This window comes from Rana temporaria, chromosome 10 (assembly GCF_905171775.1).
Source record: "Rana temporaria chromosome 10, aRanTem1.1, whole genome shotgun sequence".
NCBI lineage: Eukaryota > Metazoa > Chordata > Amphibia > Anura > Ranidae > Rana > Rana temporaria.
Window position 1 is genome coordinate 21,692,193 of NC_053498.1, and position 128,136 is coordinate 21,820,328.

The 128,136-nt window shown below is 43.6% G+C and overlaps 4 protein-coding genes across 5 annotated transcripts; all 4 read right to left on the reverse strand.

The window, feature by feature from the left end:
- Positions 1-7,165: 7,165 nt before the first annotated feature.
- Positions 7,166-16,697, reverse strand: LOC120915808 (phospholipase A2 inhibitor and Ly6/PLAUR domain-containing protein-like). Its single transcript, XM_040326608.1, has 4 exons — positions 16,547-16,697; positions 13,926-14,078; positions 10,286-10,426; positions 7,166-7,453 (listed from the first exon to the last, which is right to left on the reverse strand). Exons 1-4 carry the CDS (start codon positions 16,695-16,697, stop codon positions 7,251-7,253), a joined length of 648 nt encoding a protein of 215 aa, XP_040182542.1. The 3' UTR covers positions 7,166-7,250.
- Positions 16,698-20,193: 3,496 nt separating this feature from the next.
- LOC120915809 lies at positions 20,194-51,088 on the reverse strand. Its single transcript, XM_040326609.1, has 7 exons — positions 50,968-51,088; positions 45,560-45,703; positions 32,695-32,823; positions 28,455-28,607; positions 23,613-23,756; positions 20,266-20,397; positions 20,194-20,225 (listed from the first exon to the last, which is right to left on the reverse strand). Exons 1-7 carry the CDS (start codon positions 51,086-51,088, stop codon positions 20,194-20,196), a joined length of 855 nt encoding a protein of 284 aa, XP_040182543.1.
- A 718-nt stretch (positions 51,089-51,806) lies between these two features.
- On the reverse strand, positions 51,807-64,657 carry LOC120916412 (phospholipase A2 inhibitor and Ly6/PLAUR domain-containing protein-like). The gene is made up of 5 exons (XM_040327372.1): positions 64,407-64,657; positions 58,492-58,608; positions 55,733-55,882; positions 54,914-55,057; positions 51,807-52,331 (listed from the first exon to the last, which is right to left on the reverse strand). The coding sequence occupies exons 1-5, from the start codon at positions 64,456-64,458 to the stop codon at positions 52,132-52,134; spliced, it is 663 nt and encodes a 220-aa protein (XP_040183306.1). The 5' UTR covers positions 64,459-64,657; the 3' UTR covers positions 51,807-52,131.
- Positions 64,658-75,410: 10,753 nt separating this feature from the next.
- On the reverse strand, positions 75,411-114,738 carry LOC120916411 (phospholipase A2 inhibitor subunit gamma B-like). 2 transcript variants are annotated; one of them, XM_040327371.1, is made up of 6 exons: positions 114,542-114,707; positions 101,578-101,694; positions 88,225-88,386; positions 86,394-86,534; positions 82,993-83,120; positions 75,411-75,579 (listed from the first exon to the last, which is right to left on the reverse strand). In XM_040327371.1, exons 1-6 carry the CDS (start codon positions 114,591-114,593, stop codon positions 75,559-75,561), a joined length of 621 nt encoding a protein of 206 aa, XP_040183305.1. In that variant the 5' UTR covers positions 114,594-114,707; the 3' UTR covers positions 75,411-75,558. The 2 variants fall into 2 exon arrangements, with proteins under 2 accessions (XP_040183305.1, XP_040183304.1); XM_040327370.1 differs by lacking the exon at positions 75,411-75,579 and having other exon boundaries at positions 82,445-83,120; positions 114,542-114,738.
- Positions 114,739-128,136: the final 13,398 nt, after the last annotated feature.

Below are 128,136 nucleotides of genomic sequence, written 5' to 3' on the forward strand. Positions count from 1 at the left end.
CTATGTACAAGGGACACAGATCGGTCTCCTCTCTTCCCTGACAGGACGTGGAGCTCTGTGTTTACACACAGAGCTCCATGTCTTGTCCCTGTAGCCGCCGATTCCGAGTGTCTGGCGGACATCGCGACCGCCAGGCACGCGCATTGGCATCTCGGGGATGCGCCGGGCGCGTGCGCGCCGCCGCCGGCGCGCTCGCGCGCCCCCCAGTGGCCGCAAGAATACAGGACATCAATTGATGTCCTGTTGAATATTCAGAGTAAACGTGGAGCCGTCATTTGACGATGGCCCGGTACTCTAGTGGTTAAACACGCTTACCGGAACTGTTGGCCTGCCAGCGACAACGGATCAATCAGGCATGGATACTCCCAACCGGCAAGAAGACCAAACAATCCAAGGGATCCAGGAAAGCTCAGGTTGCTTCTTGATGGAATCTAGATGGAAGTGGCCACAAACAGGGCCGTCTTAATAGCATCATGGGCCCCTGGGCAAAGTAATGCCCTAGGGCCCCTACAATGATGACAGTGCAGGTAAACAGACATCAAGTAGGTAGGAGGCAGACTGCCTCCCCTGTGTATCTATCACTCTCGGTGCCATCATGGGGCCCCCAATTTCGGGGCAGTGCGGGCTCAAGGACAAGCTGCTTTGGGGAAAGTGCAGGGGCCCCCATGCAGCTGCAGCTGCCCTCTCATTAAGACAGCCCTGGCCACAAATGGAATCGACGAACACAGCTGTACACGACTGGGAGTCAATCAGACATGCATAACCCGATCCTGTAGACGGACCAAACGACCCACGAAATTCAGAGGAAGTCCAAAGGTAACCTTAGAAACTGACACTTTGCTACAATGTAAAGTAGTAAGTGCAGGGCTCAAGTCCTGCGGGAACGCGTGGGAACGGAGTTCCTGCACTTTTTTCCCAGCGGGAACTCAGTTCCCTTTGCATGCCTAGAGCAGCCTCAAGCAGCTGAGCCGCCCAAGCCAATTCTTCACTAAGCGGTGATGCCCAGCTCGAGTCACTGTCAGGGGCAGGCGAACCTTAGTAATCCTTTATGTTACTCGCCGCTTCCTGTATATGGATTCATCGGGTAGTGTGCGGGTATTCTGTCACTTCCTCGATGCCGCAATGTCTCCTGGGAGCTTTTGTCATTGTTCCCAGGAGACATTGCGAAGGTCTGCCGCAAGTTATCTCGGGATTTAGAAAGAACTTGCGGTTTAGTAATTATGCATATGAGCGTATCATTTTTGTTTTTTTTGGTGGGGGAGTGGATCTTGGGTGGGAGTTCCCACACTTTTTTCCCCAGGACTTGACCCCTGAGTAAGTGTACAGCTTGTATAACAAGCCTCATACACACGGCCGGTTTTCCCGATGGGAAAACTGCGAGGAGAGCGTTTGGCCGGGAATCCCGGCCGTGTGTATGCTCCTCGCAGTTTTTCCGACGGGAAAACTGCCCAAAAAGCGTCGGACAAAAAAATAGAACCAGCTCTCTTTTTTCCCGCCAGAAAAACCGGCTGACTTTTGCCCGGCGTTTTTTGACAGTTTTCCTATGGGAAAAACTGCGATGGAGCATACACACGGCCGTGATTCCCGACTGCAGTTTTCCTGTTGGAAAAACATCTCATGTGTAAGGGGAAAGACTGACCAAGCAGGTTCTAGGCTTTCCCCTCTGGATTTCCGACGGGAACTTTTCCCATCGGAAATTCCAAACTGTGTACGGGGCAACAGTGTACATTTGCTGTCCCCTTAAAATTACTCAACACACAGCCATCAATATCAAAAGCGCTGGCAACAAAAGTGAGTACACCCCTAAGTGAAAATTTCCAAATTGGACCCAAACTGTCAATATTTTGTGTGGCCACCATTTTTTTCCAGCACTGCCCTCTTGGGCATGGAGTTTACCAGAGCTTCACAGATTGCCACTGGAGTTTTCTTCCACTCCTTCATGACGACATCACGGAGCTGGTGGATGTTAGAGACATACATGTTATCAGGTAACACACTAGACCTTTGCGCCATCTTGTTTTATGTTTTGTTGTATGTATTAGATTCCTCCACCTGAAGAGGGCAGCATTAATGAAGCATACGTATTCTTGCTAGGAATTGTTTCAAGGATGTTCTCCTATTGATGCAACTCTGGCCTTTAACAACATCTTAGTGCTATGGTGTCATGTCTGTGGATTTGCGCGTTCAATTAGGTTGTCTGGTTTAGGTTTAGTTTTGAAACCTGATTGTCTGTTGAGCTGAAAACTCCATGTGATGTGATGTGAAGATGAAAACCGTTTAATGAGAAAAAAAGTTTTCTATTTCTATTTCAATGTTTTTAAAGGACACAATACAACAGGATGTAGCATGAAATAGAAACAATAGTCCTGCCACATAAGCAGGTAAAAGGTACCAAAGAAAAGAATACAAAACTCAGAGAAAAGGCAAATGTCCATCAGTTGCATCCTAGTATATCTTAATGGGACAGGATATAAAAGTATGCTGGCCCAATGGTATCAACAGTGCAATACAGAAACCATTGTTATAAGGTTCCTCAGGCTCAGGCCATTGCCTACCCCTTAAGGCCGGGACTGGAATCGCAAGCTGATACATCCAATAGGTCATCAATTTGTACAAAACTGGTATACAAAAATGAAAATAAGGAAAGGAAAAGAACCATGCGAAAATTACAGTCTGCCCAACACCACCCACTTCCGCCGCCTGAAGAGGAAAAGGGTAATACGGCCACCCAGGTGTACTTCAGGTAATGCAGGAAAACTTTCAGAGACCCCTGGATCATGAGAGACCAAATGAGACACGGGGAAACAGATTTGTGTGTGTTCATAAGATCTCTGACTTTTAGACCCCTTTCACACTGACCCGTTTTTCAGGCAGTTCAGTGCTAAAAATAGTGCTGCTATACCACCTGAAAAAATCGTGCCCTGCAGGCTTCAATGTAAAAGCCCAAAGGCTTTCACACTGAAGCGGTGCGCCAGCAGGACCGCTCCAAAAGTCCTGCTAGCCGCTTCTTTGGAGCGGTATAGGAGCTGGGTGTTTACTGCTCCTATATCGCTCCTTCCCATTGAAATCAATGGGAAACCGCGGTAATACCACCCGCAATGCGCCTCTACAGAGGCGCATTGCGGGCGGTATTAACCCTTTTCCGGCCGTTAGCGGTGAGGTTTTAACCACCGCTAGCGGCCGAATATCACGGTAAATACGACGATATAGCGGCGCTAAAAATTGCGCCGATATACCGTCACCGCACCTCCACTGCCCCGTGTGAAAGGGGCCCTATTGAGGAAACAGTGGCTTATATGCAGAAGAAAGAAAGGAGGGGCAGTGTTTTAATGCATATGTTTCTAAAAGTTATACAAACTCAGTACTTTCTTATCATGATTTAAACTGCTGACTTTAGTTAACAAGAACTAGCTGATAACTTTGCTGACACAACAGGCTGCTCCGGGAATCAGCTTAACCACAGTGACTCACAGGGTGTGTTTCTATGCAAACTATCAGTTATGTCAAAACACATACATTCAAAAGTTCATTTTGGAGTCAGTTATTTATAAATTCTATTACACCGCCTAGCAATTATCAAGATGGAGTTTGGATATATGATATCCAGGGAATCAGGACTCTCTCAAACCAAAAAAGAGGTATCCTTCAGGACGTTAAATGTTTTTTCATTGGTTATTATCCATGTTAATCGTGGCGAGCCAGATCAACCTCAGGCTTCTCTAAGTGTTGGCGATTGTAATTTTGGCCAGTAAAAACATTTGGGGGCCCCAAGCACTCCCCCCCGCAAAGCCTGCTTTAGCGCTACACAATTTTTTTACACCAATGTTCTTACTCCCCCTCCCTAGTCCCTATGTTTTTCTATTCTCACCTCCCCTTCTTCCCTGTAGGCTGCCGCTGTAGCGTGGCCGAGCTCCTCTTCCTCCTGTCAGTCCAGTGTTCTATCATTTTGGTTTCCTATCAGATAGTGCCTATCCTATCAGATAGTGCCTGGGCCGGACCGGGTACCGTGCGGTACAGGAGATTCAGTTTCCTGTGTTCCCGGCCGGACTGACAGGAAGTGCGCACTCAGTGTGCACTTCTTGTCAGTCCGGCCGGGGACAGGAAATTGAATCTCCTGTACCATGCGTGGTACCCAGCCGGACGGACAGGACTCCAGGAGGAAGGAAGAGGAGCCCGGCCACGCTACAGCCTGGAAAGGGGAAATTGGGGGCCCCAGGCCAGCTCGGGGCCCCAAGCAATTGTTTAGTTTGCCTGTCCTATAGCAACGGGCCTAGCCATGGTGGATCTTGTAACCACTGAAGCTGCACAGTTTGACCTTTATGGATCAGCTATAATGGGCCAAGAGGGTGATTGTATATTGACTGTGGATACATGTTTACAACCCTATTCACAGGGATGCTAGAGTCCATATGGGACTAATGTATGCTCCTAAACTCATCTTTAAAATTCCATATGAAACCTAATACTTTTTGCCTACCTATTTGGATTCGGACCTAGTAATGCTACCGAGATAGAAATGAATTTGACTTTGGTGGACCTTGGTGAGTTTGAACCTGTGTGTGGTTATTCTAAGGCATTCTCACAGTGTTATGCCTCATACACATGGCCAATGGTTTTGCAAACAGAATTCCTTTCAAGCCTGCCTTGTATACCTACTGTCACACAAAAGTCTGGTGAACTTTTCACTGCCAAGAACTCGGTGATGTAAAAGACTACGACGAGCCAACAAAATTAAGTTCTATCCTTCTGAGCATGCATCAAATTGTTTCTGAGCATGCAGACGAACGGTTTTCCTGCTAGGATTTTTTCCTGATGGGAAAAAATATATCCTGCTCTTTTTTTTTCCGGCAGTTTTCCCGTCTGAAAAACTGCGATGGAGCATACGCACGGCCGGGATTTCCCGTCAAAAAGCTCTCATCGCAGTTTTTCCGATGGAAAATCTGTTTGTGTGTACGTGGCATTAGAGCGGTTTAAACCCATGATTTGGATGACTTTGTGACTTTATACAGCAGGACCATATGCAGTACATCCTTATCTGCTGAAATAAGTCTACAATTTTGTCTGCTTAATACATCAAAATGTTAATACTACTGCTGTATATAGCATACCTATCAGCATTTACAATTTGTGAAGGCAAGTCAGCAAAAAGCCTATTGGCACTACATATTGCAATACAATATGAAAATAAGTTTTGACTATATTGTTAGTATCTTTGTCATGACAAGCCAAGTGAGACTAATGCCTTGTACACACGATCGGAACTTCCGATGAAAAAAGTCAGACGGAATTTTTTCATTGGATATTCCGACTGTGTGTATGCCCCATCAGAGTTTTTCCTTCAGAAATTCAGACGGACTTAGAAAGAGAACATGTTCTCTTTTTTTCCGACAGCCCCCCACCCCAAAGCACCTTGTCCCCATGTTGATTGGGACAAGGGCCTCTTCCCGTCAACCCTATATAAATCGCCACGCACCGCACACCAGGCATTACAGCGGGAGGGAGCGTCGAGTCAACATCGAAGAGGAGAAGAAGGTGATGCAGAAGACCGGGCCCCCGCTGGTGAAAGAGCTGAAAGAAGACAGCGGTGGTGACCGGCAGAAGAGAAAAAGAACCGGAGAGCGGGAGACGAGAGCGGAGAAGTCGGAAGACCCCCCGAAGTTGGAAGAAGACACTCCAAAGTCGGAAGAAGGGAGAAGACCGGGCCCCAGCTGGTAAAAGAGCTGAAAAAAGACAGCGGTGGTGCCCGGCAGAAGGGAGAAGGAGGAAGACCCCCGAAGTCGGAAGAAGACCCCCAGGGCTGCCTAATAAACTACTTTAAAAACCTATGTAGTGTTTTTTATTGAAAATTTTCTTCCACCAGGGGAATGGGTAGGGGTACGATGTACCCCATACTCATTCACATAGGGTGGGGGCCCCCTTATTAAAGGTGGCTCCAAGATTCCGATAAGCCCCCTGCCCGCAGACCCTGACAACCAACGGCCAGGGTTGTCGGGAAGAGGCCCTTGTCCCCATCAATATGGGGACAAGGTGCTTTGGGGTGGGGGGGGCCACAAGGGTCCGGTATGGATTTGGGGGGACCCCCCACACCGTTTTTTCAGCGTAGGAGGTTCCCCTTGAATTCCATACCAGACCTAAGGGCCTGGAATGCCCCTGGAGGGGAACCCATGCCGTTTTTTTATTTAAAATTTGGCGTGGAGTTCCCCTGTGGGAGGGAGGGGCTTGCCTTAGAACAGGTTCACACTGGGGCGACTTCCTGTAAAGTTGCCTCACTGTGAACGGGGATCCGACTTGGAGGCGACTTCCATTTGGGTACATTTTAATGGGTACAGGTCGCCTAGAAGTCGGATTGTAGTAGTACAGGAACCATTTCTGAAGTCTGAGCGACTTCAGTAGTGTACATTAAGACGGCTCCATTCACTTCCATTCATTTTCTCGACCGCGCGACTTGGGGCGACTTGAAGTCGGATCCCAGGTCGCCCCAGTGTAAATCGGCTCTAAAAGTTATGTAATGAAAAACTACGAGTTTAATTTAAACATTAAAAATGTTGATGAAGAGGTTGGGGGAGAAACCAGGGAAGGCAATGAATAGTCAGAATAAACTTCAGCTTTAATTAGGGACATTTGTATTTATATAATTTATTTAAAATATTGTATGTGTATGAAGTGTTTCCTTGCATTTCTTCAATGCCTCTTCATAATCCATAGCTAGTTTTGGAATTGGTTGCTAGAAGGAAACCTACCATCGCCTTTGCTTTTATTTTTTATTAGCTAGAACCCTTAAAGGGTTTGTAAAGGAATTTTTTTTTTTTTTATCTTAATAGCTTCCTTTACCTTAATGCAGTGCTGTTTTCATGTCCTCATTGTTCGTTTTTGCTCTCAAGTTGCTGTAATTCTTCTCTGTTCTCCACACTTCCTGGTTGTCTGTTTCCTGATGACCACAGTACTGGGAGCTTTCTCTCTGTGGTCACTAATCAAGGAGGTGTGATTACTGTGTGTCTAAAACCCCACAGCACCAATCAGTTTCGTTTTCCAAACCATCACTGCCCTGTATTGGCTCTGTACATCACAGAAGCAGGAAACAACATGCAAAAACGAAACTAGAAACTGCAGGTACATTATATGATTGATTGTTATCTATTTTTAATCATTTTTAAAGGGAATCAGTTAACTATTATGTCTCTATACCCTGTAAACAGTCATTTCAGCAAAACAATTTTTTTCCTTTACAACTCCTTTAAGTAGAATGATGATCAGTCTCTTAGCACGGCCAGAGCAGAAATGTAAAATATTATCAGGTGGTGAAGATAAACCATAATTGTCATGCCATTACTACAAACAATATCATTCTTTACTAACATCTGATTACTGGCAGATCGATATTCTTTGATGAGTTTTTTTTCACAAATGCTCTCCATGGCACATCCATGCAACAATTCGTCTCTAGAAAAGGATCCTGTTCAAAGAAAATGGTGGAATAAGTGTTAAAAAAAATAAAATTTAAACATTTATGTTAAAAAAAAAAGAAATATATACAGTAACTCACAAAAGTGAGTACGCCCCTCACATTTTTGTAAATATTTTATTCTATCTTTTCATGTGACAACACAAAATAAATGACACTTTGCTACAATGTAAAGTAGTGAGCGTGCAGCTTGTATAACAGTGTAAATTTCCTGTTCCCTCAAAATAACTCAACACACAGCCATTAATGTCTAAACCACTGGCAACAAAAGTGAGTACACCTCGAAGTGAAAATGTCCTAATTGGGCCCAATTAGCCATTTTCCCTTCCCGGTGTCATGTGACTCAATAGTGTTACAAGATCTCAGGTGTGATTGGGGAGCAGGTGTGTTACATTTGATGTTATCGCTCTCACTCTCTCATACTGGTCACTAGAAGTTCAACATGGCTCCTCATGGCAAAGAACTCTCTGAGGATCTGAAAAAAATAATTGTTGCTCTACATAAAGATGGCCGAGGCTATGAGATTATTTCCAAGACCCTAAAACTGAGCTGCAGCACAGTGGTCAAGACCATACAGCGGTTTAACAGGACAGGTTCCACTCAGAACAGGCCTTGCCATGGTCGACCAAAGAAGTTGAGTGCACGTGCTCAGCGTCATATCCAGAGGTTGTCTTTGGGAAATAGACGTATGAGTGCTGCCAGCATTGCTGCGGAGGTTGAAGGGGTGGGGGGTCAGCCAGTCAGTGCTCAGACCATACCTATGACTAAGCACTGTTTAGAGTGTGAAACGCATCAACTTTTTTATCCTGTACCTTGCTGTGGTTTGTGCTTTTGTTATTTTGCATAATAAAGGTGTTTTTATTGGAGTGCACCTGTCCAGACCTTCCCTCTTCTAATTGCTCAGACCATACGCCGCAAACTGCATCAAATTGGTCTGCATGTCTGTTGTCCCAGAAGGAAGTCTCTTCTAAAGATGATGCACAAGAAAGCCCACAAACAGTTTTCTGAAGACAAGCAGACTAAGGACATAACAAGACCACAGTAACCATGTCCTGTGGTCTGATGAGACCAAGATAAACTTATTTGGTTCAGATGGTGTGACGTGTGTGGTGACAACCAGGTGAGGAGTACAAAGACAAGTGTGTCTTGCCTACAGTCAAGCATGGTGGTGGGAGTGTCATGGTCTGGGGCTGCACGAGTTCTGCCCGCACTGGGGGGCTACAGTTTATTGAGGGAACCATGAATGCCAACATGTACTGTGACATGCTGAAGCAGAGCATGATCCCCTCCCTTTAGAGACTGGGCCGCAGGGCAGAATTCCAACATGATAACGACCCCAAACACACCTCCAAGATGACCACTGCCCTGCTAAAGAAACTGAGAGTAAAGGTGATGGACTGGCCAAGCATGTCTCCAGTAGTGATGGGCGAACTGTTTGGCCCGAGTATAAGTTCGGGCTGAACTTTGGCTGTTTGGCGAACAACGAACATTTTGCGGTGTTCACGGCAAATTCAAAAGCCGCGGAAACCTGTTAAATTCTATGGGAAACTAACATGAAAAACCATAAGTGCTCATTTTAAAGGCTTATATGCACGGTATTGTCATAAAAAGTGTTTGGGGACCCGGTCCTGCCCCAGGGGACATGTATCAATGCAATATTTTTTTTAAAACGGCAGTTTTTTAATGAGCAGTGATTTTAATAATGCTTAAAGTAAAACAATAAAAGTGAAATATTCCTTTAAATATCGTGCCTGGGGGGTATCTATAGTATGCCTGTAAAGTGGCGCATTTTCCCTGTGTTTAGAACAGTCCCACAGCAAAATTAAATTTCTAAAGGAAAAAAAGTAATTTAAAAATGATCGCAGCTGTAATGAATTATCATTGGAAAAAAACGCCCCCCCCCCCCCATTACCAGGCCCTTTGGGTCTGGTATGAATAGTAAGGGGAACCCCGAACCAAAAAAAAAAAAAAATGCACGGGAGTCCTCCCAAAATCCATACCAGGCCCTTAATTTCTGGTATGTATATTAAGGGGAGCCCTGCACCAAAAAAAAAAAAAAATAGCATAGGGGCCACCCCCCCAAAATCCATACCAGGCCCTTATCCGAGCACGCAGGCTGCAGTAAAAGAGGGGGTACAAGAGAGCGCCCCCTCCTGAACAGTACCAGGCCACATGCCCTCAACATGGAGAGAATGCTTTGGGCTCCCCAAAGCACCTTGTCCCCATGTTGATGAGGACAAAGGCCTCATCCCCACAACCCTTGCCCGGAGGTTGTGGGGGTCTGCAGCCAAGGGGACCTCCAGATCTCGCCCCCCCCCTATGTGAATTGGTAACGAATAGATTGTACCCCTACCATTTCACAAAAAAATTACAAAAATAGTAAAAAAGACAGGAGACACTTTGGGACAAGTCCTTTATAATAAAATAAAAAATTAAAATGTATTAAAATACATCTAACAAACAATCACATGTGCAAAGTGTGCAAAACAAGAGATCCATGAAAAAAAGCTACAATCACACATGTTGTGCCACCAAAAGATGCATTAAGGTGAAAAAAAAAACAAAAAAACATTACAACCTCTTTAAGCAAAAGACAACTGGGCAGGGCTGACACCACAAAAGACCTGTGTGTTGAAATCCTAGATCAGGAAATAGGAGGGCATTTTCCGGTGCATACAGGGTCTTTAAAGTGATAAAACATTGAGGAATATATTAAATTTTTTTATTTTATTTTGCTTTGATATACTCTTTAAGCCCTTTTCCAAATGTGATGGCTTCCCTATGTCCTCTGTCCAAAGATTTATTAAAATCAGACTCACCTACCTTCAGTTATTAAGGATGTAAAGTTAACGCAATGAGTTTCATCACCGGTGCACTGGACAACATCCAACTCTGGATAGTCCTTTTGTAAGGAGGAGTAAATAGGACACATTTTCCCATTAGGTTTTTTCCTCTTCAAAGACCCTGGTGGACAATAGAATTATTACACCATATGACTCTTTATCTATTCACTTAAAGGGACACTAAAGGTAAAGTACATGTTGTTTCCCCTTAATGCATCCTATCCATTAAGGTAAAGAAACATACGACAATACCGGCCCCCCCCCAGCCCCCCCCCGTTTTACTTACCTGAGCCTGTTCACCTGCGGTGATCGCCCCCGACGTCCTCTTCGCCGCTCAGCCTGGTCGTTGATTGGTTAGAGTGAATGGATTGAAAGCAGCACAGCCATTGGCTCGCGCTGCTGTCAATCACATCCAATGACGCGACATGTACGCGCCCAAGTGATACAGTGAGCCGCTATAGCCGTCCGGCTGTATCACGGGAGCGCGCCCACAAGAACTTACCACCATGCAAGCTCGCTCGAATGAAAGTGGAAAGTTCTTGTGGGCAGGACCAGAGACAGCCACCGAGGGACCGCAGAAGACGTGGATCGGGGGCCACTCTGTGCAAAATGAGCTGCACAGTGGAGGTAAGTACAACATGTTTGTTATTTAAAAAAAAAAAAAAATTCTCCTTACAAGTCCTTTAAGGAAATTGGAAAAATAATGCTGGACACTTAGGTTATCCCAGTGGTATTGCTATCTTAACCCCCTACTGACTATATATGTCGGCAGAATGGCACAGCTGGGCACAGGCATTACCAGGTACGTCGCCTTTAAGAGCCCAGCCGTGGGTCGCGGGCGCGCACACGTGACCCGGTCCGAAGCTCCATGACCGCGCCCGCAGGACCCGATCGCCACCGGTGTCCCGTGATCGGTCACAGGAGCTGAAGAACGGGGAGAGGTGAGTGTAAACACACCTTCCCCGTTCTTTACTGTGGCAATGTCAGTGATCGTCTGTTCCCTGATATAGGGAAAGACGATCCCTGACGTCACACGTCCAGCGGATCTCCATAGTCTCCTTGGCTTGTAGTGTAACAAAAATTGAAATTGAAGCACCACACCACTTGTACGCAGGTGCAGTCTACGTTCTCTACTGCAGGTGGCACTCGACCGCAGCAGCATTGCAGGGGAGAGGAAGTTGAGAGGAACATGTTTCCTCTTTGGTTTTTGGGGTCACTGGGGAATTTATCTGATTACATGCTGCCACCCCATGTGACTTGACTCTAGTAGCCAACTTGGGTCAGGCAGAGCCTATTCGGGGGCATGGCCTGATAGAAGTCCAGGCCGAGGTTGCCACTCTGTCTACCTCTACAGGATTTTGTGGATGTGCGGCATTAGGGATCACCCGTTTTCTTTCTTGAGCCATTGTAGGAGCCAGGACGGGCTCCATCCCCAGCCAACACTGCCAGCAGTAGATGCGGAGGAACTCACACCCCACATTAACCGAGCCTGAGTGGTACATGCAGAGATCATGGCTCACAGAGCCTATTTTAAAGCCCTGGCTTCCAGGCTTGGTGCTCATTTCACATGTGGGTAGTGTAGGGATAGGTCACCTGTTTGACAGCGACAGTGATTAGCGGCAGGGAGAGGTTTCTGATGAGTAGGAAAAGGATAGGGACATGCCTTGCTACCTGAAGCCCTCCCGATTTTTGTACCAGCCAGGCTGCATTCCGCCCCTCAAGACGCCCCTCAAGACAGATGCTGATAGCACATCTGAGACATGCTCTGCTACACATTACTGTTATACGCCATAAGTGTTCCTGGTCAGTTACCAGGTCTGTTGTAAATGACTGAATTCTGCATTAATACAACCAGGGTCTGTGTAATCACTGCTGCTGCACCACGCTGCACCTCCCCACACACTGCTAAGAGGTCCAGATACAACATTATTCCAATAAAAGTCTGGAGGATAACTCAAAAAGTATCCAACGTGATTTGGTGGTCTAAGGACTCCACCTTCATCCAGGTTACTTCCAAACAAACTGCAGACAAGGCCTGTCCTTACAATCACCCTGGAAAACAATAGCGTTAAAGGTCCAGTTCACTTCTAGTCCATTCTGTTTGTTGTCAATTATGTCCTGATGAAGGGGGCAGTTGTGAACCCCCAAAATGCTTTTGCCAATTTTTGGATTGTCTGCCTGAATTTTATTGGAATAAAGTTGTATCTGGACCTCTTAGTAATTGTGTAGCACTTCAATTTCCATATTAACAGATCCAATCAGTACATCAGGACAGAGGGTATGTCTGATTATGGGTGCACTGGGCAATGAGGACGTCAGGCTATCACGTGACCAGGTACCTCCGCCGATGTACGTTTTGTTGGTTTACCTCAGGGGGCCCCTGAAGACGTAAAACAACAAAATGTACGTTGGTGGCGGTACCTGGTCACGTGATAGCCTGACGTCCTCTCCGACACTGTAGGAGCTGGCAGTACCCAGCGGAACGCACGCCAAACCACAAAGGTGGGAGTAAAGTGAAACCGCCAGTATCGGTGATATATCTGCAGCCCCAGTGCCGGGAGGCACTTTTTAATGTAAGAGGCCACTTGGCAGCTTTTTCTTATACTTTTAAATAAAAAACAGTATTATGCTATGGGCTTTTTATATATCCTGGGATGCTGAGAGTGAGGTATTTGAGAGCATTCCTGTCAATCCAGCATGTGTGCAGGCACAATCCTGCTAAAGCCATATCTGACTCTCTTTTTCAATAAAGAAGTCAGATATTTCTGGTAAGCGCATTCATATGTTTGAGCACTTTTGGGTGACAGAAGATATTAATGTTTGGTGGCGGAAAGATATCACCTTAAGCAAGAATACAGTTGATAAGAAGATTTTGATATCAGATTCACTGTAACGCACAAATTGGGACTATTTACAAGAGACAATATTAAGCACTGCACTTGTGTTGATGCACTATTGTTATATATATTTTTATTATTTTTGATCGTTGATGATTTCAATTACCTACATTTATATATATATTTTTTTACAATTGCAATTACATTCCTAATAGCTAACATGGTTCAGCAGTGCAGGGTAAAGGGGTCAGCAGGGCATAGGACAGTGCTCATCTGGGTGGAGGATGGAGTCAGCAGGGCAGAGAAATGGAGTAAGTAGGGTAGTGTGCAGGGGCTGGAAGGCAGACAACTGGGGTCAGCCGGGCAGAGTACATGGGTCAGTGGGGCAGTGTATAGGGGTCAATGGGTCAGTGTACAAGGGTCAGCCAGGCAAAAGTCTAAAGTCAGCAGGGCAGTGTACAGGGGTCAGCGAGGCAAAGGTCTGAAGCCAGCAGGGCAGTGTAAAGGGGTCAGTGGGGTAGTAATAGACCGGATTTACAATATCTTGCTGGAATAATCACTTATTATTTATAGTCAGAAATAGATTTCTTTACCTTTTTGATTAGACTTTAAACATTAAGAGAAGATTGTATTTGTTAAAACATTAAAAGAGGGCCATCTGGGGAAGAAAGAGGGGCAGAGGGAGTAAGCCCCAGAAGAGGGACAATGTAATGAGGACATTTTGGAACTAAGCTACTGTTTTAATCATAGACGATAAAATGATGTAAAGAAATTATCTCTTACATGAAGCTTCTGGGGGGTTACACATGTCTGTTTCGCAGCAAGATGTTTTTATGGTTAATGTTTTGCCTCGACCAGTTAGGGTGCCATCTATATTACATTCATCGGAATTTCCACATCTTCTGATCGTTTGCATTGTTAGTTTCCGGCTTGGATCTGAAGAATGAAAAACAAGACCATGGAATTCCCAGTTTTAAGACTAACCTTTGATAAGCAATCGAGTGACAGGATGACCTCCATCCTCACGCATGGGTCCTGCATTGGATCAGGTGGGTTGGTGCATAACTCTCATCATGGAGAGCAATACCCTGCCCAAGGGTCAACCTCACACTAACTAACCCTCCCTGTAACCCTAACAATTACCCTTCTTGTAACCCTCAATGCAATACAAACAAATGGCCACAACCAAACAACCAAATTATCATTTCTGACAGTATGGGCTAAAAATAGGGGTTTAGTTTGCACATTTGAAAATACATGCATAAGCTGCAAAGCCCCTTTAAGGCACCCCAGTATTCTGTAGTCCTAACTCTAAATTTTAAGAGCCTCCACAGTGGAAGCACATGCATTATAATGGATAGGCAGAGAGCAGATGAGCCTGGTGGGAGCCCACCCTTCCTTAAAGTGGATGTTCACCCTAAAACAATTATATAACATTACATCCAGCATACTACCGACATGTACAGTATGCTGGTATTTTCTTTTTTTTCGCCGTACATACCGTTACATTGTTATTTTCCCCCTGGCTTCCGGGTTCTGATTCCCGTGGGACTGGGTGTTCCTATTCAGAGGTTAGATGATTGACGTCTCGTGAAAAACTTCCCATAAGGCACGTCACCAGTTTTCCGTAAATAGCCGACCTGCGAGTCGGCTCTATACGGCGCTATAAGGCGCCTGCGCCCGCTGTGTAGAGCTGACTGCGCAGGCGCCATATAGAGCCGACTCGCAGGTCGGCTATTTACGGAAAACTGGTGACGCGCTTATGGGAGGCTAAGCCGGGTATCGGTTTAGGCAGATCGCAAAGTCTGGACCGTCTCTTTAACCTCAGCAGATAGCGGACTTCAGCTAGCTGTCTGCTAAAAATGGGTCACAGTAGGAGTACAGAATGAACTGCACTCCTGTGATCCACAGGAGAAGTACAGCTTTGGCTGTACCTCTCCTTTAATTCCTCCAGAGATAAGGGTATTATTTCTACCCTATATAGTTTTATTAAAGGAATATTAAAGGGATACATTCCATAGATAAATCCTCCTTGGTGGTTCATTGAGATGCTATTGATGCACAAAAGCACTCAATCAATAGATATTAAAGAAATGGTGGTGAAATGACATACAAGATGGTACCTTATCCCTGGGGTGGGTGACACATGCTTTAGGGGCTGCACAGATCAAGGTACTTTTCTCAAAACATTTTAGAGCTTTAAGGCCCTTTGGCCCATCTGCCAAAAGCAGCCATCAAGGTGTCCCAAATTAGAGGCTTAAAACGCCCCTTGAGTCCCCATGTGTCTCTTTTTTACTACAATCCCATAGGTGTCAAACCCTGATCTGAGACTTACGCATACTCTTTTTATTGACAATCATTGGGCAGGTCTTTAACCCTCAATTGGTGCTCTTCCTCGGCTTCCTGGTCCCAAGTTAAGCCTCGTACACACGACCGAGTTTCTCGGCAAATACCAGCAAGAAACTTGCTGGGATTTTTTTTTTGCCAAGGAAACCGGTCGTGTGTACATTTTTCGACGAGGAAACTGTCGAGGATCCCGTCGAGCCAAAAAGAGAGCAAGTTCTCTATTTCCTCGACGGGAATGGAGAAACTTGCCTTGTCGAGTTCCTCGACAGCCTAACAAGGAACTCGACGAGGAAAACGATGTGTTTCGCCCGTCGAGTTCCTCGGTCGTGTGTACGAGGCTTAACACAAAGATGGAAGCCATTAAGCTGATAAAGAGAATTCATCACACTATATTTGATACCATGCATATATTTGAGCGTAAATGGGAAAACTGGAATTCTAATGCCGCGTACACACGGTCGGAAATTCCGACAAGAAAAGTCTGATGTGAAATTCCAACCGTGTGTAGGCTTCATCGGAATTTTTCTGTCGGAATTTCCGCTAAGAAAAATTTGAGAGCTAGTTCTCAAATTTTCCAACAAGAAAAGTTCTTGGAGGAAAATCCGATTGTCTGTATGCAATTCCGACGCACCAAAAACCATGCATGCTCGGAATCAAGCTGACGCATGCTCGGAAGCATTAAACTTAATTTTGCTCGGCTCGTCGTAGTGTTGTACTTCACCACGTTCTTGACAGTCGGAATTTGGTGTGACCCAAGATTCCGTCGGAAAAAAAATCCACGGTTTTCTTGTCGGATTTTCAGATCGGGTGTATTCCATAATTCCAAAACTTGCTTCACACAAATTTTAGTTCATATATTGTTTGGCTTACTTGGCAAATTTTCAAGGTGTATTTACATAGTTAGGTTGAAAAACGACAGAAGTCCATCTAATTCAACCTAGCAATATGTTATATCCTTCATCAGAATGTAAACCATTTGAGATCAGGTATTCTGCTCTCAAAATTTTCAAAAATGTAGAATGTCCATTCATCTCCAGAAACAATCTTGAGTAGCTTACCTTCTGTCATCCTTCTCAGTTCTGAAAGGCACACATCATTATCTGGTTGACACAAAACCTGATACTTGGCACAAAAAGAAGATTGAGCATCTTGGCACTCATGGCACCACAAGAAGCTTCCTGCAATGTCAAAAATAAAATATTTTCCCATGCAAAATCTTATTAAAAAATACTTGGTGCAGAATGATTTCTCTTTCTATAACTTTGTTTAAAGAACAATTCAAATGACTCCCACTGTGCTGGCGATGCACTAAAGAAACTGGCTCACTCCTTCACATATGTCCAGATACAGTTTACGACCTTTCTGGATAGAGGTATATCTCCTCTTTTTTAACATCACAACCTACTCACCAGAAGACCCATGCCCAATACCCAGTGAAGGTAAAAGGTCATGTAGAGCCCAGGGCGAACATGCCAAAATCGTGCCCCCCAAGATGTATGACTATGTGTCAACAAAAATCCCCCCCCCCTAAAAAAAATCAAGCACTAACCTGCATGTTCCCCCTAAACATAAAGCTCCCCTTCCTCCCAGTACAAATCCACCCCCTTCTGAATTCCCCCCTCCTTGCACACATCTTTGCCCCCCCATCCCTTCCAGCTCAAATCCCCCTTCACCCATCCCCCCCAAATCACTGCTCCTATCACACCTCCACAAATTTCCTCTTCTGGAACAATTCTTACCCCCTGACCCCCCTCCCCAATCTCCTCATGGTGCCCCCCCAACTCATATAATAACACACTGCCCAGGGCAGCCACCCCTCCTGCCCACCCCTTATCCCAGCCCTGGCAATACCTCCTACATAACACGTCTCTACCTCAAGCGCAATACTGGAGGTGTCTACTTCTCCATCTAATCAACGTGGTAAAAATGTGCATTCCTATATACTGGAAGGAAACCCCCCCTAACCATTGCTGAATGGATTTATTGTGTTAAGAAAATAGCAGAGATGGAGGACCCTCGTTCATTAGGCCAGAGAGACCCCATCTAAATTTGACAAAATTTGGGCTTGTTGGATAAAATTTGTGGACTCTGTGGAATCCTCCCAGCTACTCATTTATAACAACCCCAACAATTAAAAGGCTTCCTTGCTGTTTCCTAGGTCTTAATACTGCCAGTCAACGCTGTATCCTGGCCTAGGCCAACAAGTCCTAGGGCAGCACTTTGCATGTGGGCAGCACAGAAAGAATCCCAGACGGCTTGTGCTACACTGTTAGTGTAGCGCCAGTCTTTTGGGGTGGACTGGGCTGAGAGGCAAATTAGTCTAGCGCCCCCCATAAAGCGTCCGCACTGCTTCCGGTATGCAGGCCACCGCATTCCGCAACTGGGGGGGGGGGGGGCGCCACTTCTAATTTTGACTTTTATATCATCCCCGACCACAAACCTTCCTAACTGTGCTACTCTATATGTTTCTGCTGCATCATTGGCATGGTTCTATCTTTTTAGTCCTCGACATAAAATTATCAGAAATTTGTGCTTAACACAAAAAGACTGATGGGAAGGGTATTTGTGTTGAGAAGGGTAATTTGGGGGGGAAGTACAGGATAAGAATTGTTCTAGGAGAAAAAATTTGGGGAGGTGTACTAGGAGTGGGGATTTGGGGGGATTTGTGTTGAATAGGGGGATGGGAGAAGAGGATTTGTGGGGGGTATTCGTGATAGTAGGGATGATTGGTGGGGAATTGTGCTAAGAGGGGTAATCTGTGTGTGTGTGGGGAGGGGGGGGGTGTTGTGCTAGGATGGGGGATCGGTGGAGGGGAATTTGTGCTGGAAGGGGGATTTAGAGGGGTGGGATTTATGCTTGGAGGTGGAAGATTTTATTGGGGAGGGGGGGATTTGAGCTCTGGAATATGTGAAGAGAGGATTTGAGCCAGGTGCTTAGGGGGTTAACATGCAGATTAGGGGCAAGGGGGTTTTCGCTTACACATAATTCTCATACATATTGGGGGTCGGAATTTGTCATGTTTGTCCTGGGCTCTAGATGACCTTGTCTCGACACTGCACAGGGGCAAAGTGATGGTAGAACAGAAAAGGGACCTTCCAAAACTGTTGCTACAAGGTTAGAAGAGCACAATTATCTAAAATGTATTCGTGTGCTGGAGCATTTCCAGTACCTTAGACTGGAAACACCTGAACTCAATAATTTGGAGGTGTATCCAGATCGTTTTGGCCATATAGGTAAGTGAAATGCCCAAGTGCCCACAAAACATCAGCTATGGCCCTATTTTGTCTTTTGTTGGCTAACTCAATATAATTTGGAGTGAAAAGTCAACGAAAATGTAAATGTATCACCTTTTGGATTTTTCTTTTCTTTTTTTTCAAAACTTTTAAGTTTACTCAGTTTATATATACTATATGTACACTATATGTATATTTACTCATGGGTAGGGATGAGCTTCGTATGTTCGATCGTTCGTCGAAAAACAAACAAAACGGGTCGTTCGCGCCAAATTTGAGTTACGTTTCACAGACCATAATTCACTGCGGCATCGCTGGCTGATGATTGGCCAAGCATGCACTATGACCCGCATGCTTGGCAAATCACAGCTTGCAAAAAACGGAGAGCCATAATTGGCCAAAGCCAGGGTGGCTTTGGCCAATTATGGCTCAGGGGGTTTAGTACACGCCCCACACTATAAAAGGCCGCCTGCAGGTCGGCTTTGTGTAGTGTGTTGCGGTGGTTGAGAGGACAGAGAGAGTGTGATTTTTAGCAGGTAGATAGAGCAGGCAGGCTAGTCAGTTAATGGTACAGTGTGTAGAGGATATATATACATCCCAGGTGTTGTACATATATTTATACACTGTATAGTTTAGCTAGATCAGTTCTTCCTAATTTACTGGCAGGCAGGTGATTGTGCTAGCTGCAGTATTCTTACATGGTTTATTGCCTGTGTCCTCTGTAGTTTGCACCTAAAGCTACTTGGTGTGTACTGGCCGTGTGCTCTGTAGTTTTCACCTAAAGATTCAGGAGCAGTGATTTTAATGATGCTTAAATTTAAAAAAAAAATAAAAAAAATATGGAAAAAACTTTAAATATTGTACCTGCTGGGTGTCTATAGTATGCCTGTGAAAACATCTTTGAAAACCTGGGTCTTGCCCGAGGGAACATGTATCAATGAAAAAAATGTTTTAAAAACGGTCGTTTTTCATGCCTCCTGAAAAAAACAACCGTTTTTAAAACTTTTTTTCCATTGATACATGTTCCCTGGGGCAAGACCCGGGTTCTCAAAGACGTTTTCACAGGCATACTATAGACACCCAGCAGGTACAATATTTAAAGGAATTTTTCATTATTTTTTTTTATTTTTTATTTAAGCATCATTAAAATCACTGCTCCTGAAAAAAACTGTTTTTTAAAACTTTTCTTCCATTGATACATGTTCCCTGGGGCAAGACCCGGGTTCTCAAAGACGTTTTACAACAATAAATTGCATATTAGGCTTTAAAATGAGCACTTTTGAATTCGAACGTTCGAGTCCCATAGACGTCAATGGGGTTCTAAATGTTCGCGCGAAAGTTCGGTCCATTCGAAGGTTCTGGTGCAAACCGAATGGGGGGGTGTGCGGCTCATCCCTACTCATGGGGTGAAAGTCAACAAAAAATGCCTAAAACTTTTGCACAGTACTGTATATGCAATATAAATATATGTATCATTTGTCATAGCCAGCATCTGCAGCTTTACCTATTATGTAAGACAACACAATACAATAGTTTACACTCACCCACAGGCAGCTGATGTTTGCTGCTGATTTCTTGTATTACAAATTTAGTAAGTAAGCTGAATGAATTCACAAATTCTCCATTGTTCTTGAAAATGTTCTGTGTTGCACAACCATATGAATATACTTTATAAGCTGAAAAATAGAAAAAAATCGGAATGTGTGTATGTGATATATACATATACACCTCAATGTTCTTGCTCCAGTCCAGTTTATTATCTGTGTGTACCCCCTAGATACATGTTACTCTCTACTACCTCCACATCCACTTAATCAGAGATTGGGGTCCCTGGTTGCGTCCTCTTTCTGCAATCCACAACCAGCTCCTTTGTCTTTGTCACATTTCGATACAAATGGTTAGCTTCACACCATGAGACAAAGTTCTCCACCACAGTCCTATACTCAATTTCTTCCCCATCCCAGATAAATCTCACTACCGCAGAGTCATCAGGAAACTTCTGAAGATGGAAAGACTCTGTCTAGTAGCTGAAATCAGTGGTGTAGTAGACAGTAAAAAGAAAGGGAGAGCGAACCACCACGTTCGTACAGTAGTACATTTGTAAATTCGTACATCCGTACATTCGTAGATTCAAAAATTTGTACGTTCGTACATCCGCACATTTGTAGATTTATAAATTTGTACGTTCGTACAGTAGTACATTCATAAATTTGTACATCCGTACATTCGTAGATTCATAAATTTGAACGTTTGTACATCCGTACATTTGTAAATCCGTACATCCGTAAATTTGTAAATTCGTACATTCGTAAATTCATAAATTTGTACGGTCGTACATTCGTAAAGTCATAAATTTGTACGTTCATACATCCATACATTCGTAAATTCGTACATCCATACATTCGTAAATTCATAAATTTGCACGTTCATACATTAGTAAATTCGTAAATTTGTAAATTTGTAAATTCGGAAATTAAAAAATTCAGAAATATGAAATAAAAGTTAACGAATAATAACTTAACTATTACTAACTATTAAATTATAGTTTTTGGTTTCTCCTGTTAAAAAAATTATAGTTATTGGAATTTTCTTTCAAATTTGGCTGTTAGTGAATGTAATGAATACAAATGTATCTGAAGTTACGAATTATCCGAAACAACGAATGCCGTACGTAAACGAATGGAACGTAATGAATTAATAATAATAAATAACAATAATAGCAATAAAAAAAAATTTTGGTCGGAAATTTGGAAATTCAAAAATCAGAAAATTAATAAAACCCCACAATTTGAAAATCTGAAATAATAACTAACTAATAATAACTTAACTATTACTAACTATTAAATTATAGGTATTGGAATTTCCTTTCAAATTTGGCTGCTAGTCAACGTAATGAATACAAATTTATCCAAAGTTACTAATTATCCATAATAACGAATTCGGTATCTAAACGAATGGAACGTAATGAATTAATAATAATAATAATAAATAACAATAATAAACGTATTATTATTATTTATTATTTATTTGTTACGTTCCATTTGTTTATATGTGGCTTTTGGGTTTTTGGATTTTCGAATTTCCAAATCTCGAAATTTTCTAATTTACGAATGTACGAATTTACCAATGTACGAATGTATGAATTTACCAATGTACGAATGTATGAATTTACCAATGTACGAATGTATGAATTTAGCAATGTACGAATGGTGATCACGACGAATGACCCGAAAAAAAGAAATAAAAAAAAAGGATTGAAATGAAAACAAACACATTTTTTTGGCAGTGCACATGTCTATTGCTGATCACCCTATCTGACACAGGTAGTTTAAAATCCATGACACAAGATAAACATACATAACTCATTCTCATCTTCTCTCTCTTTTTTCCATTTACATAACCCCCTTATCTCCTCCCCCTCCTCATCTCCATAACGACTCCCCCTCCTTCTTATTAACTCACAAGTTTTTTTGGGCAAAATCTACATTTTTTTTGCACTTATGAAACAGATATAACAAAACACTTTCAGCGGTATATTTAGCAGGCCACAAGGTTTTGGGGTTGTTGTGGTTTACACAGCCTTTAAACCTGCTCCACCCTACCCAAATCTGAAGCCTTGTACACACGACCGAGAAACTCGACGGGCGAAACACATAGTTTTGCTCGTCGAGTTCCTTGTTAGGCTGTCGAGAATCTCAGCGAGCCAAATTTCTCCATTCCCGTAGAGGAAAAAGAAGACATGCTCTCTTTTTGGCTCGACGAGATCCTCGACAGTTTCCTCATCGAAAAGTGTACACACGACTGGTTTCCTCGGCAAAAAAAAAATACCAGCAAGTTTCTTGCTGGTTTTTGCCGAGAAACTCGGTCGTGTGTACGAGGCCTAAGAAAAAAAGTTTGGCTGGAGTAAGACTTCAACTATTGAATTTGAAATAAACAAAACACCATACAGAACCAAACTTAAAAAAAAAAAAAGACTTTGGAACAAAACTGCATGAGTTCTAAAAGACCAAGCTTGACGAACATGTTTATTTTTATGGCTGTTTAGCAACGCATTTTCTTGACCAGGGTAGATAAGATGTACATCCCATAGCTTGACTGCCACCATATTTACTTACTCCAACCTTAAACCCCCACTTAACCTTACCTATAATAACAAGACCACACTTGAGATGGAGTAAAACTGGCCAACGGCAACCTTCTTTATTCATAAATATTAAATATATATATAACATATTTTAACCATATTTTAACCATAACAAAAACTCAGATATCAGATGCTCCCCCCGGTGGTCTTTGACGGCACTTCCCAACATAATAATTTTCACTTCTTCACTGAGGGCCTTTTACCGTACTAGGCCTCCAGTCGAAATAACACCAGCTTTGAGACAACCTGTTACCCGCAGTGCCACCATTACCATCTTCAGCTAACCCTTGTTAACTGCACACACCAGGGGGACCATACCACGGATGAGTCCCCCACACTTCCACCTCATAGGATAGTTACCACCATCAAAGACCACCACCGCCAACCGTCCGCTGCCATGACGTGTACTGTAACAACACCTGAAAGAAAGAAAAGTTTTACGAAACCCAGGGAGGGCGGGCAAGAAACCTCTCCTCTAACTGATTCCCCTGCTGTGTTTACCGGGTCACCCCGCCTGTCCCTTAAATAAACAAAACCCCTCCTCTCCACAACTTTTCCTCCAATCCCTTAATACCCACAACTTTCCAAACTAACTTCCCTAACCACTGCTGTCCCTTATCACTCCTGTCATGCTGGCCCTCTGCTATCTCCTTTCCAATCCACTCGCTCCAGGCCTCTCTTAATTTGAAATGTGTTGGTTTGTGACAGGTTTACTAACATGGAATGTTGCCAGCTGGGTTTATTTACCTCTATACATGGTTGAAGTTTGGAAGACACAATGAGTTTCTTCACCTGTACAGGCCATGGCTCTCTCCGGGACGCAGGGATCTTGCTTTTCCACATGGCAGGCGGGACAAGTGACCCCATTTTTTATCAGTGACCTCTCCTGTACTACAAAAGTCCATGAGACAAAGTCATTAATATGTACAGACCATGCAAATTTACAGGCGTAAATACTTATGAGAATAGTAAGTACAGTGGAACCTTGGATTACGAGCATAATTCGTTCCAGGAGAATGCCTGTAATCCAAAGCACTTGCATATCAAAGCGAGTTTCCACATAAAAGTCAATGGAAACAAAGATAATTTGTTCCGCATTGACTTCTACGGCATGCAATACCGCATGTGGCCAGAGTTGGGGGGTGCCGGAGAGCCTCAGAAATTTGTCCTAGTAAGTATTGTCTTGTGATGGGAATTACACAATTATCATCAAAACAGAGATCACCTGTTCTGATAAGCATAGATGTCCCCTTATTTTTAAGATTTCCCCTCCCTTCTTGCTGTGTCTGACAAGGGAAATAAGGGAAAATTGCCCTAATGGGGCACAACATTTTTTTTTTCTAAAGCAAACAAAAAAAATATTTTGGATATACCTAATTAAAGTCTTGTATATATTATTTAAAATAAAGTCTGGACCTGGCTTTGCCGTAGCTAAATACAGTGTAATTCTTCATGGCATCCCCATGCATTGGAAAACGCAGTGCCTTTTCATGTGCAGTTAACCACATGGTGCCGTAGCACCATGCAGTTCCATGTGGTTGCCCTGTAAGTGCGTTTTGGAAAAAGGGTTGGGTGGGGAATGTAAAAAACTACAGCTCCTCCATTTTAAGAAGACATGCACCATTTTAGAATATAGATATTTCTTATCTTTACATTTTTTCTCTTTTACATTTTATCTTATGTCCTGCGGTTAGGCCGAAGTCTTAGAATATATTTCCTGTTCTAATTGTAACGTGTGTAACAGGAACATGCATTATCAGGCTGGAAACAGGTGTTTTGCTAAAGATGTCTTGTGTCTTTTTCCTGATAACATTTGTACGTATTATAATAGCTCCCTCTTAGCCCCCACTTTATCGTTTTTACAACTGAATAAATACTCTGTATCTGTGTTCAATAAACTAGACACTTCTTGATAACACACAGCAACTATTCATGTGTAATCATTGAATGTCCCTCAGATCTGACGGGTCACTGACAGTTATCCTGCATTACCTAAGAGTACACCTGGGTGGTTATATTACCTGTTCCTCTTTAACCTCCTGGGACCCGCGCTATAGTCAAATGACGGCTACAGCGCGGATCCCAAAATCCAACAGGACGTCAATTGACGTCCGCCCCTTTGGGCGTTCCCCGCGCGCGCTCCAGAGCGCGCAGCGGGGAAACTCTGTGTTGGCCGTGTCCCTTGGACACAGCCAATTACAGATCGCCGCGAATGGCCAATCGGAGTGGCCGTTTGCGATGCGATCTGTGCGGCCAATGAGAGATGATCGGCGTGCCCCATTCACCGAAAGACACCGTAACGCAGGATGAAGAAGAAGAAGAGGACCGCGGTGGAGGAAGAGGCAGAAGAGATACTTCCGCATAGCAACAGCCCTTTCTGGTGAGTATAATTTTTTTTTTTTTGGTAAAAAAAACATATATGGGAGGTTTGGTGTTTACAAGTTAAAAAAAAATTGCTATAAAATTACTTAGAACCCCCAAACATTATATATTTTTTCTAACACCCTAGAAAATAAAATAGGGGTCGTTGCAATACTTTTTGTCACACCGTTGTTGCTCTGAGGTCTTACAAGCCACTTTTTTTTTGGAAAAAAAAAACTTTTTTTGTTTAAAAAAAATAAGACAACAGTAAAGGTAGCCCAATTTTCTTTTATACTGTGAAAGATAATGTTACGCCGAGTAAATTGATACCCAACATGTCACGCTTCAAAGTTGCATCCGCTCATGGAATGGAGACAAACCCTTAAAAATCTCCATAGGTGACGTATAAGAAAATTCTACAGGTTGCATGTTTTTGAGTTACAGAGGAGGTCTAGGGCTAGAATTATTGCTCTCGCTCCAACAATCGTGGTGATGCCTCACATGTGTGGTTTGAACACCGTTTTCACATTTGGGTGCTGCTCGCGTATGTGTCGGGAGATTTTTTTTTATTATTTTACATCATTTTTTTTTACACTGTTTTTTGTTTGCTTTTATTCCTATTACAAGGAATGTAAACATCCCCTGTAATAGAAAAATGCACGACAGGTCCTCTTAAATATGAGATCTGGGGTCAAAAAGACCTCACATCTCATATTTAGACTAAAATGCAATATTTTTTTTTATGTAATTTAATCTTCCTCCGCTCCCCACCCAGTAGTAGTCGGGGCCTGGAGAGTAAGCGGCGACGGGCATTGAATCGCTAATTGCCGCCATTACTAGTAAAAATAAAAAATAAAATATGTCCCCGGATTTTATTTTAAAAATCTGCTCACCTTGAGTTAAAAACAAGTGAACATATTCAAAAAAATATGGGGGTTTGGTCACACTTACTGCGTCAAAGTACCCCAAAATTAGTGGGTCCTACCCTAGTAATGGAATGAAAGATCGTTCGTCTCAACCATGGGTGACAAACTCCCCTCTGTGGGAGAACTCAAGGGATTCCTCCTATGCATGGTGGCCACTAATAAGAGGTAATGAGGGGGGGGGTGCCTCCGCCCAAGGAACCAGGTCAGAGTCCATACAATATGCATACAAAATTATATGTTTGCTGTAATCTGTTTTGTACTTACCGTATTTATCGGCGTATATCGCGCACTTTCTTGCCCTGAAAATCAGGGCAAAATCGTGGGTGCATGATATACGCTGATACCCGCTTCCCGCACTGTGTTTGAACCACTGCGCTGACATATACCGAGCGCAGTACACTCGGGTATAGTCGGGCATGCTCGGCTCCTCTCGCGGTCACGTCCTGTGCGTCCTGTACGTCCTTTACGCGAGAGGAGCCGAGCCTGCCCGACTATACCCGAGTGTACTGCGCTCGGTATATGTCGGCAGAGTGGTTCAAACACAGTGCGGGAAGCGGGGAGGACACCACGATGGCCGCAGAAGGACGCCGGACCGGACGAGGCTGCCGATGGACGCGATGGACGACGGGCAAGACACCCACGAGGGGCATCCAAACTGTAAGTATTTTTTTTCCCAGGAATCTTTCCTTCAAGTTCGGGGGTGCGCGCTATACGCCGGGGCGCGTTATAGCAAGATAAATACGGTATTATTCTCCCAGGCTATCATGCATTCCAGGAACAAAGATTGTCTCTGGACAGCCGCACTGTGAACAAATTGTAACCTTAAGGTTGTATATATATTTGATATCATTTGTTGTATTTTTTAGCTATGACTAAGCACTAGTTTCAGTGCGAAACGCGTCAGCAGTCAGGTTTTGTTTTATTTTGCTGTGACTCGTAGTGCTGTCCTTCTTTTAATAAAGGCTACAATTTGTTCAGAGTGCGGCTGTCCAGAGAAAATCTTTGTTCCTGCTTTGCTAAGTGCATTGCCTGCACCTGAGTTGTCTGCAGCGGAGGATATTCATCTGGGTTCCCACCTGGAGCGGCTATTCTCTTTTCCCTATCATGCATTCCAGGTGTTCGAACCTGTCCATCTCACAAGCCCAATCAGCTAAGGAAGGAACAAACTGTTGGAGCCCAACGTCTAGCGATAACAGAATGGGTTGCAGTATATTTAGACCCCCTGCACATTTGTTGCAACAGGAATATGTGGATGAAAAATTAGGTTGCTAGTACAAAGTTTACAGCATATATACTAAATAACACAAAGTATTGGGAGACCTGCCGCATTCCCATAGACACACTCCTAAACCTTGTGGACGGCCTTCCCACAAGAGTTGGAGCTGTTATAGCTGCAAAGGATGGGCCAACTCAATATTGAACCCTACAGACTAAGACTGGGATGCCATTAAAGTTCATTAGCCGGATTCAGTAAGACTTACGACGGCGTATCAGTAGATACGCCGTCGTAAGTCCGAATGCGCGCTGTCGTATCTTCAAACTGAGATACGCTTCTCTGTTGCCAAGATACGACCAGTGTAAGTCTCCTACACCATAGTATCTTAGCTGTATATTTACGCTGGCCGCTAGGGGCGTGTACGTGGATTTACGCCTAGAATATGTAAATTAGCAAGATACGCCGATTCACGAACGTCCGTACGCCCGTCGCAGTAAGATACAACGTTTACGTAAGACATACGCCGGCGTAAAGATAAACCACCAAAAAGATGGCACAGCCCATGCAAGGTATGGACGACGGAACAGCCATCGTATTTTACGTTGTTTGCGTAAGCGTACGTGAATGGGGCTGGGCGTAGGTTACGTTCACGTCGAAAGCATTGAGCCGACATCGTGACAAAGGGAGTATTTGCGACGTGATTCTGAGCATGCGCGCGCAAGCGCCGTACGAACGGCCCTCATTTACATGGGGTCACGGGTAATTTAAATGTAGCCTGCCCACTACATGCCTATTTTGAATTAGGCGGGGTTACGCCGGGCCATTTGCGCTACGCCGACGTAACTTAGGAGGCAAGTGCTTTGTGAATACAGTACTTGCCTCACTATGTTACGTCGGCGTAGTGCAAATGGGATGCGTTACGCCGGCTTAAACATACGCCGCTCTACCTGAATCCGGCTACATGTGCGTGTAAAGGCAGGTGTCCCAATACTTTTGGTAATATGGTATATATCGATGTTTCTTCAGTTGGGCTTTATACAGATGGCAGTTGTCAACGCATATGAACTAAATATTCAGTATACTCACAGAGAGGCCTTGGTGGGACACATTTATCTGTATTACAACAGGTGCTATTAAAGGATATGTAGAATCCAGCTGTAGTCATGCTTCCTGCCATATTACACTCTGATTGCTCTGCACATCGCGTATGAAATAGATGTCCATTCAATTTATTGTCACCTACACAACACAACAAGCATGTGTTTCTTTTAAAACGATTTAAAGTACATTTTCACTGAGTTGCATGCATGTTGCATGTTGAATTGCAGATTTTGTATTATATTTTAAACAATTTTAATTTTTTAGCCCCGCCCCCACCGCCATTCCTGCCTAAGCCAGAATGCCAGAACTGGAGAAAGTGCAGAGAAGAGCAACCAAACTGATAAGAGGCATGGAGGAGCTCAGCTATGAGGAAAGATTAGAAGAACTAAATCTATTCACTCTTGAGAAGAGGAGAATTAGGGGGGATATGATCAACATGTACAAATATATAAGAGGTCCATACAGTGTACTTGGTGTTGAGTTATTCACTTTACGGTCAACACTGAGGACAAGGGGGCACTCTTTACGTCTAGAGGAAAAGAGATTTCACCTCCAAATACGGAAAGGTTTTTTCACAGTAAGAGCTGTGAAAATGTGGAACAGACTCCCTCCAGAGGTGGTTCTGGCCAGCTCAGTAGATTGCTTTAAGAAAGGCCTGGATTCTTTCCTAAATGTACATAAAATAACTGAGTACTAAGATTTGTAGGTAAAGTTGATCCAGGGTAAATCCGATTGCCTCTCGGGGATCAGGAAGGAATTTTTTCCCCTGCTGTAGCAAATTGGATCATGCTCTGCTGGGGTTTTTTGCCTTCCTCTGGATCAACTGTGGGTATGGAGTTGGGTGTATGGGATTGTATTGTGTTTTTTATTTTGTTTGTTTATTTTTTTGAGGTTGAACTGGATGGACTTGTGTCTTTTTTCAACCTGACTAACTATGTGTACCCGGTCTTACAACCTCCTAGGATATATACAATTGTGCTCATAACTTTACTTACCCTGGCAGAATTCAAGATTTCTTGGCCATTTTTCAGAGAATATGAATGATAACACAAAAACTTGGCCTTGTGTTTTATATCATTGTCATGTTGGAATGTCCAAGTACGTCCCATGCGCAGCTTCCTGGCCGATGGATGCAAATGTTCCTCCAGTATTTTTTGATAACATACTGCATTCATCTTGAGATCAATTTTGAACAAATTTCCTATGCCTTTATAGCTCACACATCCCCCAAACATCAGCGATCCACCTCCGTGTTTCACAGTAGGGATGGTGTACCTTTCATCATAGACCTTGTTGACTCCTCTCCAAATGTAGCGTTTATGGTTGTGGCCAAAAAGCTCAATTTTGGTCTCATCACTACAAATGAATTTGTGCCAGAAGGTTTGAGTCTTGTCTCTGAGCTGTTTGGCGTATTGTAAGCGGGATACTTTGTGGCATTTGCGTAGTAATGGCTTTCTTCTGGCGACTCGACCATGCAGCCCGTCTTTCTTCAAGTGCCTCCTTATTGTGCGTCTTGTACAACCACACCACATGTTTTCAGAGAGTCCTGTATTTCTCCTGAAGTTATTTGTGTTTTTTTTTTTTGCATCCCGAACAATTTTCCTGGCAGTTGTGGCTGAAATTTTAGTTGGTCTACCTGACCGTGGTTTGGTTTCAACAGAACCCCTCATTTTCCACTTCTTGATCAGAGTTTGAACACTGCTGATTGGCATTCTCAATTCCCTGGATATCTTTTTATATCTCTTTCCTGTTTTATACAGTTCTACTACCTTTTCCGGCAAAACCTTTTGACAATTCTTTTGCTTTCCCCATGACTCAGAATCCAGAAACGTCAGTGCAGCACTGGATGAAAGATGCAAGGGTCTGTCTGGAGTCCAGAAACTCATTGATCTTTTATACACACACACTAATTACAAGCAAACAGATCACAGGTGAGGATGATTACCTTGAGGCCGAAATCACACTAGTACGGTGCGAATATCAGCTCTCTTATCTCTGCAGAGAGATAAGAGAAGTGTTCAGCAGATTAGCAACGTTTTAGATGCGAATTTGGAGACCTGGGAGAAGTTTCGGGTGAGAGGAGAGTGGGGGAGAAGTGTATTGAGCTGAATGAGAGAAATTCCTGAAGAGAACTGAACACATCTGCGAATCAGCTGCGTACCCATAGAAGATAATGGGATGGAATTCGCACCTGAGCCGCACCGCAATGCCTTAAAAACGCACACGGTTTTACTGCAATGCGCAGTGCGAATGCATCGCACATATGTGAACCAGCCTCATTGAAAACAATGGGCTAGATTCAGGTAGATCAGCGGATCTTTAGATCCGCGTGATCTATCTGATTTAAGATACGCTGCCGCAAGTTTGAGAGGCAAGTGGGTAATTCACAAACCACTTACCTCCAAACTTGCGGCGGCGTATCGCAAATCCCCCAGCGGAATTAAAATTCCGCGGCTAGGGGGAGTGTACTATTTAAATCAGGCACGTTCCCGCGCCGATTTAAATGAGCATGCGGCGTCCGTGAAATTTCCCGGCGTGCATTGCTCCCACTGACGTCACTAGGACGTCAGTGGTTTCGACTTGAGCGTAACTTGCGACGCGCGGGTTTCTGAATCGGCGTACGCAAACCACGTAAAAAAATTCAAAATCGACGCGGGAACGACGGCTTAACTTAACATTGGTTGCGCCTCATAGAAGCAGGGGTAAGTATACGCCGGGAAAACCGCTACGGAAACGTCATAACAACACTGCGTCGGGTCCGCGTACGTTCGTGAATTGGCGTATCTCGCTGATTTACATATTTCTCAACGTAAATCAGCGGGAACGCCCCCCGCGCCATTTTTAGATTGCAAATAAGATCCGACGGTGTAACACAGTTACACCTGTCGGATCTTAGCCAAATCTATGCGTAACTGATTCTATGAATCAGGCGCATAGATACGACCGGCCTAAGTCAGAGATACGACGGCGTATCAGGAGATACACCGTCGTATCTCTCTGTGAATCTGGCCCACTGTATTTAGAAATGTTCTGCGTATTGGATGCGGTTTAAGCCACACTCAATTCGCATAGGTGTGAACCTGGCCTTAATAGCCATTCAAACCCCTTTGTGTCAACTTGTGTGCATGTTATCAGGCCAAAATCAACAGGGTATGTAAACTTTTGATCAGGGTCGTTTGGGTAGTTTCTGTTGTGATTATGATTTTAAACGCAGTCGATTGATAATAAATGGCTTCAGCCAAACACTAACCATGAGTGAAAGAAACGTTTTTGTGTTGTCATTCATATTCTCTAAAAAATGGCCAAGAAATCATAAATTCTGCCAGGGTATGTAAACTTATGAGCACAACTGTGTGTATATTTTCCCCGAACAAGATTTTGTCTAAAGCAGAGAGGATGATAAAAATTAGAGACTAAATAAAATGAAGTGTCAGAAAAGGAAATGATTAATTTCATGGTGAAATCAATTTGGCCACCAAGGGCCAGATTCACAAATGAGATACGACGGCGTTTCTCCTGATACGCCGTCGTATCTCTGTTTCTATCTATGCGACTGATTCATAGAATCAGTTACGCATAGCTATTCCTAAGATCCGACAGGTGTAATTGTTTTACACTGTTGGATCTTAGGATGCAGTACCGCGGCCGCCGCTGGGGGGAGTTTGCGTCGTAAACCAGCGTCGGGTATGCAAATTAGGAGTTACGGCAGATCCACAACGGTTTTTCGCGTTCGCTACGTCGCCGCTAGTCTAGTTTCCCGTCGTAAAGTTACACTTTTTTTTTGGTGCCTTAACTTTAGTCAGCAAGTGTATTGCTGTCTAAAGTATGGCCGTCGTTCCCGCGTCTAAATTTAAAAATCAACGTCGTTTGCGTAAGCCGTCTGAGAATACGGAAGTACGCTACGCGCGTCGCCGTTCAAAAAAATGACGTCACGGCGCGCAAAGCACGGCGGGAGTTCGGAAACGGAGCATGCGCGGTAGGTCCGGCGCGGGAGCGCGCCTAATTTAAATGGCACACGCCCATTTTAATTGGCCCGCCTTACGCCGGAGGCCGCCGGCGTAGGTTTTCATCGCAAGTGCTTGGTGAATCAGGCACTTGCGATGAAAAATTGCGGCGGTGTAACGTATTTAGGATACGTTACGCCGCCGCGATTCTACGTGAATCTGGCCCCAAGTTCTGTGTGGAGGTTTCAGGGAATATGACGAGGAAGCGGAGGAATGCGTACTTCTTTTGTCGATATTGTAGAGGATCATTATGCAGGCATCTTGACTGGATGTACAGTTTGATATCTCCACAACCAAACCTTGGGCTCCCGGGACCGTATTGAAAGAATATAAACACTGCAGCGAATGTGCTGAAAAAAAACAGAAGCATGGGTCAGTTAGCAATAGGGTTGCTGTTAAGAACATAGCATTGACAACCTCCATTTTAAGTTCAGAAACGACATGTTATGGGTTAAGGAAAAAGTTAAAAAACCTACACATAAGTTTACGTGGTTCTTATTATCTAAAGACACCTTTCACCTAGTTATTTATGTATGATCAACATATGTATGGACTTTTGCCCTGGCTCATGTTTGTTTAAGATAAACTAAGTATAGTTCTACAACATTTGTGTAAACACAGAAAACATATGTTTTAGGTCACATCCATATATTAATTGAACTTGTATAACACGTACTAGCTAATGGTAAATGATTAACCTGAATGTATTCTTGAAATTACACGTATGCCTTTTGGGAAAACCCCTCCTATGTCCTTCTAAATCTGTATATATTCAGGGGCTCAGCCCGAGTAAAGGCAGATATCTTATGATCCACAAAGCATGCTTGTGTCCTGTGTTATTATTTGATATCTCCAGGCCTGTGGGGGCTTACGGAAACTCTTTCCTGCATTGAACCTATACCTGCCTGGGTGGTCTTGTAACCAAGGTTCATAAGAATTTGGAGGCTTCGTCCGGGAAAAGCAAATCTAACTGAGGTAGGAATCTTGTTTTGTCTTTGACTAAATATTTTCTTGCCTCAGCTCTGATTAAAGCTTTTTTGTACCATATAAAAAAAAATTAGTAGGGGATAAGAACCATGCCAGGAGGTTAATAGAAGAAGGGTTTTGGGTAAACCCATAGTAAGGTTTTTGGTAAACCCACAAAAGATAAGCAGTACTGCATAGACATTCCTTTAGGGAAGGAAAATTGAGTGGTTAATGAGGAAATAGACTCCGGCAGCCCCAAAATCTTTGCTTTTTTCTTTCTATCGCATAGAAGTATAAGTATTATTAAAAGTATAAGAATCATTTGTTGTGTGGATCAGAAGACTGTGTGGTAAGTCAGTCGTCTCCCACTTTCAATATGGGTCAGAAACAAGGTAAAGAAGGTCCTCCCCCTCCACCCAACCCAGGGGAAATATGTAAGGATTTTGTAGCTAGAATTTGTGGTACTAATTATGAACTTATAGACCCATGGGTTTCAAATTTAGCACGATGGACCACAGCCTTACACAGTACAGACCCGTTCCCCAAAAAAACGGTAGCAATACAGAATTCCACATCGATATGGTCAAAGGATTGTGTTTAGGAGATAAGAGAGCTTTCCCTTGGTACCCCGGGGACCCTCAATGGGATATGGATTATATGGAAAAGGGAGCAGAGAATTGGTTAAAATATGCCCCATATTGGTTCCCAAGGGAAAATATGAAACAGAAAAAGCCCACCAAATGTTTAAGTAAGGAAGATTATGATCAAAAACATAGAGAAGAAGCTAATAAAAAGAGAGTTGTCCCTGACCCGGCGGCAGCCCCCCCCCCCCCCGCATTACAACAAGATAGACAGCACCTACAGAGGCACGGACAGGAAGCCAGAGTTGAGGTAGTTGAACCAGAAGGGAGCAGGAGGAAGAACAGGGAGACACTGGGACAAGTAAAACATTTAGCCCCCCTAAAACAAAGAGAGGTTCCTGCAACAAGGAATTCTTAAAGAGACACTGTCACCCTACAACACCCCCATCAACCCAATAAAAAAGCCAGACGGCTCTTACAGGTTTGTACAAGACCTCAGAGCTATAAACAACCTGGTGGTGCCCATTGCACCCATAGTGCCTGATGTGCCATCACTCCTAACCTCCATACCACCCGATGCAGAGTATTTTTCTGTGATTTATTTATCAGATGTATTTTTTAGCATCCTTGTTGATGAGGAGACACAGCCAATCCTTGCTTTCTGTTTTTTTAAAAAAAAACTATTTTTTGCCAGATGACATGGTGTAGAATGCCCCAGGGTTATGTGGACTCCTGTAGTCTACTCAGTTGTGCCCCAGGCCACATTGCGGTCCTGGACTCCCTGCCATTGTTCTGTCCTACTCCAATATGTTGATTGATATGTAACCCAAGCCAGGTAGCCTGAAAAGAGGATGGTTCAGATCTGCTACATTGGTTGGCAGATAATGGTCGTAAAGTTTCCAAAAAGAAACTTCAATGGTGTCAGGAACTGTTGTATACCTTGGTTTTGTACTCACAAAAGGTGAAAGGAAAGTCAGTCACGAGCTGCGGCTCTCCATGGGTCTAGCCCCCCCACAGACCAAGAAGGATATGCTGTCCTTTCTTGGCATGATTGGCATGACTGCCGCCAATGCATACCTGACTGTTCCTACTATGATAACATTTTGAGACAAACCACAGGTACTGACATGCCAGATTGTATGACATGTATAATGCTTTTGTATACCTCAAAACTATGATAACAGCTCCTGGTCTTGGCCTCTGAGTATAGCAAAGGGTTACACCTATTTGCTAGGGACAACTGTACAACCATGACAGGAGTCCTGGCGCAAAAACATGGGAGGCAAACTGCGCCCTATCGTTTTTCCCCCAAGGGTTGTGCCTATGCCAGTGCAGGGCATGCTGGTGTGTCTCAGAGCTTTGGTATCCTGTGTGATGGTGGTGGAAATGGCTACATCATTCATTCTAGGACATGCAACCACACTACACTGTAGGGCACATACAGGGCAACAAGATGACATAGCCAAAGGCAATGCCTTAGCTGACAAAGCAGCAAGAGAAGCAGCATCCACACAGACAGCAGACATCCAAATGCCATTGCTCTCACCTGAAATCCCACTCCTAGATCAAACATTGCATGACCTCCAAGCATATGCCACAGACCAAGACATCCAGCAATGGAATAAAATAGGTGTGCAGACAAGCCCAGAAACTGGCCTTGTCTGCCAAGAGGGGAGACCATGTATCCCTGTAGCCAGCGCACCCATTTTTATTTCACAATACCATGGCATAGGTCACTGAGGGTGGAAAGTCACATGTGAACTTTTGGATAAGGATTTTTTCATTCCAGGTCTTCCCTCTCTCGTTAAGGCACTTGTTTCCAGATGCATCACATGCATTCGGAATAATCCCAGGAACCCTCACAAGGCAAAACATGAACATCTGATATATCCATCTACACCATTCACTCATTTACAAATTGATTTTACACACATGCCCAAACTAGGTAAAAGACAGGAATATTTGCTAGTAATAGTGGACATGTTTTCAAGATGGATAGAAGTGTTTGTAACAACAAAGGAAGATGCACAAACAGTAGTAAAAATTCTCACACAGGAAATCATTCCCAGATGGGGATGCCCATTTCAGATCAACTCAGACAATGGTCCTGCATTTGTGGCCAAAGTTTGTCAAGATCTAGTAAAGACACTGAAAATAGACTGGAAGTTTCATATTCCGTACCATCCCCAGAGCTCAGGTATAGTGGAGAGAATGAACAGAACCCTTAAAGATAAGATCAGGAAGGCCACTGGAGGTACGTATGCAAATTGGAAGAAGGTCCTACCATCTGTACTAGCCGAGGTAAGAATGACACCCTCTAAAAAGACAGGATACTCTCCTTTTGAAGTCTTAATGGGTAGACCATTCCCCACCCCATGGGCCAGACAGCCACTTATGTTAGAAAAAGGGGACCTAGATCTTATTCAGGAAGAATATGTAAAAAAACTTATTGAAACTTTAGATCAAGTTGAAAGGAATGTTGCTCGCACCTCTCCATCTTCTTCACAGAAACCAACTCATCCCTTTCAAGTGGGAGATGTCGTAGTGGTCCAGCAACTGAAGCGTACCAAGAAGGAAGAGTATCCATTTGGACCTCCGACTACAGTGATCGCGGTTACCCGAACAGCTATTCTGGTAGAAGGACAACAGGCTTGGATCCATGCTAGTCGTGTGAAGAAGGTGAACCAAACACCTAAGAAGCAAGCCAAAGATAAAGGAGGTGAAGAAGGTGATACAAATCCTCGAACAGTGAGTGAAGCAGGTGGAAAAAAAGTCTCTGAAGAAGATGACTTTGCTTATTTCACCACAGACTTCTGGGAAAGCCTTGTGCCTCTTATTCTGGGCTGCCCTGATCGTGTTCCTGCCAATTTGGCTGACAACTAACTGTATTTATCATCCTGAAGATTTGGGACACATAAAGAGCATTTGTGGAGCCTCTAACACTCCACAACAGAATAATATGAATAATACACATGACAGACACAAGAGAAATGAAAACTCAGAAAGTTTTACAGATAAAATGTTATTATTGAAGTTTAAATATGCCTATGCCCAGAAGTCTGGATATGAAAAATGTTGGATATGTAGTAAACTCCATCCTAGCACTGCTAGAATCCCCCTAATGGCAGTACCTCTAAACTTCACCCCCCTCCTTAATGGCACACCTCCTCTCATCCTTACAAATGTCATAAGAACGCTTTCAAATAATACCCTTACTTTTCAAATTATTAGTAGAAGTTATTTCCCAGACTGGTGTTTTAGGTTGGGGAACTCCACAAAGGGAGCTGAAGTTTGCCAACAAGCTAAAATTAACTTTTCAATGAGTTCAATTGAAAGCCCTTTCTTTCACACTTCAGAACCTGCCCTAAACACCACTCTAATGGACTTTCTTAACTCTAGTTCCACTTCCACAGTAGGACAATTTTTGTCAAGTTTAACCTTTTCCAGTCTTTCTGATGAAATGATGACAATATTTAACAAACGACCCCTAGCTTTAGGAAACAGTATTTATATCTGTTGTGGGAAAACATGTTATCCATGGATTCCCATGGACCCTCAGGGATGGTGTTACCTTGCATCACTGATCCCTATAATGGGTGTGTTGGGGGATGATAAGGGAAGACACCTATTAGAGGCCAGTATGCATCCCAGATACCCCCTTAAGCATCGTGAAAGACGGGATTTATTCCAAGAAAAGGATATGGCATGGGCATGGTTTCCCTCATGGAGTGGGTGGGGAATAGACTTAATGAAAAGGTTGAATAATTATACTGGAATTATTGATGAAATAATGGAAAAGAATTCTGATGATATTACTAAATTAAATATAGAAACTAGAGCAATTAGAAAACAATTAGAATTACATGAGTTAGCCATATAAAGCATGAGTGCTGCTTTAACTGGGTTATGTGAAAATACAGAAGATTATGAGTGTTGTACCTGGTTCCATAACACAAGTATTGAGGTACCAGATTATTATGATATAATTGCACAACACCGAAAAGAAGTAAGCAAATTACAAGATGAAGCTAGAAATATTGCCAAGACATGGGATCCTTTTGCAAACTTAAGTTCTGGAGTAGGAATACTGACATGGTTAAAAAGTGCTGCCATAACCATCATTATGATTATTCTTTTTGTTTTGTTCCTATATGCTTGTTATAAGCTTATAATGTGCATAATTGTTAAGGCATCCCGAACCCCTGATCCTGCTGCTGCGAATAGGATTTATCTGAGTATGTATTATGATAAAAGAAGGATTATATAACTGTGAGACATACTATGTCTCAAAAGAGAGGATTTGTTAAGAACATAGCATTGACAACCTCCATTTTAAGTTCAGAAACGACATGTTATGGGTTAAGGAAAAAGTTAAAAAACCTACACATAAGTTTACGTGGTTCTTATTATCTAAAGACACCTTTCACCTAGTTATTTATGTATGATCAACATATGTATGGACTTTTGCCCTGGCTCATGTTTGTTTAAGATAAACTAAGTATAGTTCTACAACATTTGTGTAAACACAGAAAACATATGTTTTAGGTCACATCCATATATTAATTGAACTTGTATAACACGTACTAGCTAATGGTAAATGATTAACCTGAATGTATTCTTGAAATTACACGTATGCCTTTTGGGAAAACCCCTCCTATGTCCTTCTAAATCTGTATATATTCAGGGGCTCAGCCCGAGTAAAGGCAGATATCTTATGATCCACAAAGCATGCTTGTGTCCTGTGTTATTATTTGATATCTCCAGGCCTGTGGGGGCTTACGGAAACTCTTTCCTGCATTGAACCTATACCTGCCTGGGTGGTCTTGTAACCAAGGTTCATAAGAGTTGCCACCTGTCCGGAATTCACCCGGACAGTTCGGGTTTGGAATCATGTGTCCGGGTTTCAAACTGCGGGAAGCCCGGACACAATATACAATAGGGTAGTACAAATTATAAATAATTTCCTTCCTGGCTGGAGGACAACCAACATTATCTAGCACTTTGCCCCCCCCCCCCCCCCAGCTCCTGGCCTGTCGTTCATTGGATTTCATTTCTTTCAATGACCGAAGCTCAGCATTTCCTGAAACCTGTGTCAGGAAAAGGTAATCTAGAGCCGAGGGTGAACATGACATATTGCGCCCCCCACCAAAATGTATGAGAATTATGTGTCAGCAACCCCCCCCCCCCCAAAAAAAAAACCAAGCACTAATCTGCATGCTTACCACTAAGCATAAAGTCCCCCTCCTCCCACATGCCCCCAGCTCAAATCCTCTCCTTCTGTATATGCTCCCAGCACAATTACCCCCCCTCAATTCCCCCCCCCCCCCCCTGAGCACAAATCCTCTCCCCACTCAGAATCCCAACCCCCCACTCTAGCACAATCCCCCCTCCCCCAAATGTCCCCTCCTAGCACAAATGCCCTTCAAATTTCCCTACTAGCACAAATCCCCCCCAAACAAATTCCCCTTCCCAATCCCCCAGCACAGATCTCCTTCCCTCAAATTGTCCCCTCCTAGCACAAATACCCCACCCCCCCACCCACCACCACCATATTACCTTTTCTAGTGCAAACCCCCAAATCCCTCCTTCTAGCACAAATCCTCTTTCCTCCTCCCCCTCTCAACACAAATCCCCCTCCCCAAAAAATGCCCCCCCCCCCCAGCACAAATCCCCCCCAATCCCCCATCATGAGGTCAGGACATCATATGACGTCCAGCAGGATAACAAGCCGGCGCGCACCCCTTGGAGGTGCTGTGTGTCAGTCTGACACCCCGCATCTCCGATTGTGGTAAGAAGCCTCTGACAGAGACTTCTTACCACGTGATCAGCCGTGACCAATCACAGCTGATCATTGCATGAACCAGGAAGTGCCGGTTAATGACATTCCTTGGTTCATGCTGACAGGGAGAGCCGATCGGTGGGGGGTGTCTGTGCTGATAGTCAGTACATTGATTATCAGCACAGCCCCATCAGATGTGCCCATCAGCTGCCAATCAGTGCCCAACAGCTGCCAGCAGACAGTGCCCCGATTAATATAGTTTGCCAGTGCCCCGGCTGCGCTACCTGACCCACAAATTCTATGAGTTTGGCAACAAGTGCGGAAGGATGCTGGCTAGAGCCCTTAGGGGCCAACGGGAGACAGGCCATGTCCACAAACTAAAATCTACGGCGGGTGCGACGGTCGTTCATTCGTCCAAGATCGCAGCGGCATTTCGGGACTTTTATGCCCAGCTCTACCACCTACCGGATACGCTACCTGGCGTCTCCGAATCGCAACGGGTTGCCAAAATACTCCAATACCTATCGGAAGCGCAGCTCCCCCGGCTGGAGGCTCCGGTGAGCAAGCAACTAGATGCACCTATTACCGTCGCAGAAATTCGGGCGGTAGTGAAAGAACTCCCTAATGGGAAGAGCCCTGGCCCTGATGGCTACACTAATGCCTACTACAAGAAATATGTAGAGGAACTGTCAGGTCATATGTGCGCATACTTCACAGCTTTGGCCGCTGGCACAGCAATGCCACCTGAGGCTCTACTGGCCCACATTTCGGTCCTCCCAAAGGAGGGGAAGGACCACACCCTACCAGGTAGCTATAGGCCTATATCGCTACTGAATACCGACATTAAGATCCTGGCCAAGATTTTGGCCAATAGGCTTAAACCGGTGCTCCCGTCTGTAGTCCACCTGGACCAAACTGGCTTCATTATGGGCAGGGAGGCGAGGGACAATGTAAACAGGGCACTCCAGCTAATCCATTGGTGGAGTCGCAGGCAGACCCTCAGCCGTGTCTTTTGCTCTCTACTGATGCCGAGAAGGCATTTGACCGGGTGGACTGGACGTATATGAAAACAGTCTTGACAGAGCTTGGCCTAGGCCCCAATATGCTAACCTGGATATCCTCTCTGTATAGCTCCCCGTCTGCCAGAGTCAAGGTGAACGGCTTGCTATCAGACCCCTTTCCGATCAGCAACGGAACACGGCAGGGGTGCCCGCTGTCACCCCTCGTGTTCGCCTTAACGCTTGAGCCACTGCTTAGCAGGATTCGCCTTAATAGCAATATCAGGGGACTCACCGTTGGCCCAAGGGAACATAAGTTGTCCGCGTATGCGGACGACGTATTGTTCTATGTATCTGAACCCTTGCTGTCCTTACCCAATATTATGGCGGAGCTAGCCGAGTTTAACCTTTTGTCTAATTTTAAGATAAATTATGCCAAGTCGGAGATCCTGTCACTGAACATACCTCAGGGCCTGCGCTCCCAGCTGCAATCCGCCTTTTCGTTTACGTGGTGCCAGACATCCCTGAAGTACCTAGGAATCCAGTTACCAGCGAGCTGTGCTCAGCTATATGAGTGCAACTACACCCCGCTGCTCTCTTCCATCAGGGTGGACTTAAAGAGGTGGGATAGGACGGCCTTCTCGTGGATGGGCCGGGTCAGTGTACTTAAAATGAATGTGCTCCCCAGAATCTTGTTTTTCTTACAGATGATCCCAATTGCTCTGCCTCGGGCCTTCTTCTCAAGCCTCAACAGTCTGTTCATTCAGTATGTCTGGAGTGGGAAATGTCCACGGCTAGCCCTCCGTATATTGCAACGCCCTAAGTCTGCGGGTGGGCTGGGGGTGCCGGTGATGCGAAGGTACTACGAGTCGATAGCTCTCCAGCGCATTCTGGATTGGTATCATAATGTCCGGCATAAGGTATGGGTGCCCTTGGACAAGTTCCTGGCGGGGCGTAATCTGGCTCACGCCCCGTGGGTACCTAGGGAACATAGGGGGCTGTCGGGACTGGTGTCCCCTTTTGCCGTCCATGCCCTGGCGACCTGGGATGCCTTAAATAAGACGGGGGGGCTTGCGCTGCCGACCTCCCCGCTGTCGCCCCTAGGGGGCTTCCCCTGGTTCACTCCAGGGGAACACCCGTCCTTTTTTCGGACGTGGGCGGCGGACGGGGAGTCTAGGTGCGGGAGATTCGTTCAGGACCGGGGCTTGCTGTCCCTGGAGGCGCTGAGGGAGCAATATGGTCCCTTCCTTATGGATGAATGGCGGTACCGGCAACTCAGCCATTTCCTCAATACCCTACCCCACGGGGTCAGGTCGCCCACGCAGGCCTCCCCTTTTGAACGTCTCTGTATGTCCCAGGAGGCTGTCCCCCATGCTATCTCAGCCTTATATGCCCTGATATACTCTCTGCGGAAAGATGGGAAACCCAGGTTCATAAGGGAGTGGGAGGTTGACCTGCAACACAGCTTTTCTGAACCCCAATTGGACCATATGTATAGACTCACACATTCGAGCACGGTCGATACGAGGATGCAGGAAAATAGTTATAAGGTGCTTACTAGGTGGTATAGGGTACCCACCAGGCTTGCCCAGATGTATCCATCTCTCCCAGATGCATGCTGGCGGGAGTGTGGCCAACGGGGCACTTTCCTACATATTTGGTGGGAGTGCCCCAGGCTGCGCCCCTTCTGGCAAGACGTCCATGCCCAGATCAGGTTGATCTTGGATGTGGAGCTACCGGATTCCCCACTGGAGTCCTTGCTTCACTTCCCTACCATCCCAATCAGTCAATACCGCAAGTCTGCACTGCCTCATCTACTCAATGCGGCCAGACGGCTGATCCCGATATATTGGAAGACGCCCCAGGTACCGACCCGCTTAGAGTGGGTAACTATGGTAAATAAACTCATGGAGGCTGAGAAGTGGATGGCGCAGTGCAAAGACAGATATGATAAGTTCTACCTCATATGGGCAACCTGGATACACTATGTTGAAGACCAGCCGGAGCTTGAGCCCACCCGGAGGGCTGGTCCCTCCGGTGGGAGACCAGGTATTGGAAATGGGGATACTACCGGTAGCCTTGAAGCTGTCGTTGACTAGGACTGTTAGAGCCATTTTGGAGATGTCATAATCTATTTCATGTCTTGCTGTACGGATGCACATGTGTTGGATGCTACCCCTACCCCCCCCCCCTTTTTTTTTCCTTTCCCCCTTTCCACCTTTCCCCTCCCCCATTCCTTCCCTGTCTATATGTGACCCATTCCATGTTTCCCTTCTTCCCTGATTGTTCCATTGCATAAGGATCTACTACTCGAAGGCCTGTTCTCTATGTAATATCTTATGGGGGGGCGTCCCTCCAGATGGGAAGCGCCCAGGTGGTGAGGGTAGGGTGGTACATTATGGAAGTGGTTTATATTGTGCCTTGATTATGTTGCTAACCATTCACCCTGCTGTGCCTCCGGGTTTGGGCGTGCCCCTGGGGAGGGGGGTTTACCACTAGGTTCAGTGTGATTGCCCGAGATGAGATCCCGATTGATGTGCAATGTGATTCCTATAATTCCAGTAATTTACCTAATGGGCCATGTTGGCCGAATGTTTATGTGTTTATCTGTCTTGTGCAAAACTTTATTTGAAAAATTTGAAAAATCTGAAAAATAAAGATTATACAAAAAAAATATAGTTTGCCAGTGCCCACCACAGTGCCAATCAGTGTCCACCACAGTGCCAATCAGAGCCCATCACAGTGTCAATCAGTGACCAGCTGTAACACCTGTCAGTACCTCATCAGCACCTCATCATCAGTGTTGCCCATCATTGCCACCTATCAGTGCCAATCAGTACTGCCTATCAGTGCCAATCAGTGCTGCCTGTCTGTGCCCATCACAGCCGCCTATCAGTGCCCATCATAGCCACCTGTCAGTGCCCATCAGTGCCATCTATCAGTGTCGCCTATCAGTGCCCATCTGTGCTGCATATCAGTGGTGCCCATCAGTTCTGCATATCAGTGCCACCGATCAGTGCCCATAATTTCTACATATCAGTGCCTCCTCATCAGTGCCTTTCAGTGCCCATCTGTTCTGCATATCATTGGTGCCCATCAGTTCTGCATATCAGTGCCACCAATCAGTGCCCATAATTTCTACATGTCAGCGCCTCCTCATTAGTGCCCATCATTGTCAACTCATCAGTGCCCATCAGTGTCGCCTCATCAGTGCCCTTCAGTGAAGGAGAAAACAAAATGTTATGACAGAAACTAAGAAAAACTTTTTTTTTTTTTTTAATTTGCCTCTATTTTAGTTTGCATAGCAAAAAATAAAAACCCCAGAGGTGATCAAACACCACCAAAAGAAATCTCTATATGTGGGAAGAAAATGATAAAAATGTAATTTGGGTACAGTGTAGCACGACCGCGCAATTGTCATTCAAAGTGTGACAGCGCTGAAAACTAAAAATTGTCCTGGTCAGGAAGGGGCGAAAGTGCCCGGTATTGAAATGGTTAATGAAACCTATTGATGGTTATGCCAAGGAACATTAAATCTGACCTCTCTATGTACACCACATTGATCCTATTAACCACTTCCGGACCGCCGCATGTACATATACGTCGGCAGAATGGCACGTACAGGCACATTGGCGTACCTGTACGTCCCTGCCTAGACGTGGGTCTGGGGTTCGATCGGGACCCCCCCGGTACATGCTGCGGTTCCCGTGGCTTCAGGAGCGATCCGGGACGACGGCGCGGCTATTCGTTTCTAGTAGCCCCCTCGCGATCGCTCCCCGGAGCTGAAGAACGGGGAGAGCCGTATGTAAACACAGCTTCCCCGTGCTTCACTGTGGCGGCTGCATCGATCGAGTGATCCCTTTTATAGGGAGACTCGATCGATGACGTCAGACCTACAGCCACACCCCCCTACAGTTGTAAACACACACTAGGTGAACCCTAACTCCTACAGCGCCCCCTGTGGTTAACTCCCAAACTGCAACTGTCATTTTCACAATAAACAATGCAATTTAAATGCATTTTTTGCTGTGAAAATGACAATGGTCCCAAAAATGTGTCGAAATTGTCCGAAGTGTCCGCCATAATGTCGCAGTCACGAAAAAAAATCGCTGATCGCCGCCATTAGTAGTAAAAAATAAAAAAATAAAAAAACTATCCCCTATTTTGTAAACGCTATAAATTGTGTGCAAACCAATCGATAAACGCTTATTGCGTTTTTTTTTACCAAAAATATGTAGAAGAATACGTATCGGCCTAAACTGAGGAAATTTTTTTTTTTATATATATATATATGTTTTTGGGGGATATTTATTATAGCAAAAAGTAAAAAATATTGCATTTTTTTCAAAATTGTCGCTCTATTTTTGTTTATAGCGCAAAAAATAAAAACCGCAGAGGTGATCAAATACCACCAAAAGAAAGCTCTGTTTGTGGGGAAAAAAGGACGCCAATTTTGTTTGGGAGCCACGTCGCACAACTGCGCAATTGTCTGTTAAAGCGACACAGTGCCGAATTGTAAAAACCCCTTGGGTCATTTAGCAGCATATTGGTCCGGTCCTTAAGTGGTTAACAGCAATAGGTAAAAGATTAGAACCTTTACTCAACAAGCCAGAGTGATCAGGAAAATACAGTCACCTCATTTGACCCGTCATATTAATTTACTGCTCTGACTGCCCAAAGCAATTAAAGGCTTGCCTAGGATAACCGGATTCGGGTATCTGCAATGCTTTGTAATGCATAATTAAGGGTCGTGTTCACTTACCTATCATCAGAATTGTGGAGAAGACGCAGGTTGTAGTGACTGGGCTCTTCATATTGGCTGAACATGTCGCCGTCCTCTGTGCGGAAGGTGTGTTCTTTGACATCTGCTGCCAGTCCCTGAGGACCGGGGGAGAGAAACTCTTCTCTAGAGATAGAAAACAATCACAGCTATGAAATAACTCATGTCTAGTTTACAAAAAACACCCTTTAGTTCACTCACTAAAAGTGGGCCTTTTAGGCCAGGTTCACACCTATGCGAATTGAGTGCAGCTTAAACCGCATCCAATACGCAGAACATTTCTAAATACATTGTTTTCAATGAGGCTGGTTCACATATGTGCGATGCATTCGCACTGCGCATTGCAGTAAAACCGTGTGCGTCTTTTAGGTATTGCGGTGCGGCTCAGGTGCGAATTCAAGCCCATTATCTTCTATGGGTACGCAGCTGATTCGCAGATGTGTTCAGTTCTCTTCAGGAATTTCTCTCATTCAGCTCAATACACTTCTCCCCCACTCTCCTCTCACCCGCAACTTCTCCCAGGTCTCCAAATTTGCATCTAAAACATTGCTAATCTGCTGAACACTTCTCTTATCTCTCTGCAGAGATAAGAGAGCTGAAATTCGCACCGCGCTAGTGTGATTCCGGCCTTAGAAGTTTCACACTAGCCACATGTTAAAAAAAAAAAAAAGTTTGCTGTTTTCCTTTTTTCTTTAAACTTTATTGAAATGTCAAAATGACATTTAATCAGATCTACTCAGTTCTTATATCTCTGGTTCACCCTAGTCTTCCCCGAACATGTCTGTTTGGGAAAGTGAACTCCAAACTATTATTTGCCTTAACAAATGGGAAAAATGTTTCATATTGACTCACAAATTATCAGTAGCTCCTAGAGCAGTGGCGGGCGGTGAATTTTTTTAAGGGGGGGGGGCGAGATGCCCCCCCACCCGGTCAGTTGGTCGGTTGCACTTACCCCATCACCGGCGGCTTCCCCTGCCCGGCGACCTCCTGTTCTCCCTCTCTCCACGGGTAATCACGGCGGCGGTAGGGTGACCACGTGTCCCGGATTGCCCGAGACAGTCCCGCATTTTGTAGGTCTGTCCCGGACACCTTCATTCAAGGACAATACAGTGTCCTGGAATGAAACTGACACAGCAGCCCCCCGAGCCAATCCGATGCCCCCAAAAAAGGCCGCCACATCACTGCTTTACTCACTGACAATACTTGCCCTGGCTGGGAATGCCTGGAGGAGCACAATCCCCACCCCCTGCTTGTGATTGGAGAAATTATAAATCCCGCCTCTTGTGTCCAATCACTGTGCTGTGATTCGTTACAGAACAAACTGATTTTTGGGAAGGGGGGTGTCCCTGAATGGTAGTTTGGAAATGTGGTCACCCTAGGCGTCGGTGGCTTCTGTTTCCTTCCTCCTCCTTGGTGGCCAATCGGGAGTCTTCTCTTTTCGGCCTCACACCCGCTTCTGATTGGCCGGATTGAGGATCAGTGTTTCAACAGCAAAACCCAGGTGGGCTCAGTTTGCATACTCTGTGACTCGAGCCCACCCTATTTTGAAGCCTATTAGAGCCCCAGGTGCTTCAAAAAAAACTGTCCGCTGTCATTTATGCACCTGGTGCTCTGAAAGGGGCCGGACGCATGAATAGGGGGTGGCCGTGGTGGATAGATGCATACTATGCATAGGGGGTGGCATGGAGAGAGGGGGCAGCCCCCCCCGGGTGCCCCTAATGGATGGGCCGCCACTGTACTAGATAGAGTAAAGGATTCAAATACCTGCTGGTGATGTCACAACTCACAAGGCACCATGACTCATGTATGGTAGGATTGGCCACCAATTAAAGCATTTTGGAGAACATTATTGTTTTTTTCTGTTCAGTTGTAGACACAAAGCTTCCACAATCGCCAAGGATTGCATTATTGGGGAAGATCCACATACATAGACTGCGCGCAGCACATATGTAAGATACGCTACGCCGCTGTAACTTACCTGGCTTTAATTTGAATCCTCAACGTATTCGCGCCGTAAGTTACGGCGGTGTAGTGTATCTCTCGCGGCGGAATTCAAATTGGGTGGGTAGGGGGCGTGTTTCATTTAAATGAAGCGCGTCCCCGCGCCGAACGAACAGCGCATGCGTCGTCTATATAAACTCCCAGGGTGCATTGCTCCAAATGATGTCGCAAGGACGTCATTGTTTTCAACGTGAACGTAAATGGCGTCCAGCCCCATTCACGGACGACTTACGCAAACAACGTAACATTTTTAAAATTAGACGCGGGAACGACGGCCATACTTAACATTGAGTACGCCACCACATAGCAGCTTTAATTATACGCCGGAAAAAGCCGAACGGAAACAACGTAAAAAAAAATGCGACGGCCGGTCGTACGTTCGTGGATCGTCGGAAATAGCTAATTTGCATACTCAACGCGGATTACTACGTGAACGCCACCTAGCGGACGCCAAAAAATTGCATCTAAGATCCTGTCGGATCTAACACAGATGCCGTCGTATCTTGTTTTGTGGATGCCAAAACAAAGATACGACGCGCAAAATTCAAAATTACGTGGCGTAATTTCTTTGAGGATCTGCCCCATTGTCTATAATCACAGTCAGGGCCTATTAAATCACCCAAAAAAGATATCCTTTGTCTGTTCCTATCAGTGGCTAGAGCCATTAGAAATTGTCAACTTTGCCCTCCTTGGTAGAATGGATATTAGAACTAGACTCTATTGGAGATTGGGAGAACCTATTATCCCAGAAAAATGGCAGAGCGCAACAATAAAAAAAAAACATAGACTGCATGGTCAATATTTAGATGTTCTGCCCCGTACACGCGGTCAGAATTTCCGACAAGAAAAGACTGATGTGAGCTTTTGGTCGGAAATTCCGATCTTGTGTAGGGTCCATCTCACTTTTCCTGTCTGAATTTCCACCAACAAAAATTTGAGAGCTGGTTCTCAAATTTTACAATGGAAAAATTCCAATCTGAAATTCAGATCGTCTGTAGCAATTCCGACACCCAAAATTCCGATGCATGCTCGGAAACAATTCAACGCATGCTCGGAAGCATTGAACTTAATTTTCTCGGCTCGTCGTAGTGTTGTACGTCACCGCGTTCTTGACGGTTGAAAGTTCAGAGAACTTTTGTGTGACCGTGTGTATGCAAGCCAGAGTCTTGTAGAGCGGGAGAATTATCGTTTTATCTCTGGAGTTAATCCCCTTTTTAAAGAGGAAGTAAACCCTCTCTAAAAAATGTAATTAAAAAAGGCAAAGGCATAATGAGCTAGTATGCATAGCATACTAGCTCTTTATGTAGTACTTACCTGAGATCGAAGCCCCCGCAGCGGTCCTGGGTGACCTCCTCCATCGCCGACATGATACCTAGAGTGACTTCCATGTATCGCTACTCCAGCGCTGTGACTGGCCGGAGCAGTGATGAAGTATACGTGCGGGTGCCGCCACTAACGGCATGATGGCCGTTAGAAGCGTCACGCTCAGTGCCGCATGCGATGTCTACGGCGCATGCGCCGTAGACATAGGTGCAGGTACTTTCTGCAAATATCTCCCAAACATTTTTTTTTATATCAAATGTGAGTGAATTGGGACAAAGCTGAGTTGATTAATAGGCAGGGCTTTTTTTCAGCAGGAACGCAGAGGAACCCAGTTCCGGCACCTCTATTGATGCTTGCTGCTCAGAGATCTATTGTCACTGGTGGGGATCTATTGATGCTTAGTGCTTAGAGATCTATTGTCACTGGTGGGGATCTATTGATACTTGCTGCTTAGAGATCTATTGTCACAGGTGGGGATCTATTGGTGCTTGCTGCTTAGAGATCTATTGTCACTGGTGGGGATCTATTTTTGCGGGGAGGTCTCTTGTTGCTGGGTAGATCTATTGTTGCTAGTGGTGGGTCTTATGTTTCTAGGGGGAAGAAATTGTTGCTGGTAAGGATCTACTGTTGAGGGAGAGGTCTATTGTTGCTGCCTCCTGAAGGGTCTATTGATGCAGTCTGCTGGGACATCTGTTGTGCTACCGGGGGTCCATTGTTGCTGGGGTGGTATTTTGTTGTGTGGGGGCTTTATTTTTGCTGGGGTGAGGTCTATCATTGCTGAAGGGGTCAACTGTTGCTGGGGTAAAGTCTATTGTTACTCACTGAAGGGGATCTATTTTACTGTCTTTCTTTGTTATCATTAACAAATTCCATGCAAATCACTTAGTAGCAAAAATAATACTTGGTTCTGTATTCTATAAAATGGGCGGTACAGGCGGGTAGGTGGAACCAAGGAACGGTGCTCAGGGGCGGGTAGGGAGCAGAAATAAAGGGTGAAGGTTGGAGTTCCTGCACCTATTCTCTGAGAAAAAAAGCCCTGTTAATACGTCATCTAGAAAATCGGCAATTTACTGTATACTTGAAATAAATGAACAGACAAGTTAAAGTAGGTGTTTATTTTTTAAAAACATGAAATTAGTAATAAAATAAATAACGTAGATTTGCATGACAAAAAGCACAGGTGAAATATACAAAGCTATAAATAGATGAAGAACAGCAGTTTGAGAACCCCAAAATCCACAAGGGCTGGTGTAGATGACAATATTGGTCAAGGAAAGAGGGGGTGCCAAAGGAAAATGATGAATCATATATTTGTACTTTTCAATTTTTTTTTCCAACACATAGGGCGAGATTCAGGTAGGACTTACGCCGACGTATCTTCTTATACGCCGCGTAAGTCCACGAATGCGCCGCATTCTTGAAACCAGATACGCCTGAATTGTCGCTCAATCTGACCGACGTAAGTCTCTTACGCCATCGTATCTTGGGTGCATATTTACGCTGGCCGCAAGAGGTGCTTCCATTGATTTACGCGTCGAATATGTAAATGACCTAGATACGCCGATTCACGAACGTACTTGCGCCCGTCGCAGTAAGCTACGCCGTTTACGTAAGGCGTACGTCCGAGTAAAGTTATCCCTCATAAAGCAGGGGTAAGTCATGTTAGGGTATGGACGTCGGAAGTGGCGTCGGATTTTACGTTGTTTACGTAAGTCGTACGTGAAGGGGGCTGGGCGTAGGTTAAGTTCACGACGTACGCATTGAGCCGTTGTATCTTAGGGAGTATATGCAACGTGATTCTGAGCATGCGCCCGTTCGTTCGGCCATTTATTTACATGGGGTCACGGTTAATTTTAATACAAGACGCCCACTACCTTCCTAATTTGAATTAGGCGGGCTTACGCCGCCCCATTTACGCTATGCCGCCGTAACTTAGGGAGCAAGTGCTTTGTGAATACTGGTCTTGCCTCTCTATGTTAAGTCGGCGTAGCGCATATGAGATGCGCTACGTCCGCTCAAAGTTACGCTGCTGTACCTGAATCTGGCCCATAGAGTCAAAGGCCAACGTGCTTCAGGTGCCTTCTTCAAGGGTTTGAGGATAGGAACGTGCAGAAATAAACTGCTGGTTGATGGAACGTCACTTTCTGCAATGGTATATACAGTAGTTTGTATGACTGTAGGCATCATTGTTGAGTTTTAGATCAGCCTTTCTCAACCAGGGTTCCTCCAGAGATTGCAAGGGGTTCCTTGAGCAATGATCAACTTTCAGATGAGTATGGCCCCGTACACACGTCCGAGGAACTCGACGTGCCAAACACATCGAGTTCCTCGTCGAGTTCAGTGTTGAAGCCGCCGAGGATCTCGGCGGGCCGACTTTCCTCATTGAACAACGAGGAAATAGAGAACATGTTCTCTATTCGGCCCGACGAGTTCCTCGTCAGCTTCCTCGCTGAAAAGTGTACACACGGCCGAGTTTCTCGGCAGAATCCAGCTCCGATCGAGTTTCTGGCTGAATTCTGCCGAGAAACTCGGTCGTGTGTACGGGGCCATAGTGTGTACAGGGCTTAACAAGTATCAACAATGATTTTTTTAGCTGTACCATCAGTATTTCCCAATGACCACAAATGTAAGGAGCATTCTTCTAAATTACCATAATAATACATTTGATATATAAATTATAAACAAGGGTTCCCTAAACCTTGAAATGTATTTCAAGAGGTCCTCCTTGTTGCGAAAGGTTGAGAAAGGTTGTGTTAAATGAAACAATTTGATAACTGTTGTTTTGCAAACTCACATCCGGATTGCAATGACATTATTGAGGATATATCCACAGTCCAGAGCAGTTTAGAAAAATCTAAGCACCTTCTTAAAACAATATGTAAATAATTATTTCACTGGACCAAACTCCATCATTCCATCTACTGCTTTAATATTTTTCAGCAGACCTATGTTCCAGAACCTCACAATTTTACAGCATTAAGTTCAATGTTCCAGTTTCAGGACATGTCCTCTGGTTGTCCAAGGTCTTATTTGGAGACCTCATTCTGATGTGTTTTAATATAAAAACAGCAAGAAAAAACGTTCCCTCTTTCCACTTCCAAAATTAGTAAACATCACCCTTGTCAACTGTTTATCTCCTACCATTGAACCATTGGAGTCATTCAGTAACCAAAAACTGTCCATCAATGAAATTCAGCAGGCAGGAACATACAAAGTCTTGAAGATCTCCATCACGATGAGAGGCATGAACCAATTATTGCTCTTAGTAATAGAAGTATGACTGGCATGCCGTAGGCAAGTCTGCTGGCACTATTGTAACAGGTCCTCTTTACTTGCAAGCTGATGCCATCTGCTGATACAGAACTCTGGTCTGTAACACATACACTCTCAGAGGCACAACCACCAAGATAGAGAGTGTTTTTTGAAGAACCTGAAGAAAAAAAAAAGTAGAAATAAACATTCTATGGTGATAGGAAACATTAAATTGCGAGAATCGATGATTCGACGCATTACATTCTGCTGAATATTGGCATGTAAGTTAGTCCCTAAAATGTATACATTTAGGAATAAAAAAAATAATGATTCATAGTTTGTATAGTAGTTTATATATCAGACAATTTATATGTCTATACAAAAAAAATACGCTTTATTCACAAAGTGGTATGTTTCCCTTTAAAAAATGCGCTCAGTTTTTTGGCATTCACAAAAAAAGCTACTAAAATACTGCATAAGTTATTTTATGTAGTCTTGCGGTATTTTAGTAGTGAAAACATGTGGTAATTTAACGCATAGCACTAGTCAGTGTATTTTTTAACATAAAAAATAGGCGTTGTTAAGGAGAGGGCGGCTGCCTGTGTCCTTAACAACCAGTAAACAACATGGTTCGTAACAACCGATGAGTCATTAGCTGTCAGTTGGGTTCCCCGCTGACAGCTGAGCTGAGTATAAAACAAATGGCTTTGGGTCCTGCCCATGCATACCAGGCCCCTCTTGTCTAAAGGACCCTGGATGTCTCCCCTGGATGTCTCCCCTCCCCCACTGAATGTAATGCAATGCAAACCGTATTGCATTACATTCTTACTCGGCCATGATGGCTGGGGAATCTGACAGGGGGACCTGGAAGTGACATCAAAACCATTGCTTCCGGGTCAGCAACAAGAAGGGGATTAGAGCAGGCGTATGTCTGCTCAACTCCCTCTCCTCACCTGGTGGCACTGTCCTGGGCCCGCAGATGAGCAAGCAGAGCCCGGGATACATGCGGGGGGGGGGGGTCACCATTACCTGATTTGTGTGAAAGTAGACATGTGCACTATCAAAAAATGTGTTCATTTACGTTTTCATTTAATTAATTTTTTCGGGTTATTCGTTATGATCGTAATACGTAAATTGGTTAATTCGGGAATTAAAAAATTTGTAAATTCGTATAATCGTAAATTAGAATATTCATAAATTAATCAATTCGAAAATTTGAAAATCCAAAAAAAGGTGAAAAAATCAGAAAATTTGAAAAAATAAACTAACGAACTAACTAATAATAACTAGCTATTAAATTATAGGTACTGGGATTTCCTTTCAAATTTGTCTGTTAGTAAACGTAACAAATACCAACTTATCCGAAGTTACGAATTATAAATATATATATAAATAACGAATGCCGCATCTAAACAAACGGAATGGAACAGATCAATAATAAAAAAACAAATAATAATAATACAAATAAATACTATAAGTTTTATTTTTATTATTGTTATTTATTATTATTAATTCATTTACGTTCCATTCGTTTTAGATACGGCATTCGTCATTTCGGATAATTTGTAACTTTGGATAAATTCGTATTCGTTACGTTCACTAACAGCCAAATTTGAACGGAAATTCCAATACCTATAATTTAATAGTTAGTAATAGTTAAGTTATTATTAGTTAGTTATTATTTAGAATTTTCTAATATTAAAATTTACAAATTTTTGGAAAAATTTGCTAAATGGGTTTTCGTTAATTTTGATATTTTTTAATGACTGAATTTGTCTAAATCTGATAAAAAAATATAAAGGGGAAGTTCGATTCCACTGGCACCACCCTTGGGGCTGCATTTGCTAATCTCATGTTACTGCGTGTTAAGTAAAAGTTTGGTGAGAGACGATTCGCGCTTTTCAGACTGTTACAGAGTGACGAATGTGCTATCTCCATTGCAAACCCTACTTTTATCGAAGGCACGCTCCCATCTCATACTTTATTCTGAGCATGCGCGGGTTTCTAAGCATACACACGAACGTGTTTCTCGTCGTAAACCAACCCGACAAGAAGCACAATGAGAAAATTGAAACTCCCGACGAGGAAAAAGAGAACTTGTTCTCGTCGAGTTCCATGACAGTTTTCTCGACGAAAAACATACACACGACCGTTTTCCTCGGCAAAAAAGCTCTGCCACCAAGTTTCTTGATGGATTCCGTCGAGGAAAACGGTCATGTGTACAAGGCCATACTGAACAAAAGGGTTGAAGCAGAAAGAAATTCATTGATTTAACAGTTTTCCCAAAACCGTTACATTCAAGGCACGCCCTTTCTTGTGCTCTCAATGGAACTGTTAAGCCATCAAATGGCCAGTATCATAACTGATCATATGTGCAGCACCATGGCAACTGCAGATGAAACTGAGGATAAGATGGCAGCTTCCTTTGCTCTAAGGAAAGGAAGTTTAGTTCCACTTTAAGTGGTACAGTACATTTAACAGGCAAAAAAGAAGCAAATATCAGACAGGGTTTACAAACCCTTTAATTATGCCACCTTATGACAGTAGTCTTCAAACTGCATCCCCTTTGCTTGCCTTTATTCAGCCATTGGGACTCTATTCCTTCTACTGACGCCAAAGATAAAACACTGTTCACTCCCACTGACAAAGGACAATTTCTACTCCCACTGTCCACAGTCTGCCTCCACCCCCAAGGTCTAAGGAACAGTAAAATGGCCCTTTTTTTTAAAACCTTTGGAGACCCCTTTGGAGACTACTTACCTAGTATGGTAGTCGATGAATAACGAACACAGCGGTTTTGATCTCCGGTGCATGCAGATAAATTCTGAAATTTGCATGGTTCCAAGTCTTTGGCAACATAGGAAGGACAAAGTAGGCCATTTAAGGTGAGGTTTTGAGTAGGCACTAATAACGAAAAAACTTTTTTTTCAAAGAAATTCTGAATAAACTGTTACAACAGTGAAATAAACAATCATCAATTTTTGACTCGACTACACAAACTCCCTCTACTTAGGACTACCTAAATACCAGATCTCGCGCCTTCAAGTCCATCAGAACATGGCAGCCAGATTGATAACGGGGAAAAATCCCTGGGAACCAATCACCCCATCCCTGAGGACCCTACATTGGCTAACTACAAAGGATCGGATCACATTCAAGACCCTCTCCCTCATCCACAAATGTACACAAGAAACTTATACGAGAAAATAAAACACTACGCCCCCCAATCGCACTCTCCGATCAACTAACCAAAACCTCCTCCATATCCCCAAGTCCCACTACAAAACAAAGGGAGAACGAAGATTCGCAGTCCAAGGACCACGGCTATGGAACGCTCTTCCCACAAACATCCGCATGGAAGAAAACCATCGGGCCTTCTGGAAAAAACTTAAGACCCACCTCTTCTGAAGGATCAGTACGACACTGGATGGAATAAGCGCCTTGAGGCGATTTAGTTCGCATTTGTAGCGCTATACAAGTTACTCACTCACTATATACATACTATAACACAACTGGAGATTTAAATTACATATTTTTGGAATATAAAAAAGTAACATAAATTAAAAATACATGACTTACGGGTTGGTAAATAATTATTACAGTTGTTATCGAAGCAGCATGATGTATTAAATGCGGATTCTTCATATAGGCCTGTCACCCTTCCATTATTGAAACACTCTGACATAGGCACACAGGACTTGATTTGAAAATAACTTGTCCAACGGCCTCCTATATAAGAGAAATAAAAATACATAAAAAGGAGAAAATATAAATTAATACAAATGTAGCATGGGTGCACAGATAGAGGTGAGACTCAATCCCTGAGGCCCTGTACACACGACCGGATCGATCTGCTGGGATTGATCCGCGGATCAGTTCCAGTAGATAGATCCGGTCGTGTGTACGGCCTAGCGGACATTTTCAGGCGGATAAAAATCCAGCCGACGGATTTTCAGCGGATAAAAATTTCTTAGCATGCTAAGAAATCTATCCGCTGGTATCCCGTCCGCCGGACTTATCCGGTCATCTGTACAGACTCACCGGATAAGTCCGTCCGATCCCATCCCTCGCATGCGTCGTAATGATTCGACGCATGCGTGGAAGTATTTACCTTCCAGGGTCGCGCACGTCGCCGTGTCATCGTTGCGGCGACGGCGCGGCCACGTCACCGCAGATGTATTCCGCTGGGATTTTGATCTGATGGTGTGTACAGCCATCAGATCAAAATCCGCCAAAATCCTCTCATGTGTACAAGGCCTGAAACATTTAATTTCTATGCAAAAAACGAGTGCCCATGGGAGTCATGCCAGGAAATAAGAACTGTTTTTTAAACCATAATGTATAAAAAAAATGGGTACATATTTATTATTCACATTCCATAGTGGACATTAAAAAAAAGAATAACAAGATATACATTGATGTATATGATATAGCACACTGTAATTATCATAGCAGCAGTAAATGCTGTAAACCAAGCAGTGATATAGTCTTTCTTGATGCGTTTCGCCAAACAAAGTTCACTTCCTCAGGGGACAAATAAAATTCAAGCTGAGAGGCAACCATGTAATTAAAGCATGCACTATTAAAATAGATCAAATGTATATTTAAATTTTCACTATTAAAATTTAAAATTAAAATATTATTTGTTTATTTGAATTATAAAAAGCACTTTTTTATGGGGACATTTATGTTGGAGCACAAATATCGATACTCGCTATAGACCACAGTGCAGTCTACATTTTCCAGCCCATTTATAAAATGCAAGTTGAGAGGTGGAGCCTGCAGTGTGAGTTCTCTCTATGTAATTCAGGGAAAGGGATTTTATAATTGGGCATGTTACTTTTTTTGTTTGTTTTTTTAGTTTGTGATTTTTAAAGAATAGGACTTCGCTAGCGCCTGAACCCTGCTATACTTATATATAAATAGACCCCCTGAGCAGGGCTTCTCAACCACGGCTCCATGGAACCCTAGATTTTCTCCATAAGTTGCCTGGGGTTCCTTGAGCTATAAGCAATTTCTGCCTCTCAGATAAGTTCGCACTGACACCATTGATCTTTTTAGCTATCTGTAAGGTCGTATTTTCAATAACCACAAGTGTGAGGAGAATTCTTCCCATACCATCACACTAATGTATCATGAGTTGTATTGTGAGTTGAATTTTTAGCAGGGGTTCCTTTATTTTAAGAGTTCCTCTGTGTTGAAAAGGTTAAAAGGCTACTCTAAAATGATTTCAAAATTCCAATATATGTGCATCATAGATCTATTGCTGCATTATAACTGGACCCCCAACAGTGGCGGCCGGTGCTCAATTTTTTTTTGGGGGGGGGGGAGCAAACAAACAAAAAAAATCTGAAAAATACTTAAAAAAACACAATAATTGCAGCCTGACTGTGCCATCATTTGCAGCCAGTGTGCCCATAAAATGCAGCCACCATGCCCTCAAATGCAGCCACTGTGCCCAAAAAAATGCAACCATTGTGCCTATTGTATGCAGTCACTGTGCCCATCAAATGCAGCCACTGTGCCCATCATATGCAGCCACTGTGCCTCAAAAAATGCAGCCTATGTGCCCATCATATGTAGTCACTGTGCCCATAAAATTCAGCCTCTGTGCCCATCATATGCAGCCACTGTGCCCATCAAATGCAGCCACTGTGCTCATAAAATGCAGCCACTGTGCCCATAAAATGCACCCACTGTCCCATCATATGCACTCACTGTGCCCATCATATGCAGCCACTGTGCCTATAAAATGCAGCCACTGTGCCCATAAAATGCAACCATTGTGCCTATCGTATGCAGTCACTGTGCCCATCAAATGCAGCCACTGTGCCCATCATATGCAGCCACTGTGCCTCAAAAAATGCAGCCTATGTGCCCATCATATGTAGTCACTGTGCCCATAAAATTCAGTCTCAGTGCCCATCATATGCAGCCACTGTGCCCATCAAATGCAGCCACTGTGCCCAAAAAAATTCAACCATTGTGCCTATCGTATGCAGTCACTGTGCCCATCAAATGCAGCCACTGTGCCCATCATAAGCCCCTGTGCCTAAAAAATGCAGCCTCTGTGCCCATCATATGCAGCCACTGTGCCCATAAAATGAAGCCTCTGTGCCCATCATATGCAGCCACTGTACCCATAAAATGCATCCACTGTGCCCATAAAATGCAGCCTCTGTGCCCATAAAATGCACCCACTGTCCCATCATATGCACTCACTGTGCCCATCATATGCAGCCACTGTGCCCATAAAATGCAGCCACTGTGCCCATAAAATGCAGCCTCTGTGCCCATCATCAGTATATAGCTGTTGCTGGAAAGGAAAGGGTAATTACCTCTGTTTCGGATCAGGGTAGTGGCACATGCACCTGAAGAGGAGGGGCAGTCCGTTGCTTCGCCATTGCAGTTTGTATCACTGTAACTGCTACACTGTATACATTTCAGTGCCTGACCTAAAGAAGAAAAAAACAGAACTGTAAAGATGTACAAGTATGCAAGAAAAAGAAATGATGGGAAAATAAACCCATGCTCACGAGAGAGATTTCCTAAAACTGGGGCACTCAGAATCTGGTGAAGCTGTCCATGGTAGCCAATCAGCTTCTAACGTCAACTTGTTCAGTTAATCTTTGACAAAAAATCCTGGAAGCTGATTGGTTAGTATGTAGAGCGGCACCAGATTTTGCACGCTCGAGTTTTAGTAACCCCTTCCCACTGTGATCTTAAAAATATATAGATCTGGCAGCTGGCTAGGTAAAAATGCCGTCACTACTACTGATACTTTCATCTCTAAGACCCCATGCCAGTTTATGTATGTAAAGTATATACTGTATATAGTGCCTTGAAAAAGTATTCATACCCCTTGAAATGTTCCACATTTTGTCATGTTACAACCAAAATTGTATTTTATTGGGATTTTATGTGATAGACCAACACAAAGTGGCACATAATTTTGAAGCGGAAGGAAAATATTTTATATATATTTTTACAAATAAATATGTGAAAAGTGTGGGGGGCATTTGTTTTCAGCCCCCCTGAGTCAATACTTTGTAGAACCCCCTTTCACTGCAATTACATCTGCAAGTCTTTTTGGGGATGTCTCTACCAGCTTTGCACATCTAGAGAGGGACATTTTTGCCCATTCTTCTTTGCAAAATATCTCAAGCTCTGTCAGATTGGATGGAGAGCGTCTGTGAACAGCAATTTTTTTAAGTCTTGACACAGATTCTCAATGGGATTTAGGTCTGGACTTTAACTGGGCCATTCTAACACATGAATATGCTTTGATCGAAACCATTCCATTGTAGCTCTGGCTGTATGTTCAGGGTCATTGTCCTGCTGGAAGGTGAACCTTCACCCCAGTCTCAAAGTTTTCTTCTAAGGTTGCCCGGTATTTTGCTGCATCCATCTTTCCATCAACTCTGACCAGCTTCCCTGTCCCTGCTGAAGAAAAGCATTCCCACAACATGATGCTGCCACCACCATGTTTCACAGTGGGGATGGTGTGTTCAGGGTGATGTGCAGTGTTAGTTTTCCACCACACATAACATTTTGCTTTCGGGCCAAAAAGTTCAATTTTAAACTCAGCTGACCCCAGAGCACCTTTTTCCACATGTTTTCTGTGTCCCCCACATGGATTCTCACAAACTGCAAATAGGACTTCTTATGGCTTTCTTTCAACAATGGCTTTCTTCTTGCCACTCTTCCATAAAGGGCAGATTTGTGGAGTGCACAACTAATAGTTGTCCTGTGGACAGATTCTCCCACCTGAGCCGTGGATCTCTGCAGCTCCCCCAAAGTTACCATGGGCCTCTTGGCTGCTTCTCTGATGAATGCTCTCCTTGCCCGGCCTGCCAGTTTAGGTGGACGGCAATGTCTTGGTAGGTTTGCAGTTGTGCCATACTCTTTCCATTTTTGGATGATGGATTGAACAGTGCTCTGTGAGATCTTCAAAGCTTGGAATATCTTTTTCATAACCTAACCCTGCTTTATACTTCTCCACAACTGTATCGCTGACCTTGGCCTTCATGATGCTGTTTGTTCACTAAGGTTTTCTAACAAACCTCCAAGGGCTTCACAGAATAGCTGTATTTATACTGAGATAAAGTTACACACATGTGGACTCTATTTACTAATTAGGTGACTTCTGACGGCAATTGGTTCCACTAGATTTTAGTTAGAGGGTCAGAGTAAAGGGGGCTGAATACAAATGCACGCCACACTTTTCACATATTTATTTGTAAACAATTTGGAAAACCATTTATAATTTTTCTTTCTACTTCACAATCATGTGCCACTTTGTGTTGGTCTATTACATAAAATCCTAATAAAATACATTTACGTTTTTGGTTGTAACATGACAAAATGTGGAAAATTTCAAGGGGTATGAATACTTTTTCAAGGCATTTCACTGTTGTAAAGAAAAGTCTGTACAAAAAGCATACACTCATGTGTATACAATCTCCTACAGAGAAAGGAATGTAGACAGAATAGAAAGATTAGCAATATACATAAAAGCTTCCCAGGGGCTAAAAAAAAACCTGTCTGACAAGTTTTTATTACACAAGTAAAATACGTGAATTAGCAGAGAGGTTATCATACAGTCAAGTACAGAGATTGATCAGAGTGAGTCACCAGTTCCAAAGAAAAGGGCAGATAGACTGACTAAAGAATGACACACAGATAGATAGATAGATAGATAGATAGATAGATAGATAGATAGATAGGCCCGGATTCACGTAGAACCACGTATCTTTGTGCGGGCGTAACGTATCCTATTTACGCAACTTTGTCAGGCAAGTGTCGTATTCTCAAACCAAAGTTGCGGCGGCGTAGCGTAAATAGGCCGGCGTAAGCTCGCCTAATTCAAATGTGGTAGATGGTGACTCTCTATATCTCTTCTCTCTGGTGACCCTCTATCTCTCTTCTCTCTGGTGACTCTCTATCTCTCTTCTCTCTGGTGACCCTCTATCTCTCTTCTCTCTGGTGACCCTCTATCTCTCTTCTCTCTGGTGACTCTCTATCCCTCTTCTCTATGGTGACTCTCTATCTCTCTTCTCTCTGGTGACCCTCTTCTCTCTGGTGACTCTCTTCTCTCTGGTGACCCTCTATCTCTCTTCTCTCTGGTGACCCTCTTCTCTCTGGTGACTCTCTTCTCTCTTCTCTCTCATAGTGGAAGCAAGTGGGAACAGCAGCAACTCAGCCATGGAGTGGTAGGCCACGTAAAATGATAGAGAGGGATCAGCATATGCTGAAGCGCACAGTGCGAAGAGGTCGCCAAATGTCTGCAGAGTAAATAGCTTCAGACCTCCAAAGTTCACGTGGCCTTCAGATTAGCACAACAACAGAGTGTAGAGAGCTTCATGGAATGGGTTTCCATTGCCAAGCAGCTGCATCCAAGTCCGTTGTGAGGAGATCACCCACCCTTTTCTGTCTCACACCCATTGTTGAATACTACATAAGGGGGACATCTTTGCAGTGAGGGCACAGACAGAACGCAAGACTTGAGATAGAAGATAGAGTCAACATCACTCCGGTGATTTGGTAACTCTCTCTATCTGGTGACTCTATATCTCTCTTCTCTCTGGTTACTCTCTATCTTTCTTCTGTCTGGTAACTCTCTATCTCTCTTCTCTCTGATGACCCTCTATCGCTCTTCTCTCTGGTGACTCTCTATCTCTCTTCTCTCTGGTGACTCTCTATCCCTCTTCTCTCTGGTGACTCTCTATCTCTCTTCTCTCTGGTGACTCTCTATCTCTCTTCTCTCTGGTGACTCTCTATCTCTCTTCTCTCTGGTGACTCTCTATCTCTCTTCTCTCTGGTGACTGTCTATCTCTCTTCTCTCTGGTGACTCTCTATCTATCTTCTCTCTGGTGACTCTCTATCTCTCTTCCCTCTGGTGACCCTCTATCTCCCTTCTCTCTGGTTACTCTCTATCTCTCCTCTCTCTGGTGACTCTCTATCGCTCTTCCCTCTGGTGACTCTCTATCTCTATTCTCTCTGGTGACCCTCTATCTCTCTTCTCTTTGGTGACCCTCTATCTCTCTTCTCTCTGGTGACTCTCTATCTCTCTTCTCTCTGGTGACTCTCTATCTCTCTTCTCTCTGGTGACTCTCTATCTCTCTTCTCTCTGGTGACTCTCTATCTCTCTTCCCTCTGGTGACCCTCTATCTCCCTTCTCTCTGGTTACTCTCTATCTTTCTTTTCTCTGGTGACTCTCTATCTCTCTTCTCTCTGGTGACTCTCTATCTCTATTCTCTCTGGTGACCCTCTATCTCTCTTCTCTTTGGTGACCCTCTATCTCTCTTCTCTCTGGTGACTCTCTATCTCTCTTCTCTCTGGTGACTCTCTATCTCTCTTCTCTCTGGTGACTCTCTATCTCTCTTCTCTTTGGTGACTATATCTCTTCTCTCTGGTTACTCTCTATCTCTCTTCTCTCTGGTTACTCTCTATCTCTCTTCTCTCTGGTGACTATCTCTCTTCTCTCTGGTGACTATCTCTCTTCTCTCTGGTGACTCTCTATCTCTCTTCTCTCTGATGACTCTCTATCTCTCTTCTCTCTGGCGACTCTCTATCTCTCTTCTCTTTGGTGACTATCTCTCTTCTCTCTGGTTACTCTCTATCTCTCTTCTCTCTGGTTACTCTCTATCTCTCTTCTCTCTGGTGACTATCTCTCTTCTCTCTGGTTACTCTCTATCTCTCTTCTCTCTGGTGACTATCTCTCTTCTCTCTGGTTACTCTCTATCTCTCTTCTCTCTGGTGACTATCTCTCTTCTCTCTGGTTACTCTCTATCTCTCTTCTCTCTGGTGACCCTCTATCTCTCTTCTCTCTGGTGACTCTCTATCCCTTTTCTCTCTGGTGACCCTCTATCTCTCTTCTCTCTGGTGACCCTCTATCTCTCTTCTCTCTGGTGACTCTCTATCCCTCTGGTGACTCTCTATCTCTCTTCTCTCTGGTGACTCTCTATCTCTCTTCTCTCTGGTGACCCTCTATCTCTCTTCTCTCTGGTGACCCTCTATCTCTCTTCTCTCTGGTGACTCTCTATCCCTCTTCTCTCTGGTGACCCTCTATCTCTCTTCTCTCTGGTCACCCTCTTTCTCTCTGGTGACCCTCTATCTCTCTTCTCTCTGGTGACTCTCTATCTCTCTTCTCTCTGGTGACTCTCTATCTCTCTTCTCTCTGGTGACTCTCTATATCTCTTCTCTCTGGTGACCCTCTATCTCTCTTCTCTCTGGTGACTCTCTATCTCTCTTCTCTCTGGTGACCCTCTATCTCTCTTCTCTCTGGTGACCCTCTATCTCTCTTCTCTCTGGCGACTCTCTATCCCTCTTCTCTATGGTGACTCTCTATCTCTCTTCTCTCTGGTGACCCTCTTCTCTCTGGTGACTCTCTTCTCTCTGGTGACCCTCTATCTCTCTTCTCTCTGGTGACCCTCTTCTCTCTGGTGACTCTCTTCTCTCTGGTGACCCTCTATCTCTCTTCTCTCTGGTGACTCTCTATCTCTCTTCTCTCTGGTGACTCTCTATCTCTCTTCTCTCTGGTGACTCTCTATATCTCTTCTCTCTGGTGACCCTCTATCTCTCTTCTCTCTGGTGACTCTCTATCTCTCTTCTCTCTGGTGACCCTCTATCTCTCTTCTCTCTGGTGACCCTCTATCTCTCTTCTCTCTGGTGACTCTCTATCCCTCTTCTCTATGGTGACTCTCTATCTCTCTTCTCTCTGGTGACCCTCTTCTCTCTGGTGACTCTCTTCTCTCTGGTGACCCTCTATCTCTCTTCTCTCTGGTGACCCTCTTCTCTCTGGTGACTCTCTTCTCTCTGGTTACTCTCTATCTCTCTTCTCTCTTGTGACTTTCTATCTCTCTTCTCTCTGGTGACTATCTCTCTTCTCTCTGGTGACTCTCTATCTCTCTTCTCTCTGGTGACTATCTCTCTTCTCTCTGGTGACTCTCTATCCCTCTTCTCTCTGGTGACTCTCTATCTCTCTTCTCTCTGGTGACTATCTCTCTTCTCTCTGGTTACTCTCTGTCTCTCTTCTCTCTGGTGACTCTCTATCTCTCTATTCTGGTTTTGCATGGTGCCATCCATTGAAGTCAACATAAGCTCCCCCCTGCTACACCGGTTGACCACTTCAATGGGATGCAGCTCAGATCTAAGAACTCAAACCATGTTATTGGAACTCTAACCTTTCCCCATTAAACCCAAAACTGAAATAACAAATAAATACACATTTTTGTTATAATAAAACACTCACCTGTACCCATAAAAACAGAGATGCCTATGATTACACCCACAATGAGTTTCATCCTGACTGGCAGCGGGCTGTTCAGCTTGTGATCTCGGGAGGACGGTGAGTTCGGTGTTCTGTAGATGATTTGTTTTCTGAACAGCCTGGAGGTGTGGATCTATTCTGTACTATTGGTGATTGTGTAAGAATGAGGTAAATGCAGAGAAAGCTGAATTTTAAGGTGTGTAGGGAGATGAACCGGCGCTGTCTGTCACATTCCATATCAGTGAGTAGAACATAGAAGCTGGTTAGAGGAGTTTAACAGCTTAAGTGCCAGACTTATGACACTCCTATATATTCACCTTCTCTATTCATCCTGGTGACCATTATAAATGGAAGTGAGAGAAAATCCCTAATTTAAGCGATCACCAGAACAGGGAATAGAGGAGAAATCTTTTAATGGGGACACCAATTCTGGTGACTACCAGGGACTTCCCTTAACTTTAGATGGATATCCTCTCACTTTCTGTTGTGGCAATGAGATAAGAAATCTTCCTAATCTTCTATTCTCTTCATAAAGAGGACCTGTCATGCTTATTGCCATCCCAAGGGATGTTAACCATCCTTTGTGATCGCAATAATTTTGTTAACCACTTAAGGACTGAGCCTCCTTCTAAAATTAGTTGTTTACAAGTTAATTACTTAGAACCCCCAAACATTATAAAAAATAAATTCTAACACCCTAGAAAATAAAATGGCGGTCGTTGCAATACTTTATGTCACACCATATTTGCGTAGTTTTTTTAAGAATCAAATGTAATTGCAAGTTTTAACCACTCGTTGTTGCTTCTGTGTCCATTGGATCAGAGCAGTGGAGGTTTTCCCATAACCAATATGGCGTTTTTCGCCTCGCCACTTCCTTGCACATCAAAACGAGGCTGGGTTCTTATAGCGGTGGTTTAGTGTATCGCCCTATCCCCATTGAGAACGTCTGTTAATGACGAAACGTCGCCTGGGAAGGCGCACACTGACGTCACCGCGCTCCATCTGAAGGAGGAAGGGCTCCTATTGCCGGCAGGCATACATACACGCTTTTAATCATGAGATGTTTGTAAGTACATGTCTTATGCATTTTTAGTAAATATTTTGTATGGTATCACGCTATGGTTCGTTTTTATTTATATACCGAGGATATGTGCAATCATCGATGTGGTGCAATTTGAGATCTGCTCCCTGGATCCCTCCCCAGTCTGATGCTAATCTGATGTGGAGCCCATTGAATAGAAAAGCAAAGGAAGAGGCGCCTCTGAGTGTAGATGTTTAAGCGTAATTTTAATGTAAAAAAGAGTACATATAACTCACATTTTAGAGGTTAAAATAGACATTGTACAGGTTTCTTTACGGGTGATCGTCAGTTCCGTCACTTGTAGTTCTCCTACTGCTGGGCACTTGTGCTGAGCAAGGCTGTCTCTCGCTGCCGTGTGGTGTTGAGGCCGGCGGCGGTGGGGAGAAAAACTTATGAGCCAGTCAGACAAAGTGGAGATGTTATTGGCAGTATGATGGTACTGATGACGTCACTGGATTTTTGCGACGCGTTTCCTAAGCGTTCGAACTGCGATGGTGCGGCAGTCGCGCTCCTTTATCAAGCTGTTTGTTATGGAAGAAAAAGCTAAATTTATAAATTTTCTTCCATAACAAACAGCTTGATAAAGGAGCGCGACTGCCGCACCATCGCAGTTCGAACGCTTAGGAAACGCGTCGCAAAAATCCAGTGACGTCATCAGTACCATCATACTGCCAATAACATCTCCACTTTGTCTGACTGGCTCATAAGTTTTTCTCCCCACTGCCGCCGGCCTCAACACCACACGGCAGCGAGAGACAGCCTTGCTCAGCACAAGTGCCCAGCAGTAGGAGAACTACAAGTGACGGAACTGGCGGACATCGCGGCATCGGCATCCCAGCGATGCGCCGGGCACAGTGTTTCCCCGCTGCGCGCCCCCAGCGACGCGCACAGGGAATGCACATAAATGGTGGTCCAGGGACGTCCACCCGGCAGTTGAGAGCCGCGCTGTGGACGTCTTTCGTCTATAGCGCGGCTCTCAAGTGGTTAAAAAATAAGACAACAAAAAACTGTGTAAACATCCCTTGTAATAGAAAAAAAAACATGACAGGTCCTCTTAAATATGAGATCTCGGGTCAAAAAGACCTCAGATCTCACATTTACACTAAAAGGCAATAGAAAAATAAATAAATAATTTTGTCATTTGGAGAAAAAAAAATGGCCCATTAAGAGCTATGGGTGGAAGTGACGTTTTGACGTTGCTTCCGCTCTTCTATGGTATGGGGACTGGTGGGGGCCATCTTCCCCTCATTCGTCTCCATACCCAGGCAGGGGACAGACCCGATCACCGATGCCGACTGCTCCGGTAAGCTGCGGAGGGCGCGGTTGAGCGGCGGAAGAGGGGGCCCTCTCCCGCCGCTGATAAATGTAGGCAAATGTATGTCCATTTGCCTGCCCGTGTCATTCTGCCGACGTACATGCTCGTGCGGCGGTCAGCAAGTGGTTAAAGTATCACCTATGAAGAGTTTTAGGTGCCGTCATTTGATACCATTCCATGTGTGTACGCAATTTCAAAGCATGACATGTTAGGTATCTATTTTCTTAGTGTAATATCATCTTTTATATTTTAATTGGGTATTATATGGTGTTTGTGTGCACTAAAATGTATTAACATTGTTCCTCAAAATATCTGTGCAAATATCGTGCAGCATAAGAAAAATAGCAATTTTATTCTCCAGGGTCTCTGCTTTCAAAAAAATGTATAGTTGTATATGTTCAGGGTTACTAAGCAATTTTCTAGCAAAAACAATGCTGATTTTCACATGTATTGGCCTGGGGATAAAGTGGTTAAAGTTTATTTGGAACTGAACTGAGGTTTCGGTTGGAAAACATTGGCGGCAGATTGTAGCGGTGAGTGTGATTTGGTTTATTATGGGAACCTTTGTCTTGACACACCTTCCTGGGCTGGGATGGCCTGTATTACATTCCATAGACTCAGGGAACTCAGAGAATCGTCATACGAGCTGCACCTGAGGGTGTGTAGACTGTGCGTTGTCACTGCAGTTATTTCTCTGTATGACATCAGCGTCGGTTATATCCAAGTTCCCCAACACCAACACATCCATATGTGGGGCCTCTACAATCAAATACACTTGCGGCCAGATCCACAAAGAAGTTACGCTGGCGTATCTATTGATACGCCGCGTAACTTCTAGTTTGCTCCGGCGTATCTTTGTTTTGTATCCACAAAACAAGATACGCCTGAAGCTGGGCTAGATCCGACTGGCGTACGTCTTAATACGCCGTCGGATCTAAGGTGCATATTTACGCTGGCCGCTAGGTGGCGCTTCCGTAGAATTCCGCGTCGAGTATGCAAATTAGCTAGTTACGCGAATCCACAAACGTACGTCCGGCCGGCGCATTTTTTTACGTCGTTTCCGTAAGGCTTTTTTCGCCGTAAAGTTACCCCTGCTATATGAGGCGTACTCAATGTTAAGTATGGATGTCGTTCCCGCGTCTAATTTTGAAAATGTTACGCTGTTTGCGTAAGTCGTTTGCGAATAGGGCTTCGCGTAGAATGACGTTCACGTCGAAAGCATTGGCTTGTTGCAGGTCAATTTCGAGCATGCGCACTGGGATACCCCCACGGACGGCGCATGCGCCAATAAAAAAAAACGTAATTTACATCGGGTCAAGTAAAATTAACATAAAACACGCCCACATCTTTACCATTTGAATTCCGCGCCCTTACGCCGGCAGATTTACGCTACGCCGCCGTAACTTTAGAGGCAAGTGCTTTGTGAATACAGCACTTGCCTCTCAAAGTTGCGGCGGCGTAGCGTTACTACGATACGCTATGCCGTACTATAATTACGATCCGCTACGTGGATCTGGCTCTTGATGTGTAACTTCTATTTATAGAATTCTAAATAATAAGGGCCTGTATGTTCTGCCTTGTGACAGGACACTGATCTACTGCTCCTTGTCATCGGGAGCAGTGATCACTGTTGTGTCACTGGTAGGACACACTTAATCCCCTTCCTCGCCCCCTAGTGGTTAACCCCTTCCCTGCCAGTGTCATTTACACAGTAATCAGTGCATTTTTATAGCACTGATTGGTGTATAAATGACAATGGTCCCAAAATAGTGTCAAAAGTGTCCGATGTGTCCGCCGCAATATCGCAGTCATGATAAAGTAAAAAAGTAATAAAGTAAAAAAAATAATAATAATAAAAATGCCTTAAAACTATTCCCTATTTTGTAGCCGCTATAACTTTTGCGCAAACCAATAAATATAGAATACATATTGGCCTAAACTGAGGAAAAAAAATTGTTTTTACCGAATATACTCGAGTATAAGCCGAGGACCTAATTTTACCACAAAAACTTGGAAAACGTATTGACTTGAGTATAAGCCTAGGGTGAGAATGCAGCAGCTACTATAAGCGGAAAAGAGGGTCAACAATGCCCATTTGCAGCTACCCATTTGCAACCTCACTGTGCTCATTTGCAACCTTACTGTGCTCCTCAGGGCCGATCCTAGGGTCACAGGCGCCTGGGTGCAGAAATTGTTCTGGCGCCCTCACATGGGTGTGGTCATTTTACTAACGCCTCCCCTTTACAAATGTTTCTATGGCAATGACCCAACCACAGAGATGCTCCCCCACAAAGTCTTCATTAACCTGGGATCCTTACATGATCTCTTAACAATAAACAAAATACAGGAAGAGAAGCAGAGTACTTTATTGGAACCTGGAGGGGGGCCTCTGTGATGGACACAGAGAGGGCTTCTGTTAGAGAATCTGTTAGATGTTCGGCGTCCCCACCTTTGCAGGCGCCTGGGTGCAATGCACCCTGTGCACCCTGCCTAGGATCGGCCCTGGTGCCCATTGCAGTCTCACTGTGCCCATTTCAGTCTCACTGATGGGCATCTATACATGGCACTGATGGGCACTAACATGCAGCACTGATATGCAGCACTGATGGGTATCCCTGGTGGCACTGACACTGGCAGGGATTTTGAATGGGCACTGGTTGGCAGCTGCCTGGGCATTGATCGGGAGCTGCCTTGGCACAGATTGGCATTCCCTGGTGGTCTAGGGGACATACCTGGTGGTCCAGTGTGGATGCCCATCCCTGGTGGTCCTGGGCGGCATGCTGGTGGTTCTGTGCAGTGATCCGAGGGGTGGCTGCGCTGATAAACTATCAGCACATACCCCACCCTGTCAGGAGAGCAGCCGGTCGGCTCTCCTCTACTCGCATCTATCAGACGCAAGTGAGGAAAAGCCGATCATCGGCTTTTCCTGTTTACATTGTGATCAGCCGTGATGGCTTTTTACTGAGATGAGTGTAGCGGTGTGTCAGACTGACACACCGCACCACCGATCGCTGTGATGCCCCCCCCCCCCCCCCGGGCGTGCGGCTGTTATCCTGCAGGACGTCAATAGACATCCAGTCAGGATAACGAAACCACTTCCCAGACGTCAATTCACTATTGACTGGGCGGGAAGTGGTTAATGTAAAAACTATTTTCATATTACTGGGTTTAGTAACACTTTAAGAATCTTTCCTGAACTACAGTCATCTTCAGGATCCCAGATAGTAGATACAGTAAAACCTTTGTTTGCAAGCATAATTTGTTCCAGAAACATGCTTGTAATCCAAAGCACTTGTATATCAAAGCATTTTTTTTACAGGGTATAAAAGAGAAGAGAGGCACCTCTAAGTGTAGCAATAAGTTGCTAAATGTTGTACCTTCTTTAAATGTAACCATATTGCTACACTTAGAGGCTCCTCTCTTCTCTTTTATACTCAGTTGTGACATGACGCTACTTGTATATCAAGACATCGCTTGTATATCAGGGCAAAATGTATTAAACATTTTGCTTGTCTTGCAAAACACTCTCAAACCAAGTTACTCTCAAACCAAGGTTTTACTGTATACCTCTATTCCATGGGGTCAGTGGCTTCAGCAGTATCATATTTTAACACGAGATGGCAGCATTGTAGAACATTGTCTTCGTGCTAGAAAATTGTTATAATGTAACATGTATAGTGTAGAAGCTGAAGTCTATCTGTCGTAAGGAAATGTACCGTAGCTTCCCTCTGCAATAATAAAACACGTCTTATTCCTTCACAGTAAGGGTCCATTTACAACAGAAAATGAAAATGAATTTGATATGTGTTTTTGAATGCGTGTAGACGTTCAGTTTTACACACATTTGCATGCGTTTTGCACTGCACTTTTCCTATGCTGGCATTTCCTTTAAGGTCACCTTTGTCATCTTTCTTCTTTGGGCCTTTATGTGAAGCCTTGCGGCTTCACTTCCTGGTTCCCTACTGCACATGTGCGAGTCGGCTGCGTGTTCCCACTGGTATCTGCTATTTTCTGGGACTATTTTCTCTATATATAGATAGACATACATATCTATATCTATAGATATATCTATATAAAGATAGATAGATAGATAGATAGATAGATAGATAGATAGATAGATAGATAGATAGATAGATAGATAGATAGAGAGAGAGAGATAGATAGATAGATAGATAGATAGATAGATAGATAGATAGATAGATAGATAGATAGATTTTTTTTTTCATTGAATCTATTTATTTATTGTGTGCTATATTTACCTTTTGTTACAAAAAGTAAATGTAACACACTAAAAATAAATACATAAATTAATAAATTCAATAAAAAAAAATATATATATATATATATACAGGTCATTCTAAAAAAATGAGCATATTGTGATAAAGTTCATTATTTTCTGTAATGTACTGATAAACATTAGATAATGTACTGATAAACATTAGACTTTCATATATTTTAGATTCATTACACACAACTGAAGTAGTTCAAGCCTTTTTATTGTTTTAATATTGATGATTTTGGCATACAGCTCATGAAAACCCCAAATTCCTATCTCAAAAAATTAGCATATCATGAAAAGGTTCTCTAAACGAGCTCTTAACCTAATCATCTGAATCAACTAATTAACTCTAAACACCTGCAAAAGATGAGGCTTTTAAAAACTCCCAGCCTGGTTCACTACTCCAAACCGCAATCATGGGTAAGACTGCCGACCTGACTGCTGTCCAGAAGGCCATCATTGACACCCTCAAGCAAGAGGGTAAGACACAGAAAGAAATTTCTGAACGAATAGGCTGTTGCCAGAGTGCTGTATCAAGGCACCTCAGTGGGAAGTCTGTGGGAAGGAAAAAGTGTGGCAGAAAACGCTGCACAACGAGAAGAGGTGACCGGACCCTGAGGAAGATTGTGGAGAAGGACCGATTCCAGACCCTGGGGGACCTGCTGAAGCAGTGGACTGAGTCTGGAGTAGAAACATCCAGAGCCACCGTGTACAGGCGTGTGCAGGAAATGGGCTACAGGTGCCGCATTCCCCAGGTCAAGCCACTTTTGAACCAGAAACAGCGGCAGAAGCGCCTGACCTGGGCTACAGAGAAGCAACACTGGACTGTTGCTCAGTGGTCCAAAGTACTTTTTTCGGATGAAAGCAAATTTTGCATGTCATTCGGTAATCAAGGTGCCAGAGTCTGGAGGAAGACTGGGGAGAGGGAAATGCCAAAATGCCTGAAGTCCAGTGTCAAGTACCCACAGTCAGTGATGGTCTGGGGTGCCATGTCAGCTGCTGGTGTTGGTCCACTGTGTTTTATCAAGGGCAGGGTGAATGCAGCTAGCTATCAGGAGATTTTGGAGCACTTCATGCTTCCATCTGCTGAAAAGCTTTATGGAGATGAAGATTTCATTTTTCAGCACGACCTGTCACCTGCTCACAGTGCCAAAACCACTGGTAAATGGTTTACTGACCATGGTATTACTGTGCTCAATTGGCCTGCCAACTCTCCTGACCTGAACCCCATAGAGAATCTGTGGGATATTGGGAAGAGAAAGTTGAGAGACGCAAGACCCAACACTCTGGATGAGCTTAAGGCCGCTACCGAAGCATCCTGGGCCTCCATAACACCTCAGCAGTGCCACAGGCTGATTGCCTCCATGCCACGCCGCATTGAAGCAGTCATTTCTGCAAAAGGATTCCCAACCAAGTATTGAGTGCATAACTCAACATAATTATTTGAAGGTTGACTTTTTTTTTATTAAAAACACTTTTCTTTTATTGGTCGGATGAAATATGCTAATTTTTTGAGATAGGAATTTGGGGTTTTCATGAGCTGTATGCCAAAATCATCAATATTAAATCTATAAAAAGGCTTGAACTACTTCAGTTGTGTGTAATGAATCTAAAATATATGAAAGTCTAATGTTTATCAGTACATTACAGAAAATAATGAACTTTATCACAATATGCTAATTTTTTGAGAACCACCTGTATATATATATATATATATATATATATATACCACATACGTGTGTTATATTTACTTTTTGTTACTTAAACATTCATATAGTCGCCTAGCCATGTATCTATAAGACTAAATACCAATAAATAAATAACCTATGTTTTAAAACCATCTTATGTCTTGGTTATAAAGGTAAAAAAAATAGAAAAAAATCCTAAATAGCTTCCTTTCCCTTAGTGCAGTCCTCCGTCACTTACCTCATCCTTCCATTTTGCTTTTAAATGTCCTTATTTCTTCTGAGAAATCCTCACTTCCTGTTCTTCTGTCTGTAACTCCACACAGTAATGCAAGGCTTTCTCCCTGGTGTGGAGTGTCGTGCTCGCCCCCTCCCTTGGACTACAGGAGAGTCAGGACGCCCACTAACATACAGCTTCTTTCTCTGCAACATAGAGAGCATCCTGACTCTTGTTTTGTTACCCTGCAGGTAAGCATGCAGGTTTTCTCGGCAGGAAACACTCTGCCGGGAATCCCAACAGGAAAATAGAGAGCAGGTTCTCTATTTTCCCGTCGGGCTTCCCGGCTATTTTCCTGACGAGAAAAACTTTTAGGGAGCATACACACGGCCGGGATTCCCCGCCAAATGATCTTCTGGCAGTTTTCCTGCCGGGAAAACCGGTCGCGTGTACGAGGCTTTAAAGTGGTTCTAAAGACAAAAGTTTTTTCTAATTCTAATTATTCTAATTATGTAAAAAACCCTGTGCCTTACCTGAGTGCACAAGAGCAGAGGCTCTCTCCGCTCTTTCTCTCCTCATTGGCTCAGACACAGTAGTGGAAGCTTCCACTGCTGTCAATCATACCCAGTAAAAAGGGAGCAGGGGGCAAGGCTGAGCTCTGTGTGTCTCCACACAGTAATGCAAGGCTTTCTCCCTGGTGTGGAGTGTTGTACAGGAGAGTCAGAACGCCCACTAGCACACAGCTCCTTTCTCTATCTGCAACATAGAGAGCGTCCTGACTCTCCTAAAGTCCAAGGGAGGGGGCGAGCACGACACTCCACACCAGGGAGAAAGCCTTGCATTACTGTGTGGAGTTACAGACAGAAGAACAGGAAGTGAGGATTTCTCAGAAGAAATAAGGACATTTAAAAGCAAAATGGAAGGATGAGGTAAGTGAAGGAGGACTGCACTAAGGTAAAGGAAGCTATTTAGGGGGAAAAAATTACCTTTACAACCCCTTTACGAATTGTGATTTAGTCAGATTTTGGATTTGATTTGTCAGTATGAGATTTTTTTATGGGTAAAGGTAAGAGGCATTGTTTATTATAATACGATCCGTCAGAATGCTGGAGTCCAATGGGGAGAAGTAGACAAGCAGGTTTTGTTTTTCTGTAAATGTTATTCTTTTAGCTTTCATTTTAAAACAAATAATATACCACAACAAAATAAAATAAGAGAGGTTGATTAAAAAAAGTGCTTTAAAAACAAGCATTTGCTTGAAACCAGTTGCTCTATTACTTTAATGTGTAATTTTTTCTGCGCTTGGATATAAAAGTAAAGACAGCATGTATTATATTTGGACTCCACATCTCTTGATCGTATATATATATATATATATATATATATATATATATATATATATATAGTAAGGCTGTTGTTTTTAAAAAGGACAAGCTCCCCAGCAGAATGTATCAGTTTTCATGGATGAGACAAACCATTTACCACTAATAGGGGTGATTAAAATAGTCAGATTTTATTTATTCATAAAATATAAAATAAAACGAATGCAGCCAACACATCTAATGATTGGTAAGCTGTGATATATATTACGTTCTGGTTTTGGGTTTAATACAGCTCTAACAATGGTTCTTTAAGGAAGAACTCTTCCAGTGACATATGTGAGTTGCTGCAGTGGAATACACAAAACTAAGGCCTCGTACACACGACAGAGTTTCTCGGCAGAATTCACCGAGAAACTCGGTCAAAACCCGGATTCTGCCGAGAAACTCTGTCGTCTGTACACTTTTGGCTCGATGGAGCCGCCGAGGAGCTCGTCGAGAAAATAGAGAACATGTTCTCTATTTTCTCGTTGTTCTATGGGAGAAGGCGGCCCGCCGAGCTCCTCGGCGGCTTCATCCCAGAACTCGACGAGGAACTCGACGTGCTTGGCACGTCGAGTTCCTCGGCCGTGTGTACGGGGCCTAAGAGTACTGTTAAGTAAGTGCACCCCCTGACCTTAGCACAATTGGCCTCATCGTTGGTACCCATCAGTAGCTCAATGATTCTCTTGTCTTCTTACTGGGAAATTGCATTGTCACTTTGCATAATGCTCTAAAATCCTGACTAATTTTAGTTTAGTCTTGTCATTCCTATTTGTATATAAGCCTTTGGATATTAGTGGAAAGGTCCTTTTATATGACAGCTTAGTAATTTTATAGAGCTTTAAAGTTAACCTTGATAATTACATTAAGTTTTGTATCTGTGAGGAAAAAAATAATAAACAATTGCTCTACTGTATCTCTGGACAAGGGAGACACCACCATGAAAAAATAGCTTAATGCATCATTTCATTTCAGTTCATTTTTTAAAAATACATTGGCAGAAAATCAATTTGATATATACGTAAGAAGGATAAAAAAGATTCAAATAAAAATAAAAAACTGTAAACAACCACCCAAAAGACTATGCTTATATTAATAGAGAAATAAAAGAGTACATTTTTTTCCCCAAGGAGTGATGTACTGATTAAAAAAGAAAAAAAAATCTTTGAAAAGATCTTTATCTTCTCCCAAAGTCTTCAACGACTGTTGTTCTTTTTCTGTGAAAATCAAAATAATAAAAAATACTTTAAAATGTGTAAACGTTGATAAATAAAAATGTAAATGGTATGAAGGTACTTTTATCATGCTTCAGAAATATTTTTCTAAAATGTTCAGTGGTATCCAGTTAGCAGGCCATAGACTTTTACCAGAGATTGAATGCCATACTACATACAGTATGTATAAAAAAATAATATAATTCTTCTGAAATTTGAAAATTGCTATTATTAATATTATTATTAATAATATTAATAATTAATAATATAATATTATTAATATTAAAAATTGCTATTCTGAAATTAAAAACTAGAGCCCACTACAACCATACTGTTATTGTTTAAATATAACAAGTATCACAACTTTATTTCCCCCTCTCTCCCTTTTTGTAGGGACTCCTGCAGTGTGTTGGTATATGTTTATATGTAATATGTCTTATGTTTTATATATTATTGTAATGTGGTATGTTCTTTATCATTACCTATAGGATGTGGATAATGTTTTTATTGTCATGTAAATTTGAAAAAAATTCAATAAAATCAGAGTTTATTAATTAAAGTATCACAAACTTCATTCAGGGTTTGTTAGTACAATTATATGCACAACATGTAAGGCTGCATTCACATCTAGACGGACGAAATCGCGGCGTTTTGTCGCCGCAAATCGCGGTAAAAATAGCGGCGTTTTGTACCGCGATTTGCGGCGACAAAACGCCGGTATTGTCCGCCTAGATGTGCCCCAAGATGACCCCCTCTATGGAGATGATTCCCATCTCCTAGCCGAACGCTCGAAGACGCCTGAAAAAAGGTCCGGGACCTTTTTTCACGCGGCAGGCGACAGGCGTCCGGCGTTCGGCGTGGAGATGTGAACCATCTCCATAGAGGGACATCTGATTTCAGCCCTCTGGCGGCAGCGGCATAGCGCTACAGGCGTAAAAACGCCTAGGTGTGAATGGGGTCTAAATCTCTGTAATGTTTAAAATACATCTCTATTTTACTAAAACAATTCTTTCCAGGTGTAAAATTTATTATATTTCCAATGCTATGTAAATGATAATGTTCTAATATTACAATGGAATGTTGTATAATATAGCAATAACATTTGTGAAACAAACAGAAAATAATAATTGCAACCTCTAAACCTTATTAATTGTAATTTGTTTTATAATTATAATTTTTACAATTTTATTATATTTTCATCAGAAAAGAGAGACATTTTTCACAGTTTCTCGCAAGCTACCTTAAAATACAAATTTACACATCCTATAAACATTTGTTTTGCTGGAAATATGTGGAGGAAATATAATTCCTCCGTATTCCTCCGTTGGTCCGCATCAATCCCATATTTAACACAGCTCTCGTAATTTATAAGATGCATTTTGAAACGCTATTTCTAATTTCTGAGCCTAGCATATACCAAAGAGTTTACATTTCACCAAAATATTATCCAAAATGTAGAAGATTTTAGCAAAAGTTCTCTATTTTGATAAATGCATAGCAGCAATGGAAATGCAATTAAAACGGGAAAAATAAAGTGTAATAAAAACCCCAATTTATTTTCAGGATAGAAATTTAAGGGGCTACCACCTCTTCGGGAGATTTATTCTCTCTTTTTGTTATGGCGACCAAGTGCATGAAAATCCTAAATTTGGAGTTGCCCCCGGAACAGCAGTATGAGATTAAATCTTCCAATGGGAAACCTTGTTCTAATGATTACTAATATTTCATCACTTCCTGTTGTGTCTTCAGGACAGTAAGGCCCCGTACACACGGCCGAGGAACTCGACGTGCCAAACACATCGAGTTCCTCGGCCAGTTCAGCCCTGAAGCCGCCGAGGAGCTCGGTGGGCCGAGAGCTCCCATAGAACAACAAGGAAATAGAGAACATGTTCTCTATTTCCTCGCCGAGGTCCTCGTCGGCTTCCTCGGCCGAAAGTGTACACACGGCCGGGTTTCTCGGCAGAATTCAGCCAGAAACTCGGTCGGAAGCTGAATTCTGCCGAGGAAACTGGTCGTGTGTACGGGGCCTTAGTGATTGAAAATCTTGCTAATGGTACACAGATGGTCAAAAAAGAAACCCGATGGAGATTTTAACCCTACATTACTGTACCCTATGAAAAAAACAACAATAACTACATCGTTTTGGTTTTAACACTTTAAGGTGTTTTTTGTGTTTGTTTGTTTTTTATTAAATGTTAATTGTTTTTAATGATATTTATATAATGCGATTTATTGTAAATATTTATAAATGTCTGTCTTTCTCACTTGTAGCATCAATTTTTTGTAGCACTCTTAAGTCTCCTGAGGAAGCTCTTTTGGGCAAAACATGTAGAGCAGAAGTGGCTGTACAGTTGCATGAATTGCTTGTTATTGCAATATTTTTTATAATATATATTTTCAACATTTAATTATATATGTATTTTTACTTTATATGATCATGTTGAAGATTGGCACCTTTAAAGTCCCACCTTTTGTATCTCCATATTTGCAGTTTCAAACTTGTCTTAAAATGTATATAAGCTCAAATTCAAAAGTTGTATCATTAATGTTTTTGCCTCTTAAATGTAGTCAAACATTTTTTTTTTTTTTTTTTTACTGGTGTGCTTATATATTTTTTAAAAAACACCTGTTGACCCTACCAGTTTCTGCTCTCTCTGTGGCCCTCTTTAATACTGTAACACTACCGGGTTTCCCGTCGGGAAAACTGCCATAAGAGCTTTGGTCGGGAATCCCGGCCGTGTGTAAGCTCCATCACAGTGTTTCCCATAGGAAAACTGGCGGGTTAAAAACCCGGCGGGAATCCCGGCGGGAAAAAAATAGAGCTAGTTCTCTTTTTTTTTCCGGCAGTTTTCCTGTCGGAAAAAATTCAATGGAGCATACACACGGCAGGTTTTCCTGGCCAAAAGCTTGCATGGCAGTTTTCCCGATGGGAAACCGGTCGTGTGTACGAGGCTTAACCCTCTTGTTTTGAATTATACTGTCGGTGTAGTGCATTATAAAGCTCTGCGCAAACTGTTGGCACTATATAAATCCTGTATAATAAAAATAATAAGTGCAAAATTTTAAATAGGTCAATGTAATTCTAAATTTAAATCGTAAAAAAAAAATAAAAAAAGAAACAAAAAAAAAAAGAATCGTAAAAATAAATAATAATCTGGCAAAAAAAATGCATGTGCTTCATATTTTTAAATTGTATTGTATATTATCTTAAAATACCTGTGTGGATTTAAAAAAAATCTAATAATTTGAGTCAACAGCACCTAGTCAAACTAGAAAAAAAAGTGCATACTTTTTATTGATATGTAAATATTTGTTGATCAGTACACAAAGTCCCAAAAACCAACACCTCTATATTAGTTCATTTTTTTATTAACATTCTACAAAATATACACCAGAAAATAAACCATTTGATGTAAACTTGTTCGCAGGGTGGCATTATACACTAAGGTGCTGGATTTTAGATATTTAAATAGGTCAAATTAAAAGAATAGAAGATCCTTTTTTAAATATCATAAAGAGATTTAAAATAAATATAAGCATAAAAATATTGTGATAATAAAGGGTAGGAGAAACATGAGGCAATTGTATAAAATTTAAAAAAAAAATAATATAACAAGATTTGGCCAATCACAATAATTTGTTCATTGCTTTTTTGCTACTTTTAAATGGAAATATAATAATAAATGATTGCAATAAAAATATTTTATGACCCGTTTACACCGAAACACAGTGTGGGAGATCATTGTTTCATGTGCTAGACATGTGTCATGACACTAGACATGTGCTGTTCATTTCGTTCAGAATTCAAATTCAGACAAATTTTCGGTTTTCGGAAATTCGGATGTATTCAAATTAGAATTTCCAAATTAGAATAGTACAGAAATTAAATAATTCTGAAATAATGAGAAAAAAAATTGAACGAAATTCGAATTCAAATTGTTTTCATATAGTTTTTGAATTAGAATAGTTTTAAAATTCAAATTCAAAAACATTTAGGGGCAGATCCACGTACATCGGCGCATATTTCCGTCGGGAGTAGCATATCTAAGATTAAACCGGAACAAGCCAATGCTTACGACGGTGACGTCATTCTACGCAAATCCCTATTCGCGAGCGACTTACGCAAACAACGTAAAAAATTCAAATTTCGACGCGGGAACGACGGCCATACTTAACATAGTACGCCACCATATAGCAGCTTTAACTATACGCCGGAAAAAGCCGAAAGCAAACAACGTAAAAAAATGCGCCGCCCGGACGTATGTTCGTGGATCGCCGTATCTAGCTAATTTGCATACTTGACGCGGAATTCGACGGAAACGCCACCTAGCGGCCAGCGTAAATATACACCTACGATCCGACGGCGTACTAAGACGTACGTCTGCCGGATCGATTCCTCATTCCGTCGTATCTTGTTTTGAGGATACAAAACAAAGATACGACACGGGAACTTTGAAATTACGCGGCGTATCAATAGATACGCCGGCGTAATTTCTTTGTGGATCTGGCCCATAGAATTTGAATAGTTTTTCAATTCCCAGAAAATAAAATAGAATAGAAAATAAGGGCATAGCATAGAAATATATATATATATATATATATATATATTTTTTTTTTTCTATTCTATTCCTTTATTTTCTATTATATTTCCTTTTCTTTAGAAATCGGAAAACTATTCTAATAAAACATTTTTTATTTGAAAACTATTCGAAATTGAATCAAGAAATTTCCGAATAAATCCAAAGTCGAATTAGAAAAATTAGAATCGATTTGAAAACGAATAAACAAAATGAATTTTGAAAACGAATTAAACAAATTTAAAGCGGGGGTTCACCCTGTTAAAAAAAAAAAAAAAGTTTTTTTTTATTAGACCATTAAATTCGGCATCGTAGCGCGAGCTACGGTATGCCGGTCTTACATTTTTTATGCCCGTACTCACTGTGCTATCGATGATTGAAAAATCCGGGGAATGGGCGTTCCTATGGTGAGAGAAGGTGATTGACGGCCGGCCCTGGCACGTCACGCTTCTCCGGAAATAGCCGAAATAGGCTTGGCTATTCACGGCGCCTGCGCATAGCCTGTGCGCAGGCGTCGTGAATAGCCGAGACCTACTCCGGCTGTCTTCGGGGAGCGTGACGTGCCAGAGCCGGCCGTCAATCATCTTCCCTCTCCATAGGCACGCCCATTCCCCGCGGGAGTCGGATTCTTCAATCATCGATACCACAGTGAGTACGGGGATTAAAAATTTAAGACCGGCATACCGTAGCTCGCGCTACGATGCCAAATTTAATGGTCTAATGATGGAAAGGAGGGTGAACTACCGCTTTAAGTAAACGATTTCATTTAAATAAGCGATCGAAACAAAACACATTTTTTCATTCTGCACATGTCTATCCCACACTATATGGGAATATACTGCCCTTGCCTGACACATGGGCACCATTATTTGTTAACAGAAGCCCCAATGCTTCTAGCAAATGTGGCACATTCATTTTGCGGCCACCAAACTGCATACTACCGCAATACCATGCAGTTTGGTGCATCGCGATTTGTAAAAGTAGTGCCAGCACTACTTTATCCTTGTTCCCATTTATTTGGCAGCCAATTGAAAGTAATATGCCATCAAAACCATAACATGCGGAAATGCCCAAGCACATTTGCCTTCGAACACCCACATTTTACTGTGAACCAGCCCTTAGAGGACAAATGCGTATTTATTAGTAACAGCAGCTAGGCAGAAATGACGACAGGGAGGATTCTAGGTTAGTTAAAGACTGACCCACCCCACTAGCAAGTGTGGCTTACTAAAATTTTTACTAAAAGTGCACTCAAAACAAGTCCAGGACAAGGATGCAGAATTGCACCCCATTTCCAGCTAATGATGCATGTAGTAGGATAAAAGTACCACCCTGTGCCCATTCTCCGTTCCCTTGCTCCTGATGCCCATGGTTGGCAAGGAGTGTGCACTGTGCTTGTTTGGCCCATCCCATGCTTTATAACAGCTTCAAGGTGGCTGCACTGGCACGCTGCGCCTTTTGTGACGGTTTTAGGTAGCTGGGCAGAGAGTAGGCTCTGTTGGAAAGTGGTGTGACAGCAGTAGCTGCATAGCAGGCATGAAACACACCACCGGTTTCCAGCCGCTGATCTAGAGTGTGGGTGAGGTCAGGGGATCATGGCTGGATGCATGGTGCTCCCCCTTGCCTCTGAGACCTTTCTGCATCCATGGCCACTGTCCCTCCTGCCCACTCCTTGTCCTGGCCTTGAGAGCACTAGTTATTTGATATTAGTGGTGTCCAGTGCTCAATATTTTGGGGGGAGCAGGCAAACAAACCTGTCCCCCTCGAAGCTGCCCCATTGCCCCTCCACCTTCTGCAGCTTGCTGAGGGAAGAGCCAGGCTGTTGCTTATCCTCCCGGCCGAACAGGAAGTGGCTCCTGAGACCTGATTGGCCAGGAGTCCTAAGACTTCCTGATTGTTCGGGAGGAGAAGCGGGAAGACATTAGCGAATATTCATTTGCTAATGTCACATAACTGGATAGGCTCAGGGCGCAGTGCTCTGCGCCCTGATCCCACCCTTTTTTTAAGCCAATTAAAGTCTCAGGGTCTAATCATGTGCTCCAAAAAAGAAAAAAACCCCATTGAAATCCATGTGTCTGGCGCCCTACATGTGAACAGGGCTGCATGGATTAGAGGGGCAGCACCCCTAATGAAGCGCATGCCCCTTTTTGATATACCAAAAATATAAACTATTAGTAAAAACAACCGCAAGCATCTACTCTTGTTAAAAATTATGCATTATTTAAACTTATTTAAGTTATATAAAAGTTATCAAGCTTGGTATGAAAAAATTATTTTTGAAGTGCCAGGAAAAGACTTACACTTTTTAATTTATAATTTTTTTCAAGGTCATAATGACAACTAAGCTGATAGAAAAGGTGGAGTAATGAGTTGGGCATCCATTACAAACACATTTTGTGGTAGCAGCTATTTCGTGAGTGATCGTATAAATGGCAGTGGGCGTGAAAGTAATACGGGTCGTATAATGGGTGGAATTGGAATTGGAATTATTTGGCGTTGGATTGGCAATGTCTGTGGTGACATAGCTGTTGGGTACATCACTTGTGTGCTTGTTAGCTGCTGTACTCCTAGTGATTAACTCAGTGTTGAAATGTTTACTGGTCTCATGAGGGCTAGTTGTCAGTGACTTAGTAGTTTCCTTATGGCTAGTGCTGGTGGCTAGTGGGGACTTAGTGGTCTCTGTTTGCTTTGTCTCATGAGGGCTAGTTGTCAGTGGCTTAGTAGTTTCCGCATGGCTAGTGCTAGCTGCTAGTAGGGACTTAGTGGTTTCTGTTTGCTTTGTCTCTACTGGACTGCTAGTATGTTTGGAAGTTGTAATGGTAGTGGTGGTAGGACTGACAGTGGCTTTGTCACATGTGATATTTATCCTGATCGCCCCCAGAGTGCTGGTCGAAGTGGTCCCATTGTAGTTTGCGCAGAGGTTTTCCGTGGCACATCCTTCCATGGCCAGGAAGGCTTTTGAAGGCACTGCAGAAAGGAACACAAAATTAGGAAATGGATTTTTTCAAGCCAACTTCTTTACTTATTTTTTACATTAAGCCCTGGTTCACACTGTCATGAACTTGTCATACGAGTTCAAAGTAGACATGTGCAGAGCAGAAAAATGTGTTCAGTCTCGTTTCGTTACGGAATTAGTTTAGTTTGGTTTCAGAATTTGTTTCGTTAAATGTTCCTTAAAATTTGTTTCAATTATTCATTTTGTAACTAATTCCAACTTTTCAGAATGATTAGAATTCCGGTTGGTCCGATACCCATTCACATGGGGGGGGGGGGGGTCTGAGCGACTACTTGTTAGAGGGTGCTTCCAGATTCCGCTAAGCTTCCTGCCCGCAAACCCCCACAACCACAGCCCAGGGTTGTCGGGAAGAGGCCCTTGTCCCCATAAACATGGTCCCCTCCACCCCAAAACACCCACCCCCCCATGTTGAGGGCATGTGACCTGGTATCGTTCAAGGGGGGGGTGCTCGCTCACTTTCCCTTTCCTGACCTGCCAGGCTGCAAGATCTGACAAGGGTCTTGTATGGATTTTGGGAGGACCCCAGGCCGTTTTTTTTATTGTGGCGTGGGGTTCCTATTAAAATCCATACGAGACCTGAAGGGCCTGGAATGGACTGGGGGGGGGAGGTCTACACTTTTATTTTTATTCTATTGCTGGGCATTCTTTATCTTTATATTCATCTGTCAGTGGGGAAGCCACTCATGGACGCGGGTAGCCGGCTTCCCGCTCCGCTGCTTAAAGTGGAGTTCCACCCAAAAATGGAACTTCCTTTTTTTGGAATCCTCCCCCCCCTCTGGTGTCACATTTGGCACCTTTCAGGGGGGAGGAGGGAGCAGATATCTGTGTAATACAGGTATTTTCTCCCACTTCCGGGCATAGATCACCTCGGTAATCACTGAGGTGACCTATGCCACTTCCTGCGCCTACATTGTCCTCCCCCGCTGTCTTCTGGGAGACACACAGGTCCCAGAATACAGCAGGGACCAGTGAGGATGCGCAGCACGACTCGCGCGTGTGCAGAGGGGAACCAGGAAGTAAAGCTGCAAGGCTTCACATCCTGATTCCCTCATCAAGGATGGCGGCGGCAGTATCCGACTGACTGATCGGTTTCGGGTGCCGACAGGTAAGTGTCCATGTATTAAAAGTCAGCAGCTGCAGTATTTGTAGCTGCAGGCTTTTCATTTTTTTTTTTTTTTAGGCGGACCTCCGCTTTAACAATCAGCTTTTCGACCGACCAAAATTTCTAATTGTTCTGAAAAGTTAGAATTTGTTGGAAAACGAAAAGCCAGAATACATTTTTACGGATTTTAACTAAATTTGTTGCTATTCATTATAATTATTCTTCATCCATTTGGGCCAATATTCTTCTACATATTTTCGGTAAAAAAAATCCCAATAAGTGTATATTGATTGGTTTGCGCAAAAGTTATAGCGTCTACAAACTATGGGAAGTATTTAGGGATTTTATATAGTTTCTATTGTTTTTACTGGTAATGGCAGCGGTCTGCAGTTTTTAGCAGGACTGCGACATTGCGGCGGACAAATCTGACCCTAAGTGACACTTTTTGGGGACCAGTGACACCAATAATAAAAAAATGCACTGATCACTATATAAATGACACTGTCAGGGAAAGGGCAATAAAAGGGTTAAATGTGTTCCCTGCAAGTGTTTCTAACTGTGTAGGGCGGCGGGCGGATTACATTTTTTTCTTGCATATGTTTTATAGCAGAAGGTAAACATTTATTTTTATTTTTTTCCAAAACTGACGGTCTTTTTTTGTTTATAGAGCAAAAAAAGGCAGTCCCATCTCCCTTCAGTTAGAACACACACTAGGGAACACAGTTAACCCCTTGATTGCCCCCTAGGTTTAACCCCTTCCCTGCCAGTGACATTTACATAGTAATCGGTGCTTTATAGCACCGATCGCTGTATGAATGTCAATGGTCAAAAGTCTGTCATGTCACGTCTGTCAAAGACTGTCCGCCATAACGTCACAGTCCTGATAAAAATCGTAGATCACCGCAATTACTAGTAAAAAGAATTAGAATAATAAAAATGCCATCTATCCGCTATTTTGTAGACGCTATAACTTTTGCGCAAACCAATCAATATACGCTTATTGCGATTTTTATTACCAAAAATATGTAGAATACGTATCGGCCTAAACCGAGGAAAAAAAAAATATTTTTAAAATGGTGATATTTATTATAGCAAAAAGTACAAAATATGGTGGGCTAGATTCAGATAGCAGTTACGATTTCAAATCTGCGCTGGCGTATCTTTACACCGATTCACCCAAGGCAGATACGTAGAAAAAATAGGCTTCCTCCGCCGACGTAACTTGAATGCGGCGGCGTATAATTGTGTGCATTTTTACGCTGGCCGCTAGGGGCGCTTCCGTTGTTTTCGGCGTGGAGTATGCAAATTACCTAGTTACGCCGATTCACAAACGTACGTGCGCCCGGCGGTAGTTTTTTACGTCGTTTGCGTAAGGCTTTTTCGGTTTAACGTTGCTCCTGCTTCTATGAGGCGCACGCAATGTTAGGTATGGACGTCGTTCCCGCGTCAGGTCATCACACATTAACATAAAACACGCCCCCTTCCACATTTGAATTACGTGCGCTTACGCCGGCCCCATTTACGCTACGCCGCCGCAACTTACGGAGCAAGTGCTTTGTGAATGCGGCGGCGTAGCGTAAATACGATACGCTGCGCCGTCGTTAAAATGCGCGCCCCTACCCGAATCTAGCCCGGTGTATTTTTCTAAATTGTCGCAGTTTTTTTGTTTATAGAACAAAAAATAAAAACCGCAGAGGTGAACAAATACCACCAAAAGAAAGCTCTATTTGTGGGGAAAAAAATCTGTCAATTTTGTTTGTTACAGCGTCGCACGACCGCGCAATTGTCAGTTAAACCGACGCAGTGCCATATTGCAAAAAATGGCCTGGTCATTCAGCAGCCAAATCTTCCGGGGCTAAAGTGGTTAAAATAGCTGCTCCATGCCGATTGGTGTTTTTCTTTTCATTTTTTTTTTTCATACTCTTAGTCTATCCTGGCAGTGCCCGGCTCCCGTACCCTTTGTTCAACAATCCCTTGCCACTTAGCTTTGAAGATTGAGAGAGAATTAATTTTCAACATTCACCTCCCATTGACTTCAGTGAGGTTGGTGCTCGCCAAATGTGTCCTCGAATTGAACCCAACCAGATTCGCCCATCACTACTGCTAATACATTTAGAATTACCTGAATCGGAAGTCATTGAGTAGGTGGTACATCGGGTCTCAGCCCCTGTGCATGCCACTTTACTGGTTGGCACACAAGTTGCAGCTTGCAATTGGAAGCATGAAGGACATTCCAGTCCATTTGGTTGCGTATTAATTGTTGCTAAAAGGATAAAATCAAAAGAAACTGATTAAATAAAAAGACAGATTACTGTACAATATAAGTAAAATAGTAATAAACCCCAATTTTTTTTTTTAATATATTGCAGCTTACCATTCCTTACATTACATGTGATGGCTACCTTAAAGTGTTCAGAACTTCATATAGCTTATATGTACCTGCTGTACCATGTATTTTTTATTATTATTATTAGTGGGAATGCTCGCCAAGCATTCCCAGTATTGTTATTCGTTTTTTATTATTCTTATTAATTTTAATCATGTGCGGGCGCGACTTACGTATGCGTATTATAGCTGTTGCAGGGGATCTGTCAGGGTGGAGAGCGGGGAAGGGGTCGGTAAATGTGTAATTTACCATCCTCTTCCTTGTCTTAATTAAGTCAGTGATCGGTACCCATTTTTTTTTTTTTTTTTAATCATTCATTCATAGCTGAGGCATAATAAACTGTTTACTATGTTTCAGTTTATAAATGAATGGGTAGATCTGTACAGAGCGATTCCTGTTCAATTGTTCTGAATCTGTCCTCAGTCCCTTTTTCTGCCTCAAAAGTCAGACATTAGGGGCCAGATCCACATACAATTAGATTGGCGCAGCGTATGTGAGATACGCTACGCCGCTGTAACTTGCTTTTTAATTCTTTGAATCCACAAAGAATTCACGCCGTAAGTTACTGTGGCGTAGTGTATCTCTCGGCGCGTAATTCAAATCGGCGAGTAGGGGGGCGTGTTTCATTTAAATGAAGCGCGTCCCCGCGCCGAATGAACTGCGCATGCACCGTCCCTAAATTTCCCGCTGTGCAATGCGCTAAATGACGTCGCAACAACGTCATTTTTTTAACTTAGACGTGAATTACGTCTATCCCTATTCACGGACGACTTACGCAAAAAAAAAAAAATTCTAATTTAGACGCGGGAACAACGGCCATACTTAACATGGCATGTCTATCTATACGCCGCAAAATACCAGCTTTAACTATACGCTGGCCGCCCGTAAGTTCGTGGATCGTCTGAAAAAGCTAATTAGCATACCCGACACGGAAAACGACGCAAACTCCACTCAGCGCACGCCGAAGTATTGCATCTACGATCCGAAGGCATACGAAGCCGTACGCCTGTCGGATCGAACCCAGATGCCGTCGTATCTTGGTTTGAGGATACGACGCGGGAAATTTTAAAGTACGCCGGCGTATCAGGTAGTGATAGGAGGCTAGTGATAGGAGGCTGATGATAGGAGGCTAGTGATAGGAGGCTGGTGATAGGAGGCTGGTGATAGGAGGCTAGTGATAGGAGGCTGGTGATAGGAGGCTGGTGATAGGAGGCTGGTGATAGGAGGCTAGTGATAGGAGGCTGGTGATAGGAGGCTAGTGATAGGAGGCTGGTGATAGGAGGCTAGTGATAGGAGGCTAGTGATAGGAGGCTGGTGATAGGAGGCTGGTGATAGGAGGCTAGTGATAGGAGGCTAGTGATAGGAGGCTGGTGATAGAAGGCTAGTAATAGGAGCCATTGAAGTCAGCAAAGCTTTACTGCATTCATTAGGCTCTGGGGAAAATCCCCTTGCAAAGTGCAGCTTCCCTTGCATAGTGAGCAGTCTATTTCCCAGAAGTAAATCTCTCTTTATATAACATTGGCTGTGTTGTGTAGTTGGGTTTAATAACACTTCCATGGATACTTGCCTGTGGGTTCTGTAGTATTACAGTTATCTGCATTGCAGCATCCAGTGTTGATATTGACGGTCATGGCCTGATTACTCAACGTCTTCTGCTGGTTGCACTCCGATATTTGTCCACATCCTCTCGTCAGTGCGTGAGTTGTTGATGTTGTTGTAAAAATCTCAACTAAAAAAGTATTTACAAAACACAAAGGGATAAATAAAACAACTTATTGTACACCTTTCCTTTATCACCATTCACCATCATCATCATCTGTCCTCATCATTCATCATCATCATATGTCCTCATCATCATCATCTGTCCTCATCATTCATCATCATCATCTGTCCTCACCATTCATCATCATCATCTGTCCTCATCATTCATCATCATCATCTGTCCTCATCATTCATCATCATCATCTGTCCTCATCATTCATCATCATCATCTGTCCTCATCATTTATCATCATCATCATCATCTGTCCTCATCATTCATCATCATCATCATCATCATCTGTCCTCACCATTCATCATCATCATCTGTCCTCATCATTCATCATCATCATCTGTCCTCATCATTTATCATCATCATCATCATCTGTCCTCATGATTCATCATCATCATCATCTGTCCTCATCATTTATCATCATCATCATCATCATCATCATCTGTCCTCATCCTTCATCATTGTGAAGGACTTTTATGCAATTGCCTATATGCTTCAGTTTAATTCTCTCCCTGCTATTTTAATGTCTGTGTGTTATGTGTAGAAGGTGATTTCATGTGGACTCAAGTGACTCATTCCTCTGCATAACAGACTGTTGAAGTGCTAATGTCCCACCACCAGCCAGCTCTCTATTCTAAAGGGTAATTGATCTATTGTGTGCGTGAAGAAGACCTGTGTTTACCCTTGAGGCCTTGTACTCACGACCGGATCTGTGCGCTGGAAACTGTCTGCCCGACAGTTTCCGGCGTACAAGGCTGATTTGTGTTTTGTTCCGCTGGCGTGTACACACCAGCGGACCAAATTCCCGTCGTACCGGAACGCGTGCACGTAAACTACGTACGACGTCACTATAAAGGGGAAGACCAAAGTTAATGGCGCCGCCCTCTGTTCCTCTTTTGCTAGTTACGGGTTTGCTCGTGTTAGTGAAGGTTTGGTTAGAGCTGATTCGCGCTTCTCGGTCTCCAGGCTTTGACAGCGTGTATTCACGGGTTCAGTGCGTGTGCTTGCGGTAACGTAGTTGTCATTCGGCTATAGGCAAGCAGGTTGTTTCTGCTTTAGCAGTTGCATCCTGTGCGCTCGTATCTGTTTGTCACGCGTTTGTCGCAGGTAGTGCTGGATTTGCGAGTGCTTTCTGTTTCAGTGTGTTCTTGACTGACCAGCCGGCCGGTTTGAAGCCATGATGGAGCAGCAGCGTCAATTTTCGCGAGTTGGTGCTGTTTATGGGATGGCTGCTGGATATGTTCATTTGTCCAGTACTTTGGCCAGAAACAGGGGGCGGAGGCGTTTCTGGACCAAGAATTGGTTGCGCCAGCGTGACCAGTTCTCACATATGCCTCTGCTTAGGGAACTCCAGGAGAATAATCCTAATGACTTTAGGAATTTTCTCCGCATGACGGACCCCGTATTCAACCGTCTGCTGGATCTTCTGTCCCCCTATATCACGAGGCAGGACACTGTGATGCGCCAAGCCATCACGGCCGAGCAGAGGCTTATTGCCACGTTGCGGTACCTGGCGACTGGGAGGAGCCTGCAGGACCTCAAGTTCTCGACAGGCATCTCTCCGCAGGCGCTTGGGGTCATCATACCGGACACGTGTGCTGCCATCATCAAAGTTATGCATGAGGAGTATATTAAGGTAAGTTTCCTGGCTGTAATAATGTTGCTAACTAACTTAATTTTTAATTTCCCAGATATGCTGTGTGTTTAACTAACGTTCCCTTTTCTCCCTATGCATGTTGATATCAGCTTTACATGTTTTTTTCTTGGCCTACCTGCATATTTGTCCCTTACCCAATATTAACCTGTCCAGCATGCTATCCTAGGGACAAACCCACCTTGCCATTTTTTAAAACAGGACTTTTTGGTTTTTGTGTCCCCCCCCCCCCTTCAAACTTTTATTGTCCCCATCAGAGGGCTGTGGAGTCTCTTAATGAAGTGGCCCTATATATTTCATTTCCCAAATTCTCCATGCAAATTTTTCTTATGCAATTTTAATACTTTGAAGTGTCACAAGGATGCTTGTAGGATGTTTTGATTCCAAAGTACTAAATCTCTTTTTTTGTTTGTCCCCACAGCTACCCTCCACACCACAGGAATGGCAGTCTGTGGCTTCCCAATTTGCCCAGCGGTGGGATTTTCCTAACTGCGGTGGAGCAATAGATGGGAAACACGTCCGCATTGTGCCCCCACCCCACTCGGGGTCCTACTATTATAATTACAAGGGTTATCATAGTATTGTGTTGATGGCGGTGGTGTCGGCACAGTATGAGTTTCTATATGTGGACGTGGGGAAGAACGGCCGGATGTCTGATGGGGGAGTGTTCGCACGGACTGATTTCTATGATCGTCTCCAAGCTGGTGGTCTGGCATTGCCACCAGATGAAGATAATGTGGAAGGACTTCCGTTTGTGTTCCTAGCGGACGAGGCTTTCGGGCTTGGTCCTCACCTCATGCGGCCTTTTCCCCAGAGGACCCTCACCTCAGAGAGGAGTGTGTTTAATTTTCGGTTGGCCAGGGCTCGGAGGGTAGTCGAGAATGCCTTTGGGATACTCACCAACCGGTTCCGCCTGTTCAGGACATCGATACATCTGGCGGAATATAAATTGGACACCGTTGTATTTGCCTGCTGCATTTTGCACAACTTTTTACGCAGGCACTCCCAGACGTACCTACCCGACATCGGTTCTGAGGCAAGACTACCCTCAGATCCCCTTCCCGGGCTGGACACTGGTCGCGCTGGCTTGGCCCCCCAATCAGCTCGTGAGGTACGCGACAAATATGTTGAGTACTTCATGGGTCGGGGGGCCATTGCTATGCCAGATCATATTTCTTTCTAATTCGGCCCCCAAAGAAAGGAATATTCTCTCAAATAAAAAATAATTAGACCATTGGACTTTATACAGTTGTTTGTCATTAATGCTTTTTCTCGTTTTATCTGTCTTCCTGGTTCTCTAACTAACTTTTTCAATTTTAATGCATAATTGATTTCTCCACTTTTAGTAAATGACCACATTTTGCACAGTATTCACTCATCTACAAACAGGGTATTGAGTCTAGAAATAAGAAGCAACTCCATTTGTACATTTTGAGGTCAAGTTTTTAAATTTTTGCTTGTTCATGACCCAAAAAATTATTTTAAATTTTTTTCATTACTCCCTGCTTTTGTACTTAGGAGTCTACAAAATATTTTTTTTTTTTTTTTTTTTAAGGTAATTCAACCAAAAATATTATGCAGATTATACCTTTTTTAACAAGTTCACATTTTTGTTTATCAAATATAGTTAGATTTATTGTTTACATATATATATATATATAGAATATTCTTGGTGGGGTGTTTACCGCCTTAGTATTTTTTATTTTCTGCATATTTTTTATGCACAAAAACCAAAATTTTTTTAAGAATTTTGATTTTTTTTGGTGTGTTTTTCAATAAGAAAATGTGTTGTTAAGATTTAGGAGTCAAATCTCGACTTCACTAAATTCAGTGATTAGAGAGATTTATAATTCTATATATATATCTTTTAAATTTTTTGTCGGTGTTTATTCTTTATGGTCTAAACTTTATAGTATCCAAAAATGTTCAACATGGTCAAAAAGTAACAAAATACAATTATAAAAATATAAAAACTCACAACAGCAGTCAGTCATGGTGTGCTTTCACACTGGAACACGCCAAAATTTGAAGATACACACATTCAGTGCAAACTCGCCAAATGTCATTGGTTCAACAGACAAATGGCCACATGTGCTATCTGACATCATGGGTGATCAATGTCTGTGTTCTGTGGGAGCAAACCCTTCCTCTCAACTACTTGAGGATGGAGGAGGGGGTTGGACCCACAAAGCACAGACACTAGATATTCTGTGATGGCAGATAGCACATGTTGGCACACTGTGTGTGTATCTTCAAATTTTGGCGTATTCATTATTAAAACAGTAAAAATGTTTGTGGGGGCGGGGGATGGGCGGGGGGTGTTTCAGTCTTTGACACGGCCCATCATGTCAATAATATTTTTAAAATTAGATTCGATGACCATCATTCTTTGCCGCATATTGTCCATTTCCGTGCTGCATTCCAAAAGGACATTTGTTAAATTCTCTTCCATGACAACCATCCTTTCACGCATATTGTGCATTTCAGTGCTGCACTCCATTACCTGCTGAATAATTATAGCAGCACTTGCACGTGAAAATATTGGCACACCATCCTCCTCCCCTAAAAAAACAAAAAAAATGGTCATTTACAAAATTATTTTTCGATGAGGCCTATCTACATATGTTTTTTTTAATCAAGCTAGGGTGACACTGACCTGATGGGCTTCTCCTTTCAACCTCTTCGACATCTTCTATCACTCCTCCTTCTTCCACCACCTCACCATCATCTTCTATCACTCCTCCTTCTTCCACCACTTCCCCATCATCTTGGACTCCTCCTTCATCCATCAATCCACCTTCTTTCAATTCGCCAAATTGTTCTTCCGCCACTTGCCCTTCATCTGCTATAAATTCTAAGTCCAAAATTACTTCTTCCTCCTCTCTTCCTTCCTCCTTTCTTCCTTCCTCCTCTCCTTCCACATCCTCTTCTCCTTCCACATCCTCTTCTCCTTCCACATCCTCTTCTCCTTCCACATCCTCTTCTCCTTCCACATCCTCTTCTCCTTCCACATCCTCCTCCTCCTCCACATGTTGAGATGGCAGATTTTGGCCTTGTCTGGCCCTCTCTGCCTCCTCCAAATGCTGGCGACTTCTTTCCCCTGAAATAAACAAAAAAAAATGTAGACTCATCAGCACACAGATATTGGAGAGCATACATCGCACACATTGCTTAGAAGAGGCTTTCATTTAGTTACTTTTATCTTTCACCAAACCTACATTTTGGAATTACTTCTATGGCAAGCTCTGATCCTGCCCCTTTTTAGCAAAGTGACACACATGGATGTCCCCCCTAAACAGTATTTCTGGGAGACCCTACCAAAACCCATTTTTGATTTGGGGAGACACAGGTGCTCTGCATTGCAGATGTGAAAACATCTGCTTTATTACCACTGTTTTTAGAATGAATCCTGTTTGCCTTTCCCATTCTCATAATTTTATTTTCTAGAACTAGCTTTTACACAATGTTTACAAACAAAGTTTTTGGCCAGTGAGCCATGTCCAGGTGTGTTGTTCCTGGAATAACCGAGCCTTTCTGAGAAACTATGTGATGTTACGTTGTTTACTAAGAACACTATTTGTAAATATGTAGGTATTTATGTCATAAAAAAAAAATGACAACATGTCTTTAAAATTACAAGCAGGCCAAGGAGGCAGATGGTGAAATATACATGGCAACACATTATTGCAGACAATCACCCACCCCCCCCCAACCCCAATATATATTTACTTACTTTTACGCAGAATTTTAAGTATTTTCTTCATCTGATGTGGCTCCCTCAATTTTAAGTCTGACCAGCGTTTCCTCAGCTGTTCCTTGGACCTGGTGATCCCAAACATCCTCTGCATTCTCCTCGCCACCTTGTCCATAATATGTGCCTTTCGGCGGTTAGGGGTCTTGTATGGCCCTAATTCACCATCATAGTCCTTCTTTCGCATGATGTAAACTAACTCCACCATTTCCTGGAACCGCATATTAGTGGCTTTGTATCTTCTTGGCCTTGATCGGGACGTCCCTGCCTCTGTCCCTTCACTTGTGGCATGAGAGCATCGTGCCCGCTCGTGTGACATCGCCATCTTTCCTTTCCCACAGAGATTATGGGCGTGGAAAAGATGAATTCTTACGCCATGGGCGGAGAAGAGGGCGGCGTTTAATACATACGCGGAGTGTAGAGAATGCAAACAACGTGTTTACGTCGGTTACGCGGAGAATCTTCGAGCGCATCCAGAACATACACAGTTAACGCCATATTTCCTAAAATCATTGATTAAGGGCCTAGCAAAGGTGACGAGGGCGGGGTTTAATAAATACGCGGAGTGTTTAAAAGGTGCACGCCGTGATTACGCATCTTACGCGGTAATTAGGCGAGCGTGAGAAACGAGGAGCGAGAGACAGGAAGGTAAGGAAATTAAAAATGGGATCAGCAGAGGCCTGGAAAATGTAGACACATGGGATGGGGGTTTGGGCTGTTGGTTGCACCCTTTTTAAGCTATTCTGTCTATGGGGTACCACAATGTTATTTTGGTATCCAAATGCTTTTGGACACCTCACAAAATAGAGATGTGAACAATGCTGTACCTCATTGACAAGTTTTTGAATGGTGTATTCAGATCAGGCAAAGTATTGTTCAAGTGTTGGTTGTACAGAGGTCATTAGGAAGTGTCTTTTATGTCATCCATTGTCAGGGGCATGAGATTTACACATGAAAGAGTGCCTAGATGAATACTGTCATTTGTAAGCATTGTTTATTTTTATATATTAAAAATATTTACTGCAATGTTAACAATGGCTCTGCATCTAGCAAATCAATGTTTGGTACAAGCAATGCGGCCGAGCTGCCAATCATTGTCTAAACAAGAGAGACTGTGTTTGTAATTAGATATAGGTAATAAATTTGAAGACACATATTATATCAAGGTCAACGCTGATCCTTTTGAATATTTATTTTTCTTTGGTTTATGTTTTTTGAATCTAGACTCAAAAAGAAATATAATTTTTCTAAAACTTAAATGGACCAACTACAAACCAAGGAAGCTATAGAGGCCTTACTCCAAAAATATCAGGAGACGCCCATCCTGTGGAATTCAAAACACGCATTATATTGCAATAAAGATGTACGAGCGGCAGCACTAGAAGAGCTAGCAAACTATATGCAAACTTGGGTGCCAGGATGCACTGCCAACATGGTGAAGGATAAACTTGCCAACCTCAGAAGCACATACAGGAGAGCATACAAAGCTAATAAAAGCAAAAAATCGGGAGCAGCAGCAAGACAAGCAAAGGAACCCAAACTGTGGTATTATAAACAGATGGCTTTTTTGCGGGACGAAATGGAAGGCAGGAAAACGATGTCGAGTCTTTCTTCCAACCTTTCCTCCATGCTACCTTCCAGCGGACCTTCCCCAGATGACCACAGCCCTGCAGAGTCGGAGGAAGAGGGCCTGGCTGACAGAGATGCAGATCTGCCACCCTTCGATGAGGAGGTATAGTAGTTTCCTCTATATTTCTGGCGTAAATAATTCTTGGTGGATTAATGATTTGATATTGTAAAAGAAAAGCCAAGCTGGGAAAAAGCAAAAAAAAAGGTGTACAGACAAATAGGTGTCAGAGATGACAACTGCAGGGGTCAGAAGTAGAGTGTATTCAAGTAATAATGAACAGAAAATACTAAACGAAAAACATGAAAATGAGTGTGGTTTTATTTTGCGAAATTGTAAAAAATGTCCTTTTTTTTTCCACACAGGAAGAAGAGATCAGCCAGGAGGTGGCAGATCCTCAGGTGTCTGTCAGCCAGAAGGAGGCCGGGGTCAGTGGCAGCCAGGAGGAGGCCGGGGTCAGTGGCAGCCAGGAGGAGGCTGGGCCCAGTGGCCTGCAGCAGGTCCCCCCGGCCAGGAGAACCACCACCAGCCAGTCTTCTCCCCCCCAGGTGAGGCCATCAGGCCGAAGGAGGCAGTTGAGGCCTGTGGAGGAGGCAAGCCTCCGCATGATACAGGAGGCAAGCGCCATCATGAGGGCCCCCCTCAACCCCACAGAGGCCTTCAGTGCCTCATTGGCCCACGATTTAAATGAAGGGGAGGAGGACCAGAGAAGACTGGCAAAGGCCCTGATGAACCAGGTCCTTTGGTGGATGCAGAGGGGCCTGCTGACCCCAGAGACTGGGCTATGTGACCCGGCCCGGCTTGCGGAACACCATCCTCCTGCTGCCACATCGACCCCACCTGCAAGACCCCGTGTTAGATCCGCTGGAAGGCTGCCTGGAGGGAAGGCTGGAAAGAGGAGGAAACGTTGATTCTCTGCCTTCCATTTCCTTCCACATAAAGGACATCTTGTTTGGACTACCACAGTTTGGGTTCCTTTGTTTCTGTGCTGCTGCTTCATATTTTTGTGTTTGGCTCCTGAGGCTTGGAAGTTTATCCTTCACCATGTTGGAAATGCAAGTTTGCATATAGTTTGCTATCTATTCTAGTGCTGCCGTTCTGTTTATTTTTTGTGATGACATTTGCCTGAATAAAAGGCTTTTTGCTTTCATTTGAAAACATGTCTATTGTTTGTTATACTGTGGGGATTATTAGGCAGCAAACCTTTAATAAATATACAATGGGTAATTTACAAAGGACACACTCCTTGGGGGGGGGGGGGGACATTTGGTGTGCCAACATGGTTTAATATTCTCAAATGAAACACAAAAAAAAAAAAAAAAAAAAAAAACAAGAAAAAAACATGTTAAAAAAAATATATATAAATGGTGACATAACTAGAAACAACAAAAAAAAAAAAAAAGATGCACATTCCTTTACAAAAATGACTACTAGAAATTATGGAGGACCACCAACCAAAACACACGTCTGGCATAGAAAACATTATTAAAGGATTACATCACAAGCAAGAAATGTGACATTTCAGTATGGGACAACTCTATTGAAATTGCATCAGCAAGAGAACGGGGTTATTCTAGCAAGAGAAGAATTAAGAAAACGAGGCAAGAAAATGTGGTTTAGTGCGCCTTTTTAAGACATTGTTCTCTTGCTAGAATAAAAGGTTTGTAATGACGAATGTGCCATATCCCAAACAAACGCGAGTTTTACCTGAACGAGCGCTCCCGTCTCCTCATTTGGACTGAGCATGCGCGGGGTTTTTGTACGCTGCTTTTGTGTACAGACGACCGAACATGTCTGACGGACACGATTCCAGCAGACTGTTTTAAAGCAAGACCAGGAAACAGTTGTTCGTTGGAAAACGGTCTGGCCGACGATTGTTTGCTGGAATCCTGTCCGTTACTGCCTACACACGAACGAACATGTCCGCTGAAACTGGTCCGCGGACCAGTTTCAGCAGACATGTTTGGTCGTGAGTACGGGGCCTGAGAGATGTGTATTGTATCGTCAGGCTAAATGATTAGATAATTGGCTCATGTTAATTATTCTGATTGCTTCGTTGTAGTAATTAACTTCACTGATGTCATTATCTAAAGAAATGTGTCTTGTCAGGGTCGGCACCAGAGTGTCTACCTATAATCTGTATGGGAGCCCCAGTGTGTATTGTATCGTCAGGCTAAATGACTGGGTGAGAGATCGCAGGCCCATGACTCTACCAGAGGCCGCTAAGTTGGCAGATGAATATGCGGATACTCGCAAGATGAACCAAGTCACACCACGGGTACAACCTCCACGACCAACGGTGCCCTCACACCCACCAGCCGCTAGATACCAACCTCCTAACAGACCGGTGACATCTAGCCCTCGCTATCCACGCCAGGAGGACAACGAACAACGCTGCTTCCGGTGCAAACAGCTGGGTCACTTCACGCAGAATTGCCCCATGGACGACAACACCAGGTCAAATTGGTCTCGACCTGGGTACCGCCCACCAGCAGCAACCCATTGTGTAGACTCGGCTTGGGATCCCCAGGAGCTGGGTCAGGAAGAACCATTGGGCACCCTTTACGAAGCCCTCATGGTACAATCTGTTATTACGGACAACAGGAAACACCATTGTCAGCTGGGCATGGGTAACGGAAAAACCGCCCGGGGATTAAGAGACAGCCGGGTGGGCGACAGCCAGGAGCCGGAGGGGCCCTGGAGGGAGCTGGGCAGAAAGAGGCACCGCCGGCTACCCTCCAAGAAGAAGAGGTCCTGGAAGCCGTATAGCAAGCTGACCTGGGAGGAGAAGCAGCGACTGGAGGAGAGGGAGTCACAGCGGGCATCCAAGATGAGGGCCGAGATGTTCGCCAAGGGCCAACTGGTGGCCCCTTACAACACCACCCAGTTCCTGCAGAAGGACTTTTCTGAGACCTACGAGAGGTACTACGTGGAAAGCCTGCAGGACATGAGCAAGCAGGAGCTGATCCGTGAGTACATGGAGCTGGAGAAGTGCATGAGCCGCATGGAGGAGGAGAACAACCGCCTGAGGTCACAGCAGGCCGACCCCCCCAAGCTCCATGAACTGGAGATGGAGCTGGAGAAGCTCAAAGAGGAGAACCGGTGGCTGTGGAGGGAGCAGGTGGTGGCTGACCCTATGGGGCACTGATCCAACCCCCCCTCCCCCAGACTCTGAGCACCAGTGCTACAGCATTTCAACAAATATCAATTTTTCTTTTTATGAATCTCCTGTGATTGTCACTTCGGAGCCATAACCTGCCCCCTCCCATAGCGGGACACCTAGACGGCGGCGCACAGACCCATCCGCCGTCTTCACACTGACTTCTGGTGACTCTGCAGATCGCACAAAGACTTGGGGACTGACCGGCGTGTGATCTGACGACCCGGTGGCATACCTGAGTCGGAAGCTGTTGCCAAGGGAGGTCAGTTACGCCACCATTGAAAAAGAGTGTTTGGCCTTGGTATGGGCACTCAAAAAGCTCACACCTTACCTTTATGGCCGGGCTTTCACTCTCATCACCGATCACAACCCCTTGGTGTGGCTTAACCGGGTTTCAGGGGACAACGCCTGTTTGCTACGCTGGAGCTTGGCCTTACAGTCCTATGACTTTACGATTCATTATCGCCCAGGCAAGCAAAACGGGAATGCCGATGGATTGTCACGCCAAACGGAGTTAACCTCGGACTAAAAGCTCTGAACCCGTCAACCCTACTGGACCAGGAAAGGTCCAACCGAGTTGCCAGAGCAGGGAGAAAAAGGGGGGCCATTGTGAAGGACTTGTATGCAATTGCCTATATGCTTCAGTTTAATTCTCTCCCTGCTATTTTAATGTCTGTGTGTTATGTGTAGAAGGTGATTTCATGTGGACTCGAGTGACTCATTCCTCTGCATAACAGACTGTTGAAGTGCTAATGTCCCATCACCAGCCAGCTCTCTATTCTAAAGGGTAATTGATCTATTGTGCGTGTGAAGAAGACCTGTGTTTACCCTTAAGAGATGTGTATTGTATCGTCAGGCTAAATGATTAGATAATTGGCTCATGTTAAATATTCTGATTGCTTTGTTGTAGTAATTAACTTCACTGATGTCATTATCTAAAGAAATGTGTCTTGTCAGGGTCGGCACCAGAGTGTCTACCTATAATCTGTATGGGAGCCCCAGTGTGTGAAAAGGGGGTTGAGATTTCATTGTTCTTTGATTGATGATTAGCTTGTAAACTGTATATAACTAGCAGAATGCTGCCATTAAAGAGAGTCTTGTTCCAGCATTAAGCTTTGGCTCATGTGTGGATTATTCGCCGATTCCAGGGAGTTCTACTCATGGAATATTGGGTGATTTCCTTTGATGGGAAGAAGGGAATTCTTGACGGGGATATGTTCTACTACCGTCACAATCATCATTATCATCTGTCCTCATCATTCATCATCATCATCTGTCCTCATCATCATCATCTGTCCTCATCATTCAACATCATCATCATCTGTCCTCATCATTTATCATCATCATCTGTCCTCATCATTCATCATCATCATCATCTGTCCTCATCATTCAACATCATCATCATCTGTCCTCATCATTCAACATCATCATCATCATCATCTGTCCTCATCATTCAACATCATCATCATCATCTGTCCTCATCATTCATCATCTGTCCTCATCATTCATCATCATCATCATTATCATCATCATCATCATCATCATCATCATCATCATCATCATCTGTCCTCATCATTTATCATCATCATCATCATCATCATCTGTCCTCATCATTCATCATCATCATCTGTCCTCATCATTCATCATCTGTCCTCATCATTCATCATCATTCATCATCATCTGTCCTCATCATCATCATCTGTCCTCATCATTCATCATCATCATCATCTGTCTTCACTATTCATCATTATCTGTCCTTATCATTCATCATCATCTGATGACTTCTGGAAGAATGGTGAAACATTCTCATAGACACTCCTAAACCTTGTGGACGGTCTTCCCAGAAGAGGTGAAGCTGTTATAGCTGCAAAGGCGGGACCAACTCAATATTGAACCCTCCCGAGTAAGACTGGGATGCCATTAAAGGTCATGTGCGTGTAAAGGCAGGCGTCCCAATACTTTTGGTAATATAGTGTAAGTCTGTTATAATGTACTAGTATGCAGTGTATACATTGTGGCTTAAACCTGCCAGGGGACCCAATTAAAAAATAAAAATAAACTAGACTCTACTACCGGGTCAAACTAGATGGACTTTTTTCAACCCAACTATATACAGTGAAACCTCGGATTGCGAGTAACGCGGTTAACAAGCGCTTCGCAATACAAGCATTTTTTTTTTTTTTAAATCCTGACTCGATTTGCGAGTGAATTGTCTCGCAAAAACGTGCAGGATTCAAGCCACAGCGGTGAGCAATACCGCATCTGACCAGAGGTGGGGGGCGCCGGAGCCAAGCAGAGCCGATCGGAGCCGTTCGGAAATAGTTGGAAAAACTCAGAAATACTCCGTTCCTGAGCCTTTCCGATGTTTTCCGAGTTCAGCCAAGCTGTCCCCGAGCCTTTCCGAGTATATCCCAGGCTCTCCAGCGCCCCCCACCTATGGTCACATGCGGTATTGCATGCTATAGAAGTCAAGGCGGAACAAATTATTTTCGCTTCCACTGACTTCTATGGGGAAACTCGCTTTGCTATGCAAGTGCTTTGGATTACGAGCATTCTCCTGGAATGGATTATACTTGTAGGTTCCAAGGCTCCAAGGTTTCACTGTAACTGGCAACTACAACTGTTCTCCTCAACTACATAAAAAGTTATGTATGGGAGGTGAGGGGCAGAGGAGCTGGGGCAGCACAGACAGTAACTAGAAACTCAGGAGAGGAGAGGGCTATGGCTTCCAATGAGAGAGTTCTGCGCTGAGAGGGTCTAATTATCACTGATTGGATGGGCAGTTCACCCAGTGAATATAAGAGGGAGATTCACTCGAGTGAGGTTTAACAAGATTCACCCATTACTTACTGTCTGCAAGCATTCTATTTGAAATATAAGTGGAAAATCCAGTGTTGCTGAGCCAATTGTCTTTTGCTATAAATAAAATGAAACAAACGTAGCACCATATGAACCTACTTGTGGTTGTAGTGTAGATAGTCGTGCAAAGCTCATTGGCACCATTGCATGTGACTGAGGATCCCGTACATAGAGACGCGTCTGAAGAAGCGCAACTGATACAGGAGAGAGCATAACCTGGAAAAAAAATGACCCGCCATTATTAATCACATGTTTCAATATCATAGAAAAATAAATTTTTATAAATACAGGGATGACTAGGAAGCACTGAAGTCTTATAGCCGGATTCAGATACAAGAGTGTATCTGTCGGCGGGTGTAACGTATCTCAGATACGTTACGTCGCCGTAAATTAGGGCGCAAGTTCCGTATTCAGAAAGAACTTGCGCCCTAAGTTTCGGCGGCGTAGCGTATGTGGTCTGGCGTAAGCCCGCCTAATTCAAATGTGGATGATGTGGGCGTGTTTTATGTAAATTTAGTGTGACCCCACGTATTTGACGGATAGAATGCCTGAGATACGTCGAACACTGCCTACGACGTGACGTAACTTACGCACAGCCCTATTCGCGTACGACTTACGCAAACGTCGTAAAAAGATAGGCCTGTTCCGACGTCCATACCTTGCACCTAGGGAGCAGCTTTATCTTTACGCCGGCGTATCTCTTCCGTAAATGGCGTAACTAATGCGACTGGCGTACGTACGTTCGTGAATCGGCGTATCTTGCTCATTTGCATATTCGACGCGGAAAACAACGGAAGCGCCACCTAGCGGCCAGCGTAAATTTGCACCCTAAGATACGACGGCGTAGGAGACTTACGCCGCTCATATCTTAGCCTAATTTAAGCGTATCTGGTTTCCAGAATACGCTTAAATTTACGACGGCGTAGATTCAGAGTTACGACGGCGTATCTACTGATACGCCGGCGTAACTCTACGTGAATCTAGCTATTGATATAGATATTTTTTTCTCCTTTTGTTGTATTCTCAGCCTTTCTTTTGGCTCCCTCCGGTGGTAGAAAAAAGAAATTGCAGCTCCCTAATTTTTGACTTAAAGCGGAGCTCCGCCGTTTTTTGTTTTTTTTTTAAACTCAGCACCAACAAATACTGCAGCTGCTGACTTTTAAAATTTGGACCCTTACCTGTCCAGGGCGCCCCCCCCCCGCCCAATGTCGGCATCCGAAGCCGATCTCTCGCTCGGCTCTTGGGTGGAGGCGCTGTCATCTTCAGTAAGGGAATCCAGGGGATTAAAAAAAAAAAAATACCCCTACGCTGTAATTCAGGTGCCCAGCGCCCGAATAGGGTCTGGGGGCCTGAATAGGGGGTGTCAGCGGCAACCATACATAGATTCATGCATTGGTGATAGAGAGGTAGCAGGAGAGAGGGGGCGGCACCCGTGCACCCCTTATGGATGCACCACCACTGCGCCCGCGCGATCCGACTTAAAATGACGGCGGTTCGCACAGGAGAGCCGACCTGCCACAGTACAACTGCGGCAGGCGGTCATTAAGTGTTTTTTTTTATTTTTAAATCAGATCTTTTTTTATTTTTATATGCAAACAACATTGAAACAATGTTGGAGCCACCATAAGAATAGAAGCCCTGGTTACTGCAATGGCAGCAGACAGGAACGCGGCAGGATTTCAGTTGGCACAAATGCTGCCCATTGTTTGGCCTTCTTTAGTTGTTAGATATCTTCCTTTAAAAAAAATAACCGTATTTACCTTCACTTTCTTTGCTGTATGAGGTTATTGATGGAATTGATATCACAGATAAGAAATGTGTTAAAGTGATTGAGGATGAATGTGTTTTTCTCACCACAGTACATAATCATTGTTAGTCAGTCCAACTGCGGCGGTCGGTCGTTAAGTATTTTTTTTTTAACCAGATCCTTTTTTATTTTTATATGCAAATAACATTAAAACAATACAAACACCATATACAAACAAAATCACATTAAAACAAACACAACCCAACAAAACAAAACAAAAAAAAAAGAAACCCCCAGACCACCTCACCAAAACCCACCCTATCCCCCAACCCCACCCTGAGCTTTTCTCCATTTCCTTTTTTTTTGTGCATTTTTTTTTTTTGTTACTTCCCCAGGCTCTTTTTGACATGAAGCTTGAGTAATTTTTACTGGTTATGATTCGTTTGTTTTTAAAACCTACAATTGCCAACTCTCTGAGCTGTCAATGGTAGGAGTCACTATAGAAATACATAAAAGGGTCCATATCATCTAAGGAAATCAAACGACTTTAATGGTGAAAATCCCCCTCAATGTGTCAAGTTATAAAAGTTGAATGTCCTCATGTGCTGCCAGCGCCAAGGGCGTATATATTAAATGTTAGATTACTCATTCCCATTACAACACACCTCTATTTATTTAGAAAGGACTACAATAATATGTTGTTAGTGTATATTAACTGGCAGGATACTGTATGTCCTGCTCAACGTGTTCTACGTCACTTGACACACATTTAACCACTTAAGACCCGGACCAAAATGCAGCTAAAGGACCCGGCCAGGTTTTGCGATTCGGCACTGCGTCGCTTTAACAGACAATTGCGCGGTCGTGCGACGTGGCTCCCAAACAAATTTGGAGTCCTTTTTTTCCCACAAATAGAGCTTTCTTTTGGTTGTATTTGATCACCCCTGCGGGTTTTATTTTTTGCGCTATAAACAAAAATAGAGCGACAATTTTGAAAAAAATTCAATATTTTTTACGTTTTGCTATAATAAATATCCCCCAAAAATATATAAAAAAAGTTTTTTTTCCTCAGTCTAGGCCGATATGTATTCTTCTACAAAAAAAATCGTAATAAGCGTTAATCGGTTGGTTTGCGCAAAATTTATAGCGTTTACAAAATAGGGGATAGTTTTATTGCATTTTTATAAAAAAAACATTTTTTACTACTAATGGCGGCGATCAGCTATTTTTTTCGTGACTGCGACATTATGGCGGACTCTTCGGACAATTTTGACACATTTTTGGGACCATTGTCATTTTCACAGCAAAAAATGTATTTAAAATGCATTGTTTACTGTGGAAATGACAGTTGCAGTTTGGGAGTTAACCACAGGGGGCGCTGAAGGGGTTATGTGTGACCTCATGTGTGTTTACAACTGTAGGGGGGTGTGGCTGTAGGTGTGACGTCATCGATTGTGGATCCCTATAAAAGGGAACACACGATCGATGCCGCCGCCACCACAGTGAAGAACGGGGAAGCCGTGTTTACATACAGCTCTCCCCGTTCTTCAGCTCCGGGGACCGATCGCGGGACTCCAGCGGCGATTGGGTCCGCAGGTCCCGCGGTCCCGGTCACGGAGCTTCAGACTAGCACATGACGTACCTGTACGTGCATTTGCCCAACCGTGCCAAATGTGCAGGAGGCGGTCATTAAGCGGTTAAAGAGACCTTGCTACCAACCAAAAAAATGCGAAAAGCCGAAAAACACTAAAAAACTAAAAAAAAAAAAAAAAAAGCTACACTGAAAAAGGCTGATTAAAGCTATTGCAAAAACGCTAAAAAAACGTTGAAAGGTTCCCTGCAAAGCTCCTGGCATATTTTTATAGCTTTTTTTTTAGCTTTTTTTAGCTTTTAGTGTGCATGGAGCCTAAAGTGGCCCTTAGTTTGAAAAGTTAGGAGACCCCTGCCCTAGGACATTCCCTGCCCCTCCTTGCACAGCATAGTCTGGGAATATACCGGTAGTCTATTTTTTAGTAACTGCCGAGGGAATAGAATCTGAATCTGGGAATATTATACTTAAAAGACAGCCCTTATGGGGCTGATGATCACACACCAGGACGGAAGCACCCAGTGACAAGGAAAAAAAGGCGTCACAGTTTAAACAAAGGTTTATATTGAAGTTATACGGTAATTGTTTATAGGAGTACTTAAAATAAAGTTAAAATAAAAGTATACTTTTATTTTTTATTATTAATATTATTATTTTATTATTATAAATATATATTTTTTTTACTAAACCACAACATTCAGCACCGGGTACATAGTTACATAGTTGGTAAGGTTGAAAAAAGACACCAGTCCGTCCACTTCAATCTGTGATGTGTGTGTGTGGGTGTTTATTTCAGTAGTACATTGTATATCCCTGTATGTTGTGATCGTTAAGGTGCCCATCTAATAGTTTTTTGAAACTATTGACCCTCCCTGCTGATACCACTGCTTGTGGAAGAGAATTCCACATCCTTACAGCTCTGATAGTTAGGCTTGGTTCACATATGAGTATAAAAATAAATACTGCGCAGGTCTAAACAATCATAAATAGTGTGAAACCACTTAAATTGGATCAAAAACAGTGAAAAAATAAAAAATTAAAAATTAAATAAAATAAAATAAAAAAATATAAAACAAAAAGCTGCTGCAGCTCAAAATGTCAGATAAACATAAAATGCAAATAATAATGGTAAAAGCTGCGCTACGATGTGAAAAAATCAATATAACAGTCAAATTATAATGTGTGTGATGCACACAAAACACTAGTGCAATCTGAAATAATCAAGTGAAGGTGCAAAGTCCATATGAATGGATGTATCTCAGGGAAAATCAAGATGACAGAAAGTTCTCCGAGTGTGTGAAAAGGTATCCAAATATTATCCAGTGAATCTGTATAGCAGATGAAAGTATCCTCCACAGTTAAATCCTAACTTGCTTACCACAATGATAAGTTAATCAAGCATGTAACCGTAACTGCCAGATCCAGGATTCCAGGATATATTTTCACCTTATCTCTGTTTCACATATCAGACTATTCACTCTCCATAGTGTGACCTTTTTAAAGCTGCTACTTTGGCAAAGTTTCCTGGGACTTCATAAGCTGTGATCAGTGACGCTCAGCCTTTGTCATCACTTGGGAATCTCAGTGGCTGCATTGTGCCATGTTTGGGGACACAGAGAACAAAGTGCCTCACTGGGGGCTGCTGGAAGTGATCGGTGGAGGTGACCTCTGTGGGTGTAAATAGGAAATAAGATCTTATTACCTCCTCTGCTGTTACTTCCAGCAAGGAGACATTGGTCACTGATAGGCGGCACTGATGGGCACTGATAGGTGGCGCTGGTATGCGGCACTCATAGGCGGCACTGATGAGCACTCATAGGCGGCACTGATGGGTGCTCATAGGCGGCACTGATGGGTACTCATAGGCGGCACTGATGTGTACTTATGGGTGGCACTGATAGGTGGCACAGATGGGCACTGATGGGCATGGATGGGCACTGAGAGGTGGCACTGATAAACACTGAGGGGTGGCACTGATGATGGCATTGCTGGGCATCACTTGGTTTATGTTTGCCAGTCAGTGCCCATGTTGCCAGTCAGTGCCTATTTGTGGGCACTGATTGGCATCTATTGTGAATACTTTTTAACATGTAGATGGCCATGGGGTAAATACCTGGCCATCCACATGTTGCCCCCTTCCCTGGTGGTCCTAGTGGCTTCCCTGGTGGTCCAGTGTGGACATCCGCAGGGGGGGCTACGCTGATAAACAATCAGCGTATACCCCCCGTCAGGAGAGACGCCGATCGACTCTCCTCTACTCGCGTCTTAAATTTATGACAAAATTAGATTTTATTGGATTTCTTTTAACCACTTACCAACCGCCCTATAGACGATATACGTCTACAAGGCGATTGCTTAACTCTGGACCCGGCGCATCACGGATCACGGTAAATTGCCGCTGATAGCGGCGGTTTACCACGTGATCGCTCCGTCCAATGACGGAGCGATCACTAGTAAACAATGTGATGACGCCGGTTCCTCCCTCTCCTCTCTGTACCGAAAGGTACAGTGTGAGAGGAGAGGGGGGAGAGAGCGGATGCAGCACGAGTGCTGTGGGCTGGATCTGTGACACATGCAGTCACAGATCCAGCCATCCATTCCTACTCAGCCATCCCTGCCCCATACTGTGCAATACAAAATACCAATACCCCACAATACTCTGCAATACCCCACAATACTCTGCAATACCCCACAATACTCTGCAATACCCCACACTACTCTGCAATACCCCACAATACTCTGCAATACCCCACAATACTCTGCAATACCCCACACTACTCTGTAATACCCCACACTACTCTGCAATACCCCACAATACTCTGCAATACCCTACAATACTCTGCAATACCCCACAATACCCTGCAACGTCGCCTATGGGGATTTTTAAGTAGCAAAGTTTGGCGCCATTCCACGAGCGTGTGCAATTTTGAAGGGTGACATGTTGGGTATCTATTTACTCGGCGTAACTTCATCTTTCACATTTATGCAAAAGAATGAAGAAAAAATACTAAATTTGCTAAATTTTATAACAGAAACAAAGAAAATTCTTTTTTTTTCTGAATTTTCAGTCTTTTTTCTCTGATAGCGCAACAAATAAGAAACCCAACGGTGATTAAATACCCCCAAAAGAAAGCTCTATTTGTGTGAAAAAAAGGACGAAAATTTTATTTGGGTACAGTGTTGTATGACTGAGTAATTGTCATTCAAATTGTGAGAGCATCGAAAGCTGAAAATTGGTCTGGTTATTAAGGGGGTTTACGTGCCCAGTGATCAAGTGGTTAAAATAGAAAGAAGAAAATATATTTTTTTCCAAATTTCCTCGCTTTTTCACTTATATCGCAAAAAAAAAACCGAAGTTGTGAAAAAATACCACCAAAAGAAAGCTCTATTTGTGTGAACATAATTATAAATATTAAATTTGGGTACAGCGTAGCATGACCGCGCAATTCCCATTGAAATTGTGAGAGCGCTGAAAGCTGAAAATTTGTCTGGGAAGGAAGGGCGGGAAAGTGCCCGGTATTGAAGTGGTTAAGGTAAGTATTTCATACTGAGCTAGTATGTGATGCATTTCACAAAGGAAGTATTGTGGTGAGATTATGGTTATCATTTAGCCTCCATAACCCATAAGTCATTTATTTCCGATCTCAATGAATTCCAGGTATAAGGTTTTCAACGTTGCCTGACATTGTGTAACATTGGGTGTAGCTCCTTTTTGTGTTCTTGTCAAACGTTATCAGTAGCTAATCACTCAAATGTGTTGTACTACTGCGAAGGGTGATCTCCTTATCTTGTAGGCAGGGGCGGACTGACCATTGAGTCACTCGGGCACTGCCCAAGGGCCCAATGCCACTAGGGGGCCCCATCAGGGTTGCCAGGCTCAGTAAAACCAGGGACAGTATGTAAAAAATCTTTTTTTTTTCTCTTTGAGATCTTTCCCTGATATGTCCGAAACCAACATGCTTTTGATGTGAAGATCCAGAGATATTAGCTGCCTCGCCTCTGCTCTGCCTCCTGGCGTGGTTGCCATCTGTAAGCCCGGGGGGGGGGGGGGCCCATAATCTTCTATTGCCCGGGGGCCCCATGAGTTGTCAGTCCGCCCCTGCTTGTAGGTGTTCTACATGAATCATATTGCATAATTTTGGTCACTCATTTAAGCCTCTAGAAGGGTTTTGCCATTTCACCTAATGTCCTTATAAACTACTAATATCAAGTCTAATGGTAAATGGTTTGTAAATTATTGTTGTTTTTCTATCCACATTTTTCATGAACTGGTGCATGCTAATGGTAACATTTTGTGAAATTTTCAAGTATTTATTGGTTTGCAACATTGCTTGTCTTCACGTAATATTGGGTGTAGCTCTTGTCAAATGTTATCAGTAGATAGTCACACAAATTTACCAGTACTGCTGGAAAGGGTTATCTTGTTGGTGTTCAATAGTGAATCACATTGTGTAATACACGTACACTCTTTAGGTACTATTTTAAGCTGCAAGAAGTTTTTTTATCACCACACCTAGTATCCTTATACTACTAATATTTAGTCTGCCCTTAACTAAGTGTTTATTGCATTTTAAATACAGTAAATGTTCTGTGTATCTCCATTTACATTTTGAGTGAACTGGTTCAAGTGTGTGGGGAAACCAATTAACTAAAGAGTAAATCCAGGTATGGATGTTTTATATTTACATATAAATTGACATTGGTCCAATTGGACCAATGGTCCACTTGGACCAAAGTAACTATGCATATACCATAATTAGCTGATGCCGGTAGAAGATGAAAGATATTGAAGTAGACACCACTACTCCAGAGATCTCCTCTGACTTCCGAGTCCTGTGCTGAGTGGTTAGTGTGAGGCCTCGTACACACGACCAAGCAGGGGCGGACTGACAACTCATTGGGCCCCCGGGAAATAGAAGATTATGGGGCCCCCGGGCTTACAGATGGCCACCATGCCAGGAGGCATTAGAGAGGCGGGCAGCTAAAATCTCAGGATTTTCACATCAAAAGCATGTCGGTTTTGGACATATCAGGGACAGATGTAAAAAAAAACATAGATTTTTACATACTGTCCCTGGTTTTAATGAGCCTGGCAACCCTGATGGGACCCCCTAGTGGCATAGGGCCCTCGGGCAGTGCCCGAGTGCCTCAATGTTCAGTCCGCCCCTGCGACCGAGGAACTTGTCGGAAAAGACACATCGTTTTCCTCGACGAGTTCCTTGTTAGGCTTGTCTTGCTTTGGAAAAAGTCAGATAGACTTTTTTCATCGGAAATTCTGACCGTGTGTATGCCCCATTGGAGAAATTCTATTGGAATTCCGATGAATTCCATCAGAGTTTAAATATAGAACATGTTCTATTTTACTCCGATGGAATTCCGTCGGAATTACGATGTGCTTTTGGACGGGCAAAAGCCTGATTGTGTGTAGGCGGCATTACATTATATTTCTCTGAATATATTTTTTAGTTGTTATATGCAGTTTGCATCTGTCACTGTTTCAACTGTTTCAATGCTTGCTTTTGAAACTCGAGAAATATCATTGGGCTTGAGAACAGAAACCCTGGCAGTATTTACAATGCAAAATGTACTAAGCTAGACAAATGACAGATATAATTGCATTCATTATGTACAGCCATTCAGCCACCATATTTAATAAGAAATAATTACCAGATATTATGTGACCGTGCAAACTCAGAAGAGTCAATGCTATTGTGCCAATGCAGGTATAGCATCCAGACATGTTTTAAAGCTGTTTTAGGCCCCGTACACACGACCGGATCGATCCGCTGAAACTGGTCCGCCGGACCAGTTCCAGCGGACAGATCCGGTCGTGTGTAGGCCCGAGCGGACAATTGTCCGGCGGATCGGACAGTTTCCAGCGGATAAAAATTTCTTAGCATGCTAAGAAATCTGTCCGCTGGAAACCTGTCCGTCGGACGTATTCGGTCATCTGTACAGACTCACCGGACACGTCCGACCGACCGCCATCCCTCGCATGCGTCGTACTGATTCGACGCATGCGTGGAAGCATTGAACTTCCAGGGCCGCGCACGTCGCCGCGTCATCGTCGCGGCGACGGCGCGGCCACGCCCCGCGTATTGTTTTGTATTGTTGCGGATTTCTGTCTGATGGTGTGTACAACCATCAGACAGAAATCTCCGAGCGGACATGTCCGCTGAAAACGGTCTGGCGGACCGTTTTCAGCGGATTATCCGTCCGTGTGTACGGGGCCTTAAAGCTCAATTCAAGCCAAATCCATTCTCCTCTCAACTGTTCTTGTTTATTAAATAGATTACATTTCTGACATGTTTCATGTTCTAGTCTTGTACAAGTAAAAATCCTGAATTTCATACCAAAAAAATGATATAGTCTTGTTTTATATGTAGTGCGCTAGAAAACTAGGTTGGACGTCAATTCTAGGCATTATTAGTGTGTTTTATTTAAATTTGATTTATTTTGCAAGAGAAGGATGAGCAGGGGCTGTGTACAACATAAAAAAAAAAGAAAGATGGTAACAATAAAGAATGGGTTGTCAAAATGCTTTATGAAAAATGAGACAGATGCTCAAGCAAAGAGTCTGTATACAATGGTCAACGTGGTGAAGGTTTGGGCACCCAATTAGGAAGAAGAGATTGGGAGGGACCATGGGTCAATTGTCAGAGAGAGGAGAGAGGAATAGAAAAGAGGTTATCGACAGAGAGGGAACATAACTTCCTCAAGGTCTCAGATTGTAGGTAATAGTGTGTTCTGAGATAGTAACACTTATATATATTGTGTCATGTGACTCATTAGTGTTACAAGGTCTGTGAATGCGGAGCAGGTGTGTTAAATTTGGGGTTATCATGAAGATGGCCTAGGCTATAAGAAGATTGCCAAGACCCTAAAATTGAGCTGCAGCACGGTGGCCAAGACCATACAGCGGTTTAACAGGACAGGTTGCACTCAGAATAGGCCTCACCATGGTCGACCAAAGAAGTTGAGTGCACATGCTCAGAATCATATCCAGAGGTTATCTTTGGGAAATGAGTGCTGCCAGCATTGCTGCAAAGGTTGAAGGGGTGAAAGTCAGATAGACTTTTTTCATTGGAAATTCTGACCGTGTGTATGCCCCATCGGAAATTCCAATGAATTCCATCGGAATTTAGATAGAGAACATGTTCTCTTTTACTCCGATGGAATTCCGTCGGAATTCCGATGTAATTTTGGTCAGACAAAGGTCCAATCGTATGTAAGGGGCTTTACAGTATTTTCCTCTGCATAACTAAGCAAAAACATTTCTAACATATGCAAAAAAAAATAGTTTCATAACCAATGCAGTGAATGGTTCCGTTCTATGGAAGTATATGGTATGGGAAAGCACACCTTCACTTCTTGTTGTGGTTAAAATTATACCATTTCGGATTTCCGAACATTGCTGTCTCAAGGCAATGGTCACCAAGACAAATGGTGAGGGAGCAACCCTCCAGGTGAGACACAGACAACGAAAAAAAAACCTGGTAGGGGTTATAAACTTTCTGGCTATTAATATATTTAAACCTGAATTTTTTAGGCATGTTAAATGTTTTTCCCCTTTAAAAAACATCACTATTTTAGAATTTTCCCTTTTTCTCTAACAGCTGCCTGCCTATTTTTCACCGATTTTGTATTCTTACCATTTAAGCCTCGTACACACGATCAGTCCATCCGATGAGAACGGACCGATGGACCGTTTTCATCGGTTAACCGATGAAGCTGACTGATGGTCCGTCGCACCTACACACCATTGGTTAAAAAAACGATCGTATCAGAACGCGATGACGTAAAACACGACGTGCTGAAAAAAACGAAGTTCAATGCTTCCAAGCATGCGTCAACTTGATTCTGAGCATGCATGGATTTTTAACCGATGGTTGTGCCTACTAACGATCGTTTTTTTCCCATCGGTTAGGAATCCATCGGCTAAATTTAAAGCAAGTTGGCTTTTTTTTAACCAATGGTTAAATAACCTATGGGGCCCACACACGATCGGTTTGGACCAATGAAAATGGTCCATCAGACCGTTGTCCTCTGGTTAACCTATCGTGTGTACGAGGCTTTACAATTTCCAATCCTATGAGCACCCCTAATGCCCCATACACACAAGCGGAATTTCCGTCGGAAAAAAGTTGGATGGTTTTTCAGACGGAATTCTGCTTAAGCTTGGCTAGCATACACACGGTCACACAAACCTTCTCTGAACTTTCGAGCGTTAAGAACGCGGTGATGTACAACACTACAACAAGGCGAGAAAAATAAGTTCAATGCTTCTGAGCATGCGTCCAATTGTTTCTGAGCATGCATGTTTTTTTCCTGTCGGAATTCCATACAGACGTACGGATTTTCCGTCGGAAAAACTGAGAACCAGCTCTCAAACTTTTGCTGACAGAAATTCCGACAGCAGAAGTCTGATGGAGCATACACACGGTCGGAATTTCCGACGAAAAGCTCACATCAGACTTTTGCTTGCGGAAATTCCGCTCTTGTGTATGGGGCATAAGAGGTCCTGAATTCCCCTTTTCCAAATTTCTACCACACTATAGTACCGATACCGAGCATTTACCCGAGTACTTGTACTCGGGGGAAATGCTCCAATGCCTCACCCGATACCTGGGCAGGCAGGGGAGTAGCAAGTCTTCTCCCCCCGTGCTGTCTTTCCCCCGTGCTCCGTGCCCATCTTTCCCCCATGCTCGTCCTCTCTCCCCCCGCTCCGTGCCGGTCTTCTCTCCCCCCGCTCTGTGCCGGTCTTCTCTCCCCCCTCTCCGTGCCGGTCTTCTCTCCCCCCGCTCCGTGCCGGTCTTCTCTCCCCCTGCTCCGTGCCCGTCTTCTCTCCCCCCGCTCCGTGCCCAACTTCTCTCCCCCCGCTCCGTGCCCGTCTTCTCTCCCCCCGCTCCGTGCCGCTCTCCCCCTCAATCTGTCAGGATGGAGAGCAGAGATAGGAGCCGCTAAACCCGGCTCCTACCTTTTCAGAATGAACAGAGTCAGTGATCACTGACTCTGTCCATTCATATAACTGAGCTTCGTAACCTGTGTTTACGATGCTTTAGTTTATGAATGGAGAGGAGCTTCCCTCCATTCATTTCAGCTGAGGCTGCAGAGAAAGGGACTGGGGAATCTGTGTCTTTAATCTCTTTCTCTGTCTTAAAGGGGAGATGTCAGGAGTCTATTAAGACCCCCGATATCTCACCAAAGCCCCCCAACAGGGCTGATTAAAAAAAAATTGCAATTAATATTTTTAAAAAAAATAATAAATTAAATGTAAAAAAAAACAAACACACTGACAATCCACTCCCCCCCCCGCCTAAAAAAAAAAAATCACTGTTAAAAAAAAAAATACTGCCACTGTCACATGACATTAAAAAAAAAGTATCGGTAATCGGTATCGGCGAGTACTTGAAAAAAAGTATCGGTCTCAAAAAAGTGGTATCGGAACAACCCTAATTTAAATACTCCACCCCTTTCCCCTGACATTGAAGGAATGGGCACATTTTAGTGACCCTCACAATGCGATAAGTACAATTTTTTTATGTCATTTTTTCTTGAGAATGGCAAATATATAAAAATATAGGAGCATAAAAATAAATAGATTATACAATTACATTTCAGTAAAATAAAATAAAACAACAAAAAAAAAAAAAAATATGAATTTTACAACTATTGTCTTAAAATATAACTTTTAGATGGTAAGAGTATCTAAAGTTTACTAGTCATACCTTTAGATATGAATGCAAAGAGAAGGCAGACCAGGGCAATGGACAGCTTCATGGCTTATCGACAAGGGTTCAAGAGATGTTGATTGCAGGAAAGTCTTTGGAGGTATGAAGCGTAATGATTGAAATGTATATTTAAACATTAATATGTCATAGAGGAAGGAAGGAAGGGGAAAGGTGCTAAATTATGTCATTTTTTAAAATAAAAGGTGCGTCTGTACTCTGTAAATATAGGTCATCAAAACCTTTCCATTTTAGGGTCTGAGTAATATATATCTCGCAGATTGGCCATGTCATAAAGCAAATACTAGTCAACAAAGAAACTCTCCCCACAGCTACTGTACATAGTTGAGTGCCGTATCTGATATGTTCTTTATCTACATGGGTCAACTTTGAGGACAAACTTTCCAGAGGTTCACTCCCTTCTTCAGATTCAAGAAGTGATACACCAAGGTTTAGCAAAACACAAAAAATATAGGGCCAGATTCACAGAAGAAATACGCCGGAGTATCTACTGATACTCCGGCGTATTTTCAAATTTGCCGCGTCGTATCTTTAGTTTGAATCCTCAAACAAAGATACAACGGCTTTTGGCTTCGATCCGACAGGCGTACGGCTTTCGTACGCCTTCGAATTGTAGGTGTAATACTTCGGCGCCCGTTTGGTGGAGTTTGCGTCGTTTTCCGCATCGGGTATGCTAATTAGCTGTTTACGGCGATTCACGAACGTACGCCCGGCCGTCGCATTTTCTTACGTCGTTGCTAGTCGGCTTTTCCCGGCGTATAGTTAAAGCTGGTATTTCGTGGCCTATCTTTAGACTTGCCATGTTAAGTATGGCCGTCGTTCCCTCATCGAATTTCAATTTTTTTTTTTGCGTAAGTCGTCCGTGAATAGGAAAGGACGTAACTCACGTCGATGTTCAAAAAATGACGTTGGTGCGATGTCATTTAGCGCAAAGCATGGCGGGAATTTTCAAAACGGAGCATGCGCAGTACGTTCGGCGCGGGAACGTGCCTTATTTAAATGATACACGCCCCATTTGAATTAGGCGGGCTTGCGCCGGACGGATTTACGATACGCCGCCACAAGTTTACAGGCAAGTTCTTTGTGAATCAAGCACTTGCCCATAAAACTTGCGGCGGTGTAACGTAAATTCAATACGTTACGCCGCCGGAATTCTATGTGAATCTGGCCCATAAAATCTATAGATAGGATTACAAGTAGAGATCAACGAATATGCCCAGGTTCAGTTTGCCATGTCACTGACCAAATTTGGACGTCCTTGATGTAGAATTATTTCTGAAGACATCAATAACATTTATTATAAAAGCTGGTACTGTAAGGGTATGTTTATGTTTAAGGACTTTTTTATTCTGTGTGTGTTTATTTTATTCTATTTAGTTATTTATTTTGGGAATGAGTTTTGCCGCATGCACACGATCGGAAATTCCGACAACAAATGTTCGATGTGAGCTCTTTGTCGGAAACTCTGACCGTGTGTAGGCTCCATCGAAAATTTGCTGTCGGAATTGCCGAAAAAAAAAACTGAGAGCTGATTCTCAAATTTTCCGACAACAAAAGTTCAGATCGTCTGTATGCAATTCCAACGCACAAAAATCTTACGCATGCTCGGAATCATTGGACTTCATTTTTGGCAGCTCGTTGTAGTGTTGTGCGTCACCGCTTTTTTGGCGTTCAAAATTTTTAGACAACATTTGTGTGACCGTGCGTATGCAGCACAAGTTTGAGCCAACATTCCGTCGGAAAGAAATCCATGGTTTGTCCATCGGAATTTCCGATCCTTTGTATGCGGCATAAGGGGTACTATTGTTCTCCTTCCTCTTCCCCCTGGGAGGGGTAGATAACCAGTCACCCACCCACAGTTACAAAGGGGGGCATACAGATTTCATCATATGTCCCTACCATATTGCTTCAAAACTGTCACAAGGATGCTTTGCTAGGGTGGATCTGCCTTCCATCCCATGAAAGGTACCCCCAAAATGGAAAGGAATGTGGTTTACTCTGGCACACGCTTGCTGCCCCATTTTTCCCGGTCACCCAGGATGCATGCCTGGATGGGGGACTGGTTGGGGTGGCCCACACATTTTCCCCCTTTTAAATATATTTTTAACTCGATAGCACTGGCAGCTTCAAGGTCACTCATTAATACTTCTATTATTGAAACAAACGATAAAGTATTGTTGAGATGGTACTGGCTACTTATGTCCCGGGAGCTTCATCTAAATGTTTCAGGGGATGTGGTCAGAAATGGGAGGCCTATCATATATGGTGGCAATGTCTTAAAGTAAGAAGGTTTTGGATCAGAGTTTATCATTTTATTTTTCCTCTTACTCAAATTAATCTGACCAAGTCCCCGAAACATGTGTTGCTGGGATGTAAGGTGGACGAGCCTCAAAAAACCAGAGACGACGTCTTACTTTCATAGTTGCCTCCGCCAAAATGACTATAGCCAGAAATTGGAAGTCCGCTACCATACCATTTGACCAGCTTAAACATAAGTGTAACGGTCACCACCGTTTACGACCTTCCATCACATCCACGACAGCTTATCGACACTCCACAATCAGGCAAACGAACGAGACCCATAAGAATTCCCCCCAGAAACGAGACACACAGCTCTTGTTTGAGGTTTAAAACAGGGAATGACTCTTTATTATCTGCACATGGTAATACATTTCTCTTCAAAATACATCCCTCCCACCCTTGGGAAACAGGGTGGGTTAAATTGTCCAATGACAATGGTGATACAGGTCAGGTGTGTTCAAACTTCTCCTTCAGCAAACAGTCCCAGCGGGGGGGGGGGGGGGGGCTGCTGGAGTGATTCCCCCCCTTTCCTCACAGCAAGACACTTAAACATCCCATAATAGGTATGCAGACTGACTACCAAGCTCCAATCCACATAGCTGACTTAATTACCACAATAGACAATGGAATGCAATCACACCTCACCCCTTTCATCACAGCAAGCTTACTAGTATACATCAGCCAACACACAATATATATACAATATCTGACCGCATTAAATGTGACTAGCACAGACCATAGTGGGGTTCTCATTCACCCTGTGCCCCTAAAGTGACTCCCGTTACATGGCTCCCTCCTTGTGGAACACTCCGGCAGACCCAGCTTGATCCTTTTCGGGTCAACTTGGGGATGTCCGGAACTAGGAGGCTGGGATGACGTCTGTTTTTGCCGGGATAAACTATCAGCATTGCCATTTGGCTTACCAGGTCGGTAGCTGATGGTGAAGGTGAATAATGGAATTCAGTTCTGGAACAGTCACTTGCTTTGCTCTCTCAATGGCTCCCAAAACCTGTTGCTGATGCTCTTGGGACACATAAGGCACCACCTGGATGCAAATCCCATTTAATCTTTTGACAATTTCAGCCTGTTTGTGCATTTCAATGTTCAAGCCACGGGACATCTCATAATACATGACGTAGTGTCGTTGCATCTCCGATTTCTCTCTGGCCAACTTGTCACATTCCCATTTTAGACTGTGATATTGTGCCGGATCTACAGTACATGTCGGGGAAGGTAGTCTTACCCGGGTCTCAGCAGCAAGCGAGTTGGTTCCAGCAACGCGGGTTGGGGCACAGGTAGTCACTGTGTGGGCTTCAGCGGGACACATTGGGGCGTACGCAGAAACAAGGGGGGCCAAATCATTCCCCAGTAGTACATCTGCTGGCAAATCCTTCATCACCCCCACATTCACATGTCCCGAACCAACCCCCCAATCCAGGTGAACCCGGGCAACGGGTAGCCGGAAGACGGTGCCTCCCGCTACTCTTACGGCTACGGTGTCTCCGGTGTGCTGGCTCTCTGGGATGAGTTTCTTCTGTAGCAGGGTCATCGTGGCTCCAGTATCACGTAGTCCATTGGCTACCTTTCCATTGACCCGGACAGTCTGCCTGTGTTGCTGCCTGTTGTCCTGGTTAGCTGCTTGTATCGGATCTGCCTCGTGCAGAACGCCCCAATGTTCTTCCTCCTCAATGCAGTGGGCCGCAGGCATGGGTGTGCGGGGGTTCCCCCTTTCTGGCTGTCTCCATGACTGTGACTGCCTGGGTGGATTCAATGGACAGTCTAGCTTTCTGTGTCCTAGCTGTTTACACCCAAGACACCTGATGGGCTGTGAGTAGTCCTGGGAGTTGAACCTAGGCTGCTGAGGATAAGTGGCCGCTGGAGGTGGTGTTGTAGGACGGTCCGACTGAGGTTTGTAGGCAATAGCCGGCGGGGGTGCGGCTGATTGATAATCCACCCTAGCTGTGGTCTTGACCACAGAGTTATCCAGTTTGCGGGCGTCTGTGTATTCGTCCGCCAGGCGAGCTGCTTCAGACAAGGAGTAAGGGTTTCTGTCCCGGACCCACTCTCTGACTTCCCGAGACAGTTTGTCAAAGAAGTGCTCCAGCAGGAACACCTGCAGCACCTCTTCCCCGGATTCTGCTTGGCATCCATCGACCCAGTGGGATGCTGTGCGGTGTAGGCGGCATGCCCACTCGGTATATGAGTCTCCAGTCTGCTTGCTCGTCTCTCAGAACCGCCTCCGGTATGCCTCCGGTGTGACGGCATACCTGGCCAAAAGTGCTTCTTTTACCAGTCCATAGTTCATAATATCCTTGTCTGGGATGGCCCTGAACGCTTCACTGGCCCGGCCGGACAATTTCCCAGACAAAATGGTAACCCATTCCTCTGTGGGCACCCGGTGTAGGGCACATTGCCGTTCAAAATCAGCAAGGTACCCATCAATCTCCCCTTCAGCTTCAATGAAGTTCTTAAAAGCGGCAAAATGTATCTTTCTCCTTTCAGTTGGTGCTGCTGTGACTTCTGCTGCTGCAGAACGTCTTTGCCGTAGCCAATTTGCGTCCACAGCAGCTATAACTCGGTCTATGATCTCTGGTAGAGGGTTAGGACCATAGTGTGCCAGTCTTAGTTTGACAGCCCGATCAAAGCTTGCCTCCTCCGGGGTCCTGTCTGTTACGCTGGGCCTTTCCGTTATGTTGGGTCTTTCCGCTCCATCCATTTGGACAAGTTCTGTGATCACGTCCATCTTCTTATGGTTGCTGGCTGGTCTGCCACGGTTCTCCAGTAGTCCTTGTAGCTGTCCTTTAAGCGAAGGAATTATCCCGCTGCTAGCCACCAATTGTAACGGTCACCACCGTTTACGACCTTCCATCACATCCACGACAGCTTATCGACACTCCACAATCAGGCAAACGAACGAGACCCATAAGAATTCCCCCCAGAAACGAGACACACAGCTCTTGTTTGAGGTTTAAAACAGGGAATGACTCTTTATTATCTGCACATGGTAATACATTTCTCTTCAAAATACATCCCTCCCACCCTTGGGAAACAGGGTGGGTTAAATTGTCCAATGACAATGGTGATACAGGTCAGGTGTGTTCAAACTTCTCCTTCAGCAAACAGTCCCAGCGGGGGGGGGGGGGGGCTGCTGGAGTGATTCCCCCCCTTTCCTCACAGCAAGACACTTAAACATCCCATAATAGGTATGCAGACTGACTACCAAGCTCCAATCCACATAGCTGACTTACTTACCACAATAGACAATGGAATGCAATCACACCTCACCCCTTTCATCACAGCAAGCTTACTAGTATACATCAGCCAACACACAATATATATACAATATCTGACCGCATTAAATGTGACTAGCACAGACCATAGTGGGGTTCTCATTCACCCTGTGCCCCTAAAGTGACTCCCGTTACAATAAGCTTTCCTGACTTATGAAAATATTAAGGCCTTGTATACACGATAGGATAGCCAGAGGACAACGGTCTGAAGGACCGTTGTCTTAGGTTAACCTATGAAGCTGACTGATGGTCCGTCGTGCGTACACACCATCAGTTAAAAAAACGATTGTGTCAAAACGCGGTGATGTAAAACACAACGACGTGCTGAAAAAAAACGAAGTTCAATGCTTCCAAGCATGCGTCGACTTGATTCTGAGCATGCGTGGGTTTTTAACCGATGCTTTTGCATACTAACGATCGGTTTTGACCTATCGGTTACCAGTCCATAGGATACATTTTAAAGCAAGTTCTTATTTTTTTAACCTAAGGTTAAATAACCTATGGGGCTTACACTCGATCGGTTTGGACTGATGAAAACGGTCCTTCAGACTGTTGTCCACTGGCTATCCTATCATGTGTACGAGGCCTAAACGGTTAACAGCAATTCTATAGGATAAATTGAAGGTGTTTGAAAAGGTATAGGGCCCTTGGATTCGATACTTGACTAATGATCCCTGGACCATGCCTTATTAGGGTTTTGCCTGAATAGGATGGACTAGAGCGTGGAGTCTTTTCCCCTTCCTCTCTTCCATTACTTGTCTCTTGTTCTCCTTTTTACTACTTTTCCTTTCTTCTCTTTGCTTGTGATTAAGGGATTCGGTGGTGGGGGGTTAGAGCATCCCTCTCCTGTTGGTTGAGAGGATTTGCACCTCCTGAGGTGTAGGACATAGTCTGAACCCCATCCAATCACATTGCTATCATACAATAGAAAGACATGCTGGGACATTTATGTTTTATGGCCTTTCTACAAACTTGTGCTGAGGACATTTATATTAGAGGGAATGATCTCTAGCAACAGGGATGTTGCTGTGTCTTTCGTCTTTCGCTCAGTGCAGTCATTTTATATTTGATTTTATATGCAATTTAAATTGTGAGTATTGCGTATTGTTCGAAATTAATATTGGAATTTACTTTATTTGTAAAAACCTTTAATCAAAAGATTGAAACTAAATATGTTTTTAAAAATTATATAACTTTGAGATAAATTTGGATATATTTTTTCACTATTAATGTACATCAATAGAGGGATCCAGGGAGTTTCTATCAAGCTCTCATTAAGGCTTCATTTCCACTGGCGTTTTTACAGCCACTTGTGTTAGCCTTTTTTACAGCTTAAAAACGCCTGTCCATGTTTATTTTGTAAAAAAAAAAAAAAAAAATACTTTTTTGGAGCTCAAAAACGCAGTGGTAGCGTTTTTGAGCGTTTTTGAGCATTTTTGCGCGTTTTTGAGCGTTTTTTAATCTCTGGCGTTTTTACAGCTCTACTCTGGAGCTTCAGAACACCCTGGTCCTGTGTTTGTTTTTTTTACAGCTCAAAAATGCCTATGCCATTTGCAGCTCAAAAACGCCTATGTGGGCATGATGCCATAGAATAACATGGACAGGCTTTTTTAAGCTGTAAAAAACGCTCAGAAAAGTGGCTGTAAAAACGTCAGTCGAAATGAAGCCTAAGGATTAAGAGATGATACTGCAATTTTGAATTGGCAAGCAGCAGGACATTTGTAATGATGAGAGAGAATTAACTTAAGTGTAAAATAGTACAGACAGGCAATTTACTACATAAATTATTAGGTCACAAATGACACAGCAGTGTAAAATTGACCAGTAGTGGGACAATTTAAAATAGCAAGCCTAGGCCCAAATTTAATAGAGACAAACAGCACAGTTTGAGGTTTTACTACAAGAATGATGGTATTGCAGAGAATACAGCACTGTAAAGTTGTCCAGCAGCAGGACAATTCTAAATAGCAAGGTTAAGTTTAAATTTACTAGAGAAAAAGATTGCAGGATGTAAGATACTGTAGAAATTACATCAGTGTAAAATTGGGCAAAATAAACTTTTAATTAAAAATGCCAGGCCCAAATTTAATAGAGACAAGGAACAAAGTGTAATATTGTCCAACATCAGGACAGTTTTAATGAGAGGCCTAACAAGTATATGCCTAACTTTTATTTTATCTATGGTGATAAAGGGATCTATTTAATGTAAGTTATATAATACATTGTGAGGTGGTTTCAGTGCAAACTGTTCTTGCCCCTAGTTGTATTTTTCCTTCAAATGATACAGCGCATGCTAAGATCAAAAAGCAGTTCCAAGAACAGATAGTCAGGAACAAGTGATTGCTGTGCTTTGAGCATGCCAAATCTCAAAAAAAGTCTCATCAACATAACATAATAACCAATATATCCCCAAAATGTATAAAAAAAACTCTAAATAAGTGTAGCACCCTCATCCCTAGAGTAGCCTGCAGGTAAATTTAGTTATGCTGGGTGGTAGTCAACCTGGCTAATTTGTAGTATTTAGTGATTACATCACTTCTGTGCTAAATTCCATTTGATTGTGGCTTCTTCCGTTTGTCAGTAGGTGGCACTGTTGCCTTTGACATTAGTATGATGAGCTATAAGTTATGGATAAGCATACTTTTCTCAGCCAATCATATTTTCTGCGATGCATGCTGGGAAAAGCTATATAATGGATGGAAGTCCAGTGATCAGGGTCAGTGTTCCCTCCCAGGGCTTTGGCCTGGGTGGATGAGTGTACAGTTCCTGGCTGCTAGGCCTGAAGCCTGAGGCTTATCCAGGTGGCTGCCGGCTGCTAGGCATGTCTGAGGCCTATCCGGGCATTCGAGTTTATGCAGAGGAAAGCCTGCCAAAGATCTGGGAATGACTCTAGAGGGATAGAGTTCTAAGGAAGCACTAGAGAGAGGATCCTTCATGAGCAGGAGGCTATGAAGTGGCAGGGACGACTTCAGAGAGAACTCAACCAAGGGATTCAGTGCATGAAGCAGTGAGTAAAGTTCAGTAACTAGAGGAGACGGCCTGTCCTACAAAGTACAGATGTGCTGGTTGAGCTTAAATCTTGGAGCAGTACCCAGGCCCCCATACCCTTTTTATGACCAATAACTTGCACATAAGCCTTCAAAATGGGGACTTTTGATTTTTCAAATTCAGGTCCCATAGACGCAAATGGGATTCGCTGTTCCGGTTCAAACTTTTGCGATGCTGGAGACTGAATCGAGGGGTGTTCGGCCCTTCTCTATTTGCAAACTGAACCAGGGGGTGTTCGGCCCATCTCTAGTTGGAAGGCATTTTTGGCATTCTGGATGGATGGAAAGTGGTTAAAATGAACTAATAGGTCCTTTTCCCGACAACCTTGGGCTGTGGTTGTGGGGGTCTGCGGGCAGGGGGCTTATTGAAATGTGGAAGCCCCCTTTAATAAGGGGACCCCCAGATCCCTCCCCTCCTATGTGAATGAGTATGGGGTACATAATATCCCTACCTATTCACCAAAAAGGTGTCAACAAGAAATAAAAGCACACACACAGTTTTTGACAACTCCTTTATTTAAAAAAACAAAACAATGTCCCCCAGTGCTCCGCCCCTTATTTATTTAACCACTTCCATGCAGGGCACTTATACACCTTCCTGCCCAGACCAATTTTCAGCTTTCAACGCTGTTGCACTTTGAATGACAATTGCGCGGTCATGCTACACTGTACCCAAACTAAATTTGTATCATTTTGTTCTCACAAATAGAGCTTTCTTTTGTTGGTATTTGATCACCTCTGGGATTTTTAGTTTCTGCAATTTTTTTTTAAAAAGACAGAACATTTTGAAAAACAAATGCTATTTTTTTTGTAAATAAGTACGTTTTCTCCTTCACTGATGGGCACTGATGGGGCTGCACTGACGGGCACTGATAAGGCGGCACTGATGGGCACAGATGAGGTGGCACTGATGAGGTGGAATTGATGGGCACTGATGGGCACTAATATGCAGCACTGATGGGGCACTGATAGGCATCACGGATGGGCACTGATAGGCAGGGATGGACTGGCCATTGGGACTATAGGGAGTTTCCTGGTGGGCCGATGGCTCAGTGGGCCAGCTTCAGTGACAGGGGACTGCCGCCCCCTCCGCTCCTCTAACTCTCCCTTCCCCCAGTGCTCACCTCCTCTCCCTCCCCGCAAGCGCTCACCTGGGGGGAACAGAGAAGCAGGGGGAGGACCAGAGGAGCAGGGGGGACGACAGAGGAGCATGGGGGAGGGGACAGACAACTGACTCAACAGCTATGGCCTGGGAGATTCTCACTTCTGCCCAATCTTGTCCCATAAGGGGGAGCACCAAACTGATTCTTTGCCCCCGGTGAAATAATGTCTAGCTTCCCCACTGGTACTGCCTATAAGAGTACCAGTACCAGCCATTCTACTCTAATAAAGTAGAAGGGCTAGTGGCTAGTGAAGAGGGAGAGGTGGCTTGGGTGGCCGGGGGGGGGGCAGGAGTTGTCCGGCCGCCATGGGAGAGACCTGTCAAAGTGGGCCAGTCTGGATGAAGTCCAGGGACAAATTTCTGTCCCAGTCCAGCCCTGCTGATAGGCGGCATGGGTGGACACAGACAGGCGGCACGGATGGGCACAGATAAGCGGCACGAATGGGCACAGATAGGCGGCATGAATGGGCACAGATAGGTGACACGGATGGTCACAGATAGGCGGCATTGTCGTGCTCGCCCCCTCCCATGGGCTACAGGAGAGTCAGGACGCTCTCTATGTTGCAGATAGTGAAAGGAGCTGTGTGTTAGTGGGTGTCCTGACTCTCCGTAGTCCAAGGAAGGGGGCGAGCACGACACTCCACACCAGGGAGAAAGCCTTACATTACTGTGTGGAGTTACAGACAGAAGAACAGGAAGTGAGGATTTCTCAGAAGAAATAAGGACATTTAAAAGCAAAATGGAAGAATGAGGTAAGTGAAGGAGGACTGCACTAAGGTAAAGGAAGCTATTTAGGGAAAAAAAATTGTACATTTACAACCCCTTTAACTCTCTAGAATCTTCCAACTATGGAAATATTGGCCATGTTGAGTTAAGATATTAAAGTTTTAGGTTTTCTCATGATAAATTGTATATAGCTGATTGTTATGTCACAGGCCAGTGCTATGTTACTAGTATTGTTTTCTCTTTTTATGTTTTTTTTTTTTTTACTATGTCGTATACCTACAACTTGTTCAATAAAGTTGTTTTCTGATAAAAAATAAATGAAACTATTGGTTTTGGTGGACTGAAAAAAAAAAAACAGTGCTAGAAATAATTTTGTAACTTTTTGGTTTTATTTTGTTTAATGGAAAGTACAAAATACACACTTCACCCAAAACAAAACTAAAATGATTAAAAAAAGTAAGAATTCATTCCTCAAAATGTTATACAATAAGGCAATAAGGCATAACAACCAGTATAAGGCTTATTTCCGGTTTCCAAAAGTTCCATGCCATATTAGATGTTTCATATTTGGCAACCAGGGCAAGTAAAAGTATGGACGGGGTCAAACCTTAAACATTGTAATACTTCTAATATAGCTTTCCCCCCATAAATGTATTGACCTAATCACCAGCTACCCCCCCTTTATCTTACACCTTCATTTTCTTGAACCTCCAGTACTAGCTTTTCATAGACCTCCACATATCTGTTCACTTTACTTGGATATTACAGGGTTTCCACACTAAACTTAAAGAGTCCCTGTCACCAGACTTGATGTGCCTTTAACTTGATTTAAGAATGTTATTTACATTTAAAAGCCTCCCTTCTGTAGATATCCAAATGCCCTGAGGTTGTTGGGTGCCACCATCTTTGAGGGCCATTGGCAATCTCCAGAGCTGTCACTCAATTGACACTTTATAGTATCCTACTTTGCGTCTTTCCAAAAGCTTCAAAAAAGCTTGCCTGGAATCAAGAAAAATCAATAGGAGAACGGAGAGGACAGTGGTTATGAATTTACCCGATGCAAACGGTTTAAAGGAATTTTTTTAATATAATTTTTTGAGCTAAGCTTTTACAAGGCAGCCAGGGGGGGGGGGGGGGCTAGCTGGTGACGACGACCCCAACATTTAAACCACATGCTACCCAACCCATTTAAAGAGGGTCCTTTATCTTTGTCTTTGCAATCTTAGCAAAGGAGATTCACTCACCCAATCCTCCAATCCTCCCAGCACAAGACCAGTCCGGCCCCCATGCACTTCATTGGTTTTGGATTGTGGACTGTTTCTGATGTCATCAAGCCCAGAGCAGGCTCCATAGACCAGGAGCAGTCCACCACTGGACCATGAGGTGGATCAGGCAGGTATGAGCTTTCTCCTCGCCTCTAGACAAAACATGCAATTGACTCATGCAAGGCGGGCTTTGCATCACTGCATGGGAAAACTTTTTTGCCCAGAGTTAGGCTTTAAATGTATGGGGTCAAGCCTCAAGAGCCCTGAAACCTGTGCAATGTAGGTGGTTGCTCTGCTGTGGTTTAGCCTTTTAGGGCCAAAACTGGTGGTGAGGAGGCTGCCACACGTTAGAGTAGGTCCTTCACAGGGCTATTTTTCAGGGGGAACTGGGTGGAACTCAGTTCCACTACCTCTGGCTCAGACCCTTGGGGGGGGGCTGCTCACCGCAATCACTTGTAAACACAGAAGTCCGGTTTCTGTGTATACAAGTGACAGCTCTGCACTCTGTATGTAACCCCTCTGAACTCTGCACTCTGTACGTAATGCAATCCTGGTATTTAATGCCCCTTTAAGACCCTTCTACTGTTTGTGAAATTTGACTGACCACACCCACTATTTGATGGGATTTGGAGGGTGTGTGTGGGTGGAGGGGTTTTGGGGGGTCGTGGTTGAGTTCCAGCACCTATTGTTTGAAAAAAAAGCCCTGGTCCTTCACCATTTACCAAGTCACTAAGCTAAAGCAAGTGTTTCAGACTTTTCTGGGTGCATCCCTGTTCCAAGTAAATGAAGTCACATTTTGGATGACAGCCCCTAGGCCTGCGACTTCAAAAAACAAATTAGCAAAGGCAACTTCCATAATTCTGCCCTTAAAGGTTCACTTTAAGTCGGGCAGATGTGCCTAGTTGGCTCAGTAAAGATGTGGCCATTTTTTCCGCAGGGAGTGACTTTCCAATACAGTATGTCTAAAAGAGATGGGAGTCGGATACATGCACAAGCACCGCGCCCTATAATGCAAAAGACTTGTACACGGGGAGTGACTACCACAAACCCCAGCCACCCATTTTTTTTTTTACCAAATTGGAAATACTTGATTGCTCATCTAACCATTTTCTGACTGCTAAAAAACTTGCTAATTGAAGCATTGGTTTACAGACAGTTGATTGGTTCCCCAATAGTGTTCAAATAATTAGGCCACTTTTCCCCAAAAAACTGCCTATGCAGGTCAATGGTGCCTGTAGATAAAAACATCCTTGCTATCTCTCGAAAATGAAAAACAAAAAAAAACTCCCAGAGAAGGCAGTCCCGATCCTGGCTTGTTTCTAGGACATTGCTATGGCACTCTCCGCCATTACTGCTCACCGCCACTATCACAGGAGTAATTTCTTCAGTTTAAACCATCTCAAATGCGCTTTCTGTCCCCCTTCGCAGTAGCTCTTAGGTCTGCAATTCTGTGGCAGAGATAAGAGTGGACCACGTATGTGTGGTAGTTTGAGAGCTCGCCCCTTATGATAGTGAGGGTGAGCGGTAACGGCTAGGAGTGCCTTAGCAACGTCCTAGCAACAAGTCAGGATGGTGGGGCTGCCATCTCTGGGAGTTTTTTGGCCAGGCTTCAGGAGGAACTTAAGCCGCGTACACACGATCGGTTTGTCTGATGGGCTTTTTTCATCGGACAAACCGATGGTGTGTGGGCCCCATCAGTCTTTTTTTCATTGGTGTAAAAAAATAGAACGAGCTAGATTCAGCAAGCATTTACGGCGGTGTATTTCCAGATACGCCGCCGTAA

Excerpts from the sequence above, each read along its gene's own strand:
- LOC120915808 (XM_040326608.1), bottom strand. The coding sequence starts at position 16,697 with ATGGGAAAATATTTTATTTTTGACATTGCAGGAAGCTTCTTGTGGTGC. Across the intron at positions 14,079-16,546 it reads ACTGAGAAGGATGACAGAAG|ATCCAAGCCGGAAACTAACA; the intron begins GTAAGCTACTCA and ends TTCATTCTTCAG. Across the intron at positions 7,454-10,285 it reads TACATCCTTAATAACTGAAG|GATCCTTTTCTAGAGACGAA; the intron begins GTAGGTGAGTCT and ends TTCTTTGAACAG.
- LOC120915809 (XM_040326609.1), bottom strand. The coding sequence starts at position 51,088 with ATGATGCCTACAGTCATACAAACTACTGTATATACCATTGCAGAAAGT. Across the intron at positions 45,704-50,967 it reads GAAGAAGGCACCTGAAGCAC|AGAAGAGTTTCTCTCCCCCG; the intron begins GTTGGCCTTTGA and ends TTCTATCTCTAG. Across the intron at positions 20,398-23,612 it reads AACTTCAACCATGTATAGAG|CTTATAAAGTATATTCATAT; the intron begins GTAAATAAACCC and ends TCTATTTTTCAG.
- LOC120916412 (XM_040327372.1), bottom strand. The coding sequence starts at position 64,458 with ATGAAACTCATTGTGGGTGTAATCATAGGCATCTCTGTTTTTATGGGT. Across the intron at positions 58,609-64,406 it reads CTCTGTTTTTATGGGTACAG|GTCAGGCACTGAAATGTATA; the intron begins GTGAGTGTTTTA and ends TTTCTTCTTTAG. Across the intron at positions 55,058-55,732 it reads TAATAATTATTTACCAACCC|TGCCTACTCAAAACCTCACC; the intron begins GTAAGTCATGTA and ends TTTCGTTATTAG.
- LOC120916411 (XM_040327370.1), bottom strand. The coding sequence starts at position 114,593 with ATGAAGCTGTCCATTGCCCTGGTCTGCCTTCTCTTTGCATTCATATCT. Across the intron at positions 101,695-114,541 it reads CTTTGCATTCATATCTAAAG|GTTATGCTCTCTCCTGTATC; the intron begins GTATGACTAGTA and ends TTTTTTTTCCAG. Across the intron at positions 86,535-88,224 it reads TAATACTACAGAACCCACAG|CAACAATTAATACGCAACCA; the intron begins GCAAGTATCCAT and ends TTATCCTTTTAG.